This window comes from Anastrepha obliqua, chromosome 1 (assembly GCF_027943255.1).
Source record: "Anastrepha obliqua isolate idAnaObli1 chromosome 1, idAnaObli1_1.0, whole genome shotgun sequence".
Lineage (NCBI taxonomy): Eukaryota > Metazoa > Arthropoda > Insecta > Diptera > Tephritidae > Anastrepha > Anastrepha obliqua.
The window spans coordinates 182,988,334-183,132,512 of record NC_072892.1 but is presented as its reverse complement, the minus strand read 5'-3'; the positions used below and the strand labels follow the sequence as shown (position 1 = coordinate 183,132,512).

Sequence of the window (144,179 nt, the reverse complement as noted above, 5' to 3'; positions counted from 1 at the left end):
CACTGATTCATGGAAGGAAGTTGAATAAAAAAAAACTGATAAAATAGTTATCTCAAAAAATGATGCCCAAGACCATCCTATCGATTTCCTGGACCATATTTTGTAGAGTGATTTGTAGTAAAACATCGGTATATTAATTGGTATATTCTGCCTTAACACGTTGGCTGCCACGTCGCACGTTTTCATGCAACACCTAAATGTTACCCTGAGGCCACGTCACACATTTTTGTGCATTTCAATATGGAATTTTACATAGAATTTGGATTCTCTGGCCTGTGGTGAACATTTTTGTGTATTTCCCATGGCCGTTCTGTATTTTTAATGGTATTTTTTTGGATAATAAAAAAGTTGTAAATTAAAATTTGTCTTTTTATTAATTCTTTTAAAAATTAATTCATTTATGAACAAAACAAATATAAAAATATTTATGTATGTAAATTCAAATGGAAATCAGTAGAAAAACAATAAACTTAAAATTAAAAATTCAATTTTTTAATGGAGATCAGTGCAAAAATTAATTTTTCTGGTGGGAATATTTAGGAAAACATTCTACACATAGTTGCGGTTTATTTGGCAGTAGGTGGTGGTCCGTTTCAAGCTCTTTCTGGCTGTTACTCTATCAGCAGATTTTTTTGACATGGCATAACACAATACACAAGCACGCCTTATTGTTTTTCCGTTGTCGTCCTTTCTTTTTTCTATAAAATGTTTTCCTTTTGTTATGGGTTCTGGAGACATGAAGTCCAACAAAGCATTTGAAGTCTCCTGCCGGAACTTGGTTATTGAAATTTGTTTGTTTGTAGCCTTTTTATATATTATAAAGGCATTTACGACAGACATTCCTAGTAACAGTTCAAAAGCCACTTTGCGATACCACTTAACACCTCTTCTGAGAGTGGTGGCGTAGGCGGTCATTTGATCGGATATATCAACACCTAATTTGGCTTTGTTGTAATCAATAACAGCAAGAGGCTTTTCAAAAGCTCGTTGCCTTCGCTTCCTGGTGGGAAACTAAGTAAAATAAATCAAAAATATCAAATACAACTCAAAAACTACAAAAAATTACTGTCGCACATTTTCGTGCGACATGGCCCCACAACATGTTTTATGATCTCCCAAGCCATGTCGCACAAAAATGTGCGACACAAAAAAACCATTATAACTGCAAAATTAGCGACCAAAATAAAGTCGCGAGTAGTCAAAACTTATTTTTAGGCACTAAGAAAAAAAAGAACATAAATAAGTTGTTGACCAAAATTGTTAAATGACACTGCTACTGAACGATCAAAATTCTCAAAAGGCTTTGGCAGCCAACGTGTTAAGGCGTACATATAAATTATGGCTCCTGAATGGCTCAGTTAAGAGGTGCACATTTTTTATCATATAGACGATCCACGCCAAGGGCATGCAACAACATCAGGAATCGTAGAAAAAATACAGGATATCGTATTGGAAAATCGTCGAGTGACTGAAAGAGATTTGGTAGAAGCCCTAGGAGGCTTGAAGCCCTGAAGTATTGGGTTTGAGAAAGCTGTGCGCACAACGAAACAAAAACACATTTGAATGCGACTTTCGCAGCAACATTGAGAGCATTTCCGAAAGTATAAAGTGGATTTTGTGTGTCGATTCATCTCTACTCATGAGACTTGAGTCTATTAACATGAGCTTAAATCAAAACAAGAGTGGTGTGAACCTGTTTCATCAGTGCGGAAACGAGTTCGTATCCAGAAATCGGCCAAGAAAGTGTTAGCATCAGTTTTTTGAGATGCGATTACTTGCAAACTGGTAAAACAATAAATTATGGATATTATTGTAACCTTGTAGACGAGTTCAAGGAAAAAATTTGTGTAAGCTACCCAGTTGGTAAAATTTTCGTCAGGAAAATGCACAGTGTCACAAGAGCGTTTTGACAATGATAAAAACCCATTAATTAAAGTGCGAATTGTTGGAGCATCCGTCGTAGTCACCAGATTTGGCCCCTAGCAACTTCCATCTGTTTCCAGACCTAAAAGAATTCATGCGTGGGAAGTGTTTTTCATCAAATTATGAGGTCATAACAGCTGCGGAAGCATATTTTGCAGCCCTTTCAGATTCTCACTTCAGGGATGGAATTCATAAATTGGAATTTTGTTGCAAGATGTGTATTGACGTTCAGGAAGGCTATTCTGAATAAGAAAATGTTTTTAAACCATAATATTGTGTTTTTCTTACCGAACCGCATAACTTATTGAACAACCTAGTGCATACATCCAACTATTCGACAAAATAACTAACAGTACGTACAAAAATTCACGCCAAAAGTCCATAAAAAGAGAAACCTAAGAAGCCTAGTGACGCCTCAGCACCTAGTAAAATAATAGTAATAATAAAAAAATGTAAAAAAATCGAGGCATTTAAATTTTTGACCCTACGGTATGCTTACTATGCTATGGAAGTGAGTAAACCCATACATATTTTAACTACCTTTCTGAGACCCTTAGAAGCCGCACAAAACTTAAAAACTTAACACCCACTGAACCCTTTGCGGATCCGTCAATGTCATCATTATACACATCAAACTTCGAGGCTAACCACAGCCACTCATTTAACAAGTGATTCAAACAACCATCGAACGACACCACAAACCACCAAAAGGATGCAATAAAAACAAAAACTTCAAACTGAGACCAAGTGGCGCGAACAGTCGCCGTCGACATAACAATTACTCTCAAATGAAGTGAGCACTTAAAATTAATGTAAAAATTCTACGACTTTGTAACTAATTAGTGAAAACCATAAAACTCAGAACGCGCTTTCGCTTTCCGTTCACCATTTTTCCTTACAGAATGCAGATTTTTCCGGCGGAAGAGCCAGCCAACCAAGTCAGTCAACCAGCTAACGAGAATGAGTTTGAGGCTGAGGTTAAGACTCATAGTTGGTGGCAACAAGTTGGGTTGTCTTAATTAAGTGAGGGTAGGAACCGCATTATGACAACTGACTGCTTGGCTGGATATGTCACGTTGAGTGGCGCTATGACGAGACGGTTCGCAGCTGAGACGACTGACTCGCTTGGTGTTAAGGAGGCGGAGCTGAAAAGCTGTAAAATCAACACAGAAATTAAAATTGTTTGCGCGAACAATCATAAATTTAACAAAAATGAAGAACGTGTGGAAATGTTTATATATTTTCTTTCAACCTTACTACTTTTTTTGATGCCACAGCCGGGTATTGCTTTGGAGTTCCCGTCGTTTAATGAATGTCCATTTGATGAAGCTCCTATCGCCTCATTAAAATTAAAGCGCAAACTAATTCACTCATTCCTCTCTCCATAGCCAAGCTATACCAGAAATTTAATTGCACATAACGCAAAAATAATTTTTAATAACGCAAAAGTGCACTTTTCTGAAACCATTAAAAATGTTTGTGCCTGCTCAGGCTGCGTGTGTAGACTGTAAATGAAATTAGTATTAAAAATCGTAAATTATCCCAAAAGATTTGAGAAATATTATTAAAAAATATATTGAAAAAGCGTGACGTTCAGCATATGCCTGGTGACGTGCGGCTGCTGTAATTTATGCAAATTAATAGGAAAATGTATCAGCAGTCGAAAGTGTGTAATAAGGGTAAAAAGTCACACGCCACCTTGGCAACAACAACAGAAACACCGAAAGGGACACCGACACGTTGCCAGGGGTCAAATGGCCAACAGAAAAACAGTGGAAACAGCAACTTCTCATGAGCAAGTATTAGAGCCAGGGGTGAGGTCTCTGTTACGAGCTCTATTATCAGCGTACAACCTCAGCACAGCTTCCAGCCTCCAGCCGTGATCTTGGCTGTAGGTGTGGTCGACATCCTCTCACACCCTAACCGTTCATTTTTTATGTCTTCATATCCATTTTTTCATTACATATTTTTTGCGTTTTTGTTGCTATTGTTGGTCATGTAAATGGGTCGTAAACAATAAAGTGTAACATTTTTGGGTGGATTATTAGAAAAATAATGTAGCGTTTTGGTGTTTATTTTGATAGTCAAAGAGCGATTTTTTTTGTTTTGTTGAATGGCAGCGGCTGCGGCGAAAAGGTTTACCGCCCCTTGTGCTCTGAGAAGCAAATGAGAAATTTATTTGTTTTGGTTAAGTTTTTTGTTTTTTGTGTTTGGTCTTTTTGTTTTTTGCTGCATTGAACGAATGTCCCGCGGCGCGGTCTGTCAGCGAAAGGCATTAGATAAGAATATATAGAATTTCAATTAGTGTTGCAACACCTTCAAAGCCAGCGCTAGATTTGTGCCTTAGATTAAATCTTAGTAAAAAATTAAAAAAAAAAAACAGGAAAGCAGGAATTGAAGTCCTCAAAAAATAGATATTAATTCAATTGCAAAGCACAGCCAGCCGTGCATTTTTTCGCTCCTTGCAACACGTTTAAATGCGTTTTGTTTTTTTGCACCCGCAGTAAAAAAGCTTATTGCCCAAACGCCAGCAGGTAACAGAAACACTAATGAAAGCACACTAATTTTTGTATAATTAATTCTTTAAGGATTTTCAAACGTCTTTAAAGTTTAAAAAATTTCAACTTTAATCCATTGAATTTTGGTTGAACATCAGCCAGCACTCAACCTGTAACACCCACTCCCATTTAACAATAATCACCGTCTCCATTATCACTATCAGCAAATACACCCCACTCCACTCGCTCAGCACACCCACTCGCCATTGTGTCACCACCAGTCTGACCTAATCGAAATTACGTGCTCTGTTTGTTTTGGTGTGAATATCGACAGGATATCTCTAAGCGCAATGCAGCATAACAAGAAAAAAATCGCACAATCACACACATGTAACGAGGACTCGTTAACACATTTGATTGATTGAAAATGGAAGCGACGCATGAGACTCATACATAACTAGCCGTGGCACAGCAAAACGCTGGCGTAACAACGCGTCCGGCTGCGACACAATGCCCGAAAAGCACTTATCACTCCCCTGATTGCTGCAATGCGACAATGTACCTGCTCCAGCACACAAACAAAATGCTGCTACATACAGATGTATGCCCACATATGCACATACACATACCTACTCAGTCACCTCGCCAAAATCTCATTTTAGATGTTTGTAAATCGCAAACGGATGCCCGCACGTATGTACTTAGTAATCCTTAGTAATCGGACAGCGAAATGTCCTCGTCATTTCAATTTTGCGCACCAAGCACACACTTAGCAGAGAACTTTCCAGCGCCTTCGCAGCAAAACCAACAGCAACAACAAAGTAAAACTTTGCTCTAAAACATGTGAATTGAATTTGCTTTTTACGTCTTGTATTTGTTCCTCGATTACTTTCCGGCGAAGTGGCCGGAACATGTGTGGCAAATCCTTGCGGATTTAAAAATTACAAGCTCATCATTGTTCATAGCATCTGCAGGCGGGAGACTCTGGCGTCAATCTTAAATTCAAAATTTCAACTAGCGAAAACTTCAACTAAATGCAGCTTGAGCTATTGTCTCTCTCTCTCCCTCACTCTTCTGCAAATAGTCTGCGCAATTATAATATTAATATTAAATGCAGATGTTGCAAAAATTCAACTTTCAATTCAGTGAAATGCTCTTTTGTCTTATAGCCAAGCGAAAAGTTATCCCTCTCGGTTTTCCTGCATTTCTGGTCACCATAACAATAACTTTTTCAATCCTTTTATGTGCGTCACTTTGCTTTCTTTTCTTTGCCAGAAATTCTGCGGCGCAAAGTCACCGGACAAGCATACGCACGGTCACATCATCTCTGTTAAAAGGATTCAAATACGGCGTTCTGTGATGCAGCCTTCAAATCGCGTTGCCTTTTTGCATCCATTATTTTTCGTAAGCGTACCTGGCTGTGATCAGATGTTCGAAAAATGTGAAAAGCGCCCCAAAAGTGACCATTGTGGAAAATGCAAATTTTATTGCTATATCGCAGTACCGTTAGATGTTGCTCTGTAGACTTGTGCGTCTAATCCAAATTTGTGTTACAGCAAACAATAAATTTTAAAGGAATTAAAAATTAAGCACAAATTAACTTGGCTTTTTCGAAATGGACTCTGAAGGTGGGCCGATAAGCAATGATTTCTGCGCTGAATATTTAGCTACTTAGTTACTCTTTGTTAAATAAGAAAAAGCAGTTTGCTTTTACCCAAACAAAACAAAAAAAATCTACCTGCCATCTGAAGACTTTTCGTTTGTCTCGGCTCTTGGATAAATTTATAGCTCTATTTTTATTTTAGCATAAATTTTCGTGAAATACAGAAAGTGATTAGCAAAATTAGAAAATACTTTGTAGATTTTTGATTAAATAGGATAAGTGAAGAATAAATTATTTGCTTTAAATCCAATAAAAACCCGTTAAGCCCGGCAAGCTAAATATATTAGAAAAAAGGTAAGTACCCATTGCAACAAAAAAAAAATATATCTAGGGCAGTGTCGCTCTGTGCCTAGCCCGCGAGCGCAGCCTTTTAAAGCTCTCACATAGATTAGATTACACACATAAGGCAAAATATCTTCTAGCTGTAATATCTTTGACCAGAGATCGAATTTAAACCCTGAACTAGAAAAATGCAACCTTTTTTTTGTTCTTTTGAGTCAGGACAAGAATTCTAGAAAAATCTTAACGAAGACTTTTGTTCGGAAGTGCAACTTTGAAATTAATAAAATCTAAATATACAGGGTCAGCCAGTCGTCGCAGTCATTTGATCGATATTATTTTTCATTCATAAATGACAATGTTCAATCTTCAAAATAAGAAAAAAGTTTGAAAAAATATTGATTCGTTTTTTTTTATAGCCGATTCAAAAAGCAAATTTTACATGGCCCACCCTATAGAAATGTAGAAATGAGAATCACAAACTGGTTGAGATTTTACTTCGCATTATGTTTTGCGAATCTGAATTATATTTAGACAACTTGGTTTAAATGATTGAAAATAATAATTTTTAATTTTTACTGAAGACTTTTTAGTCATAAAATACGTAAAACTTGATTACACTTAAAAATGTGCAAAGCTATTGAATTTTGATGAAATTAGTTTCGGAGTAGCAGCTGGAACGAGTAGTTTGAGTTTTGAGTTATTTTTCTTGTTGATCCTTTTTTTACCAACACAATATTTCACATACGAGAGGATTGCCAAAAAAGCCCAACGAAAATAACAAACTTAATAAAAATTACTTGTTTTTATAGTAGCCGTAGCCGAATGGATTGGTGCGTGACTACCATTCGGAATTCACAGAGAGAACGTCGGTTCGAATCTCCGTGAAACACCAAAATGAAGAAAAAGATTTTTCTAATAGCGGTCGCTCCTCGGCAGGCAATGGCAAACCTCCGATTGTATTTCTGCCATGAAAAAGCTCCTCACAAACTCCCGTTCGGAGTCGGCTTGAAACTGTAGGTCCCTCCATTTGTGGAACAACATCAAGACGCACACCACAAATAGGAGGAGGAGCTCGGCCAAACACCCTAAAAGACTGTACGCGCCAGTTATATATATATATTATATATACATATATTAATTTTTATAATAATACAAAGGCAAATCTGAGATTTCCTTCTGTTTACTGTACAGGGACAAGCAGTGTTTGATAATTTTTTTTGGGTGTAGCGAAGAGCCTTTCAACCTTTTAGCATATCCACAAAACGGGCTTGTGGGATCTATGGTGATTCAAGGATGGTGCAGATCTTTGGCAGCAATTAGTTATTTGTGATATGCAAATTTTTATTTATTTTATAAATTTTATTTTATAACTTTGGCAAACTTAATCCCGGAGCGATACTCAGTTGATCAACACGTAAAACTACTCTGAAAGTTTTATGGAAATTGTCTTTCTGCAGGGCTAACGAAGTCATCGAACCGAACATTTTCCAAAATGATGTCAGTAACGCTATGTCTGATGGCTTGGACTTGGACAATATGTGATTTCAACTGGATGGTACCACTTGTGACACAATACACGAAACAAGGACCCTATTGCGAATGAAATGCCCAGAACGAGGTCAAATAGAAGATGAGATTTTAGGATTTGACAGCATTGAACTTCTTTTTCTTCTGAGGCTACATGAAAAGTATGATACATGCCAACGAGTCCGAGGCTATTACAGAGACCTAAAGAAGGAAATCATATGCGTTATAAATGATATACAGCTTGGCGGACAGACGCATAGAAAGTGGTCCGCCGTTTTATCCTCCTCTCCATATGCTGGGCAAAGTGCACTGCCTGAGATGCCCACCTTTTCCATGCCCGTCATCAGTCCAACCAGTCTCCTACAGTTCCCTCTGTGACGAGAGGAGTTGCGACAGTCGGTCGGACATGACAGGTAACATCAGTTTTGTCCACATGCAAGCTCGCTTGTGGGTTAGAGTAACCCGTTTGCTAACCGTGGCTTTGATCACTGCAGGAGGGAGTGGCAGAACGGGCGTCGTACCAAAAAAGTTGGCCTCAGAGCCCATTCTGGCTAAAAAGTCCGATACCCACATGGTCCCGGACCCATGTTGCATCAGTAGGATTTATACCAGAGATCTTCATGGATAACTCGACGGTTAAGAAAGAAACATTAAGCTCTACCCTAACAGGCTTCAATGGATTTTTTGCGGTAAATCATATAATTATTAGTCCACATAACTTTCCAGATACTGAGATGAGCTTCATGTTCTCTAAACTTTCACCTTAATTTAAAGAGGAATTTGAATATGCAGAACAACAGAAATGAATCTAAATTGGTTAAAGGTTTATTTATTCATTTCTATAGACCTACGAATGTATATAAGTATGTACATATATATAATACATATTTTTATATGCGTCCAACTCCTTAGAGAATATCATGGCAAAGTCATAGCTGTAGCTGGGCCATTCAATTAAATTGGCATAAATTAAGCGACTAGCTCGGATCCACAATACTTTTGATATTCATGCATACATACATACATACATACATACTTATGCATGAAGCTTCGTTCTACTGCCCTGCAAGTACATAGCATCTGCGCCTCCTCCCCCCGTCCTGCGCCCTCCGTCCTGCCCATTGCCACTTGCCATTGTCTTTTAGTTCATATCAACAATGTCAAAAGTTGATTTTGACAGAATGAAAATAATTCGATATGCTTTTTCAGTTTGCTCATTACAAAAGTACACTTAACAAATAAACTTATGAATATTTTACCTTGGCACGCCTGAGTGGCGAAGATTGTCATTCAACATCAACTTTTCGAGATTAGTCATATACTTGTACATATCTGGCATGCTTAGTCAGCTTACTGTCAGTTGTCTGTTTGTCAACTGTCTTTGTTTGTATTGCTCGTGTAACTGTTCTGCAGCAATTTATGTAAGGATTAGACGGCTTGACTAGGCAAGTGGCGCTGGAGTGATGACAAACCGCTCATCTGCTATTTATTTGTAACGGAAAACGGAAATGGAAACAAACCTTTTGTGTAAAGTTTTTTCTCCTCTTTTCCGCACTCGGTTTGCCAGAGTATTATTCCACGCTCCAGAAAGTGCGCCTTCGCTGTCGCGTTGAAGGATTTTACTACCCACGAGAATGGCAGTAAATGCACCGTAAATCTTTCACAGATGTCAGGAGTGTCCATAATTTCCACAAGAATGTTTTCACTACATTTTGGTGGCTGGAAAATGCAAATCGATCTAAACAAGCGAGGAAAATTAAAATGTTCGCATGTGATTAAGATGGGAGCTGGCAGAAGAGTAAAAAGGAAATGTAGAGAAGGGGAATCAAATTTTAAAAGCAAACACTTCTCACCACCCTTAACGACCAGCTAAGTACCGATGCAACTAAGTTTCTTCCGACAACAGAGCGGAGGTTTCGGGAGGTGTGTCTGTGCTGGCTCTGTCGCTGGAAAATTGCGTTTCATTCGCGCGTGTATTTAAATTATGACTTTTTAATAAAAAAATGCCGCACTTTCGGATTAGCGTCGGTGTGTGTTGGTAATTTACATGCGCTTCCAAAGCATCTTGAATTTCAAAGCAATAAAGTTTTTTCCATGTGAAAAATGAGGAAAATTAGGTATTGGCCACTGAACATAACGACATGTTGCCATGTTGCATGTAATTGACCTGCTGCAAATTATAGAAAACTGCTGAATGTTTCATGTTCGCAGTCGCTTTAAAGAATGCTAATAGGCCATTAGGAAACAGTTTATCGAGACAATCTAAACGCAAAGAATGAAATTCGAGTATGGACGCCACGTAAACTTACCCGAAGCGCAGAATACTTATGTAGTGGGACGAAGAACAAAACAACGGCAATATTTTTTACATCTAACAGAGCTTCATATTTACCTTACGACTTAGAGTGTAGAATTATTCTGCATTTAATGCAACATACATACCTACATATATACAGAGTATTTTAGAAGCGGAAAAAATTTGATTGTACTTTGATCTTTCAAAGGTCAAAATGCTGCGATGTACTGGATATGGGTATATATGTAAGTCTATGCATTTACATCCCGTAAACTTTTGTACTAAACACATGCACACATTCAACTGAATTTATTTCAATGATTATGTGATCTAAAATTTGCAAGCACCTTAAAGATATTCAGATCAGAACAAGCTCTTTGTTGTTATGTCAAATAAAAGAGCTCACAAGTCAATTTTTTGAGTAAGCAATTGGAAGCGCCAGTTATCTGATATGATTTTTTCGAATGGTAATTTACTTCATTTTAGAATGCACCGAAAATATTTTTATAGTATTAATTGCATTTTTGTGCCTCAAGGAATAGCGGCAATTTAATAACATTTCAAATGAAATTTTATTAAATGTGGGAAATGTAATGAACGGCCGGCCTCATTTTGTTTGCCATAAATAAATAAAGTTAAATAAATTACCATTTTTTAACTTTCAAAAACCGGTTATGCCCGCAGTGATGGCCGAATCAAAAAGTTCACAAACGAAAAGTTCTTACAGCTGACATTTAGAATCTCTGAAACTTTGAACGGGATCGAAGGTACGAACCAAGAATGAGAGAAACTCAGCAAAGAGCGTGTGACGACACACTAGCCTAGTTGTGCAGTGTTGCCAACTCTTTGCTCTTAGCAATAAATTGAGTGCTTTTTTATACTCAAAATGCGAATATGTGTGAGTTTGTTATTTGTTTCTTTTTTTTTAATTTAAAGCTACCGAAACTGTAAGATAGAAAAAATCTGTATAATTAAGCCATTAGCGACCATGGTTGTCAAATGACGACTTTAGGGTTTATATTTTTTATTTAATGCTATATATTTTTTTATATTTAAAAAATGTTTTTATAAGAGTCGAGCTTGTATGCAAGGTGATATATCAAGATAACTAAATGCATGTCATGATTTTTAAATTTTTTATTATTGATTCAGTTTAGATATGGTTCCTCTGCAGTGAACATCACTTTGTTCCAAATTTTTGTCTATAACGTGTTATAATACTCTTTCTGTTACCTAATGCATAATATTTGATGCACTATTTACATTAATATTAGATTTATAAAGAAAAACATAGTGATAGTCAATTGCCGACCTGAGGAGGATATAACTATATTTGGTAAGTTCAAATATTTTATAAATAAAAGTTATTTTCCATAACTATACGTTTGTAATTAATATTTTTAGATACCCAAAATGGCATCTAAAAGATTTTTGAGCTTGAAAGAAATAGAGGATATAATAGAGGATGAAGAATTTTGGTCCGACTTGGAAGAGGGACAGATAAATATAGTCGAACTGCCACCAGATAATGACGATAGGCTTTCTGATTGTGAAGACATTGACGAAGATATTTTAGAAGACAAAACGACGAAAGATGTTCCCGGCCAGTTTGAAATTCATTTACCAAAATCTGAACGAAAGAGGGCTAAAAATCTGCAAGCGGATTAGAAGAGAGTCGGTGCTGATTTTCCACAAGAGTATGTTCGATCAAATCATGTAGGTGATATCTTTAAAATTGTAAAAAAATTTAAAAGATAAATCGCCTATTCAAGTTTTTGAAGAGCTTGTAAGTATAGATATTTTGGAATTTATTGTATATTAACTCCAAGCAAATTATATGGCTCGCAAGAAAATCGTCATGAATTCAAAATGACTCCAAAGTGTCTAAACAAATTTATTGGCATTTTATTACCACAAGAAAAATTATATTGGTGTGAAGATAAAGATATCAATGTTCAATGTGTAAGAAATTGTGTCACGAGGAACAGGTTTATGGCGATAAAACGAAATTTACATTTTAACGATAATTCTCTGTTATCATCGATGGAGAAACGAGACAAAATTTTTAAAATTCGTCCTCTACTGGATAAAATGAATTTGAATTTTAAGGAATTTGGGATTTTCCCCAGGGATCTTGCTATAGACAAAAAAATGGTGCTTTACTATGGGCACCATATTCTCAAGCAGTTCATAAAAGGAAAACCCATCAGGCTTGGATTCAAGCAGTGGGCATTGTGCTCTCACTGGATATTGTTTTCATATGAATTTGTATGAAGGTAAAAATGACGAAATTTGTTTTGATAGTTTAGGATCTTCCATCGTTTTATCTTTGGCGTCTCACTTACAACATCCTTAAGAACATTCATTATATTTTGATAATTTTTCCACAAGTTTCAATTTGATGTGCAAATTAAATGAAACTGGTATAAAAGACACCGGATCTGTAAGAATAAATAGAATGAAAACTGCGCTAAAAAAAACGGTGCTGTAATGAAAAAAGAAAAGGGAGGATCATATGATTACCGCTTTGACAAGAGAAACAAAATTCTGGCGATAACATGGAACGGCAATAAGTGTGAGAAAATGTTAACCAACAATTTAGGAATAATGCCACTTGAAAATGTGAGAAGATGGTCCAAACCGGAAAAGAAGAAAGTTTATGTGGATGGACCATTTATTTTATCGCAGTATAAAAAATTTATGGGAGGTGTAGACAAATTGGACTAGAACGTTCAAAATTATCGAATAAGGCTCCGAAGAAAAAAATGGTATTTCCCTTTATTTACAAACAATTGATGTTGTCCTTTACAATGCATATGTACGGTATATTTCTGCAAATAATGCAATGACATTATTAGACTTTCAAAGAAGGATTGCTAGGGCATATTTGCAACAGGATTCGGCCTCCTCTAATAAGGTCTTCAAAAGTTATATCGTATTGTAAGCGTACAGTGCGTAAGCAATGTAAAAAGTGCAACGTTGGCTTGCATTTAGAATGTTTCCCTAAATGGCATTGTAAATGAATTTTTTATTTTTTTTTTTATTTTTTCATAAAAAAATTTCTTGTAAAATATAGTAAAACAAATGAATTCATATTAAACCTATAGACGTGCATTCATAGTAAATATAAACGAAACGTAACAGATATCACTGAAAAAACCACAACGACCTTTTTGAAAAAGGTGTACCTTATCTTGTTATATAACCTCAAATACAGAAAAAAAGTGTTTTTAGGCCTTTTTTTAAAGGGATTCTCTTAACATAAGTTTTAAATACAAGGATGGATTTTTAAAACTCTGTTATTGCCATACAGTCTATTGCATATAACCACATAAACGCACACAGTAAAAACAATCTGCCCCACATAGAAAGTCCTTTAAGTAGTTCAATAAAAATGTAATATTTTCTTTTCTTTTAATGGGCATTAAAGTGTTTTTTTTTTTATCACAAAGTAGGCAACACAGAAATTGAGAGCGAAAGATTTGACTGACTGAAGGAGAAAAAGAAGAACAAACTTTGAACAAAATTTAAATAAAGCGAAGGAATGTCACACACAAATACCATTCGAATAATCGCCAACACTAACAATAATACCAATCTCCGACAATATAACCAGATGATAATACGGTAAAGCTAAATAGAACTGAGTGAATTATTGAGCTCATTTAAAAAAAAATTATATTCTACATAATTATAAACATCACATTTTAATTAAAAGAGGCTAGAAAAATATCAGGAAGAAGAACTAAAGCTCCAAGACTAGAGAACAAACAAATACTAAATCAATCAGAAATCGTTAATCTGATCACACTGATCACCAATTGCACCAGTGCGACGTCACAAAAATCAGCTGACAATTCGCTTAGTGCCCCCACAATAGGGGCCTTCTAATTATTATCTCCATCTTGTCGTACACAAACTCCGTATAAAATATTCTTAGTTCTACAACTTTTCAACGTGAATTTGGATGATGTTAAAGGTATTCTTTTACTGTGGGCGTACATTTTCTGAATGCACTTTCCGAGACACTAGTGACTACCTCAGATTAGTGCGAAGCATTATAAGCAATATTTTAGGGATGAGGCGCGTTAAACAGTGACTTCCGGAGAGTATGCTGAATTGCAAAAACTGCTTTGCTTGAACAAAAACTTTATCGAAAGTACTATTGCCGGTGGTGAGACTTGGTCCTATGAATCTGACATAGCATGCACGCCTTGAGCGCTTTCACATTTCACATTCGGACACGCAAAAATCCTAGGAACTATTCTTGGAACAGACAATAAATAAATAAAATCTCCAAGAATCCGAGCAAGATTTGAGTGCGACAACGTTAAAGGTTTTGAACCAGAGATAACGGCCTTCTTCACTAATGGCTTCATAAACAGCTTCATCCATTGCAAACTGCTTCGCGGATGAGCAGTCTAGGATGGAAACTGATCTTAAATCAGTCAATTCTGCCCAGTACGCAGGCACCGTTTACCTTCAAACAAGCTCTGGATCAGGTCGATATACATCGCACAGACCAACAATAGCTGGACCGCGTAGCCCAACCTGTCATTAGTACAGTGATTCTTATCATCATCTGGTACTGTCTAGTGCGCACACATGGGAGGCGTGAGGAGTTTCTCTCTAATGGCTTCACTCGCAGCTGCATTAACGAAAAGAAAGTGGAGAGTGTTGAACCCTTTCTTTGCCGCTTTACCGCTTCTCCAGAACGTGACATCGCTCTCTAAAGTCTTACTTCTTTGGATGCCTGGCAGACGTGGAACAATATTTTTATCAGAGAAATGAAGTGGTTCCGTCCCATCGGTGTCAAAATCCATGACATCCATGCCTTGGTAACCTAACCTGACCTTAAGGGGTAACACCACTGTAGAAATTTCAAAAAATTGATTTTTTTTTTATAAGCTTAAAAAATTCTTTGAACCTTTTAAAATACAGAACAAAAAGTTTTGTACGTTACCGAAGTTTATTTCATAAATATTTTAAGCTTTTAACCAAGCGTTAGTGACTGCTACCTAACGACTTCTCCAAATTTCCAAACTTTAAACGCGTTTTTCTCAAAACACGTTTTCTGAAATTGGCACGCAGCATAACTCAAACAATTTTAAATATTTTTAATCAGGTTTTTCACCACGTCTGTATAATAACCTTCTTAAGAGAAGAGCGTAGGGGATTTTCGATAGATTAATTTAAACGATTGTTATAATTATTTAAGTGCCGTTTTTTTAGTCCAAAATAGAGTTTTTTCCTTCAAATGCCTGCTAATTCCACAAAAATAAAGATTTTTTAAATCCCCTACGTGTTTCTCTAGCTATTCTTATCTAGATTAAGAAAAAAAATGTTTCTTTGTTCCAGATTAAAATTTGCACACTCTGTGCTGCGTGCCGCGGAGCTCCTTCAAGAGAAACCACATTACAAAAATGTCTCCAATGCCGCCATTTTGTAAAATTTTTCGATCAAACTTTGTAGTTTTGTATTTTAGTATATAAGTAATAACTTCCCAAATCCGAGTGATTGTTTCCCCTTTCCTTCTATACAAAAAAATTATTTAAAAATCGTGTTTATTTTACGCGTGTACAGTGGTGTTACCCTTAAGTCTGTTTTAATACACAGCTAAGCAAATACATATATATTTGTGTAACTATGTAACTACAAATATGCTGCATATATTTACTTTCATGAATAATGATTCAATAAAAATCGTTCCGATTTAAACATATAAAACGGCTTGTGACTTTCGATTCATGTAGGTGTGCACAGTTATAGAAATTTATTGTAATATCTTCGCTGATAAAATTTGCAGTTCCAGTCTAAACTTCCTTTGAACTTACTTCATTTCTTACTTCAAAAGCTAAACACACTTTATTTAATTATCAAAAGGACTTAAAGACTTATCAACAGCCATAAATATTTATTAATGAAATTAACGGCTTCCTGGCAACGATATCAACATTAAAATATCAACGCCTACAAAGCCATTTAATAATTAAAATATGTTGAATTAAAAAAGCATGGCTTGAATGGGTGAGCGAGTTGTGAAGGGGTAAGATGGAGCATTGATACCCCTTCACTAGTCGCCAAAGTCTAACCCCATCCCCTAAAGACAACTTAACATAAATGTGGATTTGCAGTTGTGCAGAGTGAAATTTTCACTTCCGTCCAAAGAGACGTGAACACCGCGGGATGCGCGCCTCTATATCAAGTCTGCCAAGTAAGCCCAAGAGCTGCGCAACCTCAAGAGCTCACTGCTCCCACCCACTCCAATCCATAGGGAGATGATTTTGAATTTTTCCAACAGACCATTAAAATTATCGTCCGCACTTCAATGTACTCGTATAGAGAATTGTGGGTGGGTTTATTTCATTGCCGAAAAACATTGCGTTCGCACATTTGCATAAACCAACACACCACTCGTAATTTTGTAATAACCCAAAATGCAAACGGCGCAATCGGTATGTGTGTGTATGTCGTATATCAATGGATGTGCTGGTGCTGGTGGGGCTTAGGCCGAGGCAGTATTTTACGCCTCACTTTACCTACAATTGCTGCTAAGTATCAGGTCAATGTTTCAGGGCCTTAATGAATTTTCCGCACCAAAAAAAAAAATTATGTTAAACAGAATATGCTTGATGGTACGTACATGCACCCATACATTCTCCTAGGTTTCGGCGTGTATGTGTTTGTTTCTGTACAAGGATATTTTGCAGCGTGTTGCGCGTTTTCAATTTGCATATGGCTTCTACGCATATGACATAATAATTTCAAAATTATATCCTTAATTGTAACCACACACACATGCATACACGCGCACACATACATCCTTAGCAGTGCTAAATATGTAACCGCAAAACCCCCTCAAGCATGTGCGGTCTTCGTTTTTATAGCAGTCAATGTCCCAGCAGATAGCTGGAGCATCGGTTGATTAAGCGCTTACTGTGGGTTAGCTTTTCTGCTCCGCATACATATGTACAATTATGCACTGAATACATAGATGTATGTATATATAACATGTTTAAACCAAAATGGGAATCACTTGCAGACGATCACTCTGTTTATTGCTGGGAACACAGGAGATTTTACTTTTTGAATAGCTTTTCTTCGTTAACCAAATGCTGGCAACAAGTGAAAGTGATACTTGACAAGTATCCAGATCGTTCCAGCTTTTCTATAATTTTCTTCAAGTTGTGAATATAGTAATTCTAAAGGCACTTGTATGTTTCGTTTCGATTTATTAAAACGTGCCTCAAATTATTTTCCCTGAGAGCGTTACTTTGTATTGTGACCCACTACAGATTGAAAGACTGCTATTTAAACAGCTGTAGGAATCACCGGCTTGCCTGTACTTCGAGTTGATCATTGGCCATTCTCGACCTCACTTCTTTAATTTAGCATTTAGTTCTTACAAATAGAGTAAGCTCTGAAGGTCTTACATCTCAGCATGGAAACCACTGAAATATTTTGGAAATATGCAAGTTTTCCTCATGGAGAGTTGCTGTGGAAAGGTCATTCACACATGAAGATTGAAATTTTCTTCTGTAAACAACGATTTCATGGTTGCTTCTGACAGAGAAGTGGACACTGCAGAAGCGGTTACCTCCACAGGGTTGCTAAAATGTTGCCAAAAAGAGATTAACAAATGGATATCTTGGATTTTTTCTCAATAACAACATGTTTTTGTCTTATATCATGGCCAAGAAACCTTCTGGTTCTGGATCTGATCGAAAATGTCTGGTATTGTTCAAAATGCGTGCAATGCTTTGTTAAGGAGAACCGAAAATTAAAACCTGGATCAGGAACTACTTAGAAAGCAAATCGCGACGGATAGAAGTGGTGATGCTAAGCAAAGAAAGAAATATTAAATACTGAAGCTGTTATATCAACCACAGCCTAAATAAGTATGAAATAACGAATGAAAAGATGTTGAAAGAAAATTATAAATCATTATTGAGAGAATTTAGCCTTCATGTTTGTTCTTCGCAACGTTCATTGCTTCATTACCCAAAGTAGTGAGAAGCACTTGTCAAAGACTTCATAAAATTATGAAGGAAGGTTGAATTTTCGCAGTTTACGTTGTATATTCGAATGTAAATTTTTTGTGGCAATATGCCATTCGGCCATTTTGAATATCCAGTTAATTGTTGACAGCTGCTTTACTTGCACGTGTTTCGGCTCGTCTTCAATTTTTATCTATTCAAAAAGATGGATCAAAGAACCTGTATCAAATTTTGTCTGAAAAACGAAATTGAGTGCGCGGATGCATTCCGAATGTTGAGTGACGATACGGAAAAGCTACTTTGGACCAAAGCAACGATTATCGGTGGTACAAAATGTTCTCAGAAGGCCAAGAAAATGTGAACGACGAAAAGCGTGCCGGACGCCCGAGCACTTCAACAACAGACGAAAAAATTGATGAAGGGAAGTCGAATCACCTAGGAGGACCTAGACATATCGATTGGCTCGATTTTCGGTTACATTCGATTTTTTTCAATGATTTGGGCACGAGACGGGTCGCCGGAAAATTCGTACCAAAACTGCTCAATTTCGACCAAAAGCAGCATCGCATGATCGCATGGACTCTCTCCGCGACGACCCAAATTTGCCCCAGAGGGTCATAACTGGTGACGAATCGTGAGTTTATGGTTATGACATGGAAACCAAAGAGCAATCATCTCAATGGAAGCTTTCGCACGAACCAAGACCGAAAAAAGCGCGCTAAGTTCGGTTGAATGTAAAAGCTTTGCTTACCGTTTTCTTCGATTGCAGGGGTGTTGTGTATCATGTGCTCTTGCCACAGGGTAAAACAGATAAAACGGTCAATAAAGAATATTACCTGCAAGTTATGCGCAATTTGCGCTAAGCAATCCGACAGAAACGCTCACCGTATTCCCCAGATCTGACCCCCTGTGACTTTTTCTTGTTCCCGGAACTGAAGAGGCCCATGAAGGGACGACGCTACGATTGAAGAGATAAAGACGAAATCGGAGGAGGAGCTGAACAAAATAAAAAAATTAGTTTTTGAAGTGCTTCGAAGATTGGAAAAAACGTTGGCACAAGTGCATAATATCTCATGGGAATTACTTTGAAGGGGACTAAATAGATATTAGTAAATAAATAAATAATTTTTGAAAAAACACATAATTCGCGATACTTTTTGAACACACCTCGTATGTATGAATTTACTATAATTTCGGTGCTAGATCTATGCTATTCTGTCATAATTCACTCATTCATTTTTTGGGTGTTTGACCGAGCTCCTTCTCCTATTTGTGGCGTGCGTCTTGATGTTCTTCCACAAATGGAGGGACCTACAGTTTCAAGCCGACTCCGAACGGCAGATATTTTTATGAGGAGCTTTTTCATGGCAGAAATACACTCGGAGTTTTGCCATTGCCTGCCGAGGGGCGACTGCTATTAGAAAAATGTTTTTCTTAATTTTGGTGTTTTCACCGAGATTCGAACCGACGTTCTCTCTGTGAATTCCGCATGGTAGTCACGCACCAACCCATTGGATTACGGAAGTCGGTGTATACAAGTACGTATGGCTTTCTTTGCATGATAATATCGAGTTACTACATTCTATCTTGGGTAAATTCTGTCACATGCAGTATTCTGTTTCTACAGAATATTAGGAACTCAGAATACAATTATGATTAAATACTTTTCGAGACCATCCAAATTTTTTCTTGACTATTATTTCATTCATTTCATTGTTTGCATTCTCTAAATATTAGAGGAGTCAAATATTCGAAAATATTGGATATATAGGGTTATTCAATAGGTGCGCTTCAACTTTTTTCCGATAGGGAGGGCGAACGACGCAATATTTTTTATTTTTCGCTTGTCATTTGTAAACTTCATTAGTATACATTTCATCATGGAACGCTACACACTTCAGCAACGATTGCAAATCGTGCAAATTTTTTATGAAAATAATCGTTCTGTTGCTGCTACTTTAAGAGCATTGCGGCCATTTTACGGTCCATTTAACAAGCCGTCCCGTTTTGGGGTTATGTGAAGTCATTGGTCTACAGTAACAAGCCGGCGACGATTTGTGAGCTCAGAGCCAATATTGAACGCGAAATTGCTGGAATTTCGGCCGATTTATGCAAAAGAGTGGTCGAAAATTGGGTTCAACGATTGGACTTCGTAAAACGTGCACGCGGTGGTCATGCAAAAGAAATCGAATTTCATACTTAAATATATATGTTCAAACTCGATAATAAAAAAAAATTAGTTAAAAAAGTCAAACCGTTTGTGTTTTATTCAAAAAAGTTCAAAAGTTGAAGCGCTCTTACTGAAAAACCCTATACATATAGTTCCATATGTATGTATGTATTTACATATGTACGAATGTTGATCTTAACTTAAAAATAAAAAAAATATAACTTTTCAAAGCGTCTCTCAATGCGCTCACCTCAAATTGAAGAAGAATTAGAAGATCGGCCTCAACCTATGGATTTCTTTTGCGTCGAACCAGTAGCTTTATTGATAGTTAAAGCCTGTATAACGCTAATATACAACTTCATATTTATCTTCATATCTATGTACATATTCAAGCACATATGTACATATGTAGGCATACATACATACATACATCTGTCATACATTTTGCAGTTCTCTTTAAGTAACACAAAAAAAAGAAACAAAAATAAATCATCACAAGTTGATTGTGTTATTTAAAAATATAAATTTCTTACACACGATTAAATTGGTGGATGGAGGCAGCCGAAAAGTACAAATTTAGAAAGTTGTGAGTGTATAAAGACATTAGCAGTTAAGCCACCCCAATAAAATCTAAAAGATCCATCTTGGAAGAGCACAAAATACAATACAATGCAATAAATTGTGAGGAATGATGTGAACGAATACAAATAAATCATATAATGCGCATTTAAAGCAACAAAGCGTTCTTACGAAAGCAAAATTCAACTAAGAAACCAACACTTTTCGACTAAGCACTCTTATCGGTGCACATACGTATACACGTACATACTGGCATATAGGGGCATGATTTCCACATATCTATTCGAGACGCTCAATTTTATATATAATATATACATACATATGCATATCTACAGATACCCTAATGGGAAGAATACTAGTTGTGAATTAGAATACTACCAGTACACTTTGCAGCTCAACCAGTTCGTTTTCTATCTGAATCAACTGATTTGAGTTCTGTTATTTTTTGTTAGGTTGCCACATCTGTGATTAACATTCCTATCAAAACCTTTCTTACCGTCTTGAGTAAATCTACCTCTGCATGTGCTTTCGATTTTTTTAAGTTTAAAAAATGGATTTAAATGTGCAATAACAAATTTTAGGTTAAAACGGATTCAATGATGCGAAAACCTTGGAAATTACCAGTTGGGAGACTGTTTCGCTCGGTAATGCTACTCTAAAATAAGGTGAACGAGTGGCGTGAACGCTTCAGAAGAGATCGTGAATCCATCGAGCACAAGAAACGTAGTGGTAGGGCGTCGACATCGGAAACCGATGAAAACATCAATAAAGTGTAAGGAAAGTTGATCAATAAACGCATATGAATCATCAGGGAGCTGGTAGAGGACTTGAGTATGACTTGGGTTTATGAGTATGATACGAAATTCAGAGATCAGGCGAGTGAGTGGAGAGCTCCGAGTGAATCAAAACAAAACAATCCACGTCTTTTTCAGTAAAAAAAGAAAGCGATGTTCACGGGTTTTATGTATTGCAGTGGTTTTGTATACCACGAATTTTTGCCAAAAAGTCAGACACTTAAGGGGGGGGCCTGGTTTGTGAGGTCTAAAAATTGCATCTCTTTGCGATTTTTTTTTTTTAAGGAAAAAATTAATTTAGCACTGCAAAGTTTTTTTTATCTTTTAATGTAACTTTAACAAGTATAAAAAATTTTTGTACTGGTTAAAATAAGTTGAAAAAAATGTTTAACATAGAAATTAGTAGAGCGCTGCAACGCTGGACTTTCCAACTGGCGTACAAGATACAGCTCGTAATTATTATCTAAAGCAAAAAATTCAAATGGATTTCTAATTATCATGATCTTTTATTCTAGATGAACTAAGAAAACTGAGAGAAATCCAAAATTTCAACTTTTTGGAGGTTTTAAAGAAAAAAATGCCTTTCTATAAAAAAAAAATTCACTTAACCTTGGTATAAAAATCTTGAACAATTTTTTTATCTATTTTGTTAGTTCAAATAGAAGAGAATTTAATACTGAAGGGAACAAGCTATGATTCATTTCAAAAGGTTCATTAGTTTTTTTTTCATTCATGTACGCCAATTCAAAGAAATCATAAAAATGAAAAGTCGAGAAAAGAAGATAAAGTTTGTACTATAGCTGTCCGGTCACAGCGTAACTACCTAACGCTCGCCTACCTTTGGCTTTGTATCTACGGAAATATTGAGAATTAGGCTCTGTAACTTTGTGTGAATATTCTGAAATATATTAGCAATCGCTTAAAACGAAAAAAAAAATTGATTTTTTTGACCTTATAAACCAGGCTCCCCCCTTAATAGGAGCCATTATTTGGGGTTATAAGAGTTTAAGGATTTGTGGTAAAACAACTCGTTTTTGAATTTTTGACCAAGATCGAAACGAAAATCATCAATCGGTTTCACCTCATATGGCTCCTTGCGGTTTTTCATTGTTTGATCGATCAAAAAACCACTACGGAGAGTGCGTTTTAACAGCCGAAAGGAAGTAATGAAAAAATCGAAGACGGCTCTGATGGCTATCCGAAAATAGAGTTCCAGAAATGTTTCGAGAGCTGGATCTTTGCAGACGAGAATAACACTTTTGAGGAATGAACTTATATTTTAAATTTTATGAATATATGGGGCAAAGGTGATAAATAGAATTAATACTAATTAAGTTTCTGATTAATATTTATTTGTCCGTTTTCTGCAAAGAATTTTTCTACGAATAAGTGGAAAACAAAACTGCTTCGAGTGCTTCCAAAAAATCTTTAGCTGTGACAAAAACAATGGATATTGCATTGTTATATAAATTAGTGGAAGTAAATCTTAAATGGTAAGAAATAATAATTTTGTTCATAGTTTTAGAGGTTTTATTTAATAGACTTGGATTTAGGGGTTTTCGAATAAATATATTCCTCAGTAGCTCCTTAAACATAATCATCGCAATGGATTGGTGCGTCCATAGACTAAGATTGGATTGGTGTGTCCATAGAAACTAATTTGCAGACAAGTCCTGGTATTATTCTAGTCGAACTAGTATGATTTCTTCTCTTAAATAAAAATATCTGAACTGGAATGTGTCAATACTATCCTGGCTTTTCTCTGCAGGGTATGTGCATCAGCGCATATGTATGTGTTTGTGTACTTCGCTGTCAAGCTAGTGTCAAATATGGTTTTTGTTCATAAGTATCTCAATACCGATTTGGTCAGAAATTACTGTAATTTGTAAAGCTTAGCAAACAAATTTCTGGCAAACGTCGGTCACCCCTTCACCTTACCCTTATTGCATTGTCTTAATCATATAGTCGTTCATAAACACCCCAGTCGCTAGGTTTAATTTCAGCCCAATACTCAAATATGGAATCAAATATTTGTATTTGCACAAAAAATATGCAATATTGCGATTTTTATCAAACAAAGCTCTACGAGGAGACAAATTGCTTGTGATGATGAGCATATTTGCGGGCGTGAAGAAAGGACGAAATATTGTTATCAATCGCTGAGTGGATGGAGCGTGACGAAACGCCATCGAATAGTGCGAACGCACACACGCTCATTGGCAAATACTTAACAGTTATGGTTATTTGCAAAGATACAATTTAACAAATGTTGTGGGTCCGTTGAATTTGTTCTGGGTTTTGGTTTCGACTTTTTTTTTGGTATATAATAAAAATCGCCAACACCCTGCTTTTCTATCTTCTCGTCACTTGATGGTGCCATTTGTTTTTTATTGCGTTTATCGGGAACAGTGTTTTGTTTTTCAGGTAAAACATTTATGCTTTAACTTTTTTTAGTTTTTCAGGCAACTAATCTTTCATATACCAATCGCAGGTGCCAAAAAAACAATGCACAGCAAAAATTTAAGTTTCATTTGTTTTGTTTTAAACATAAATTCGACTTAAAAATTTTCATCAAAGTTTTTATTCATAATATTCTGGCATGCGAGCGGTATTTATATCTCTAACCTGGGTAGAAATCTTTTCTCAGAATCATTTCGTTCTTAGTGAAAAATGCATGGATAATGATGGCACTGTGCAACGCTGCGTTATCGTGGTGCAAAATCCACGAGTTGTTTTCCCACATATTATTTTTTTGGCAAATCGCTTCACGCAAACGTCTCATAACGCCCAAATAATACTTACTTACTTACTGCTGTCCTGATCTAATCATGGAGGCCTACACAATAGATCTAAATCGCACTCTATTAGGTGCTGCATACTGTTAGGTACGATGCCATAAACCTTCGTTTCATATTTTTTGCGGTCATCCTATTTATACCAAGTATTCTTCGTGAACATTTGTTAATAAATGTTTCAATTTCCATTCGATGTGGAAGGAGCCTTTCCATGTTTCGCATCCATAAAATAACATTTATTCAACAGTGGACTCAAAGATACGCAGCTTTGTTTGCGTGAAATCTGGGCTGATTTCCACGTGTTCCTCAGGATACCAAAAAGCGAATTTGCTTTGTTAATCCTTGTATCTCTTCGTCTGCACCGCAACGCCCAAATAATAATCCTTATTAACTGTCTGACCTTCGGGCAAGAATTCGTAGTGTACAATGCGTTGTAATCTATAAAAATCGTGAGCATCGCTTTCTTTTCTGATTGAAAACGACGTAGATTTTTTGGTCTTTGTTTATTCGGAGCTCTCCACTCACTCGCCTGAACTCTGAATTGCACATCGTAATCATAAACCTACATCTCGTCTCCAGTCTGATGACTCACAATATTTTTAAACAGACAAATTAAATACCTTCATACTAGGGCTCCAGATGGCGAGTAGCTCGATATTCGTTTATTGCTCAACTGCTGAACTGATCAAAGGTTCGTTCGAAGTTTTCGAGCTTTCGAACAATTTGAGCAGCTAAACCACATTGTCAATTTCATTTGTAAACACGTTTTTAATTTTGCAACGACGTGTATACGAGGTGTGTTCAAAAAGTATCGCAAATTTTATGTTTTTGCCGAAAATTATTTATTTATTCATTAATATCTATTTTGTTCCCTTCAAAGTAATCCCCATGAGATATTATGCATTTGTGCCAACGTTTTTTCCAATCTTCGAAGCACTTCAAAAAATCATTTTTTTATCTTATTCAGGTCTTTCTTCGATGTCGTCTTTATCTCGTCAATCATAACGTTGCGACGTCCTTTCATGGGTCTCTTCAGTTTCGGGAACAAGAAAAAGTCACAGGGGGCCAGATCCAGGGAATACGGTGGCTGCGGCATCATTAGTGTGTTGTTTTTGCCAAAAAGTCGCGCACAAGCAACGATGTGTGAGCAGGGCGTTATCGTGATGCAAGAGCCAATTTTTCTTCTTCCTCAAATCCGGGCGTTTCTGGCGGATGGCTTGGCGCAAATTGCGTATAACTTGCAGGTAATATTCCTTATTGATCGTTTTATCCGTTTTACCCTGTGGCAAGACTCATAATGCACAACGCCCCTGCAATCGAAAAAAACGGTAAGCAAAACTTTTACATTCGACCGAACTTGGCGCGCTTTTTTCGGTATTGGCTCGTGAGGCAGCTTCCATTGAGATGATTGAGCTTTGGTTTCCATGTCATGACCATAAACCCACGATTCGTCACCAGTTATGACCCTCTGAGGCACATTTGGGTCGTCGCGGAGAAAGTCCATGCGATCATGCGATGCTGCTTTTGGTCGAAATTGAGCAGTTTTGGTACGAATTTTGCGGCGACTCGTTTCATGCCCAAATTATTGAAAAAATCGAATGGCACGACCCAATCGATATGTCGAGGTCCACAGCAACTTCTCTAACAGAGATTCGAAGATTGGCCAATACCATTTTTCTCACTTCATCAATTTTTTCGTCTGTTGTTGAAGTGCACGTTTTTCGTCGTTCACTGACAACATTCGAATATACGTAAACTGCGAAAATTCAAAATTCGCGATACTTTTTGAACACAACTTGTAAATGTGCTGTTAAACAAATGTTTTGTTAAATATTCAAAAGTATTGTTCGAATTACACGAAAGAGATGTACTAAAGTTCGCATTCGAAAATTTTTGAGTAATGAACATCGAACAGGTGTGTGGGTACTCGCTGCTCACAACGAACACAATCGAGAGCTCTACTTTGTACCTTACTTATACTATACTTTCGGCTATTTAAAGGGGGCTATTTAAGCCAAATGTGGAGTTAGTTTTTGAAATATTTAGAGGAAACTAATTTAATTTTTATCAATATGAATGGCCAATTACGTAGTACTCCTCCAACATACAGGCAAAAATTTGCTAATCTCTTGATTATTCTAGAGCAAAATTGTATAAAAAAACTTTTACGTAGAACCTTCTTTAAAATAAGATACCTTAACCGAAAAATAAAGGAATAAAAAAATTTAAACGACAGCAGAAAAAGATTTGGAAAATTACAACGTGGGTTTTGTTTTATTTCTTCATCTGCACCTGCACATCGATATTGTGAAAAACTTTAAAATTTGTTTATTGATCACCTCAAGTTGCCGTTTTTGATACGCAAATTATATTAATACATTAAATTTCAAATATTTCATTAAATATCTCACTTCCCGAAAAATTAATATGAGGCAAAGCTATGCTTAATGTCTTCTATACGAGTACATTTGAATAAATGTCAAAAATCGACTCTGTTATCAAAAGACAGTAGGAATGAAATTATCTTCTTTTTTGTGTCATGATCGGAACAGTTACAACTTGCAACATAGATTATTTCAACAAAACAAATATTATATATCGTACATTAAGGCTGGTACTTACTTCACAACCGGCAAACTTCGCCTGCAACATTGATTGTCAAATTAGAAAAAAAGGAAAATTTATAAGCATTGCCATAGAAAAAATTGGCGAATTTGGTAAGAAAAGTGTTTTTAAACAAATATGTACATATGTATACTCGCATATTGACACACACATACATATGAATATATTGACAAAAAAAGTAGAAAGAAGTTTTACTGGCTTAATGCTTACACTCATTGCGAAGCCGTTTCGCTCAAAAATGCAATATTAACGGAGTATTCGAACTTAATCACTCGTATAGGAACTGTCAGTTTTCGTTCATTTTAAATGACATGTGAATTTTAAATAGGTGTGAAAAATGTTGTTGGCATGTTGCGCGGTGTTTTGACGGCGTGAGCTGAGTACTACTTTGCCGTGAGCTACATTTGAAATTTCATGCATATTTCACCACAACGAATTTTGACAGCCATTGAAACGCCAGCTTAGTACTTAGTACTTTATTTTTAAACGACTTTATTTTCGAATTTAGTATCTCAATTTTCGAAATGCTGAAGTTTAAATGTTTACTCCTTAAGAGAAGTTTTTATAATAAGTTTAAACATTGTTCCATTGCACAGCGCTCATTCAAATTTTGTTCAACAGCTGTTTTACGAGACCGTAAGCTTACAAGATTCACGTGATTTACGATTAAACACCTCTTTTAGATGAATACCCCTTAAAAATAACCGCGGCTTTTCCAATCGCTTCTTCTTTATCGATTATGAAGAGGAATGGAAATTGTTTTTGTACAAATGATATGCATTTGACATGCTTGCCTTCTTCAAGTATGGAGCGTTGCCTTTCACTCCCAACAAATTCTACGATCTGCGTGTACCAACTTTCTTATTTGGCTATTAGATAAAATTTGGTCAGAATGGTTTCCATAACCTCTCATTTAAGTTCGAAACTAAATGAGTTGCTGTGCAAGTACTTTTATATATGTAGTAGATATGTATTTATGAAAAGGGTTACCAAATATTTTTAAGTTGAATAATCTATAAAATACGTATGAGGTCTAGAAGAATAAAGCTATTTGAAAGCTCCTTAACTAATTATGAGTTTGTTACCAAATAATTGTTTATAAAAAAATTAGAATTATCTATTTGTTACAAAACATTTAAAGTGTACTTAGGTAGGTAGGTAGGTAGCTAAAATGGCAAGAGTGCTACAGGCACACTTCAAGTAGCACTTACGTGCCGTTTTGATACCATAATCTGGACAATTACCTGTGAAAAGAAGCATTTTTGGGAAGAGAAAACCTTCTACAGCCATCCAGTGAATTCCTTCAAGTCATCCCCAAAGGGCATGCTAAGGAATCTCAAGCGCCTACCCGCCAGAGCCGGGCATTTACAGAGAAAGTGTTCAACAGTCTCTTTCTCTGCAGGATCCCAACAGCTTCAATTCCAAGCTTCTCCGCATGACTCCCCTTCTTCGCATCACCCAGTGACCAGTGAACACCGCAATCAGTTTGGAAAATGAACGGCGTGGGATTCCCATCACCTTAAGCGTTCTATTTCTATCGTATTGGGGCCATAGTGTTTTCGAAATAGCACACGATGAGACAGACCTCCATCTGTCTTGCGCCTTTTTTAGAAAGAAATTGTGTAGTTTCCCTTTAACAACGGACAAAGGGACACCGATGTCTGAGACGGGGGCAGCTGAAGCCGGTTTTGACGACCCCGTTCTGGCAAGCTCGTCGGCAATTTCATTTCCCTCTATATTCCTGTGTCCAGGAACCCAGATATAATACCCAGAATAAAGTGTACTTACGAAAATTTAATTAATCCCGAGATTCAAACGGCGATCAGCAAGCACTCGGTTAGTAACTAAATACTGCCTCCTGAATTTTGATGTTACATATTTGCCTGCCGCACACTGGGGATTTAGCGGAAGAAAGTCAAATTTGCAACATACCACCTACGCATTGTTTAATGGTATTTCTAAATTCCAGAATAGAACCAACAATAAAATCAAAAAGAATTACTAAACTCCGACTTACAGTTTTTTTTTATAGATATGTCAAAAGTATAATTTTTTTATAGTATTGAACTGACTAAGAAAAAACTTCAAAGCCCAAGGTGGTTTTTTTTCCTTTTGCTTGAGCCGACTTCCAATCTTTTATTTTTCATTTAGGGTACGATATTTTTATATATTTTAGACGGAAGAACAAAGGCTGTGAAGCATTTGATTATCTATTTATAATTAATTTTACGAAAAAAAAAAATCATATTCCTTCATATTCTTGGATCTGCAAGTTGAGCTACATTTACCTACGGTCAGAAACTAGTATCAACGTGTTGCGTCTCTTTCAGTTTTAATCAATTGCAGGTGCCACCAGGCGCCACTGATTATTTTTTGGCAATGATGATAAACGCTTTCTAGTGTGTGCATAATGATAACGAAACACTTTTAATTTTGTTTTGACATTTTGAGGGTAATTCAGAATTATGAACTTACATGTATCCTGTGCGTAAATATTTGCTGGCTTATATTAATAAAAAAAAAAAAATTAAAATTTATGAATTAAAAAAAAAATTGTTTTTTAAATTTTTTTAAAAAATAGTTTTTAAACATGTTCTTTTCATACACAAATATATACAACTTCGTTAGTGGTAAAAATGTAAATATTTTTTGGGATGTATACTTTTTTCCGCATCTCTGTACAAAAATCCCCAGTGTGTGCCGCAGCATAAAATACGAGCAAACCTAAATATTATAATTCCCTAGCTTTCCATTATAATTTGTTTACCATTAATTTAATTTATATTTCAGCCTTGATATGCCACTGTGCGTCAGTGACCAAGCAAAATAATTTAGCGCGCAATAAGCGGCAAAAATTGTAATAACATAAAATTAGGTGTCTAATGTGCCGAGTGAGAAATAAATATGACAACAACATTATAAATAAATTTGCCAAAAATACTTCAAACACTTTCAAGAGCTGATAGTCTCTTATTGCATCGAGCATTTGCATTAAGGAGTCATCAGCGCGAGCCCGAATTTTATACAAAAAGAAATATTGCATTTGAATTCAGTTTCATCCCCTTTTCAACTCAAACTCACTATCCACTTATTTTCTTTGTTTTCACTTTGGCACTTAAATCATCGTTTTATTAAATATCACTTTTGATCCTTGTTCTATCGTTCAATATCATATATGTAAGTATGTATGTAGGTGTGTGTGTATGTAGTATAAATTTCTTTTAACCCTCTCAAGTGTTGGCCAATAGAATTTGTATTTGATGCTGTTTATTAAATTATGTGACAATGTGCATTCGAGCAGCAATAATTCCAAAATAATGCATAAAATTCATAAAATTCATAATAAACAACAATCACTGCGTAAACATAACATAAAAATCATATCCAAAAAGGCATTGAAATAATTGAAATCGCATGTCAATATATCCCAAATCGCGCATTATCCTCACCATAATGCATAACAGTACAAGTATGAGTAACTGTTGGTGTTGTTGTTGCTGTGTTGGTATACAACGAAATTGCACCCAACTACCGTTCAAATGCCCATAACTATTCATTATTGGCCGATTCAATGGATGCGGCAACAAACCGTGCGTGAAAGGGTCACCAAAAAGTGAAGCGACGCGCAATCCAAAACATATACTTACACACATACGAATATATGTATGTATGTATATGGAAGAATGGACAAATTTAGAATAAAGAAGCACTCAGCACACTCATAATTTCAGATTTTCATTTTCATTTCATTTTTCTTTTATGGGATATTTTTGTGGGGAATACTGCTTTTGCTGCTACGAAATGCTTGCAATGCTAGGTTTGCCTTCAGCAAAAGTATTCACACACAACAAAGGGATGTCACGCAAAGAAAGGGTTCACGTTCACGTTCAGTGTGTCGCAACGCATCCTCAATACTCGAGGTAAACAAAATTTGCAATAATTTAATTCTGAAACTATCGAAGATTTATAGAGGTACGAGCATTTCCGTTGTTGACGCCGCTGTCGACCCGGCGGCAGTCGTCGATCCTTGGCCTGGTTGTGTGCGTGCGTTGCGTATCCGCCGGACCGATGCAACTCCTTCCTGGCAGCACAACTACTTTTACCATACATACACACTTATCTACATATACACATCGGTTCTTAGCTGAAAGAGTGTTATAACCCAAAAAAATAAATATGCAGAAATGGCCGGCAGCTCTTCCTCCATGCTGTGTAGAAAACTCATAGCGGGATCTATCAGAAATCGAAGTTGAAGAAGTTTTGTTGTACAGGCATGGCAGACCACATGCTGACTACTAGCAATAATATTTATGTATTATTATTATTTATCATTATATCGATGAATTGTGGAAACTAAGTATGAAAAAGGTATTAATGCATTATTGAACATGAAAACTACGGTAAACCGTATATATGTATGTGTGCTTCGGGGAGGCCAGAAAAATGACTGATCTGAAAGCGCAGGCACCAAATGGTATCCACGCTGTCTCAAAGAAGGCTTAACGCCAGTGTACTCTAGTGACTCTAGCTGGAGGCAACTGCAACATAAAAGGGGACAGCCTGCAAGCAAGAACCAAGTACCTGCAGTTTCGATTGCAATAATTTTTGCATCGAAAGCCGCACAGTAAACTAACCTGAACTCGAGGAAGCCTGGTGTTGGCTAAGCTACCATCGTTAAGAGTTTAAGACTTGCTGTTCCCCCCAAATGTTTCCCTACAAAAACGCTCTCATCGGCGGAGCAGGGAAGGGTAACTGGGAAACTACAATATTTGTTTTTGAATAACTTCTTTACTAAATAAAAGGAAATGATTTTGAGTGATGGAAGTTTTTATTTTGACCTTTATGAGCTCCATTACTTGTCTGTTTGTCTACTGCTGCTGTCTAGTTCACGAGTGTCAAATATGTTTGGAATGCGACTCCATTTGCGAAAATTATAAATCTTCTGTTGGATGATTCATTTTGTGCCACCTTTCATTAACAATAGGCATCGACGGTCATTCTATAAAAGCAATCTGGGATTGCAACTGCAGGATATTTGAAAGATTCGGCACGATTCCTCTCCTATTACACAAAGTTCGATGTAATACAGAGGCTGTGTGTGAAGCGCACCCGCAGAAGTTAGGGAAGGCTCAGCTAAAGCAGCTGGCAGCAAACTAGCCGACGTCAATACTGGAATTAAAATACCAGATCAAAAGCGGCAATGGTAGCTGGAAAAGTGGCCAAAATCGAGGTGACTGCGGGCGTCTCTTACCTATTCAGGTAATTGGTGGAAAATAAATGTGGCACCTTAAACTTCATTTGTTATATTTTCCGCCGGTTATACTTACATTGATTTTCCGTTGAAACTTAAACGCGTTTTCAATTGTTTCTGTAGTTTCTGGGTGGGAAAACAGGATTTTTGGGTATCTTTTTAGTCTATAAAATTTGAGTACTGGGGTTAAGATAAGTGACTGTTGTCCTGTATGTTAATTCCAGACAAGCTCCCTAGTTAATATTAATCATGAAATATAGATATTTATATATATATAATTGGCGCGTACACCCTTTTTGGGTGTTTGGCCGAGCTCCTTCTCCTATTTGTTGCGTGCGTTTTGATGTTGTTCCACAAATGGAGGGACCTACAGTTTCAAGCCGACTCCGAACGGCAAACGGTTTTTTATGAGGAGCTTTTTCATGGCAGAAATACACTCGGAGGTTGCCATTGCCTGCCGAGGAGCGACCGCTATTAGAAAAAACTTTACTTTATTTTGGTCTTTCACCGAGATTCCAACCAACGTTCTCTCTGTGAATTCTGAATCATAATCACGCACCAACCCATTCCGCTACGCCGGCCGCCTATATATACATATTTATATTTATAAAAACTTGTCATCAATCTCAGTAAAATTTGTAGCAGACTTCTCAAACTTACAATGTCGCATGTTTGTGTTAATATTTATGTGATATTTATGTGAGTAACTTCGATCATTCGTATGTACATATACACCAGTTAGAAATTCCTAGCTTTCGCCACACATCTGCCTCATTAGGCGCAGGTTCGAAAAACCGAACTTCGGTAATACTCTGGATGCCCTTCTACAAATCAGTTAGGGATTCCAATTTATGCCTAAGTGACACACTGCCACAGATTTTCGTGACCACAACCAAATTTGGTATTGTTCTGGCATGCCAATCTTTGCCTTGCCTAACGTGGGCCTGGTAAGACTGGCCTATACAGTAAAGTAAATTGTATTTTCTCACTTCCAACTTTTACACAAATGCGCAGAATGATAAGGAAAATAATATAACAATCCAATTTGTAAGTAAAGCCTGCCTAATTCGGGCTTAACTGATTCTTCGGCATGCCTCACTGTAATTCTAGTCGGGTAGGTGCATTTTGTATGGCAAATTGAATTGTTATATTATTTTCCTTATCATTTTGCGCATTTGTGTAAAAGTTGGAAGTGAGAAAATACAATTTACTCTACTGTATAAGCCAGTCTGGGAATTGCGTCGACTAAATTTTTTTATAATTTTATATTATGAAAAGTCGGGTATAAAATGGTACCTCGTGATAATACTCTGTAAGTGAATGTTTGGAAATGCATATCTGAATATTATTTCTTTGAAGCTTTTTAAAAGAATATCTATAAATGGGGCAATGGCACTAATAATAATATAGATGACAGTAAATATCGTTACGATTAAGATATGGTTAAGATTTTGGCGTTTACGTATGGCTCCTCTAATTTAACCTAAAAAATGTGCGTACCGAAGAGAATATTACAGTTGTGCAAAGTGTTGAAGGAGCCGCCGAAATGTCGATTCGTCGTGCCCATAAAATACAGCTCGTGCAAGAAATCTAAATGACCATCATTTGCGTCGCATTTTTGCTAATTGGGCTCATTTAGATTTATTATTCAGATTTGTTGAAAAAAGTAGTCAAAAATCGGAATTAAATCGAGCCACGGGTATATGCTGGATATAATATTTAAAAAATTAAAGCAATGAAATTATCTACCAGATTATTGTATACTAAAAAAAAGTGATTCCAATAATATTTCTGTTTTTTATTATCATTTTAGGCTCTCGAGCTCATAAAAAATAGGCTTATTATTAAAAAAGAGTAGAATTTTCGACAACATCTATTAAAAGCGATCAAACCAATACCATTTTGTGTGTGTATGTGTGTTTTTTTTTTCAATACCTCCATTCATTTTTGTTTGGATAAAAACTCTTTGGATAAAAACTCTTTTTTACAAGGTTACTATTGTTAATAGTTCACCAACATTCGTAAAGAAATTTATGCAACTGCTAAACTGTCATTGCTGCCGAATTTAATTTGCAACAATAATGGAAACGAAAAGATTTATTACATAGCAAACAAAAAATATAGTTCACATGGGGAATTCCAAATTTAACTGTCAACAACAACAAAACTAAATATGCCACAAAGCCACAGAAAAAACACAATGCAAGGCGATTGACAGGTCGCCCCGCACAAAACCAAAATCAAACACTGCTGCTTACGTAGCATGCAGTAACAACAACAACTGTGGTAACACTTCCGACTGACAAGCGGAAACGGAAGTCAAAGAAAAGTAAATGCGCCTCTCACTCGGTCTCTTTCCGCGGCAAAGAACTTTATTGTTGCAGAAGTGAAGTTTTACGTCAAACGAAAGGATAAAACATTTCCCCCTTTAGTGCAGCACATATCCACTATAAATATGTATCTGTGGTGAAAATGAAGAAGAGCTCAAGTCCATTTGTGCACAAATTAAATTAAGATGAACTGCTGATCTAAATGAACTCAGTATCTGTGCGATTTCTGGGAGTTCTGATAATCGGATGAAACTCCGTTGGAATAAGAACTAAAGTTAGTTTATACTTATGAAACTTTAAGTTGAGCTTGCGAATATTGCCTTGAATTATATTACATTGAATTATAGTCGAAATAATTTTCTTAAGTTTAGAGCCGCAGACAACGTCAAAACTTCTCATGGTGACATAAACTCTTTTATTTATGCAAGCAGTTGATCGGAATAAAAACCTGCATTCACATATGACGAAATTCTAGTTCACTTTCTAGTGGAAAAACAGCTCATTTGGGCAAAAGATCGAATTATCGTCACTTTTTCGTTAGGGTAATACTTAACCTTGCCATAAATTCTGTAACAAATTTTACAATGCTTGCGGCGAGAACAAATTCGCACAAAAAAGCTCCGTCATTTCTAATTTTGTTCGTATGCATTGTCTACTCATAAATTATACCCAGTTTCGCGGCAAATTTCGCTTGTTAACCACATAAATGTGATAAAAGTGCAAGTGAGATTTACGAATTACTGAAAAAACTTAATATTTCGAGAATGGTTGTTTACCGCACGACCAATCGTCTTTCCCCAACTTCTGAAATGACAAACAGAAAAAGAAGTGGTCGTCCTTGCATGGTGCGAACCAATCCAGCCATAAAAGTCGTCCCAGAAAGAATTCGCACAAATCTCCTTAGAAAGCAGAAAATCATGTCCAGGGAAATGAACGTATCGAGCAGATCCATGTCAAGACTAATTAGAGATGATCCCCACATGAAAGCCTTCCGTCGCTCAACTGGTCATCTTTTGACGAGACGCTTGAAGAAAATTAGGCTCGACAGATGCAAGCAGCTTCTTCGGTGGCACGCGGTCAACGGCCACGAAAATATTCCTTTCACGGATGAGAGAATTTTCACTGTTGAAGAAGTTTTTAATAAGCAAAACGACAAAATCTGTGCTGAAACTTCAAAATACGCAAAAAATGTTGTTCCAAGGATTCAGCGTGGCCACCATACAGCCAAAACGATATTCCTGGGTTCATAGCCGCAGAAGATTGGATCTGGAAGGCCAGATCTGAATCTTTTGGACCACAGTTTGGTTCGAGCAGCGACATCAATATCCGTGGAAACCGTGCATCCTGGAATAGCTGAATGGCTTAATCGTGTGAAGGCTTGCGTAAAATCAATCGACACCATTTGCGAATGAAAATTACAATTATTTTTAATATTTACATGATTAAATATAACTACTTCATTAAAAAAACTACTGTAACGGACTTAACTTGGAACAGAACTTATGGCAGGACTAAGTATATTTAAGTTTTATTTTCTAAAATATTGCAATATATATTTAATAATTTACATATTAAAATGTAAAAAGCATATTTTTTTAAGGAAAAGGGTTTCTAGTTATGAGGGGCAATCGAATTTATATGAATAAAAAGTTCTCTCTAGTAAAACGTCAAATTCCGACATAAGCACTTTTTCATTTTCAGCACAGATACATGTGTGCATATGCATAATCACAAAGCGGGGAATAACAGCATATAAATTTCATTGCAAACAAATTGTGTCACTTTCGATACACCAGAGACCTGGCTGATGAGGCCATTGATAGGCCAAAGGCTTGAGCACCCCAATCGATGTTGCTTCTTTGGAGGTGTAGTGGATGGGTGAAATGCCTTAATAAACATCATTTTTTACGAGGTGTATAGGGTTAATGTAAATTTGCATATCGCGCCCACGTGCAGCAAGAAAAAAGAATAGCGAAAAATTGAAAATTTTCTCGCGAATATTTCGAAATAGACAAAAAACAGATAACAAAGCAAAAAAGGGAGAAAAAGGAAGAAAGAGGGCGATGGAGGGATGTGGGGTGTATGCAATTTGTAGGGCATGAAAATTTATTGCCGGTTGCATTAAATTTAATTCAAGTGGGAAGTGCTGAATTGAGGACGTGTGCTTGTGCTTATATGGCGATAGAAAACATATTGGGGCGCCTGCTTATCACCAGTTTTGTCAAAATAGCAAACAGTGATAAGTTAGCCGTAATAAGAAACTTAACGCGATTTCGAATAAACTCAATGTAAACTCATTTATTTGCTCACAACTTTTAACACAAACATCAATATTTAGAAAATTCATATGGAAATTTCATGAGTACGGTGCAAATACTCGTATGTATGTATGTACTTAACCTAGATGATATACTAATAATGCACTACTCATACGGATATACATAAATGCCTTACCATTCATTGTCGCGCCCCACTTCATTGTCGCTTTACTCAAAGATGTTTGCAAGAATTTCACTGGTTGAAGTCGTGCCAACCGGCACTAGTTGGACAGTTGGCTGAACTAAAACCAAGTCCTGCTCCACCTGATCTTTCCAACGTGGAGAAGGTCTTCCTCTTCCTCTGTTACCACCAGCTAGTACTGCATCGAATACTTTCAGAGCCAATACTCAGCCGCCATCGTAGCCGTGGATCTTTATTCGCTGCGCTATGTCTATGTCGTCGTAAAGCTCATACAGCTCATCGTTCCATCGCCTGCGATATTCGCCGTCGCCAACGTGCAAAGGTCCAAAAATCTTACGCAGAATCTTTCTCTCAAATACTCCAAACGACGTTTCATCGGATGTTGTCATCGTCCAAGCTTCTGCGCCATACGTTAAGATGGTTGATTGATGGTCGGCTTGAGTCTTTCACACAATACGCTCGCCAGAACCTTATAGGCGATATTTAGAAAACTAACTAATAATTGGCACAGATTGCAGGATCACCCTTCTTATGGATTGGGCAGAGCACACTTAAATTCCAATCGGCAGGCATGCTTTCATCCGACCAATTTTGCATGGAAGCTGATGTATGCACCTTACCAGCTCCTGGCCGCCATGTTTGAATAGCTCAGCCATCAGCCCGTTAGCTGCCTCGGCTTTGTTGTTCTTTAGCCGCGTTATCGCTATTCTCACCTCGTCATGATCGGGTAGCGGAACGACAGTTCCGTCGTCAACGTTTGGGGTATCGGGATCTTCACATTCTCTGTGACGTGCGCAGCTGTCACGATTTACAAGGTTCAAGAGGTGTTCCCTCCATAATTTAACTATACTCTGGATGTCAGTCAGCAGATCACCATCTTTGTTCGTACAGGAAAACGTCCCGATCTTGAAACCTTCTGTAAGCTGCCGAGCTTTGTGGTAGTATTTTCGGGCGTTGTTCCTATTGTCCAGCATCTCTAGCTCCTCTCAGTCAAGTTCCAACAAAGGACATACCACTGCACTTCTTTACCCAAAGATTTCGAGTGAATTCTGTTGCATCCATCGAGATTCTAGAGACAGTACTAAAACCCTGGTTTGATAGTGTAAACTGTGGCAGTCCATACAACTTACAGCAAGACTCCACTACTTCAAGCAATGGCGACACAAGATTGATGGCTGAAAATTTATAAGACCACTTACTACCGCCTAACTTCGGTAAGACCACTTACTACCGCCTCCGGGCACTACGTATAGGGCGTAGGGAAGGCACGTAGGTGAAATGATTGAAGTACCACTCTGGAACTTCCCAAGTAGAACTAAAGCGCCGTTTTGATGCCGTTATGAGACCTCCAACACGAAGATATCTACAGTCAGTCAGAGCCCTTTATAAAATGGAGAAGATTGATGGGATTTAGGTTGGCGCACTGTCCCATGCTGTCGAAGAAAAAAGTGACCCAGTGACCTTAAGGGGGCCTGGTGTTGAAATTTCAAAAAATCGTTGCATTGTTTTTTCGATATTTCGAACGTATAGAACCTTAAGAATATACAGTAAAATTTTCATGCGGAAATTCCCAATTTGTACCCATTTGTACTCAGGCAAATTAGCATGCAAGACTTATATGAACTGAAACAATGTTCACAATTCGTGGTATTTTGTTTCAAAAATCAGAATTCAATAAAATATTTTCACAGATCGCTTCACTTACTTTATGCCACACCTTACTTCTGGTTCGGTAGCTTAGGGAATGAGGAAACTTATCGCATTTCTTGGTCTATACTTTCCCAAATAACCGTTTATCCAAGTCAATATCTGCAGCCAAGTAATGGTCCCAGCAATTGCAACATGTCATACAGTGGAGAAACCATAATTTTTTGAGGCGAACTTTTTATGATCCAATTATCTTGAGGAATGTTTCTGTCAGCGAACCACCTAGGCATGCCAAGTTACTGGTCTGTACTGATAAATCAGCTATAATTGGCGATTCAGAAGACAACTTTCGAATAAAGATGCACTCGGAATCGGTTTATATTAACAAAGCTCAATTTCGCGTTGACCATCCTTGACTGTCACTTTCGAATTGTTTAAGTGTTAATTATTTCACCTAATGATTTCTCACAATTCCAAATCCAATCATGTAAGAAATGATTTTATGATTTAACACACTGAAAATCTGCCGTTATTAGTAGTTAGGTTTAATATTTCATATATCGTTAAATGATTTCATCTTCAAACATTTTGCAATTTACGTTCTCAGCTCAAAATTAATTCGCCGGTTAGTTGGCTTTCTCTTCTCAAGTGTTGCAGGTAATGCAGTGCTAACTTCTCAGTCAGTATTCCAACCACTCGCATTTATCGCGCCATCTGGTTGTAATAGGTTGGGTATTTATGTAATCTTACTAGTAAGAAAATTACCACATTTGGCAACGCTGATCTCAAACAGCTGATTTATACATTAAGGAATTAAACAATTTTTCTTCGGTCACACAGCATTTAGGTATCTGTGTGTAGACGATTTCACTAAATCAAAGGAGAATGTTTCAAATTGCCAGAATTGCAATACGCAGTGGTAAATTCTAAATTAACTTTTATAAAGGTCAATATTCCGTTTTACATTACTGTCGTTTCCAGCTGTTGTCAACACTCGGTTGAGCGTAACCCCACTTTTGGCCGTCACACCAAATCGCCGACATTTCAGTACTCCCGCGGAAAGTACTGATGAACCAATTGATATCCCCAATCCATTCGAGAAAGACCGACGACTGTGCATTCTGTGCAAACATGATATAGTACCAAACTACAAAAATGTGAAGTTGCTGTCTCAGTTTCAATCTCCATACACGGGGCGTATTTACGGAAGACACATTACTGGCTTATGTAAACAGAAGCAGGAGCAAGTAGAAAAAGCTATTATCCGAGCACAAAACTGCGCTCTGATGCCAACGTATCACAAAGAGATGGACTTTTTGAAGGATCCACGTTTGTTTGACCCTGAGAAGCCGATTCGCCCGCATAAATATTAGAGCATCCTTTGAGTTTTTCATTTTTGTTATAAGAAAACAAGTTTATATTTAACCGAATCAGAAATAAGAAATGTGTTTATATGGAAAACTTCATTGCCATCTTAATAAGCTAACCATTGACTACTTCACAAAAGCAAAGTAAGCTCATGCAAATCGTCTTTCAATTTTTCCACAGCCAGTTTAAATCCGTCAACACGTTTTGGACGTTGTGTACATCTCGCGAGACTGTCTTGATCGTTCTTTACTTGTTCCAGTAAATCTTCTTTTAATACTTGCAACTCTAGATTTATCTCTTCAAAATGAGTATTAGTGTTGTTCTCGTTATTTTCACTATTTTCTGGTGGTTTAGAATTTGTATCCCTTTTATATTCGAAAGGAATATTTTGATTTTTTCATGGGAAATAAAACGATCAATCTGATTTTGAAGGGCATTCCGTTTATTTGTTGTCAAACTAGAAACAAAATTTTGATTTCAAAAATTGTAGCACAAAATCGAAAGAAAATTTGAAAAGTAATTTTAATAATGCTTCATCGAATTCCGCTATGGTAAATATTAAATCCGGTTGAATTTTGGTTTTAGTTTATGAATTCTTTAAAGTATGTATTTTAAGAAGATACAAATATGAAGATGTATGTATGTGTTTATATTTCATGTTGTTTTAATCTTGACAACGTTGATGCCGATGACGTTTGGATGCTTCTGATGGATATGAAAATTTAAACCTGGTATTTAACCCTCCGTCGGGCGCACCCGATTTGTGAGGCACAGCTCACACATTTTTTTGTCTCACTCTATTATTTTTTACCGTTTACTACTCTTTTGCTCAATAGCTGCTTCTTATGGTGTGCTCTTTATATCAAATCAACTCAGTTTGTGTTTTCCCTTCCCAAAGTGAAGTTATACGCAGTTTGATCAGACAAGCTCATTGCGCCCTAACTCATCACATTTTTTAAAGTAAGTATTTTCAAAATTACTGATTTCAATTAACTACTGCCCCATTTTAATACTAAATAATTTATTAACATTTAATAATTAGTTGAAAATAACCTGATTTATTGATGTGGCCTGCAGGGCACATTGCGCCCAAACTCGTTACAAAGGTTTTATGTTTTAATTTGTTTTATATTCTTGATAGAAATGTCTCGTCGATACTTCAATTGAAATGAGTCCAAAGACATGGAAGAACTTATAAATTTGCTTGTGGCTGATGACGACGATCCCACAATGGAAGACGAATTTGGGGAGGAAAGCGATGTTGCTTCAGATGACGAGGTAGAAGAACGAGGTGAAAATTCCGAGGCAGAGCAGGATGATGAGACCGACCTAGATGATGAAAATTCTGGAGACATACATTTTTTTCTAGGAAAAGATAAGATCAGTAAGTGGAATCAAAATCCACCTCTGCGAAGTGCACGCAGAGGACCTCACAACATAATTACTCACTTACCTGGAGTAAAAGGGAATGCAAGAAATGCTAGTACTGCTGTTGATATATGGAATAATATTTTAACGACAAAATATTAAAGATAATAGTAACATACACCAACCAATACATTGAGACCACTGACCGTATAGAAATACGAGCTTTTATTGGGTTATTATATCTTGCAGGAGCATACAGGGGAATCGTCAATATCTGGAAGAACTTTGGGGAATAGACGATGATGGGAATGAAAGATTTGGCCTTGTCATGAATTTTAAGCTATTCAAGACACTTATGCGGTGCCTTCGTTTTGATGACCGAAGTACAAAAGAGGAAAGAAAAGAACTGGATCGGCTCGCTCCAATTCGAGACATTTTCGAGAAATTCATAAGAAGTTGCCAAGATAGTTACATTCCTGAGGAAAATATGACTATAGACGAAATGCTACCCGGTTTACGTGGAAACTGTTCCTTTAGGCAGTATATACCATCTAAGCCAAATAAATATGGCATCAAGTGTTTTGCTCTCGTCGACGCGAAAATTAATTATATACAACATGGAAATCTATGCTGGAAGGCAACCAGAGGGGTCCTTTTCTATTAGCAATAACGTAGTTTTGAGAATGTCTGAGCCTCTTTTTGGCACTGGACGCAATATAACAGGCGATAACTGGTTTACTGATATGGATCTAGTTGACGAACTGAAACAAAAAAAACTATCGTATGTCCAGAGGACGAAAATACTCTATCCGAAGAGACCTTAAACAAGCGCAATAAAAGGATTGTTTGAGTTTCATATTTTTATTGTACCTCTAATTAATTAGTTTTCCTGATCATTATATTTACAACAAATTGAATTTTTATTGGATTCTTTCATTTTTTGTAAACTATTTTCGGTTGACTGTTTTAACTTTTTATTTTCAACCTTAATTTACGACTATCTTTTGTAACTGATAAATTTTTGTCAAATAAACAGATTTTTATGACGGAAGGTTAAACTATGGAAATAAGAACAAAATCATTGTCTTCAAAATAAATTATTCTTTAAAATATTAATGTAGTGTGTTGTGTATTATTTAGAGACAAAGAATATCTTAATAGCCGAAAACATCAAAACAATGCTGACTTAATCCATATATTAGGCCAATAAATGTTTACGTTTTTTTTAAATTAAAGTTTGCCTAAAATTGTGACATTATTGAGGTGAGTTTCAAGAGTCAAAATTTCTATAGCTCTATACTTATGAGTATGTCGGACTGAAAATACTTTTTGATGGCTAGGATTGGTGAATCTCCAATTTGAGAGGCAATTAGGTTTTTTCTGTTCCGTGTGGACGGTTTTCTTTTTTATGCCAGGAACTTCGGGATTGTTTGCAGCTAATTCTGAGTGGTTTTGCTCCATTTAATTTTAGTTTGAATATTAAATTATAATATAATAACATAATTTTCAGGGAACAATGATGACAGAAAATTGCTTATACAAAAAAGAATACAATTGTATGGACTCTTCACTGGAAATAAGGCTAAGAGTAATGATGGACGGACGTACATATGGCTTGCATTGTAAATGCATTGGTGTCTTCATTAGGAACTAGCACAAGATCCACTAGTTTCTGGTACGAATTTTGCAACATATTTAAGTGCGTTCCAGTTTTCTTATTCTCACCATTCATATAATCACTGATGCCTTCCCAAATTACTCTGGGTAGTATATATTTATAATACACACGAAAAGAAAAAATGTAAACCAAATAACAAAAATAGTAAATGTATTTTCCGTCCCCGCTTTCTCATAACAACTTTAAAAATCGCAATAAATCAGTCTGAGTGGTTATTGCCATTTACAAGGGGAAATATTTCTTAGTATTGGACTCATTTTGCGCGGATTATAATATAAGTAAATTCAAGGAGACTAAGCAATAACGGTTTGTGCTCTTTTTAATGTCGAAATTCCATGCGTTATATTAACAAACAACCAATAAGTGAGATCTTTATACAGGTCAGCCTGCACTACCTAACTTAACAGACAATCAAGGCACCAATAAAGAAGGAGAAGACTTTGATATTCACATTACTAAATCGCACGATAAAAGCAAATCAGCTGCTCTACCGAAGTCAACTTGTATAGATTCGAATTGCTGCCAATGTTTCAAAGTATATTAGTATACACTGAACGCCATGAGAAATAACTGGCGGAGACCACATGTTAGTTGTCATTCCTCGTAATTGGTGAATTTCATAGATAAAGCTATCATATGTCAGAAATAGCACCTGACAAGTTAATATATCAAGCGCAACGACATCCAAAAATACCAATTCAATAAACAGCGTTGTGTGTGGACCAATAAATTGTTTGCATTATTTCCTTCCTTACAAGAAATTTGTGTTTTTTGGGTTTTTTTTTTATTAATTTTGATAAAAGTGAATTTGTGCGTAATTGCTCAGAGAGACGCGCGAGGCAAAATTAGCAACGTTCGTTGAAGTGAAACAGTTTAGTGACGGCAGTCATCGACGCCATTTTTTAGCATACATAAGACTAATTACGTGAGAAAAATCGCAGCGTTTGTGAAAAAGTTTTTGCATAACTCCTAAATTGTACTAAATGAGCCTAATTAATTTTCTAAATTCAAAGTTAAAACCCTCGGTAGAGTGCGATGCACTATGCGAAGATGGTTACACTGCGAATAACTTAATCGCAGATGATGCAGAGCAGCTGTCTCGCGGCTTCATGGCATATGCCGTCACCAAGCCGCCCGTTGAAATCATTTTTGATTTCCCAAAAGCTGTAGAAGTGAAGGTGATCAAGTTGTGGAATAGTAATGGTGCTCTACGCTCGACTAGTTTCGAACTGCACGGCAAGTTCGAGGGCATTTGGGAACGAGTTGCTTATGCTCGTGACCTTGCTGAGGGTGTTGACTCTGTGACTTTTTGCTATCAAAGTGATTACAATTCTCGAAGTAATGCGGAAAGTGCTGCTACTCAAGCGCAAAGCGTAAAAGCGTTTTTCTTTAAGACCGCACACCGTTTACTTTGCAACGCTAGCAGTCTGAAGGTCATAATTTGTGCCACTAAGCGAAGCCCACCAGTTCTGCGTAAAATAGAAGTGTGGGGACTACCTTCACGAACGTTGGAGAAAGCAGATCGTGAACTTGTTAAAACCGTATGGAGTGAAATTGTTCATCCGCATGGTTTTCGCACAGCTCCAGACCGTGGACAGCGTTCACCATCACGTAATGTGCCAGAACTAAATGAGTATTCCACATTGAAAATCCCAGAAGAGTTCCTTGATGAAATCACGTGGGAACTAATGGTATATATTTACCCTAATAATTATCTTTGTGACATGAATAAAAATAGGCTTATTTCTAGATTTTCCCTACCGTGCTTCCGTCTGGAAAAATTGTAGACCAATCCACGATCGACAAACATTCAGAAGTGGAGGCGAAATGGGGCCGCTTGCCATCGGATCCATTTACAGGCCTTGAATTTACCTCACATCGTAAAGCAATTCTCAACCTCGCCCTTAAGGCACGCATAGAAAAGTTCCTTATGGACAATTCCGAACACTTCAAAACAGTGCCACGTTCACTAGGTAGTTCCTTTGTACGACGTAGTAAAAATCGACACGCATCGCAGTTTGCAAGCCTATATCAACGTCACAGCTCAACCGTTGGAACTTACTCGTCTCTATCAGAGGCGTTTTACAAGTCATCTTCTCAAGCTTCGGCAACAGCTACATTGTCATCACCCACGCTTCCACCAAAGCGGCCTAGACTTAGTGACTCTACAACATATCGCTCGGAAGCACCACTACTTACCTCCACAGCAACACAAACATTATCTAGTACTTCATTATCATTTTCCTCAAAGTCAGCACCATTTTCAATGGCAGGTGCAGCGGTCTCATCAACAGCGTCGTCCACCACAATCGCGACGGGCATCGATCATGCCATACAAGAAGCATTAAAAAATGTTACTCGCTACACATGTCCGCCCGCGGCTGTGAAAGCTGCTACTTGTATAAGCTGCAAAGCAGAAGAATTCTCATATGAAATACTAACGTGTAAACATCTCGTATGTCGTGCATGTCTCGTACAGTTGACCAAGGACGAAATGTGCACATGCAAAGTCAGCTTCCGAACATCCGATGTTGAACGCTATCATAAATTGTAAGCCTTTACAGAAAAATTCTCATATGAAACACTAACGTGTGGGCATCTCGTAAGTCATGAATTTGTCTTGCTGTTGACTGAGAACGGAATGGGTACATGAAGGGACCAGCTTCCGTAGATGTTCAACGTTTTCATAAATTGTAGGACTTAACGAATTTATGAACGTATACAACACGTTTATCGGCAGTGGTACCGCTAGAACTGATCAATGAGCCTAAAAGTAGTCGTTAAAAGGCTTGAATTGTTTAATATTTTGCCTCATTTTTAGTACGGTGACTGTTATAAATCGTTGGACTAATATTATATACATATATGTGATTGGCTCCTAACAAAAAGAGTGCAATTTTTGTTAATGCCTTTAAAATATGAGAAATTCAAGATATTAGCAAAACATTTCGAAATGATTTAATTAAGTTTTATTAAATGGCTTTAATGGAATAGATTTTGTGATTTATACGCTTATGTTTATAAATATTTTTTTATTTTAAAATAATTCCTCTTTTCCCAACGGCTTATAACAGAGTTACTGGATAGTTAATTTAGTCTCAGGCTAGTTCTAAGCAATATATAATCACTCTAAAATATATTAAATCTAAAATCCTAAACAGAATGTATTTAACTACGTATTCAAGCTACTGGGGGAATTTGTTTGCCAAGTTTGCAAACGATTACTGGGGAGAGCAAATAGCAAAGCAAGCTTAAATATGAAATGGATGTTAAATGCATTTGCACGGAGAAACAATCCCGAACGTTAAAAATATAGTTTTATAATTACATATTTTAAGAAAGTTTGAGTTGATTGCGAGTTCAATTTGCTCTGCTCTAAAGTTAATAGACTTGCATCCGCCGATCAGGATGAGTCATATTACGCCATGATTTTCCACTGCATGAGTTCAGATGTGCATATGTATGCATATATTGTGTGCGATCAAAAAACCCCCCTTGCCAGAGTATCTGAGTTTATATACGAAATACAATCATATTCCAATTTAAACAGTTGTTTTTAATTTTGGGGAGTTTTAAAATAGCCGACCTTACGTGTGGAGTTTTTTTATGTGAAACTGTTTTTCGGAATGACAATTGAAAAATGACTAAATTTCAAATCAACTGTAATTTTTCATGCTCATTGTGCATGCTTAATGCAAAAATATTGCAAAAAAATTTGGATTTTTCATCGCACACCTTAAATGCACATATTTTCTCGTTGACATTTATGCATACATATGTATGTTGTTAATAATTTGAGAAACTCACGTAGCATGTACTGTCATATTAGATACATACATACATATTAATAGAAATACAATACAATACATATATGCAACATATAGATTAAAATTTTCCAAATGCATTTACATGGAATAAAATACTTGAAATAAAATTTAAAGATATTTTCGTTCAAATGATCAAGGTTTCTGATATTTTCAATAAGAACAACATAAAAAGAAGGGCAATATACGATATTTATGCTTTTATATAATAGAAAGTATGTTTTATTAAGATGATGGACTAAATCTCTGCACATTTTTGGCATCGATCCTTTATCAAGATGATTTATTTCCGGCATAGCATCCGATGTTCCAAAACCAGAACTATCCGAAAGCTTCCGTATTAGTAATATACATACATACATATATTTTTATATTTATATAGATAATTTGCGTTTATACTTGTTGTTGTTGCTATTGTTGTAGCAGTATCTTTGCCCTGTCAGTGTAGTGTAATCACCGGTCGTCTTCGCCTAGCTCATCTAACGGTAGACCCAGGAAACTGGCTGTTTCGACGGGTTGGGTACAGAGGGAGAGGGGTGTTAGATGAGTGGGTTTGATGGGGCATGTGAAAAGGTGGTTAGTGTCGTGCGAAGTGCCTTCACATGCCGGACACATTTAGTATGTCGGGGTCGATTCTGGATAAGTAGGAGTTTAACCTGCTACAGTATCCAGAACGTAATGTGCCAAGGTTACGCGGGACGCTCGGGGAAGCCGGAGCTCTTCGTCTGCAATTGGTGGTGGTTGGACTCCGATAACGGCATTCGGGGGTCGGGAGCTTAGGATGGTGGTAAGGGTCTCCCGATGAATGTTGTTTATGGCCTGTCTGCGTTTATACTCTTTTTAGGTGTTTCGCCGAGCTCCTCCTCCTACTTGCGGTGTGGCTCTTGGTTTTGTTTCGCAAATGGAGGGACCTACAGTTTTAAGCCGACGCCGAACGGCAGATATTTTTCATGAGGATCTTTTTCGTGGCACAAATACACTCAGAAGCTTGCCATTGCCAGCCGAAGAGCAACTGTTCATATATGCAGATTCGAACGTACGTACTCCCGGACGGTAGTGACACACCAAGTTATTTATGCTACCTAAAAATTTATAAAATCATTGATAATATCTACAAATGCTTATTGTTTCGCAACATTTTATTTTATAAAATTCTTGTACAATCTATTTTATTAAATATACATATTTGCTTAACATTCGAAATTATTTTTTACATTCATAATTCAGTAAACTAATTTTGCGTGCTTTGCCGCCCCCGTACTTAATATCACCATTTTTTGAAATTACGCGATGACAAGGTATGACTATCGACACTTCATTACTACCCACTGCTGTTCCCACTGCGCGCACAGCTTTCGGTTTCCCAATCCGCTTAGCGATATCCCCATATGTACAAGTCTGTCCAGAAGGTATTTTTAATAATTCTTCCCATACAGCTTCTTGAAATGGTGTACCAGCTACCAAAACATGTATAGTACTCTCTTCATCACTGAATATTTTATGGGCTATCATTTGCGCTTGAGTCAAGTCCTCCGAGAGCAAAGCGTCCGGCCAACGTTTTTGAAGTGGTGTCTCATAATTACTTGCCTTATTTTCTTTGCCTGTACAATCAGTGGAACTTTCCGCAAAATGTAAATAGCAAACTGCGTCATTCGAGTCTTTCAGAAATCCTAGCACAATATCTCCAAAATCCGTCTTAACAAGGCCATAGGAAATTCTTACTGGTTTTTTGTTACCAAACGATTTAAGTATAACTTTTTTTGAATTCAACATGGTGACAAAGGTTTTGGAAAATAGCGTATATATTTGTTTTTGTGTTGATATATCTTGGCGGCAATGCACACATCAAGGTGGATTATATTAAATTCACCTTGGCATACATCATCACTAAAAATGAAGTTTTTCACTTAGTTTGGAAGCCGACAGATTAACAGGTATATATTAATATTTATATTGTAACGAAGCAAGAAACTTCCCCAGCATATTGTGAGAAATATTTTAAATCCATCATAATCCATTGTCCCGAATCGAATGGCAAATGTGGCAATCCCGAGCGAATGAGACGGAACAAGGCAAGGCGAATTTATTGCAGGTGATGGCAATGCGAATTTAATAAATCCCCCTTGGAACAAGGGGAGACAAAAGTCGCCAGAAGAAACGAATAGCCAAATCTAGAAATAATGATAGTTATTAAGGAAGGTTCGCAATATAAAACAAACGAACAAAGCAAAAGTAGGAAAAATTACATATTTGTGAAAATTCAGTAAATGGCTTGGTAGATTAGTGAGATTTAAACTAATCAAATCAATGAAAACGAAGTGTCGTGTGTTAAATTGCGCAATCACAAATTAATATAAAGCTTCCAAATGCAGTTTGCTTTCGACTACTCTTCTTCTTCACAAACAAGTAATTCCCCTTCCTTTTGCTTATTTATTCATCCGCTCTTACGGCACAGCGAATTCGGAAGGCGTAATCTGTTTCTCTATCATTCTTGGTTGTTAAGTACGCAGAGAACGTTAAATACGTTAAAGTTCTCTGGTAACGTTCTCTGGCGAACGTCAACAAACAAATATGGTAACAGCAAAAAGGCAGATGACTGACATTCAAAACAGCGAATAGCAGGAAAAACGAATCAGCGGGTAAGCGAAGTCACCTTGTGCGGATTCGCCGTGCCAGTAATATTTAGAAATTGATGTTCTAAGATTCTGGCAGCGTAAAAGATGTCATATTTACTCAAGAATGATAAAGGGTTTTCCAATAAGAGGTGTTATTTTGTTAAAAGATCAATGGTTTCGTTGCTTATGGGGCACGTAGCGCCGCCATGTTGAAAGTAAACGTTGTCCAGATCAATACCATAAAAAATCGTTAATCATCTCCCGATAGCGCAATCCATTCGCCGTAACTGTTGCTCCAGCTTCATTTTCGGAAAAGTAATGTCCAATGACTCCGCCGGACCATAAACCTGTTTGGTGCAGTCACACGTTGGGGATAGAGAGGCTTTTCAACAATAACTCTTGGATTTTCTGAGCCCCAGATCCGACAATTTTGCTTGTTGACGAAGCCACCGAGGTGGAAATGGGCCTCATCACTCGAGATGATTCGTCGATGGAATTCAGGATCATTTTCATACATTTCAACGACCCAATCAGAAAAGATACAACGTTGTTGATGAACGGCCGGCTTGAGTTCTTGTGTTAACTGGACTTTATAAGCCTTAAGACCCAAATCTTTATGCAAAATACGATGTAAAGACGTTTGTGGAATGCCTAATTCCAAACAACGTCGAGGAATGGACAAACCTGGGTTTTCTTCAACACTTTCGGCTAAAACAGCAATATTTTCGGCTGTTCTTGAGCGACGTGCACGGGTTTTAGTCTTCACCTCACTAACTTGTCCCAACAGCTCGAATTTTTTCACCAATTTCTGTATTTCGGCCCGCCAAGGTGCTGCACGATGATCCAAAAATGTTCGAGTTTTACGAACCGTCTCTGCCAAAGTTTCACCATTTTTCTAGTGAAGTTTAATAATTTCAATCCGTTGTTTAAGCGTACGATACATGTTATTTTTATTAATGGCGTAGTTTTCTTCTTGTCAAATATCAAAAATTACAGCTTCAAAAGTGACATCTACCGAAATAGCGGGCTGTTCAAAATAACACCTGTTATTGGAAAACCCTTTACATACTCAATTCGCCTTGATATATAATTATACGCAAAATGACTACTTCACCTTGCAACGGGTATTTATTTGTTTCCTGTGGAGTGCGATTTGTTTTTCCTCGGTTATTTTTATAAAATAGCAGAAAAGTTGCAATTAGATGAAATTATGCTTATAATGTATTGCAACAAATGCTTTAAGCGAAAAACGATAGAGAACTCAAATAAATTCTACATTTCCAAATGTAGTCATATCTTCTGCCAGCTGTGCTTGCCTACGGGTCCATGCCATGCATGCAAAGCGCCCTACAAAGCCAGGACAATCGACGCTAATATGCCCAAAGCAATGGAGATTTATTTCGAACCACCAGAAAAAGCATTTCGTAGATTTCAAAAAATACTCCAATTCCAAACATCGCAGTATGCATTATACGCTCACTACTGGCTTAATGTAATTCCACTTCAAATTCAAGAAGAGTTTAAGAAATTTAATGGAATGAGGAGAATCAGTGCCCATCTGAATGAGAAATTAGCATACGAAACCAAGAGAATTGAAAAACTGAAATTATATTTAGCATATAAAAAGCGGTGCTCACAAGAGTTGAATCAGATGCATCAACGTCCGGTTCGTGGTCGTTCATCCACGGTCTCATCAAACAGTAGATATAATAATGTAGTCAACCGCCTTAAAACTCCAACAATAAGCAGTTTATCGGAAGTTACTCTGTCTAGTGCTAATTGCTCAAACTGTACAGATTTGAGCAAACAAAGGGGTTCCTTTTCCAAACGTGCGCGAAATGATTTCAGAATTTAAGCGTTATGACGCCTCACGCCCTTTTAAAACTTAGCGTATTAGTAAGAATCTACTTAATCTAATTTTACTTATGTTTTATTTGAAATATGCAAAATTGAGTTAAGAACTAAAAATAAATACCATTCGTAGCACTCTATTCAACTGGGAGTGGTTGTATGGTAATTCATTAAAAATACATTTTAAAATTGCTACACGCCATGTAATACTATTATAATTACTGGTTCTGTTTTTCTGTAAAAGCATTAAGTGTTCTACATACATGTTTTTTAAGTGACAGTACTTGACCGAATATTAATCCGGAATATGCCGGTAACGTAGAATCGACTATTGGGGGACTGAATTTAATTTGAAATAAATGAAAATTTTTTGAATATTACGATGAAATGAAATAATTTGAATATAGAATATAACAGAGCGTCTATAATGAACCGCTTAGGGCGTAACTGGCCACAGGGATCTGTATGTATAGGTAGTAGAAAAAATATAATAAAAATTTAATTAATTTTAAAGAAAATTTCTGAGTTCCAAAAATGCACACGAGGCATATAGATATGTATTATAAGTATTACGAACAACAAAAACCACAGTTCCACACAATTAAAAAACAATCGAATTATTTAAATATCGTAATAGTTACACGGCACTACAGCAGAAGATCCAAGGGGTTTGAAAAATGTATCTGGAGTACTTTCACCTCTTACGAGGATGTAGGAACAAAAATTAAGACATCCTCTTAATTAAATCAAGCAGGATACACCTTTCAAACCACGAAGCATTAAAAAGTATTGTTCTTTTCCAAGCTTTTTTGTTTTTTTCTTAATACCTCCATAATTTACCAATACACTCATACAGCAAAGTCAAGACTACTCCAAAAGAAACAATTAATTGGCAATACTAACACTAGAATATTTTGCTGATGCATAATAAAAGTAAGTTCACATATTCATTAATTTGCAATAAATAAACAAAATGAATCTACCCGTTCACATATGGCAGATTACCTGAAAGATTTTTCTTCATAGAAATTGCTTTGGTGGAATATTTTGGTTTGTTTAATTATCATTAGCGATATGAAAAAAAGACAAGGAGAAGGAATAGTAAGAAACAGTTGGAGGAAATTCGTAAACGACGTTTACTGAAGTTTCAAAAAATTATGGAATTAAAATTATGTCTACAAACCTGTTTTCTTTGCCGGCGTCCATTTTCTTTTAATTATGGATTGGGAGTTAAACACGAAAAAGTAGGTAATCTTCTTATGTATATGTGAACGTATTATAAGAAAGGTAAGCAAAATTGCTTTATTAACAATAGTAGATTATCTTGTCGATAAGAAATTCAAAATCTGAAAAATTATATACATACATCCATACATAGACATATAGGCATGAGGATAAGTGATACCATTGATTTTAAAGAACTATAAATTGGATTACTCGACTGATTTATCTATTAGTCCGCGCAGTAAGCTTTAGTTGTTTGTTTTTGAAGTGAAAATGTGGCGATTGGTGTCTTTAGCCTTTCTTGCTGGTTGCGTTGCTGTGTACATTCCTGGTGTGCCACAAGAATTTACTTCGAATGATGTTGTGCTCTCAGCCATTTCTGGTAGGTGATCGTGAATATTCGTAAGCATAGAAATTTGTATTCTATAATAATAAAAAATTAAAAACAAGGTGTACATAAGGTATAAACGGAGATATAATACGTTCATAATTCATGTCAGAATTTATAAAAAAAAGATTAAGTAGAGAGTGCAAATGCATGAGAATCAATCACAATCCTTAATAAATAAAAATGAGGGTGAATCAGTGACTTATATAATTCAGTACAGAATAATTAAGAAATTGCGTGCTATAAATCAATAATATATAATTTTTGTCTAGTTCTTTTGAAACAGAATCAACGTAAGGAGTAACTTTGCATATTTCTGTACAATGCGAGGTTAGCTTTACACTGTTTATTCTTAGTGATATGAAGCTGAATGAATGAATAAATGCACACACAACAAGGATTGTTTTCATCGGAGTTGCAGCATTCTTTTATTCATTCCTGCTTTGAATACGTGGAATGAGCGCAGGCTTAAAAATGGTTAGCTTAAGGGGTTACGCCACTCTAGCTACTGTAAAAAAGCAGTTTTTTAAGGATTTTTTTTACATTGAAAGAAAGGTGCCAGGAAAAAACTTTTTAAGTATATTATTAAGCATGTATTTAAGTGTAATTACAAATATTTTTATTGAAAAATATTACAAAATGGCGCCTTTGGAGTGAATCTCTGAACGCGCCCTGCGAAAAAGGCACTTCACGGCAAGCAGTACAACTGACGTAAATGCCCACCTAAACCAAATTAAAAACATTCTTCTCAATCGACGTGAGTATAGCTGTAGAAATACGTACGGGATTTTAGAAATATTGAAATTTGTGTATTTTGCAGATGTTTGAAGTCAAAAGTAGAATTTTTCGTCTAAAATGGAACCGTTAATTGTTTATAAAAATTTTTCTAATTAATTAATAAAAAAATCCGTACGTATTTCAGTGCGGAATAATGTTCTAAAGATCCTTGTACAATTACAAGTGAAAATATTAAAAATTGTTTGTGTTATGCTGCTTGCCGTTTTGAAAAATCACGTTTTGAGATAAACACGCTTTAAATTTGAATAGTCGGTTCAGAGACGTCAGAGGCGCTCGCGCAAAAGTGCGAAATATTAGAGATAAACATTTTTTTCACGCATAGGACTTTTTGTTTTATATTCTAAAGAGTTTAAAGCATCTTTTAAGCAAAAAAAAAAAATTTCGATATTTTGAAAATCCTAGAGTGGCCTAACCCCTTAATTCCTAAACGAGAGAAAATCTTAGTCCACAAGTCCACAGTACAAATAGGTGGTTTTCTCAAACGGTGTATGATTTCATACTTTTACAACTCAGATATGTATGTGCTGAGTTTGTGGCAGTGGAAAATATGGGAATAGTTGTTGGAATTTTCGTGTTTCTAATAGAGCCATAAGTCATCTCAAGTTTGAATGTTGAATTTATGTTTTTATTGATGATTGCAAGAAACCAAAGCATGATCCGCACGTTTTTAGCGATAATATTCTGATAAGCCAAGCAAGTTGTAATAACCGCACACCGCAACAAGGCGATAATAATTATAACGGCACGTGAATTCTATTACCATACGTGAGGGCTCTCACCAAAAATAGGTGCGGTTTTAAAAGATTAAATTTTTATCAACGCTAAGGAGGGGTGTTGATATTTGTAAAAACAATTTAGGACATAAATGAACGAAATTTCGCAGGAAATAAAAGAAGAGTGCGGAAGTACCTTTACAGCGTTATTCAATTTTTTCTTAAACCCATTCTGCCAAAAGAGTAAAAAATAGCATCAAAAATCTCTTTATTGTGAATCCGTTGAAGTTTAGGGAAAATGTTTTGAAGAAATAATTTAATTTATAAAAAATCTCAATATTTTGAGGTCATTATAAATTTTGCGAAAATCTGAACATTTAATAAATTTCATAATTCATTATGGAGAATGATGCGCTCTACTACATATGTACGAGGATCGTTTTAAAGTCCGTGCAAAAATAAAAACTACTGAATTGTTTGTATTTTTTTTTATTTTTCGTCATAGTCTTCTTTTAGGCTTATACACTTTGTCAAGTTCTTTGATCCTTTCCGAATAATAAGATTTGTTCAAGTCTGAAAAATAGCCATTCGTTCAAGCAGTCACCTCCTCGTTTGGATAAAATCTTTTTCCCGCCAGCCATTTCTTCAAATTGGGCAATAAATGGTAGTCCGAGGGAGCCAAATCTGGATAATGGGGGGATGTGAAACGAGTTGGAATCTTAGTTTTATTAATTTTGCGACCACAACTGTTAAAGCGGAAGCTGGTACGTTGTCGTGAGGGAAAAGGAAAATCACTCGACTTCCTCGATTCACACGAAGGTCAAACTCAAAGAAATAGGCCGATCTTGCTGAAACTTGGTGTGTGTTCGCCCAAGAGTTGCTACTAACTAAACATAGCCTCGATGCGTGCCCGTAGTGCCATCTCTCTGACTTGGATGGTCTTTTCAAACGGCCCTCGTATATTTGTATATACATTTTGCGTGTACTTGTGCAAGTTTATGTAATAAAAATTTATTTAACATATAAAAATAATAGCGAGGAGCCGACAATATTTATAAATGCTGCTGTTGATAAATTCTAAATATTTTTTAACAAATTATTTATTTAGATGAGATCGCTCGCAAGTTCTCGCAGGAATATATTAACTTCCTCGAGACGGGTATTGAATCTGCCGCACTTCGACAAATCTCCGCTCAATTAGCGAAGGCTCACAGCAAAAAGGACCTCTTCACCAAAGAGCTAAGTGATCTGTCCATGGCAGATCAATTTGTAGCATGCACCACCTGTCGTGCCACGGTCAACGTTGTAGCGCGCATGTTTCGTGACGATGATGGTGAGCTCGCAGGCGATGATAGTGAAGCGAAATTGAGAAATATGGCTTTGGACATCTGCAGTCGGCTTGAACTGGGAACACAAGAAGTGTGTTCGAACTTGATTGATTTCAATTTGCTGTCTGTTCTGTATATCATCCAAAACTCGAAAATAGATTCCCGTACTTTCTGTTCACTTTTCATGGAGTACAATTATTGCAATGTGAATAATGCTGACTACAACTGGACTCTCACCATTGACAGCGGAGGTGTAGCAGTGACTGCGCCAAAATCAGATTTACCCGCCAAGAATGGCAATGAGCTGCAAATTCTGCACTTGACGGATATTCACTATGATCCCCTGTATACACCAGGTGCGTTGGCTGAATGCGTGGAACCACAGTGTTGTCAGAGAGGTGCCGGTTCGACTGATGCTGAGAAGGCGGCGGGTTACTGGGGTGATTACCGTGATTGCGATGCGCCATGGAACATGATTGACGACGCCTTCAATCACATCAAGAACACACATACTAAAATCGATTACATCTATCAAACTGGTGATGTAGTGGATCATATGGTTTGGGGAACGTCAGTGGAAAAGAATACTGAAATTTTAGCAAAGGTAAATAATCGTCTGGCTGAATTATTCCCGGGCATACCGGTATATCCATGCATTGGAAATCATGAGCCACATCCACTAAATCTGTAAGTTGTCATTAAAATTTCAAGGCTCTCTATGGATGTAATATTGTTCGTCCTTTCAGCTTTAGCCCAAGTGATGTTCCAGAGGACATCAACACCCGTTGGTTGTATGAAAAGCTGTATGAGCAATGGTCTACTTGGTTGCCAGCCGAGACTAACGCTACCATTCTTAAGGGCGGTTATTACACAGTTTCGCCAAAATCCGGTTTCCGTGTGATTTCTTTGAATAATAATGATTGTTACACCACCAACTGGTGGTTGTTCCACGATGGAACAGACAAGATTCCTCAACTGCAATGGCTTCATGACACTTTGTTGGCCGCCGAAAAGGCTGGCGAATATGTACACATTCTGGCGCACATTCCAACAGGTGAAGGCAGCTGTTGGTCGGTATGGGCGCGCGAATTTAATAGGTTGGTAGAACGCTTCCGGAACACAATTAGCGGAATCTTCAATGGTCACACCCATCAAGACGAAATGCATTTGCATTACTCGGCTAATGGTCACGCCATTGGCATTGCTTGGAATGGCGGTTCCATAACTACATATTCCAATAAGAATCCAAACTATCGATTATATCAAATTGAAACCAACAGCATGGTAAAATGTTTTTATTATAAAGGTTAATTTGATATATAACGAAATTATGATTTTCATCAAATCTAGCAAGTTGTGGATCACGAAACATGGATCTTCAATTTGACGGAAGCCAACGTTCATGGCGAGTCTCAAACCCCAAATTGGTTCAAAGAATATGACTTCTCTACAGAGTTTACTACAGACTTGAGCCCAGCTGGGATTGATAAATTACTGGATGAAATGACTGAAGACCCAAGCATTCTCAGAAAGGTGAACTAATTTGTTGGGCCATTTTTATAATTCTTTCGTACTAATAGTCTTTGTTTAAATCTAGTTCTGGAGATACAAAATGACCACTGCCGATCCAAAATTGAATAAGGGCTGTGATAGCGATTGCCTGTTAAGCACGATCTGTCGAATAGCGACGACTGTGAACACCCAGAAGACGCGCTGTGCGCAACTGCAGGAGAAACTAAAAATTGCTGTAAGTTATTTATCTGTTAGAAATGGTAGAACATTTTAACTAAAAAATAATTTATTTTATTTTATGTAATTTATAGTTGGACAACGAAACCACAAGCACAAGCGCAAGTTCAAGCACAAGCACCACCTCCACATCTGAAGCGACGGCTTCCACACCTGAAGAGGTCAGTACCACTTCCGAAAAACCAGAAGGGGACGGCGCAGCTTCTTTGAGTATCTCGATAGCGGGCATGATTATTTTAACGATTTTCTGGACATTATAAGTGTTTAAAATGCGAAATATTTAAATAGTTTCTTAATTTAAGTGGCTTCTCTATTTATAAATTATGTATGTACACCTAAGACAAACTGAGCAAATATAGTATGTATAAAGTTTTAGTAGTAATTATTATTGAAGTATAGATAAAAAATTTATTTTTCCCTTCTTCTTCTTGATTGGTGCTATAATCGCTTATGCTATTTTGGCTGAGCTTGACAAAGTACGCTAGTCGTTTCTTTCTCGTGCTAAACGGCACCAGTTGGACATGCCAAGTGACCGTAATCTACTGGGCCTGACAGTGTTTAGACAGTCAATAAACGACATTCACCGGGAGACCTTACGCCCACAGAATGCCGTAATCGGAGTCCAATCACCACCTATAGCAGATGAAGAGCTCCAGCTTCCTCGTGAGACACGTGTAACACTGGCACAATTACGTTCTGGATACTGTAGCAGGTTAAACTCCTTCTTATCCAGAATCGACCCCGACATACCAAACATATGTCCGGCATGTGAAGGCACCCCGCACGACACTAACCACCTTTTCACATGCCCTCTAAAACCGACTCATCTAACACCCCTCTCCCTCTGGACCCAACCCGTCGAAACAGCATTTTTCCTGGGCCTACCTTTAGATGAGCTAGACGAAGATGACCGGTGATATGCCTTACACTGGCGGGCTTCTATTACTGTTAACAAACAAACAAACAAACTAAGTGAAGCCAAGTCCTTCTCCACCTGATCTTTCCAACTCAGAGAAGGTCTTCCTCTGCTACCATCAGCTGGTACCGAATATATATTTTAGTTTTTGTGAAAGTTTCGAAAATAACTACGAGTTGTTCTGCAATAATAAATTAAATGTTAGTTTTTGCAAACAGGCTGAGTGCGTTCGTTTCTAAATGATTCCAAGAGCCAGCAAAATTCAAAAATGTGTTTCTATCTTTCAAATCATTCTCAATCAATAAATAAATCAATCAATCAAGTGTAAATTTTTCACCTTTATTCCCATTAGTTACAAAACAATGACCTCCGAATAGCAGATGATTCTTTATGAGAACCTTGTTTATAGCAGATATGCTCCCGGATGTTTGCTATTGTCCGATGAGGCGTACTAAAATTAAGAGTAGCTGGTACTAAATTAGTGAAAAAAGAAACGAAACTTTGTTCATCATTGACAAACCAATGCCATAATACCGAGCGATTCCAACCAATCAAAGTTTAGGTTAATAACACAATTCAGAACGGACCTTGGGTGGGCGTATCCGATACAAATAAGATAAATCAATATTGGGTTTTCCATCTATACTTGTCACATTAGAACTACGAATAGTTTGGAATTCGACGATTTCTGCGCGTTCTGTGGCTTTGAACCGTTTCATAGTTAAAATTGTACTGCATAGACGTTTTTAAAGCACTAGAAGCAGCGAGCCGATCAACAACTGTGAAAGTTATTCAAACGTGTCAAGTACAGATGGAACATCCGGTATATGGTACCTGGCTCGCGGATGCAATGAATAAGGTACCAGGATTGATATGTATTGAAGTATTTGGACTGAAGCTCCGATACTTTGACACTAAGGGCTATTAAAGCACTCAAATCTAATCAGTTAACCTCCAAACTGCAGATAAAGAGCATTAGCAATACCACTGGGGGCTAGTAATATCACTTGGATGACCAATTAAGTTTGGATCTTCTGGTTGCGTTGGCATTGAAGGAAAGGAGATTGCTGGCAAACTCGCAATGAAGCAAATTTTAACTTTGTTTACAAGTCCAGAGATTTTCCTCGCCTTAGGCATGATGGCACTGTCCAACCTTGTAAAAGAAGACGAAGAAGCTCATAGAGAACTATACTGGGACAATATACTAGCTTTGAAGCGTTTCAGAGCTATTTGGCATCTTACGACTGAAAACGGTTTAAGGGATGCATGGATGTTTCTAAGAACAGGCTAAGAACTAGCGCGGGGATTCGGGCACAGTACAATGAATTTGAACTGGGAATTTATTTGTCTGCAGGGTAGGAAACGAAAGTTCAAGACCCATACTTACTCCATGAGCTTAGGGTCTATAAAATGAGTTCTTCTCGAAAACAGGGGATCTTAAGGTCGCCGTAGTCTAACTCCAATTATAACAATACTTTATTACTTGGACATTTTCACTTTAAAACTTCAGAAAACGAAAGACATAAGTTTGACTGGTTATAATTATTAACGGCATAATCAATGAATACAGAAAAAAGGGGAAGTTAATATTTCCTACATTGGCGCGTTCGCTGTCGCCTTTTTCAACAATAATCAGAAATCTATGTATGCCGCTACAAAAGATCAGCATAATAAAGATGTGTTTTTCTGTTGTCTCCGTTTTTCGAGTTGTCATTGGCTTTTACAATTACAACTTATTTCTTTGAGCCTGAGGTGAAGGGTTCTGAATTATAAATTTGCTAATTTTTTTCATAGCATTTAAAACTGAATATCCCTAATGACGTTGTTATTGTTGTAGCAGTGCACTAGGCCCAGCCAGTGTGGTGAAGCTATTGAAAGTCATCGTCAATTATTCGTTGATCAATTTCAGTCGTGATGTTGCTTTTATTGCCGGTTTTTGACATCGACCTATTGTAGGAACCTATTTTAAAACTGTGCCCGATGCTCTGCACTGCTTTACCTTCCTCCTGCCTGCAGTAAGTGGTAGTCCTATTCTTGTTGCCGCTTTATCAGTTTTTAAGGAATGTCGCTATAATGTTAAAATCATCTCCATATGCCGGGATTTGTACTGATTAGAAAATGGAACTTTATTGCCTCTATGGTTAATAAATCAATAGTTATTTGTGAGTATGTGTATGTATTTCTATTTAATTTCTATGCAAAGTTAATATGGGACCCATTTCCAAAATCTCAAAGCAAGTGCATTTGCAACAATACCACAATTTTAAACACCAAAATGAGGATTATTTCCATAAGTGTGCCAACAAGCCATAAATACTTTTTAAATCCGTTTTGCTTCTGTACTCGTACATACTTCACAATGTTATTGTTCATGTTTATGTCCGTAAATTGAAAAAAAAAAAAAAATATTTGCAAGTTTTTAAAAGTATTCAATAAAGATTGCAATTATCATTAATTGACGGATAGATAATCGCTAGATAACCTCCAAAATCCAACGTTCAAAGTATGGAAATACATATAAATGTAGCTTCCTGTATGTGTGAAAGATTATAAGTTGCCCACCAGTGGTTTATAACGATTGGTTAAAGCGCACAGAATATTGAACCTTAATTGAGAATGTTATATAAATACAATACAATATTATACAAAAATACTAGCCTAACTAGTTTTTGGTGTTGGTGTGCACATTCATGGAATGTCGTAGCACTTCATCTGAGATTACGAAATGGGGCTTTAATCCAAAGTATGTGTTATAATGTGCGATATATGTCTGTCCATAAATATAAATATATGTATGCTATAAATAACATAAACTTTTTGTCTTTATGGCGTGCTTGTGCAAAATCTGGCATCTACGTAGGAATGATTCTAATTCCTAATAACACTTTATCTTACATTTTTTAGTATTTTGTAAAAATTTAAATTGTACTCAAGTAAGCTCCGAGGTGCGAATCTCATTTTAACGTAAAACAAAAAACAAAAAAAGATTTTTCAATATACTGCTCAAAGTATACGTGTGATTACCGTGATTAAACGCACATGCACATCGGTACACTAGGGATGTACATTTTCGGGATTTTTTTATATTGCCAGGACCCCGAACTGTACCGAAATTAAAGTTTTTTTGACTTTGATTATATAAAGGGTTTTCCAATAACAGGTGTTAGGTGTTAAACAGGAGAGATGATTAACGATTTTTTATGGCCTGAATTGGATGGTATGGATCTGGACAACGTTTATTTTCAACAAAACGGCGCTACGTGCCACACAAGCAACGAAACCATTGATCTTTTACGGGAAAAGTTTCCGGACCGTGTTATCTATCGAAGAGGTGATCACAATTGGCCACCGAGATCTTGTGATTTAACACCTTGTGACTTTTTTCTTTGGGGCCACATGAAAAAGAAGGTCTACGGCAACAGCCCAGGGGCAATTCAAGACCTCAAAGAATTCGTGAGGCTATCGAGGACATAGGGCAGCCACTTTGCAATTCGGTTATGGAAAATTTCATGAAAAGTATATCACATATATAATATATATAGCAAAATAACACCTCTCGACATTATAATAAAGAAATATAGCTTTTAGCGTTAAGTTAATATTATTTATGAGCAAGAAAAGCAAACATAAAACTTCGTAATATATAATATTATATATATATAATTGGCGCGTACACTCTTTTTGGGTGTTTGGCCGAGCTCCTCCTCTTATTTGTGGTGTGCGCCTTGATGTTGTCCCACAATTGGAGGGACCTACAGTTTCAACCCGACTCCGAACGGCAGATATTTTTATGAGGAGCTTTTTCATGGCAGAAATACACTCGGAGGTTTGCCATTGCCTGCCGAGGGGCGACCGCTATTAGAAAAAGTGTTTTCCTAATTTTGATGTTTCACCGATATTCGAACCAACGTTCTCTCTGTAAACTCCGAATGGTAGTCACGCACCAACCCATTCGGCTACGGCGGCCGCCGTAAACTTGAGCCTTTAAACAAAATTTTTATGCCAGAAGTACAAAATCTTAGATACAGCAGCAACTGCCGATATAAAATTATTTTCAATCACGGTTTGTGATATCTTAAATGCATACATAAAAGTTCTAATAAAAATTATTGAGTGCATTTATGTAAAAATTATAATTGCAAACTGGATTATTTAAATATTACCACTCAGTTTACCAATAGCCTGACACTTTAATTAACTTTCGTTGACCGAAACTGAAAAAAGTTTAGAGTTTGTTGTGTTTAAAATATATTTATTTATCTATTTAGTCTATGAACACAAGCTTCTAGACTAGACTAATTACAGCGATAAGTAGAATAACTATCGAACATGGTTTGAATACCTAAAAAATAGAATATAAAGTAATGAAAAATACACTTTTCGACGATAAAAAGTCTAGTTGGATAGAACCCAAAAATTTAATTAAATTCACCTAATACTCCGTTTGGAGGATGGTTCCATGTGTAGAAGTCCACGCAAGTGGGGAAAGTTACTGATCGCCATTCACTTGGGAATGGCCAGGACGATTCTTCTGCATATGGTTCAAGCAGCTCACAACGGCCGGGATTAGCCCACGAATCCTTTGGGTAGCTTCCGAACACCCGTTCGGGAGTGAGCTAACGTGAGAAGGCGAAACATTCCAGGATAGCTGGTTGTGCGCTGGGTTTGGGACCCGCCACTTAAAAATCCCCCCCAATGAAAAGATCTGCAAAGCCTCGGATGAGAACTTCCTTTACTGATGACGACCCCTACAAACGAAATAAGGATTACGATTTGAGGGCATGCACCTGGAATGTCCGGTCCCTCAATGGGGAAGGTGCCACTGCCCGGCTGGTTGATGTCCTCGTAAGAGTAAAGGCTGATATCACTGCCATTCAAGATATGCGATGGACGGGACAAGGCAAGAAAAGAGTAGGACCTTGTGACGTTTACTACAGCTGTCATGTAAAGGAGCGCAAATTCGGTGTTGGATTTGTTGTGGGAGAGAGACTTCCTCGCCAAGTACTGTCGTTCACTCCGGTGGACGAGCGTCTCGCAACAATCCGCATCAAAGCCCGTTTTTTCAACATATCGCTAATTTGCGCCCGCGCCCCGACGGAAGAGAAGGACGATGCGACCAAAGATTCCTTCTATGAGCGCTTGGAACGTTCCTATGAGCGTTTCGAGTGTAAAGTGTCTTGAAAAAGGCAAATCGATGATGTTGCCTCTTAGTGTTGTTGACTTATTAACGCCTGATGCAAATCGAAATTGAACATATCTTTCATGAATTTGATAAATGTTTCGTAATTTTTCACGTTTGTGTAAATGTAACTTGACCAATTCCATTGCGATTCGATTTACCTCCTTCTCTATATCCATACAAAATATCTATCAAACAAATAAAATTAAAATTTTGTTTTGAAAATTGCAACCATTACATCAATATTTTCTTATGACGTTGTCACGTTAAACTATCGTCAGTAAAGCGACTTTACAGACAACCTCTTTTTTAATTCTATTTATGTCTTGGCTTGGTCATGTCTTTTGTCTTAGCTTTGCTATGATTTTATGTCTTTGTCTGAATCTATTACTGAAGTGAAGTAATTTATTACGAAAAGTCACAAAATTAATATTTCTTTTTATCAATTAAAGTGTTAAGAGTGGTATCCTCCAAGCCTGGCCTAATCTTATTTTATACAAAACCAGCAGATGAGAAGCCACTTTTGCTTCAACAGATAGATGGTAGAAATTGCAATGCTTTCTGCAGCATCGAGTATTTTTTTAGCTGCATAAGATTACTATGGTTTGACAGCTGAGAATGGCCAACTGTTTTGACATTTCTGCTCAGTAAGGTTTGGCAAGTCATCATGAATCGTTTGACGCCAGAACAAGGCTTCCAAATTGTGGAAATTTACTCCGAAAAAAATAAAACTGAATCTGTTCGCGAAGTTCATAGAACGAAGTGTTGAAGATGATGCCGGAATGTCGATTCGTTGTTGTTGTTCTCAACTTATTGGCGTTTGTTGTTCGACTACGTGGAAAATTTTATGTAAGGGTCTAGGTTTACGTACATATAAAATACAGCTCGTACAGAATTACAGCCAAATTGCGTCGCATTTTTGAATGGGCTCATTTAGGTTTATTATTCAGATTTATAGAAAAAGCCAGTCAAAAATTGGACTGATTGGACAAAATTTGTAACTCGTAGCCGCGACGGACTCATGCCGAATACCATATTAAAAAAAATGTCATGCGATTTTGTACTAGACTGTAATAAAAAAAATCATTATAAAAATATTTCTGTTTCGTATTATCACTTTAAGTTCTTAAACTCTTAAAAAAAATACCCTTAGAAACAATACATGAAATGCGAACTCTACTGTTTTATAAAAAGGGTGTTGCCAACACTCAACCAAAGTTAAAATGAAGAAACATTTTCCTCAAAAAAGAGTATTTTTGTAATATAAATTTTATAAAAAAAATACGAATAACAATTCCGGTATTTTCAGAATTTAAAAAAAGCCGGTATCCCGGAATCCCGAACGACATCCCTAATGTGCACTATTAAGTATTTGTTAGCAAATCATAAATAAAATAATTCAACTGCAAGTACCAAACACGTCACTCGTGTATTTATAAAAGCTGTTGCTAGTAATTAAAAACATTTATGTTTTCAGAAAAGTAATTGATATTGGGTAAATAAGTTTGTTTGTTGTACAGGGTCTTTCAAGTGGAGGTTTATTTTTCAATAGTATTTGGTTGTGACAGTTGTCACAGTTTATTGGCATCTCTTTTGGCAGATGTTAAGTAGAAAATACACAAAAAAGGGACTGAAGGAAGTTCGATTTTCGCAGCTTAAAATGCGCTTACTAGTCTTAGCAAAATGTCGATAGTGGGCGATAATTTTTTGAGACTATCGAAGTTACACCATTTTCAAAAAAGAAGGAACATTTGGCAACTGTAACCACGATTGACTTAAAAACCGAGAGTTTTTAGAGGTTGAGGTCTTCCAATTTAGATAACGAGTAACAAACCTCTACCACGCAATTTGGATAAGTTTTCTTCAAAATATGTTTCCACATATGAAAATTTACCATTACATTTTTTTCAGCTTTATGAAGGCTTACTAAAGGTAGAGTTTATGTGAATAAACCAGAAACAATTATATATATATGTAATTATAATTGATATGATTGAAGCGTACACCCTTTTTGGGTGTTTGGCCGAGCTCCTTCTTCTATTTTTGGTGTGCGTCTTGTTGTTGTTCCACAAATGGAGAGACCTACAGTTTCAAGCCGATTCTGAACGGCAAATATTTTTTATGAACAGCTTTTTCATGGCAGAAATACACTCGGAGATTTGCCTTTGCCTGCCGAGTGGCGACCGCTATTAGAAAAAGCTTCTTCACCGAGATTTGAACTTACGTTCTCTCTGAATTCCGAATGGTAGCCACGCACCAATACGGCGGCCGCCATCAGAACCCATTAACGCACTGAAAGATAAACATTTGATGTGAAAAAGTCCTCGTCTGTTAGATGTTTGGCCAAGCTCCTCCACCATTTGGTGGTGTGCATCTTGGTGTTGTTCCACAACTGGTGCGAAATAAAATTTTACGCTGCCCTCGAATGGTAGATGGTTTTTAATGAGGCACTTTTTCATGGCAGAAATAAACGAGGAGGCTTTACCATTGTCTGCCGCGTAGTGGTCACTAATAAAAAATCGTGCTCATAGTGGGTTTCAAGCCCAGGTCCTGCCGAATGGTAGTCCCGCATAAACTCATTCGGCTACAACGGCCGTTTCAATTATGTCCTGAAAGTTTCACTAAAAAAGTCTACATCTGACGTGCCCAATGGGGCGTTTGAAAAGTTTCATTTGTCATTCTTAAAGTGTAGATCATTAAATATGAATATGAGTATGTGCATAAACATATAATGAATTCCGATTAAAAATATTTAGGTGTTTAATGAAACCTATTGTAAAAAATTAAACTTGGAAGGCCCTGTACTTTTGCACTCAACAGCAATGGCAATAAAACAGAAATTGAGATCTTAATGATTGCACCTGCTGGGGTATAATTTCTTCCATGCACTGTTTGTTCGAATACTGTATATGTGCATAATTGTTGTACTAGTAGTGGTAGTAATTGTTATTGCTGTTATTGTTGTGGAAACAACAATACTTTAACAAAATTTCTTTCGCAAAAATACCGAGGGCTCATATCAGAAGACATAAATTCATGTACAACTGAGAGCTGGTAGTTTCATTTATAGCTCGCAGCGGTTGTCGTGCCACAACCTGGGTTAGGTCGAACGTGTTTCAGAAGGATGGCGAGGAGTTTTCTGATCCTGATCCTGCGTCGCAATGCTTTGTATTATAGCGAATCGACTAAAATCGTAAACTCAAAAGTTTTTTCAGGAGATTTAAAATGGTCTTGCGCTATGAAGGTACAACAATGAACTGCAAGTGACCACAATGTACTAAAAGTTTATCAAATGAGAGGGATGTTTACGGACCACAGTTAGCGAAAATTTTTCGTATTTGCATTAGCGCTAGTAGATGGCGAAATGTACAATTATTTATACGAGTATATACTGTAATATATTGACTCAATATATTATACATAACATAAAGAATTTCAAGGCTATTTTCAGAGACTCGCCGTATGAAAGCTGCAAGTGTCTAACTTGAGCTTTAAATCCGGATGATCGCCGCAAGTGGTTCCAGTCCCAAAAAACCTACAGACAATGGCTTGGCATCTTTTTATTAATATTGATCTCCTGTGAAATTTGTATATTTTGAAGCTTGTGGTTATACATATAAAAAACAGAGGGACTAACGACGCCAGTGGTGAAAGTGTGATATTATAACCAGAATAAAGCTGGGGAAAAAGATTTTTTTATTATCTTGTGAGCCTCGTTTTTACTATTGTATGAACCGGGAACGCATTTACGATTTTCAACTTATAGCATTTATCAATCTCTTGACGTAATAGCTTACGTCATTTTAGCTACAAAAATGTTTAAAGAAAACTATTCTGCATTCAAATCAAAAGTCAGGTCAATTATAAATATTAAGCCATATAGGTTTGCTATAAAATTCTTAACTATAATCGGAAAAAATACTTATTTCTATATTAATTATCAGGGGTAATTTCTTTCTTCAGTTATGTGGATTTTCCTACAGGGCATATTATGAAGAGTTTTAGTGCGTTAATGGATTAAAATGGGGTTTATTTTTGCAATAGATTTGGTTGTGCAATTATTAACTGATAAAAGTTTGCGAACTTTGCCGTATACCTTAAGAAAATATGTTTGGATTATTGGGTTAGTCCATTTTTGACTCGGGTCCATGAACGTTCGAGAAAAGCTTGAAAATGCTATTTGCTTCACTGTGTGTTAGCCTCTTGGCGATTTGTAGTGCCTTAATAGTGTCAGGTGCTCCGTGGAATTTTACTGAGGATAATGGAATGCTTTCAGCGATGTCGGGTAAGTGAGATTAAAAATATATATCTATGAGATTAAAAATATGTATCTATGAAATTGTGAGAAAACAACTTATTGAGCTACATATATTTCTTTATTCATTCATATCAAGACCTTACGATCCATCACTTTTCTTAATCTGAAATAATGATTTACGACATAAATGAATTCATTATTATTAATTAACGCGTAGGAAAGTCTAAAATCGGTTTTAAGTGCACAAATTCTACGTTAAAACTAGGTAGGTAGGCATCGTGGCTGTCGGTTGACACACCTAGGCCTGCTGTAGGCCCATTGTGATACCACCAGGGCTGCCCCTTCTCCTCACTCTACATTGTCCTCATTGAACCAAACTGTGGCTTTAATATATCTAACAAGACTTGCTATTTTTATTTATATTGCCAACTTCTGCCAAGTTATTCAGGGAACTTTTTCCTAAAATATTGAACCTTCTTCTATCCAGAGCAATGCACCCGCATAGAAAGTGTTCTATAGTATCTTTTTCTTGAATGTCGTTACAGCTTCTACAATAGGCGTTACAGGCTGCTCCCAGTCTACTGGCATGTCTGCCAATCAGACAATGCCCTGTTAGGACCCCGAGAAGATTTCTCATATTTTTACTGTTTAGTTTCAACAGTCGATTTGTGCGGCCCATGTTCCATTCCGGTTACGTCATTCTACTAGTTGCACAGGTCAGGGACTGAGACCATAGCCTGTTGGCAGCACTGATAGTGTGTTTATCTATAAGCATCTTACAAGTACCTAAAGGTATAGGTATGTTCGCTTTGTCTGGTTGGATCGGTAATGTGGTACCCCATCTCGCTAGTTCAGCTCCTTTGCAGTTGCCTTCTATGTCTCTATTAACCCGCACCCAGAGCAGGTTTATTACAAAGTACTGTGATAAGTACTGTGTCAGAACGTCGATACTGTCTTCCAGTTAATGTTAGGCGATTTTACAGCTTTCAGGGCCGATTGGCTATCTGAATATATATGTATTTATATCTGTTGTGGTGAGGAGACTTTTATTTAGGGCTAGCAAGCCTTCTCTGATAGCCAATATTTCAGCTTGAAATACACTGCAGTGATCCGGTAACGGGAATGAGATGTTGGCATTCATTCCTTCAGAATGGAGGCCTACACCTACTTGATCATTTAGCTTGGAACCATCAGTATAGATGCTGATTCAGCTTCTATTGTCCATTACCCCATTGTCCCAATCTTCTCTTGTTGGGAAAGTTTGTTTTAAAGGACTACAAAAGTCTGTCGTTTGATGTAGGAAGGGGTAACCTAAGTGCCGATTTCGCTGCCAGCTGTTTGCTGTAGGCCTCAATCGGTAATAAGTGCAGCATGACATTAATCGCCGCCGTGGGTGTAGTAGTCCGCTAATGTAGAGACTAGCACCACTTTGAATACTTTCTAGGCGTTTTACTGTCGTTCTTTTCTCAAGTGTTGGCCACCAACTGCTTTTTTTACTCTATCATTAATCATTTGTTTCCACGAGAGCTTCCTATCTAATACTAGCCCTAGGTAGCTCGCCTCTTCCCCAATTGACAGTGTGATTCCCTCAAGGGTAGGCCACTCATTTAATAATTGTAAGTAAACATTCTGCTTATTTGAAAAATGATGCTGTTGTTATTGTAATAATGAATATAAGTATGGAAGTTATGTGTATTTATGGAACAAAATATGAGTTAAATGACCGCCTCAGAGCCATGGTACATATATATTTTTAAACAAATTTTAATTACATTTTAGACTAGCATCGTTCACTGTAGCTACATAACTTTTTTTTCAAACAACACTAAAGAAATAAATCAAAGTAGCATCATTTAGCGGTAAAATCGTATAAAGGGTTTTCCAATAACAGGTGTTATTTTGAATAGCCCGCTATTTCAGTAGATGTCACTTTTGAAGCTGTCATTTTTTGATGTTTGACAAGTAGAAACTACGCCATTAATAGAAATGGAACGATACACGCTTAAACAACGGATTGAAATTATTAAACTTCACTATAAAAATGGTGAAAATTTGGCAGAGACGGTTCGTAAAACTCGAACATTTTTGGGTCATCGTGAAGCACCTTGTCGGGCCGCAATACAGAAATTGGTGAAAAAATTCGAGAAGTTGGGACAAGTTAGTGATTTGAAGAATAAAACCCATGCACGTCACTCAAGAACAGCCGAAAATATTGCTGTTTTAGCCGAGAGTGTTGAAGAAAACCCAGGTTTGCCCATTCCTCGTCGTTCTTTCGAATTAGGCATTCCCCAAACGTCATTCCACCGTATTTTGCATAAAGATTTGGGTCTTAAGGCTTATAAAGTCCAGTTAAGTGTCTTTGCTGATTGGGTCGTTGAAATGCATGAAAATGATCCGGAATTCCATCGAAAAATCATCTTGAGTGATAAGGCCCATTTCCACCTCGGTGGCTTCGTCAACAAGCAAAATTGTCGGATCTCGGGCTGTGAAAATCCAAGAGTTATTGTTGAAAAGCATCTCTAGTATCAAAGTATGACTGCTTGGCGCGGTTTATAGCCCGGCGGAGTCATTGGACCTTACTTTTTCGAAAATGAAGCTGGAACAACAGTTACGGCGAATGGATTGCGCTATCGAGTGATGATTAACGATTTTTTATGGCCGGAATTGGATGGTATTGATCTGGGCAACGTTTGTTTTCAAGAAGACGGCGCTACGTGCCACACAAGCAACGAAACCATTGATATTTTACGGGAATAACACCTCTTATTGGAGAACTCTTTACGTATACATACTCGTACTATACAAATGCAGCAGCTGTGTGAGATTTTTCAAAGCATCTTCTCAACATCAGCGTTCGTTCATTCGTGACATCTACTAACCAACTCTTACTTAAATTTTAAATAGGCGGTCATTCGGCTCTATACCTAATCAACGGTCGAACTCTCTGCAATGACCGTTGTTATAATTACTTTTGTATTTTGGTACACAAAAAGAAATTGTGTGGTTCGCGAGATATTGTGGCTTGTTGCGATTATGACAATCGTGAAGCAGAAGTTTATGTTACATCTTGATATTTTTTAGTGTTTCATGCATGGATAGTCGAACCTACGTACCTCCGAATGAAAGTTACGCACCAACGATATAATTTTATCGCTATTATAAAAGCCAAAGGACTAGCAATTAATGATTAAGGCGCAAATGTAGTTTTCCTTAAATTTAATTGCCTTTTTTCTTTTAAATTTAAATAATATTGGAAATAAAATCAAAGGAATATACGTAAGTGTATTGATCGGATTTACTCTAAAGCTAAATATTTGGGTTTTTGCTAAGTACACGAGATCTACTTTTACTACCACCACTGTAAAATCTGAGGCAAATACCTTCAAATTTATATAACTTAAATAAAAATTGTATTTTTAAGAAAATTGAAATAGCACCAGATTAACAATATATGACATTGATTGTTTAGTATTTATTTGAAATTTGTAATTTCCTTCTTTATCAAAATTTCGAATGTAGATGAAGTTGCTCGCAAATTTTCCAAAGAGTACACAGCTTATCTGAAGACGGGCATCGAATCGCCTGTGTTGCGTCAGATTTCTAATGAAATGGCATCCACGCACTCACAGAAGGACATTTTCACAAAGAATATCGGGGACTTGCGCGCTGTTGATCAATTTGTCGTATGCACAACTTGTCGTGCCACTTTGAGTGTGTTGGGCGACATGTTTCGTGACCCTGAAGGTGAATTGAATGGCGAATCGGCGAAAGAGAATTCAAAGAAGGTGATGCTCGATATTTGTGATCGCTTCAATCTGCAAACTGAGGAAGTTTGTTCTGGATTGTTCGAATTGAATTGGCCTGTTCTGGATTATATCATTCAAAACACAGTGGCTGATACGCGTAGCTTATGCGGTACATTGCCAATACATTTTTGTAAAGTGAGGCAGGAAGAGTACAATTTTACACTGAGCATTGACGCTAGTGGATCTGTAATTGATGGCCCCAAAAGTGACATACCGGCTAAGAGCAGTGACGACTTGAAAATATTACATTTGACTGATATACACTACGATCCCGAATATGAGCCGGGTGCACTGGCGGATTGCCCAGAGCCGATGTGTTGCCAACGAAGCTCCCTATCCGGTGTGGTGGAGTCAAGTAAACAAGCTGGATATTGGGGTGACTATCGTGATTGCGACGCACCGCTGCATGTAGTTGAGCACGCCTTTGACCATATTGTGGATACCCACTCGAATATCGATTATATATATCAAACCGGGGATGTTGTGCCACATATCCCTTGGGCAACAACGCAAACTGGTAATATGGATATAATGACGAAAATCAATCAATTAATTATGGAGAAATTCACGGGTATCCCCGTGTATCCGAATGTAGGGAACCACGAATCACACCCGTCAAATGTGTAAAAAAGTGAGTGTAAAAAATTTCCATTTCATAAAATGTTCTCGGTCTTTTTCCAGTTTTGGTGCCATCGATACACCGGATGAAATCAACGTCAAGTGGCTGTACGAGCATCTGTGGTCGCTTTGGTCCACTTGGCTGCCAGCTGAGGCCGAAAACACCGTTCTCAAAGGCGGCTATTACACCGCTTCGCCAAAGTCAGGCTTCCGCGTGATTTCTTTAAACAACAACGATTGTTATCTATACAACTGGTGGATCTATCTCAACGGGAGTATTGCCATCGAACAATTGGAATGGCTACACGACACACTGCTCGCAGCCGAGAAGGCTGGTGAATATGTCCACATATTGGCGCACATTCCATCTGGTGATGTCGACTGTTGGACTGTGTGGGCGCGTGAGTACAACCGTGTTATTGAGCGGTTCAGTCACATCATTGGCGGCATCTTCAATGGTCATACACACGTGGATGAGTTGAACGTACATTACACGTCAAAGGGTCATGCGGTGGCTGTCTCCTGGAACGGAGGCAGTTTGACAACTTATTCTAATAAAAATTCAAACTATGTCGTATATGAGGTCGAACCTAAGAGCTTGGTGGGTATAATAGCCATAAAACTGTGAAAAACACAATTTCTATACGAAGCCCACCCCTACCCTAAGCGATATTAAATGACCTTAACGGTAAAACATCCAAATAGGATTTATTTCAATATGTCGAATTTTATTTTATTTTTATAGAACATTTAAAATAAGTACCCACTGTGAGAAACTTCGAAAAATATTCAAGTAGTATTTGTACTAGTACCCACTTGTTCCAACGGGATTCCAATTTGTGAATTCCATCCCTGAAGCGAGCATCTGGAAGGCCTGCAAAATACCACAGCTGCACGCACGCATTTTTTAAGTCTGGAAACCGATGGAAGTCGCTAGGGGTCAAATCTCTTGAAAATGGTGGGTGACATGGGGGACAGTGTGGCGTGAGTCTTGATGTTGTTTCACAAATGGAGGGACCTACACTTTAAGTCGACTCAAAACGGCAAATATATTTTCTGAGTAGCTTTTTCATGGCAGAAATACTGTCGGAGGTTTGCTATTGCCTGCCGAGGGGCGACCGCTATTAGAAAAAACTTTTTCCTCTTTGTTCACGATGTTTTCTTCTTTTAGCTGGTCTAAAAAGTTACAATAATATTCAGAATTTATTGTTTTACCAGTTTGCAAATAATTCGCAAACAAATTTCCTTTCCAATCCCAAAAATGAATACTAACACCTTCCTCGCCGATTTCTGGGCACGAACTCGTTTCGGGCCCGAAGAACCAGGTTAAGAACACTTTTTAACCTCTTGTTTTGATTTACGATTATGGTGATTGTCTCATCCATAGTGACGAATCGGTGCACGAAATCCACTTTATTCTTTCGAAAACGCTCTAAATTTTGCTGAGAAAGTCGCATTCGACACCCCTTGTGCACACAACTTTCTGAAATCTAATACTTCAATTAAAATATGGCTTACACTGCCCAATGAAATGTCTAGGGCTTCTACTAAATCTCTTGCAGTCAGATGATATTCCAATACGATATTCTGTATTTTTCGTCCTTGTATAGGACGTCCTTGACGTGGATCGTCTTCAAGGCTTGTACGGCCACATTTAAATTAAGCAACCCATTTTCCTACTGTACACTTTCAGCATTCGTTCATAAATTTTCTTTGTTTCGAAACCTGTCAAAAACGAAAATCTAGCAATTTTACAGGTTTGAAATAGTTGAAAGAAATAATAGCAAAATGTTCATCGGGCGAACGCCTCTGCGACACAGGTTATCTTTCTAGTGTTAAACTCATTTCCCAAAAGAGTTACGAAAAAGGCAACAGATTTGAATAGTCTAAATGTTCTATAAAAATGTACCACGTAAAAATTTTTCTACATGCAGGCTTCCAAGGCAAACAGATTTTCGAAAAAGTTTAGTTCGAAAGCCTCCCACGATAGGAGTTTTACTTTTAAGGTTATATGTGCTGAAGCTATTATCGCAAAATCGTTGCATAGTGTGACGCAGTCTTCTTAGTTTTACACAAAAATTCTCCACAGCAAGTTGTTGACTATGAAACCTGGATTTTCGATTTGGAGAAGGCAAATGAGCTGGGCCAGAGTGCGAAGCCCCAATGGTTCAAAGAATATAGTTTATCTGAATTCACTGAAGATCTAAGTCCAAATGGTTTGGACGGGCTACTGGATCGGCTAGCTCGAAATCCGGAATTGTTGCGAAAGGTAAAAACATTAAACGATACATTTATGATTTCTTATGTTCATATTTAATCTTCTTAAGTACTGGCAGTATAAGTATACATCAGCGAAACCCCATCTGGATGTTGGATGTGATGATGGCTGCTTATCCAAAACTATCTGTCGCATGGCGGTAACCGTTTATGATCAGAAAAAGCGCTGTAAGGAACTACAGGAAATATTGAAAGAAAATGTGAGTACCGATCATTTGAATGAATGCATTTCTAGTTATATCGGGTGGTTTTTAAGAGCTTGGGAACTTCAAATGAAACAGAAATATTGTTGGAATGATGTTTTTTTATTATATGCCCGTCACGGCTACGAGTTACATGGCCCATTCGATCAGTCCAATAAATCGATTCTTAAGCGCGCTGTATGGCAACTTAGGCCTTCGAAGTTTAGCTAATTAATTTTTGGAAACAAAAATGCAGGCAACATGGCTCGTTATCGCTCGCGAATCACCGTAACGGCATCTACTTCCTCATTTAAGAAGGAACTAAATACCGATGACCGATAACGCCAGCGCCTTCCTCATTTTGAAAGAAATAAGGGCCGATGATGCCGCCAGTGTGTAAGCCTTACGTAAAAAGGACAAAGTGTTCTATGAACTTCGCGAACAGATTTAGTTTTGCAAAGTATATTTTCACAATTTGGAAGGATTGTTCTGGCGTTGACTTGCCAAACCATACGGAACAGAAATGTGAACACAGTTGGAAATTTTTAGCTGCCACGCCATAGTTATCAATATCGAAAGTTCGTATGCAGCTAAAAGAACACCCCATATAAGTACCTTATTCATCCACGTTGTGTTTACCTATATACATATATACATTTTTAATTGGCGCATTCTGCGTTCGCTAGGTGTTTGGTCAAATTTTATGCAATTAACCCTATTTCTGTATATTTATGGACTTAAAAAATGTATTTTCTATTACGCTTTTCTTTTGGAATAGCTGCCGACTGAAACCACGGAATCATCGACCACTGAAATTCTGACCACTGAAGGACCATCTACCACAGAAGATCCCTCTGGCGACTCAGCTGTTATGATTTCCGCTACACAACTAACAACAATGGCAAGTTTCTTTGTTGTTGCAAGGTTGATATTCTAACCTTTTTTATAAATAAGTCAATTCTAAGATTTACTTTAATAAAGTGTACAACTAATTAACGCTGCAACAAAGTTAATTATTAGAATCTAAACGTGGGGTACTTGAGGCCAGTGAACGTTGGAACAAGAAAAAATATTGCCACGAAACAGAAATGTTAATACATTTTAATACCGTTTTAAATTTATAATGGAATAATTTTTTTACTGCGGTTAACAAAAATGTATAGTTTTAATAACTTCAAAAGGACTTACACCATTTTCAAAGTCAGCAAAAAGTAAAAATCTTACATTTAAAAAATAATTACTAAGGGATTTCAATTGAAACAACCCATTTTTTTAATTAATTTTTGTTTTTTTTTTAATATTGCAACAATAAAAAAAAAAACATATAAGGGCTTTATCTCAACATTTACTATTCAACCAAAATTTTTTATACTCTTACTATTAATATATTTGAACTTTTTTCAAAATGATCAAGGATCAAGTTTTCGAATATAGTCGTGGTGTATGGAGGGACATATAGTAATCAGGAGGGATAATATATAAATTAATCGTATTTTTGGAATGTGATGAGTCTGAAAAGATGATATTGTATAAACGTGATAGTACTTTCGAAAGTTCTTAGTGATTTAAACTACTCACACTCACTAAATAAAGATTTATAGAACATTGCAAATGGTTTGAGATTTAAAACCTTTATCCAACATAGCTTCAAACAATTTCTTTCTTCACCACTGATATTTTTTCGTCTTCTTCTTTTTTTCGTCTTGTAAGGGTCTTGTAGAAACAAAATCAGCTTGTTCAATTTCATGGGGAAAAAATTGGACATACAGTATATCTTTTTTCTTATAGTTGGTTGGTTGGTCAAAGTGGTGATTCATCCAGAAAGCGCTTCCTCGCCATTTTGTTGCCACATTCTCGCTACCAACTTTTTTAGCGGTTATTTACAGCGTGACTATATCCAGTCTGTGCGGTTCAAGAACCTTGGAATGTTGTTGCCATCTGGGCCAGGTAGTTGTTCTCTTCTTCCGGTTGTTTACAATAGTGACAGTGTGTGTTGTGAGGGATGCCCATTTTGGCTGCTTGGTCTCCGACAGACGAAAAACCAGTTATGACTGCCGTGTCTCCGTGCGACCCGTCACTTTATGTTTATCCATGTTGACGTTTGTTTGAGGCTGTAGGTGGCCCATAACGTTCTGCTAATTTGCATGTCTTTTGGTTTCTCCGTATTTCGTCTATCCGTGATTCGGAGGTATTCCTATTTGGTTCCACCAGTTTAGAGGTTATTCTATCCGAATAAAGTGATTGAATTGCAGCTTGACTATCCGAAAGAACAGCAGTATTGCCCTTTAAAGAGAACTCTCGATATTTCCAAAATCGGTATCAGAATATACAAATTTGTGGTCGATAATCTCTACGCCGTTCTCGGAGAACTGAACAACATTAAAGCCAATATCAAATTTGTATTTAGCCCAGTGCACATATCGCCGTAGGCTATTACGAGTACATGTTGCTGCGAGGTTACATTTTCTAAATGCTACAAGTAACAAGAAGCAATTTCTTGGGCACCCCTCATTGATTTTATATTATATTCTATAATAAACGGAGAAAAACCGAAATTCCGGGAAAGTATAAAAATGAATATGCCAATTGCAATGTTGTCACACATATAAAAATGCACACTTCTGTTAGGTGTTTGGCCAAGCTCCTCCTCCTATTTGTGGTGCACGTCTTGATGTTGTTCCACAAATGGAGGGACCTACAGTTTCAAGCCGACTCCGAACGGCACATGGTTTTTATGAGGAGCTTTTTCATGGCAGAAATACACTCGGAGGTTTGTCATTGCCTGCCGAGGGGCGACCGCTATTAGAAAAATGTTTTTATTAATTTTGCTTTCACCGAGATTCGAACCAACGACCTCTCTGTGAATTCCGAATGGTAATCACGCACCAACCCATTCGGCTACGGCGGCCGCCAAAGAAATTACGTAGTACAATTTTTACCTAAATAGTAGAATGCCTTTGAGGAAAGTGGACTATATTTGAAACTTCATTAACTACGAAAACAAAACGGCTCAAACCAAACTTTAAGATCGGACTGAAAATGCCAGAGATATGACGAGAAATGTAAGATCTCCTATATTAGGTCAAAAAATATTTTTTTTTCGAAGGTGCTTGCAAAAATATCTTAGATTTGAAGGTTTACGCCGAACTTTTTTTGTCTTTTAGGGATACATTGCCAAAAGAAAAAATAGAAATAAACTTTCACTTACGCTGTACTCTTAAACCATACCATCCATAAATAAATCCGAAGCTGAGTTATATAATTTATATTTAATTGATATTTTTTCTTTCAGATTTATTATGAATAATTTTCACTACAATTACATTTAAGCACGTATTTATTATACATGTGCGTATACATACATATTTTTAACATTTGAATGCTATTTGGGGACCTAATAATGGAGGATTTCTAAACATATTGCGTTTGAATGCATACAGAGATCGGGGCTTCGAATACTTATATATACAATACTGGTTACCGAGCTTTACAAACAATTAGAATTCAAAGAAGCATTAAAAACTAATTTCATAGATATTTTCCTTTCTGTTGTTGCTGAGTTTGGTGTGCAGCTCAGTTTGTTATTTAGCTGGAAGCGTTTAATGAGGAGCGAGAATTTTCATCTAAGCGAATATTGTGGAGTATCTCTTGGTTATCACAAATGTAAATTGAAACAAAGAAACATAATTTTCACTCATATATGTACATTCATATGTATGTTTTTTGGTTATACTTCTATGAAATCTATTTCTGATGAGGCTGGTTATTATTATTTTCGGTGTTGCTTTCAGTAGCGTTTATTTTGTTAAATTTATAGCGCACATACAAGTGTGGCAATATCAAGATCATTTTCATCGGCTTTCCGTATCATTACAGCTGCGTAATTTTGATATCGTCCGGTAGAGATCAAACGCACCGTTGTCACTTCACAGAAGATGGCCTGTTCGGGTCCTGAATTAAAAACGATTTTAATATATAAAATCAGTATTTCTTACTATATATTTGATGAAATTACCCTGCTGATCAGCATAGCCGCAAACATCAGATGCCTTCTCCATTGCGAACGAGTCCAGTCCAGACGAGCCGCCGACCTCCAATCGATCCTCATGCATGCCGCACTATAATAATAAATGTCATTGAGTGAATTTTTCCAAACGCATTCCATCTTTATTGGCTTACGTCATAATTAACCTTTTCGCCACGCACGTTCTTGCCGCCTATTTTCAGATTGGCCACTGCCACCGTGGCTGGGAAGAGTGCGGAGATCGTGCAATTGCGCCGATAACCGAAATTAGCCATATTGAATACAGCGTTTGTGTCCTGTACCAGCACGTTGCAAGCTGCCCCCGGCAAAGAAAATCAGAAGAGTAATAATTAGTTTTCATTGGAATAAAACAATGCTTCAATTGCTGGTTGCAAGCACCAGACACTTACGTTGCGTAATTTTGTGAAAACGCACGTGGGCGATGAAGGAGCCACGGAACGGAATGCGATACTGCAGCAACGCCGCATTTTGACTTGAACGGAAGAATTTCTTATTCGCGACACGTGGCCTGTAAGTAAATAAAATATGATTTATGAGATGCAACCGAGGACTCTTGTTGCAAGTCCAACTATGAATTAATAGTACTTCACTTACAATTGTTTATAATTGTTGCAAAACTCTACCACACGCTCTTCCAACTCACGATGATGGTCCTTAATGCCTGGAAAATATTCGCCATTCAACTCCCAGCCATCCACGAACTACAAAAGCAGTGAGAAAAGAAAAATTATTGTATGCGAATTGCATTAAGTGTTGGTGAATATTCAATTTCACTGGGGTGGCTGAGCCCTTCATTTATGCAACTTTGTTGACATTGTTTTGATATTTTGGCATTATTTGCTTCATTTGAACTTCTTGTGGCTCAGCCCTTCACTTACAGCCATTAGACCGCCGGTCGCACAATTAACGTCGTACTGTTTCATTGTTATTTCGATGATAGTGTCAGGCTCACCAATCACGTAGAGGCCGCACACTTCTGATGACGACTCTTCCACGGCGGCTTCCACGAGTGGCAACTCCATCCTGTTGGCAAGCAAATGCGGTACTTTTTTGAATACGTAGTCGCCGGGTTCGGACGCAACATGCATACAATCTGCATAACAAAGGGAAAGATGACGGAGTTTGAAAAATTGTGCAAACAGTTCAGAATATAATTATAGCCACTCTTAGGTATGTATGTATGTATGTAACTTAAACGAAATAATATTTTCTTTTCTATTTCACTTGGCTATAAACTTTCGACACTTTTATTGAATTTCAAAAAGCTTGCAAATGTTTTAGGAATTTTCTGCTCAAAAGCAATGATGGGGGAAAAGTAAGTTTCCTAAACAAACAGAAAATAGAACTAACTAAAATAGTCCAGGTTCGAGTGAAACCAAACGTTATATAGGGTGTCTTTTTAAGTGCTAGATAATTTAAAATGAGAAATAGACAAATCAGAAATATTGTTGGAATGAATTTTTTATATCTTTTATTATAATCTCGTAAATAATTTCATGGCATATGCGGAGCTCTTCGCCATAATGGAACAGTGGAAATCATATGCAAGAGAGGGTTCGATAAAGTAAAAATGAAATTACTTTCGGACAGCCAATCGGTTCTCAAAGCCTTGAATAGCTTCACATTCAAGTCAAAAGTCCTAATAGAGTGTAATACTGCACCCAACAAACTGGCCACGCATAATCAGGTCTCACTGATTTGGGTACCAGGACATGAGGGACACGAAGGAAACGAGAAGGCAGACTTTTATGCCAAAAAAAGGGCAGAAAGGCTATGTTGGACCAACCCCATTTTTCGGCTTTAACAAAAATAATAAACACGAAACCAAAAAATGGATCCAAACTAAAATCAGTGAACACTGGAACGGCACAAGCGGCCTTAATCATTCCAAAAAGTTTTTGAACTTCAATGCCAACAGAGCAAAATCTGTTCTAACCCTAGCTAAAAAGGGTCTCAGATTACTCTGTGGAGCACTTACAGGTCACTTTGCCTGTAATAAACTCTTTGGCACAGAATTCTGGGCTCGTACCTACTAGATGAGGAAGACCTATAATTGCTCCCTCCTAAGGAGCTGGTTCGATTCCTCGGTATGCTAAATAATTATAATTAAGTAATTAGGTGCGGACAATAGATCAATCTGGTCGCAGTGCATAAAGGCCTTAGCCTAACTCGTACAACCATTACCATTACCAATTTCATGGCATTTATTTTTTGAGTATTCATCTGGCGTATGTCCGCCGCGGCTACGAGTGGGCCATGTAATTCGATAAGTCCAATTTTTTACTTCTTTTAATAATTCTGAATAATAAATATAAGAATTTGGTTTCAAATCTTTTGCACGAGCTGTATTTTATAGGCACATAATCCAAGAAACCTACATACAATTTCTCACGTAGTCGAAGGACAAAGGAAAATAAGTTGAGATTTCGGTGTCTTTTTTAACACTTCGTACTAAGAACTCCGTGAACAGATGCATTTTTTATTTCACAGTAAATTTATAAATTTCCACAATTTGGAAGTGTTGTTCTGGCGTTAAACGATTTATGATGACTTGCCATACTCAGCAGTCAAACCATAGCTGTCTTATGCAGCTAAAAAAGCACCCGATACAAATATTAGTTAATGTTAACGGGTTTTGATACTGGTATTTTTGTATGTGTGGTTTTTTGCTTTAGCAACCCATTCCATTTTTCATTTACTGTTAAAATATAATATTGAATGTCCGTTATGTGGAAGATAATCGTAGTCGATATTTGCTAGGAATAATCCATTCAGTAAACGACCAGCTCCGTCATCGTCCCTAAGGGCTTCTCTATCACATCAAAAACGCGTGTGCTATTCGAAAATTTGCGTCCGGGATAAGTAATCATCACCGGATGTTTTTGAAGGTATTGGTGCGTTTTGGTAAAATATTTTTTAAATTTAATGCAATAGTCAGCCGCTGCCTTTTGCTTTGCAGAACAAAACATAATATAAGTAACGTAGGTGAGCCAACAACAAAAATTACTTACACCTAAACGTCATACTTACTTAGATATGTACCTATGTTTTGCGTTATGGCAGTGCTGTACTAGTAATTCCGCATACACAAATTTTCTTTTTCCTTATAAAAAGTTTTGTGCTTTTGGGATAGGGGTGTACCTAAAGGTGTGGCCAATATCAGGCCAATATCAGGCCGTTAACCGGCTTTCTGCGAATTTGTAAGAATCGGCTGATTGGCTAACGTAACCGGGGCCATGGCAGCGGTTTGTTTACGAAAAAAAATGAGATCGTGTTGGTAATATAAAAAAATTAATGCTGCCTCCGCTAATGTTGCCAGTTTTCTCGCTTAATTTCCGGCATAGCCAAAGGCCAAACCGGGTAATCCATCAACCTCTAGTGTACGAACATGTGTATGTATAATATAATACAACCCACCCAGTATTTTGGTGGTGCGTTCATTACAAGAAGTTTTTAGGAAATCGCATTACATTCTTTCAAATCATCACCAAGCGTTTTTTTTTTAACTTACCGCGCATATACAATATTTTATATAACAACATACTTTTTGTTGGACGTGTAACAATTTTTTCTTCCAAATTTACTTGCACGCTAAGTAGCAATCTTTTGCTGGCGAATCTCCATTAATTTGGCAAAGCTTGAATAGGCATCTTAAAGAAATTCAAAAATGTATAATAGAATGTTGGTTTATACCGATCACCTTCCGAAAATAAATTGACACACATTTGTAAAATTTTGATTGTTTTCCTTAATTGTTTTATATCCTCATTGAGTTAAGCCCATTTTAACCCATTTTTGGAATTATATAGCCATCGAAATTTTTCGGCGAATAAAATTCAATATTATAAAAAAAGTTATAGAATACACCTAACAACACATTCAGAACCACGTAAGTCACTTTGGGCTGGTTGCGATTATGCGAATTTATTGACAACTGGAAAACCCTTACCTCGGTGCGTTTACAAATTTTCATTTTACAATCTGGAATTAAGCAGCGCATTTATTGTTTTTAGTGTGAACTTCTGTTTAAAATTTCAAGACAAAATATTTTGCTTACGTTTCGCATGAAATAGCAAATAAAACAGATTTTTGAAATTCGGGATGATATCACCGTCCGTTTAATTGTCAGGGATTAATATGACGACCGAAAAGTCACAATGCAACCGCAAATTCACACTTTTCTTTCGCCTTTGAATACTCGTTTCCACGATCCAAATGAAAGTACCTTCCTTATTGTATCATGCTTTTAAATGTAGTTTCGTCTGTTCTCATTTCATAAAATCTAAATGAGTAAAAAACAAGCGTAAAGATCATTTTTTATCTGACGCCAAAAATATCTACGTTCGTAGGTAGTTTCGACGCTTCCAAAGTGGCAATTTCGACGTGAGTGATAAAGATCGCGAAGGGGCACCGAACAAATTCGTAGGTAGTGAACTACAACAATTATTGGATGATATGTCTAAAGAGTTGGATGTTGACAGATCAACCGCTGGTAAACGTTTGCACGCACCATTCCTGGTCCAGAAAGCAGGTAACTGGGTGCCATATCAATTGAAGGAGAGGAATATCGAGAGACGTTTGGTGGCGTGTGCGATGCTTCTTGAAAGGCATAAAATAAAAGGATTTTTGCATCGTCACTGATGATGAAAAAGGGATCCATTATGATAACGCTAAGCGTCGAAAATGTTGGAGCCTGTCAAGTAAAGCAGGTCCATCGACAGCGAAAAAAATATTCATGCTTCAAAGGTTATGTTGTGCCTCTGGTGGGATTAGAAAGGTGTAATCTATTATGATCCCCTTAAATTACCTGGTTCAATGAATGGTTCATGTCAAAACAACTCGAATTTTTCGCCAGATGATCCGTATACTGCCTGAAAGATGGAGTAAAGTTGTAGCTTCCAATGGCACGTATATTACTTCACATAATATGTTATCATGTTTTGTTTTAATTGTTCAAATAATTCGTAACTTTGGCTAAGAAAGGACGGAAACTTATTCCCATACCCAATACTAAATCTACAAATTGAGCTAGGTCTCTATAAAATTGCCTGATCACTGTACAGAGTATTATCGATTGGTAACTATTAAAAGATTATCAGACCAAGTTAAAAATCAAGTCATCGCAAGCCGGACACTTATCGCAGAGATATTTTTAGCACATGGCAACCGCCGCGCTCACCCTTGTTTAACTCGTATCGCTAGAAACTATTTTCTATGCCTAGAAACCTTTAGATAGATTTAGTTATTGTTTCCGTTACATTTGCTATGCATGTATGCAGGCGCACATCCAAGGGGAGGCTTTGGGGCTCATAATGCCGAAGTTGAATTTTAAAAAATTATTCAGTAATGCTGAAAAGAAGGGGCAACGATTTCTGAAACCCTTATCATTGCAGTTCGTTATCGTACATACCTATATCACTGTGTTCACGATATTGCTATACTAAATTTATAAAATCCAACGGATAATCTCATTTGCCAACAATCCCATTTGTGATTAAGTACGCGGTTGAGTAGTAAATACCTCCCTCGATGAAGAAAAATCACACTATATGTGACATAGCAGCTTGGTCGATAACAGCACTTAATTTTTTTTTTATAATTTATTTTATTTGCAATCTATCTAATATAAGACATTCAGCAAATTAGATCTTGTAAGATAATAGCAGCGGTAGTTTTGCTTTTGTGCAAATCTACATAGGAATTACAACAGCTTGTTAACTTGTACCTACAGTTCGTTCTTAAATTATTAAAATTCATTAGTACTTCAAGATTGCTTAAATTCGTTGTGGAATTTCTATTAATATTTTCACTTAAAATTAACTTACTTAAATTTACCTTAAGGTTTATACGTTGAGTAGTTTCATATTAGAGGAATGGCAAGTCTAAGATATCGCACCCTAAATACAAAAGGGTTACAACTCAAAATTTTCCAAAACTGAGTTTTTTGCATAAATTAATTCAGAGTACACATTTCTAACTACTGCAAATATTTCGTTCACATAACTATCTTCTTTAACTGGAAAAATACAGTTATGTCTATTTTTATGTCAAGTGTGTTGCTTTTGCACGATCAACTAAAGAGAATTATTTTTAGTTGCGTTAATGGGCTCAAGAACAGCTGATTACTTTTATTACACATAAAGAGTTTTATTTTGAGTTCTGCCTCTATAACTGTAAAAAGTGATAAATTTCGTGGTATATTATTTTGCATTGTACCTCTTTAGTTGTGAAAAGTGAGTTCAATTAGGTTAGGAAACTTATAAAATTAAAACATTTTATGAGTAAAAAGGCACAACTTAAGATAATATCACTAGTTAATCGAAAAAATTTCAGTTAAAGAGCCATAAATCAAAATTTTGTTTTATTTTCGCAAACATAATATAAAATTGAAAAACAATATAGTAGAACCTTCGTCAATGTTGTATATTTTCATGATGGAACAATATTGTTTTTAAATATTACAATATTTTTCACCAAAAACGTTTTTCGTCTCTCCTGAAAATCTTAGTATTTTGAGTTGTGACCCTTTTGTATAATATTTAGGGTGCGATATGATTGCGTTTTAATCGTATGGTTTCATTGGTTGTGTCTAATAAACAAATAGCAGCTGGATTTATAAGATTAGATAGTCGATCTATATTTTGGAATTTCATTCTTTATAAAAGAAATACCTACATAAGTCGTTATGACGAGCTTCATTGGCAATAAACCAAGAGGCATTAACAAGGTTTCGTAATGTTTTTGATTGATAACGCTGCAAGATCTACACATTGGAGTTGCTAGCAGTTCCCCGAAGCTGTATTCCGTAGGTCCAAATGGGCTTCAGACTAAGTCGAGTTACGGTTTGGCGTTGATTTTGCAAAAGATATGAAGCTTCTACAGGGGACTCGCTATAAGCGATAAATGCTGTATCATCAGCAAAAGTTGCTACTTCTACTTCTTCTGAATTGGGCATATCAGCTGTAAATATAGTATACAGGACGGGACCTAAGACTTAGTGCGGCGGCTTTTGGAGTGCTCGAGAGAAAAAATCTGCGGAAAATTTTTGGGACTTTGTACGTTGGCGCCAACAAATAGCGCGGACGATAGAACAATGAGATTTATTTGCTTTACGGCGATATAAACATAGTGCAGTGAATAAAGATCCAGCGGCTTCGTTGGCTGGGTCATTTTATTCGAATGCATACAAACGCCCAGCTCCGCTCATACAAAATAATAATGAATGCGGAGGAAAGAACAAACAACTGTTTCTAAAGTCATTAAATTGGGCCAATGATGCACTGCCAAATATTAACAATTATTAAAAAGGTGTATGAGAATGGAAAACAACTTCAACATACCAGTATAATCAATTTTATTAGTTCGTTCACGATTTCATTAATCTACCTTGAATCACTTTATGACTACTCCAAATCGACTTTTTGTAGTAATTGTAAAGAATAGATCATATTAAATAAAGCAAATAACAACTTACAACCAAAAGGTATTTTTATCTTAATATCTTCGATGCAATATTGGTTTTAATTCACAAGACAATTTTTTTAGCAAACACTTTCTATGGAACATAATTTTTTTTAATCTTATTATAATATTAATTTTTTCGAAGCATTGGTAGAATTTTATACAGGCCCCCCCCCAAAACTAAATTCTGGTTGAGTGTCTGTATGTATGTTTGTGTCTAGCAAAACAGATGTGTTATTAATTTTTTGTGCTTCACAAGTAGCAACTCCTGCTTTTTTCCCCTTCACATAAACAAGAACTAATACAGTCTGTCTAACTCAAGCGTGGCTGGCAAAACTCAAACTTAGAGCTCTGTTAAAAAAAATGTAAATGCTGATAAATAGGCGTATCATTTTCGTAATACGCGTTGTGCAATTTGTTAGTTTTGTGGGAAATTTAGAAAATGTACGTTGATTTTACAAAATGAGTTCTACGTGTGACAATCGATTTGAGGCAGTTTTCCTATGTACACACCCAATAGGTCCAAAAATGTCACGTGTATCTACAGCAAAATATTTAAAGAAGTTAAAGACGTTCATAAGCGAATGGGTGCAACGGTATATCAAAGTTACAAACGTTGTCGACTTCGTCGGAGGAGGCCCAAAAAATATAGTTGCCTCTCCAAAGCAAAATCCGAAGATCATTGATTTGTGAGTGTCAAATCGTTGGGTGAAGCTTAAGCAGTGGTGTTAATATATCCAAAGACACGATTCGAAGATGTTCACGTGCAGAAGACCTCAAATTCCGGAGCACATTGAAAAAACCGTACCTTTCATTATCAGACATTGAAAATAGCTTTGCATGGGCTAAGGCAAATTCAGATCGGAACTGGGCAAACGTAATATTCATGCATAAAACTTCATTTTGGGCGATTAGTTGCATATGCTAGTCCTGCTGTATTGTTGGCAACTGGCAATTTCAACGAACTGTTAAGCATCCATTTAAGGTTCATGCTTGGGACTACTTCTGCCATAAAGGTTTTGGCCTTTTATTTGAATTTACCGACAATTTGAAATGTTTTGATATAGTAAATGCACCAGGAAGAACTAGCCACCGTTGGATTTTATAAGAAGACAACGATCCTAACCATCGAAGCCGACGATGTGTAGAGTGGAAACATCAAAATGAGATTGAAATGTTGGATTGGCCTTCGCAGTCGCCTCATGGCAACCCTGTTGAAACTGTTTGCCCAATAATTAAGCAAAAACTCAAAGGAAAACAAATGGAGATGCTCAAACAGTTATCAAGGCGCATTCGGCTGATTTGGAGCCGATAACTTCCACAACTTTCGCAGAAATTAACACGAAGTATGGCTCAAATATGTGAAGCCATTACAGCTAATGGCGGAGCTACATTTATTCAAAATGTTGCGTATAATAAATATTATAAGTCCATACAATGTAGTTTGTTTGAATCGAATTGGTTAAATAGTTTCTAAGTTAAGGCGGTCACGTTTCTATTAGGCAGACTGTATATACTGCAATATATGTAATTCAGCTAATCTTGCAGCTGGGCATACTGTGTTGATAGCATCTTTGAAGTTCCATTTTATTACTGATTTATTGCTACTAATATTATTGCTTTTTTCGCGACAAATCTTTAGCCTCTTATCATGAAATTCACACTCACCTACAAAAAGCAAATTTTGTAAGAGGTTGGAGTTAAAATACATTTGCTGCGAATTTACTTGCACGTATGTGTGGACATTGTAATACACACGTGAGTGCTTTATTAGTTTATATGCAATTGCCATAAATATAACAACTTTATGCGTATCACATATTGTGACGTCATAATAATAGTCAATAGTAAATGCCCTGCTTGTCAACAGCTGTTCATTGTGGCACATCACATCATGTCCCCACCCATTCACATTCTTCTTATCGAATAATATTCGTGTGTTATTTGGCTAGAAACAGCGTTCCATCAGATTTTACGAGCATGACCGCACGCAGGTTGCACGTGCTGTTTGCGGTATTGTTTGTTGACCTTCCCTAATAAGTTGGGTCCGAAGTTCAAATGGCCTCAATGAGCCACTACAAAGTGGTTAGATGAGGTGCTGAAGAATAAAATGAACACGGGAAAATCATTTTTTTGTAAGTATTGCTAACTTATTGAATGCTTGATGAAAAATAAGAACCGGGAACTTAGTTGTATTTTGGGAATTGACACACCCCAGAATTTGTTGGCACATATATATGTGAAAAAAAGGAACCTTATTTGGGTTCCAATTGAAGTTTGAGTTTTTGATTTTTATTTTACTTTTTAGGGACGACGTGGATATGATCGAACTTTTTTCTGCGAGGATTTGTTGTTCTGCATTCTGAGCGACAGTGGATATTGCATGCATAGGATAGTGACTGGAGGTGAGACCTGGTTATTTGAGACCAGTAAACAAAGTCAGAAGTGGATGGAAAAAGTAAGCGATAGTTTCCAAACAGGGATTAAAGATATACTGATTGCTTTCCGATACCTGCGGCGTGGTTTATCGAAAATATGTTTCTGCCAGGCGTACAGTAAATGGACAGTTCGATCTTGGCATGTTGGAGCGGCTGCGAGCACTCACTTTGCGTGTACGAGCCAAACTCGCTGAAATTATAGGATCTCTTTCATGCGAAAAGCGTTTGGCAAAAAAATACATTTCTAGTTCCCGCGCTCACCGAGCCCTGCTCCTCTTACTTATTTCCCACGATAAAGTGGCACCTCAAGGAAACTCAGAAGGTCAAGGAAGCTGTGACCGAGGTGCTGAACGTGCTCAATTCTGAGTATTACCAAGTCTACTTCCAATCGGGAAGTGGGATAAGTTTGAGTCATTGAGCAGTATTAGATGGTGGCAATGCTGTAGGTCGCTAGTAAACTTAATTGCTCGTTATTTAATTTGCTTTTACTTAACAACTTTCAGAACTTTCCGGACCTATTGCCACACCTCGTAAATATGCATTTATACATACATACATACATATGTGAAAGTGTATGCTCACCAAATTGTTTGGATTTAGTTTGTCTCTATGCTGATTCAATTATTATGTTTCACTTAGCGATAATGATTTGTAAATACTTCATGCGGGAAACCGTAATTGACTATACGAGTTAGCAATTTGTTGTTTTTTTGTTAGAAATGCCAGTAGTGCGTCCAAGAATATGATTCACCAGTTAGTGGTAAAATGCGTGCTCATGTACAATGCCAGAATAGAGTTGAATACATGTATACATACATACATATATGTTTTACAAGTAGATATTTAGGCTACAAAGAATTATTCGATATGAAATACTACTTCGTGTAAAAAAATTTGCTTGAGGATGAATTTAGTTTTTTAATTTTATATAATACTTTATTTCTCTGTCGCAAAAGTGAGATGAAATTGAATATCTCGGCGTTATTTCTTCGAGTAGCTTTTCTTTTATTAGACACTCATATAAGTCATATTATTTTGAAAGGGTTTGTGAGGCGAAATATATTCTCAAATTATTATATACGGCTTTCGCTTCTTTCCAATTTGGAATCCGCTACTTTCATTTTGAGACCAAGCCACAAAATCTATATAACAGAATTGAACAGATCCAAAAATTTTTTCTAAAATACGCTCTACGTTCATTGAGTTTTGTTGAACCAATTCCGACATATAAATCTTTTTTGCTTTTGATTAACCTAAAGTCTTTGAAACTAAGAAAATCAGCCCTCTCGCTTTCATTTGTTTATTAATATACATCACCAATTGTAGTATTGAGTGCTCATTTCCTTTGAAAATAATTCATTTCAATATAAGTATAGTACCGCAGTGTATATAATATACAGCGCCCGCCATCTATCGTTACGGATTTGAACTAGGTATTATTTGAAGAATGGTAACACTTAGCTTTCATCTGATTTGACAGAAAATTAGTTTTATTCTTCCGCTGAACGAAAATGGTTGTGTATACGTTCAAAGAATGCTGGGAAATATTGCGACATTACTTTGAAAATCATGGTAGTGTTTCAGAATGTGTACGAAAATGACGTACAGGAATAGGAAGAAGAAAAGCACCGAATGAAGCGTATGTGTGTTACTTTGCGAAAAAAGGAAGAGAAACTGGGTTGGATTATTATCTTTGGGGTGCCGTCAAAAACCAGTGTTATGCCAACAAACCAGCAACAATTGACAGCCGCATACAATCCAAAATGTGTTGGGATGGTGCATGGCGAGCCGAGGCAGCCATATGAATGCAATTGTATTCCATCATTAACCGGAAGGATTGTGCTTCAAAATAAAAGACACAGTTTGGAAAAATATTGAGTAGTTTCTTTTTTATAGCATTTTTAATTCCGTAAAGTTATATGGCGGACCCTATATTAGAGAGGAAGAAATAGGCCAGCAACGCACTATACGCATGTGAAAAGGTGCTGGGAGTTATTTGGGGTCTATCTCCTGCTATAATGTATTGTTGCTACTCAGCTATAGTAAAGCCAATATTACTATACGGTGCTCTGGTGTGGTGGACTGCGCTAAGAAAACCGACATATAAAAAAGCCTGTGGAAAGTATTCAACGTCTTGGTGCACTCTGTACAACAGGTGCATTGAGAACTACTCCAACGGCAGAGCTTGAAAGAATACTCAACTTGTCACCGATTGATATTCCGATGGAATGTCCAGCAGCTAAATCTGTCGTAAGACTCAGCGCGACAGGCGAATTTACCTCTAAAACATTCGCACATAGCTCAATAGGCATTAGTTGTAGGGTCTAAACGGATATATGACTCCGAAATGCAATTGGGTGAAGAAATTCCGAACAACAATAGAATAAGAGGGATGGAAAAAGGAAAGATGGCTCGAAAATGTTAGACGGAGTAGGGGCAGGGATCTATTGCGCAGAGTTAAGGCATCAGGCACCCATTTAAGCTTCCTGACCACTGTAGTATCTTTCAAGCAGAAGTCTTTGCTGTAGGTAAGGCTGCGGAAATAGCATTCGCGAAGACATCAAGCAACTCCAAAATAAATATATACTTTGACAGCCAAGCTGCGATAAAAGCAATAAACTCATATGGAATTTTATCTAAAAATGTTCTAAAAAGCAGGGAGGTCTAGAGAGATTAGCCGCAGACAGACGGTTGCATATCTATTGGGTACCCGGACATCTGGGCATTTCAGGAAACGAAATTGTAGATGAAATTGCCAAAAGCGCTGTTTACATAATATACAATTCCAACAAGAAAACGACATACTGAAACCTTTGAAAAAGATATACAATGACAGAACACCTTCTATGTTCGTGCCCTGCATTAGCTAGAACCAGATTAAAATGCTTAAAAGCTTCACGATATGAGAAGGTAGAATACCTCTCGGTGATAGAGCTCCAAAGTTTACTTAGATTCGCAAAAGACGCAGACGTATTACAAGATGTATGTATACTACAAAGAAACGTAAGGGTCTAGCTCCATCTGGTCACACTAAGAATCAATAGGCCTATGTGATGGCTTTCAGCCAGCCAGGTCAACCTAACCTAACCTAGTACCGCAGTGTAATCTTCGCAGCTTTTTACCTTTCTATGGAAATCAATGTAAAACGGAGTACTTTCGTAATGCTCCTCTTGTTCGAGCCTCAGGTGAATTTAATTAAATCTTGGCTTCTGTCCAACTAGATTTTTCATCGTCGAAAAGTGTATAAATTATAATTATTAATTATAAAATAATCTCAGATTATAAATATACTTTTTGCTGTACAAGACCGTGTTTTCTCTGTTATCGATAATTATTGTTACGAATGTAAGCAGAAACGTAAAAATAAAATCTAAATAAAATGAACGCCGGCAAAGAAAAGGGGTTTGTAGACATAATTCTAATGAATTTTAAAAAGATAATATTAATTATGTATCACAGAAAAAACGGGTGCCCATAGTGGATTCGGCTTGTTATAGCTTATTATAAAATGTAATATCGAATTTCCCATGTGTATTGCAACCATACTTTTCTGCAATCTCCTCCAGCTGCCAATACCAGCAGAAAATTGCGCAATCATTAACCATTCCTTCTCTTTGCCTTTTTCATATCATTATTAATAATTAAACAAACCAAATACACTAAAATACTCCACTAAACCAATTTCTATGAAGAAAAACCTTTCAAACATTTTTCTTGACTATCAGCTGCAATTTTGCAGCTAATCTGTAATGTAATGGGTAGATTCATTTTTGTGGATTTATTACTAGTCACTGCATATGTGAACGTACTTTTATTCTACTTTTTATTGTAATTAGTCTGTATGAAGCTTGTGTTCTTAGACTACATAAATAATAGTAAATAAATGAATAAATAACTAGCACGGATGAGTGTACAAATTTCGAAATCTGTAACTAGAAGCATATTTTCAAATATTTCAAAATAATTTTACCAAAATAGCAGAATCAGGCTGAATTTAACAATCAGCTGATTTGTCTCAGTACTATCGCAGTGACTTACGGCAATTGGTACAGCCATAACTATGACAGAGGGAGGGGCGAATTGGATGTGGATGGACGATAGCCATGAATTTTTATCGAGGGACGAAAGAATAGAAAAAAATGCTAAAAATGTACCAAATTGAAGTGGTTTTAAAAGAGTGCAATTTTAATTCAAAATAGGATAATTGCGCAAACAAAATTATGGTCACATATTTCGCCTAAAATAAACCAAGTTCGAACAAAAATAAATATAAAGTAAATAATAAAAATAAGTAAAATAAATAAAAATAATAATAAAGAACCAACGACAAACCGCTCGTGTGGCTTGAGCGCGCTGAACAAATAGGTTCGTTAAAATCCATACCCACACGTGGCTGTTGAACTAATCAGAATATGTTGACGGCTTTGGAAATGTAAATAGTACAGAAAAAACGAAATGGAAACAGGAAGTAGAGTAATACAAAGAGGCGCAAAATGAAGCATCGAATTTTGTTTTCTGAAACTTTTTTTACTAAATCAAAATAAAAATGATTTTGAGTGATGGAAATCTTTATTTTGACCTTCATGCGCTCCAGTGCTTGTCTTTTTGTATATTGCAGTTGCCTAGTTTGAAAGTGTCAAATGTGACTGACGTACGCTGCTGTTTGCAAAAATTATAATTTATCATATTATATATGTATATTCAGTTATAGAGCGATTAATTTTGCGCCACCTTGTAACATATAATATTTCTACGAAACGGTTGTGTTTATTGGTTACTTGCATTTCGAAATATTCAATATTATTATGATCAATTTAGAGGTATCGGAATTTAAATTGAAAAAAAAAAAAAATTGCAATTGGTTGGGCAATGTTTAGTATTTTTGTGTAGAACCGTTCATGACATTTATTTTTTAAAGATAAATGTTGCCGGCCGCAACTGTGCCGCAATTCTGCCATCCGTAAACACTAATTTAGAATGTCTCGCTATAAGACTCCGGTCGGTATCTCGTGATTAACTTTAGTAAGTTAATGCCAAAGCTGGTTTATCTACAAAGCATTTAGACTTTACATGCCCCTTAAATAAAAGTCCAAAGGTGTGATATAACACGATCTTAGTGGCCAATCCACAGGTCTGTCACGAGTGATAAATTGGTCACCGAAACGACAACACAGTAAATCCATTATTTCACGGGCTGTAATGGCAAGTATCGCCATCTTTCTGGCGCCAAATATTAGGATGATCGTCTCGTCTTTCAAGGAATATGGGCCCATGATTCCTCCAGGCCGCATCAAACGGTTATTTTCAATGGAAGTATGGGCTGTTTTTGAATGGCTTCGGGCTGCTCTTCAGCCCAAATATGGGAATTTCGCTTATTGATGTAGCCGTTAAGCTAAAAATGGGTCACATTGCTGTACACCTTAAGTTGACCTGAGCGCGCGATGAACACTTTTCACAGAGTGTTGGTTTTCATAATACAATTGTACGATGTGTAAACGTTGCCTTTGCATGATCAAATCGCAATGAATAATAAAAAAACAATTTTTTTCAGTTTGCCATTAGTCACGCGTGATCTGTCAAAACACCCTCTGGGAAAAGGTACTTCCAATCTTTTCACCCTCTATAACTTTTTATAAAAATCGCTCGCTCAATTCAAACACACTTCATACACGCTTTGTAACTAATCATCAGTAAACTTAAAGCTGGATTTCATGCTACTTTACACCAAGGATAAGTACCGTCACGAATTGGGCACTGTATAGCATTTCTTCTTTCTGCACATCAACTCAGCCTGTCTTGGTGTGGTTTTTCACATTCTGGGCCGTTGCTTTAAATTTTTTGCATTACCACATTTCGGAATATGTTTGTCAGTTGTCATTGTAAACCACCTTTTTATGGTAGATCATCGAATATGCTTCAATTGTGCTTCCAGGTGATTTCCTATGCCGAATAAGATTTATAACTAAATTTGTGTTATTATTCTGAGCTAGTAGAAGTAATCCTACGATAGATTAGATAAGAAATATAATCAGCTGAATTAAGTTACAGGGAAGAAAGTCCAGCTCTAACAGGTAGTATTTGCATATAAACGAGTTTTATTAGAATAAATGACTGTAACATACGAGTATACCGACTACAGCGGCACTTAAGCAACTCTCCAAGAAAATTTTTAGTAGTAGATATTTTAATTTTGCTATAAAAGCTATGAAATAATGTATTTGTGACATAGAGTGGTAAGTTTGTGACCGCCACTGTATATTCACACCAATTTTCTTCAGACATTCTAGGCGGTTCGCCTAGTGGGATTTGTTTGTATAGAATTTCCGTCTAATTCGATGTCTTTAGTACGCTAATAACAATACTCGTATGCAACAACGAAAGGAGTTTCCGATCTCAGTGATTTCAAATGCATGCGTATGAAAATTTCCTTTAGTTTTTATTCTCAAATACATTGGTTAATATTATGATATTTCAATGCTTACACATAATATATGCCTATACCTATGTATACATACATAAAAACACTCATGAATATGTAAAGGGTGTTTTTTAAGAGATTAAGAACTTAAAAAGATAATGCAAAACAGAACTATTGTTGGGATACACTTTTTAACATATATTTCTACCAGATTAGATAATTTCATCAGATTTATTTTTTCAGTATAATATCCGGCATATGCCTGTCGAGGCTACGAGTTACATGGCCCATTCGATCAGTCCAATTTTTGACTACTTTTTCCAATAAAATTCAATAATAAATCTAACTGAGCCTAATCAGCAAAAATGCCACTCAAATGATGGTCACTTCAGATCTATGTTTGCGAGCCCACGTTCAGGTCCCGCTTTTTCATCCGGAGAGTTTTTTCTGCGAAACCACTGATGATTTCCCACGTTTCCTCGCTGGTTAGCATCTTGTCGATTACATTTTCAGTGGTTATGTGACCGACTGCTTTACCAACACTCGGCGTTCTTGTTCCCAACGCATGCATTGGAAAAAAGTGGGTTCAGCACCATCTTCAGCAGCATCACCCTATGTTCGCCTGTACCGATGCTAGGAGCTTACACTCCTGATTTGCCCTTAGCACATTTGCCAACAGTTCAGCTCCGTATTAGAAAACAGAGAGCGTGGTAGGCATCATTATTTCCCGTTTTATTTGGGTTGGTCCCCCAATGTTTGCATCAGTCTGCAAAGTAGGGATGCCATCTTGGCGGCTTTCTCTGTTGCGTGTTGCACAGAGTTTGCCATTTTTACATTTCGTGCATCCAACTTTCGCAGCGCTAGACCGCATTAGCAATGCGTCTTATTTGTGTATAAATGGATACGGGAATAAATAAAATGACCGACTCTCAAGATCCCGTTAGACACCGGAGCCACCAGTGAGCAAATGCTTTTTGTTCTTAACCGAGTTAGAGGCAAAGCTACCGTCAATGGCAAATGATTCTCTTTGGTTCCAATACAAATCCTATTAGCGAGATAAGGCCGACTAAGCTGACAACAGTGGTACTGAATTGAAGCGAATGATTGGTTTTCATGAGACGCAGTTGAGACTAGCCGTTGCTAGAAATTATTGTATAATAACTAATGAGTATTTCTCTCGACCGCCGTAGCCGAATGGGCTGGTGCGTGATTACCATTCGGAATTCATAGAGAGAACGTTGGTTCGAATGTCGGTGAAACACCAAAATTAAGAAAACCATTTTTCTAATAGCGGTCGCCCCTCGGCAGGCAATGGCAAACCTCCGAGTGTATTTCTGCCATGAAAAAGCTCCTCATAAAAATATCTGCCGTTCGGAGTCGGCTTGAAACTGTAGGTCCCTCCATTTGTGGAACAACATCAAGACGCACAAATAGGAGGAGGAGCTCGGCCAAATACCCAAAAAGGGTGTACGCGCCAATTATATATATATACAGGGCCCGTCATCTAGCGTTACGGATTTGAACTAGAAAATTAGTTTTATTCTTCCGCTGAACGAAAATGGTTGTGTATACGCTCAAAGAACGCTGGGAAATATTGCGACATTACTTTGAAAATCATGGTAATGTTGCAGAATGTGTACGAAAATTACGTACGTCAATGGGAAGAAGAAAAGAACCGAATGAAGCGTATGTGCGTTACTTTGCGAAAAAAGTAAGAGAAACTGGGTTGCTTATTGACAAACCAACGCGTGACCGACCAAAAACCGTGCGTACACCCGAAAATATTGCTGCTGTGGCCGAGAGTGTTCGTGAATCACCAGGAACATCAGTTCACCGTCGTTCTCAACAATACAATCGAAAACGTGTTGAAAAATTGGACCGATCGTATGGGATGGTGCATGGCTAGCTGAGGCAGCCATATGAATGAAGTTGTGTTTCATCATTAACCGGAAGGATTTTACTTCAAAATAAAAAAACAGTTTGGAAAAATATTGAGTAGTTTCTTTTTTATAGCATTTTTAATTCCGTAAAGTTATATGGCGGACCCTTTATATGTATGAGTATTTCTAAAAACAAAAAATACAACAGTCAATTGGTTATTTGTGTTTTATTTCTAAAAAAGAAGCATACTTCTAAAGAGTTCCCGTTACGTTGTATATGTATAAGTATAATTCAATTTTAATAAATGTAGTTGTACTAAAAACTTGAAGTCAGTAGATTTCGCCTGGAGACAGAAGCAAAAGTATCGCAGCAGGAAACTCTTGAGATAAAAAAACATAAATAAAATAACAGAAGTAAAATACATAACAGAAATTATTACAGTATTTTAAAATGTTCCCATACATAAATGGCTAAATGCGTATTTGCTTTGCACTTGAGAAGAATTTTGAAGAGCCACCAACAACTCGGAGGGTAATAAGGTGGGAAGGCATCTTTGAACTTTGAACTTTCAGTAGAACCAGCATATTGAAGTAGATACTCATGTGTGTGCAATAGCTGCGCCTTAAAATATGCAATCGATGCACAGAAGAAACAAAAAGCTTCATAAATACGGATAAGGCTTTTTATTCACTTATGCAGGTACACATGGAAAACGAGCAGCATGAGTGCTTCCATGAGTGCTTCCATGCTGCTGCTTCTTGATCAATGTGAAGCCGTGAGAAAAGTTGCATTTACAAGCTGCTGTCTGCATACCTGGACGTTCAAGTGATGTTAGCATATTTATTATAATATTTTCAAGAAGGTTAAAACTTTTAATGGCTTGTCCTAATAGAGTCTCCTAAGTGAAGTTCTACGTTGGAAAAACGACTTTAATTGAATTAGCCTGTGTGTATGTAGCGGCAAGCGTTGGTGTAACAAATGACTTACCTGAAATTACATGAACGTCAGCGAGTGCATTGTTGGGATAAAACTCGAAGGACTTCTTTACCATGGGCCATGCCTGTAAGAAAGCAAAAGGAGGGCAGAGTAAATATTAAAATTTTCAAAAATCAGATTAAGAGATTTTGCTTATACTTCTGCTCAAATATGAACGAGACGGTATCAATAAAACGGTCCGCGGATGACATATGGCAAAAATAAATTTTTTTTTTTGGTAGGACTGTTATAAGCTTACATGGCAAATTTCAGCGTGATATGTCACCTAGGTTGTTTTCTGTGCTACTGTAAACAAGTCAAGCTCACGGATTTTTAAAAAAGTGAAACAGCTATGCTTTAAAATAAAAAAACAAAACTTGACCCTCCCTTCATACAATTCCTTTTAGTACATTTGGTTTTCAAAAAGCCTTTAACACATTTAAAAACGCTATGCAGTAGCCCTCTTGTGCAGAGCTCCTGTGTATATGGATGTAGGTGTGCGTATGTAAGTGTGAGTGCTGTGCTGCTGCAAGTTATTTGCTTTAAAAGTCAAGTTTATTGCTGCCAAATTTGAAAGTAGGTAATAAAAAAATCATAAGCAACTCGCGAAATATTTGGTTACACGTCTTTCTACGTCATATTTTCGTCTACGAGTGGGTTGGTCAGGGTGATTGAGTTGGGAATATTGAACTTTTGGCTGTTGTGTATTTACGAGTATTTTTCATACAAACATATATTCTTTCTGTGGGCGATCCATGATTCGAGCTCGAAATATTTCCGCTTCATACACATTTTTATGCTTGCATATACACTCGTGGCCACGTAAACCTTACCAGTAAACCAGTCTTTGTTTCGCGCAAATATACATTTCAATTGGTTTGGTCTAAGCAAGTGCTTTTTTTTTAAGCGCAAAATATTGTCAAGTGTATTTTAGGGCGGTCGCCGTAGCCGAATGGGTTGGTGCTTGACTACCATTAGGGAGTGCGTGGCTTGAATCTCCGTGCATGAAATAGAAAAATTATAGAAACAGTTTTTTCTAATAGCATTTACATCAAGATGTAAGAGCTCGGCCAAACACTTGATAGAAGTGTACGCACCAATTCTTTATTTAAGTAAATAACTCCTGATCAAAATTTTTACTGACGGCTCGAAAATGATGGATGGAGTAGGTGCAGGGATTTATCGCGCAGAGCTGAGTATCAGACGGCCAATTAAGCTCCCTGACCATTGCAGTATTTTTCAAGCAGAAGCCCTTGCGGTAGGAAAGGCTGCAGAAATAGCACTAGCAAGGACGTCGAGGAAATCAAACATAAATATATACGTTGACAGTTAAGCGGCAATAAAAGCAATAAAGTCATTTGAAATTTCATCTAAAAACGTTCTTAGGACGAGGGAAGCCATAGAGAGACTAGCCGCAGACGGACGGTTGCATATCTATTGGGGACCCGGACATAAGGGCATTGCAGGAAACGAAATTTTAGATGAAATTGCCAAAAGCGCTGTTTACATACAATTCGAACAAGAAAACGACATACTGAAACCTTTGAAAAAGATATAAAATGACATCGCTGCGACATGAAAACACGGATAGACAGGAGGTGGAATAATCTAGCCACTTGCAAAACCACGAAAATCATGTGTACACAGAATGCAGATAAGTACGCCAGATTCGTACTAGCCCTGTCTAGAAAGGAAAGCAGGACTATCGTAGTTATACTGACAGGCCACAAGCATACGAGATGGGAATTGTAAACAACGATAGCTGCAGATTTTGCAAAGAACTAGAAGAGAGTGAAACTCTTGAACACCTTCTATGTTCTTGCCCTGAATTAGCTAGAACCCGAATGAAATGCTTAGGAGCTCAACAATATGAGAGATTAGAATGTCTCTCGGGGTTAGAGCTTCAGAACTTACTTAGATTCGCAAAAGACGCAGGCTTATTACAAGAAGTCTACTACAAGGAAACGTAAGGGTCAAGTTCCTTCTTGGAACAGCCAGCCAGGTCAACCTAACCTAACCTAACCTACTTTAGAAAAAGAACGAGTCCCTATTCGTGGGATAGCGAGAAAACGTGGATGTAGCCATCCAGTAGTAATAAAATTACTCAAAAAAATGAACCAGGATGATCGTTCAGGGCGTCAGAGTTGGAACTAGTCAAGACATCTTTCCGAATCTATGGTCGATCTAGGATTTGTTTAACGGATCGCTTTAAAATTCCTTAAAAATTAGTAAAGACCTGGAGGAGCAATATAATTTAGGCCGGCTCATATTTCTGACGACTTCCACGGAGCTGAGTGAACTATTCCGTCTGTATTCTTTCGCAATGAGTGTCTAATCCATTTGTATTTTGTGCGCATGATCTGTTTTTCAATTGGCTTTTGCTTAGCTAATCACCATAGACGACGGTTAGAGATGGGTCGTGGCCACCAGTACGGATAATACGGATATACAAAGGAATGTAGTTTTCTAGTCGAATCTTGCTTTAAATGCCAAGTTTGAATAACGTAGATTTTACGTAGGCATCAAATATTCTAATTTTCGTTATTCTTTTAAGCGCTTTATTCCACCTTCCACCACACACGTGATAGCCCAGCAAATGTATATTTTGCTTTATAGATCCTTCGCTGAATGTCCGACGCTGTACCACCGCCAGGCGTGAGGATTCTCCCGAGATGGTCAAATTCGTTTATATCTTCTACTATTTCTGCACCTAAATCGAATTGTGTACTGTTGCTTACATTGATTCGCAAAGACTTGGTCTTATTTGTGTTAACCTTAATTTTTCTCTTTGTTGATGAAATGATGAACGCCCAACAGTATGGAGTAGTTGTAGCCAATTGTAGCGTTCCCGTCGTAGATGAACAATATTGGCATACTTCTGAGACCTACTCTCAGGACGACTCTGGACAAAATCGGTAAGTTTTTATTTAATCCAAAACATATTCCCATGTTTATGGTTAAAAAAAGTGTCATCTGTCACAATTTTGTTTCTTACAGGTGCCGAAAATGTTTGCAAATTTCAGAATATCGCATATGGCGTGGTCAGGAATTTCTCCCGACTTGAACCCGACTGAGCTTCTATGACACTCGATGGAAAAGAAAGTGGCTTAACTCAGACCGAACTTTAAGGCTGAACTGAAAATTAAGGTATTGGAACAGGAAATTCCAAACGAAATTCTTGAAAGCCTCATTGCTTCAATGCCTGCCAGCGTCCAAGCAGTTGAGCATATTAATTAGAGCATTTACTCAAATATTTATAAATTTTTTATATATAAAACAAATGCAAATCTTACTCAGATATTCAAGGAATTTGAATACAAAACATCTCGAATATGCTTATAACAGAAAAATGATCTTCATAGTTAAAACTTAATCATTTTTACTCAAGAAAGGCAGTTAGTTCTATTTTGTATGTTTTAAGCTTCAGAAAGATTTGGTAAATTAAACCGCAATAATTGGGAAACAAGTAAAAAAGTGAGGTGGTAAGGTTTGCGTGGCCGCGAGTGTATATACATATGTATGTATGTATGGCGTTTACATATACATATATGCCGTCTTCTTCTTGATTAAGCGGCTATTTCGCTCAAATGCGTTTTACAAGTTTTCTATTGACCCCGTAAAGAGGCGAACGATAATTTTTCATGCTCAATACTAAAAATTAAATAACAATGTGGAGCATTTTCATCAATTTGTTATTTGCTACTGTAAAACTTTATTTTCTAAGCGCCTGCAAAATTTGAAATAAGAAAGTGAAATTTAAACGAATCGTTGCAAAACCAAGTTCAAATTCTTTTAGAACTCAATTTGCGTAGTTTTAATAATATAGTGACTTTGCATTTGCGTTCGTATGTATGTATTCTAGTAAAACTCCATCGCTGTTCCTTCTTGCAAAGCCAGCTAAATGAGAAGTCACGAGTATAAATAAATTGGATCTTCCTTAAGTGAATTATTTAATAAATTACCAAGAAGCAACCTCAGCTTTGTAAGCTGCATTAATGCTTATAAAAATATCTGCATCAAAGAAATTATTAACTCTGAAATCATTGGCTGAGAACTCCCAGCTGTATCTAAGCAAGATACAACGGGTGCTTGTTTAGCTCCATGAGATCTATCGATATTGATAACTAGAGTTTGACAGCTGGGAATGGCAAGTTGTGTCACTTACGTTCAGTAAGGTTATGAAAGTCATCATGATTCGCTTAACACCAGAACAACGATTACAAATCGTGACAATCTACTTCAAAAAAAAAACAGAAATCTGATCGGGAAGTTCTTAGAACGAAATATTGAAGAAGAGGGGGCAATGACAGTTCGTCGTTGCTCTCAACTTGTTGGCCTTTTCTTTTCGACTACGTGGAAAATTTTGCAGAAGCATCTTGGCTTAGGTGGGCAGATGAAATCGTTGAAATACCAGACCGGCATTTCCCATGTAGCACTAAACTGCTGTTTTGATACCATTATGAGACCTCTAACGGGCATATATCTACAGTCAACCAGAGCTGTTGATGTAGTGGAGAAAGTTGATGGGATCTATGTTTGAGCACTGTCCCTGCTTTCGAAGAAAAGAGCACCCAGCGACCTTAATCGCTTAGCTGCCAAGCCCGGATTTTTATAGAGAAAGGGCTCGAAGACTGAAAGGTCCCCATAGCTTCTGCTATGGAGATTAAATGATAAACCTAGCTTTTCCGTGTGAATGCCGATTGCCCAATGACCTGTAAGCTACGAATTTGGAAATTGAGTGGCGTGGAGTTCCCAGGACTTTCTGCGTTTTGGGGCCAAAGAGTTTTCGGAAAAGCACTTGACGGAATGGAGCTCCATCTGGCTTGCGCTTTCCTGAGAAATAAGTTGTCCAACTCCCCTTTAACAGCAGGCAGGGAGATGCCGTTGGCCGGGTGGGTAGCTTCTGAGACGAATTCAGCCGACCCCTTTCTGGCAAGCTCATCACAAATTTCATTTTCCTCTATGTTCCTGTGTCCTGGAATCCAGATTAGAGAAATTTCACCTGCACATCTAAGAGATTTGATCTCCTCTTTACAGGAGTTGACCAATTTTGATCTGCCACATGGCGTCGTAAGAGCCTTGTCCGGAAAAAATGTTAATGTCTCCCTCGCTCCCGCGTTCCCTAAGTATTTTGCATGCTTGCAGGATTGTAAAGAGTTCTGCCTGGAAAACACCAGCAGTATTAGGTAGTTTTAAGAAATACCTCTTGGAGCCGTCATGAAGATAGAGGTAACAGTCTCGGTACAGATTTTCCCCTTGTTCCAATTCTGCCTACTTGGAAAAAATGCCCTGGCACGACCCTAAAAACTCCAGTCTGCAGGTAGAAAGGAAGGGAAGTTCAGCGAAATATCTTGTTAACTGCCCAAAATGGCCACTTCGTCTCTTGAGAGATTACCTGTAGAGGCCAACCTCCTTTAACCTGATTGCACTTTAAGCAACGATGGAAATAACGTGAAATGTGCTCTATATGTTCCTTTGCATGCTCCCCAGTGTAGAGATATTATCGCCCTTCCGAAGAGCTGCCTTTCAAACCAGGCAGAATTGGTAGAACAACTACGTTGCATGCCCACAGTACAGATTTGCAGGAATTGAATATATTTCAATTTTGTATTATTATTATCAGTTCTCATGTCCTTAAAAAGCACCCGATACTCGTCTGTATACATGCAGACTATCGTCTATGTATCAATGTGTGTATTTATGTATCTATGCGTGGATGTATAGATTTAGATGTATTTAAAGTTGTACGATTGTGTGCTTAATTGTGGCGAATTTGTAATTTACAGTTACCCAAGGCTCATAACCACACAAAGTTGCCATAACAATTTAATTATAGAATTATTATCATTGCTGAGAAATGAGCCAAGACGCCGCACTGGCTAAGAATTTAGGGTAAATGCAAATGAAATGAATAAGAATCACCAAATTTGAATTGTTCTACACAAAGCACATGTTTTGGCTGTTGTTTACGTTAGCGGAACTTAGCGAAAGGTAGGGGGCGTTTATTAACTTAAGCCATATCAGAGGTATCCTGTTATTTATATACCAATTGAAAAACAAGTAAACAGTTCTTTGACTCATGAATTATAAATGTGAATTGAAATAATGTAAGCATAACACCAACTGCGGTAATTTTGGTCTTAACGACCTGTTTTGACATAGCAAACGCGTGTGGCTTGCGGAGTAAATAATTTCGCTGCAATTTTCTAGCGAAAGTGAAAAGTGATTTTCTCTAAAAAAATGTACCTTGTGCACGTGGAAAGTAAAAGAAATATGGGTGCATGCAATTACTCAAATTCGCAAACTTCAGACTTACCCGTTAACCCTCATCGTAATTAAGTTAGGGTGGCTGCTATGAGAGTTCACGAAATTATACGCGCTGGTTGTTATAAATCACACCAAAGTCGCGAACTTTTGTCAAAAACACAAAAAGCAACAAAAAATACACTTGAGCTACAAAAAGTATTGGGAAAGAATGTAAATTGGTTGTAAGTGAGGTTGATTTTCTTAGCAGACAATTTTTGAAGTGAATAAAGGTCGTTGCAAGAATTTAACCGGCCCCAGATCGGAAAACAATATGTGCGGGGAAAACATGAGCTGAAAATATAATGTTTAACAAATTGAAAAGTTAAATGAACCATAGCCTCAAAACCTTTGTCTACCGCGTTAATCATAGATTGCGAAGGGTTTGAGTAGAAAAAAACCAAAAATGCCACGAAATTCCATTTGGGGGTATGAGTCTAAAGTATAATGATGGGTTTATTATAATTAGATTATTTATTTAAATTGAACTGGGTACATCTATAGACAAACTCAGAAGTTAATTTACTTGTTGACATTTTAATAATCGCCTGGAAAGTATTTGCAGTTACATAAAGAGAAATTGAACGAAATATAAAGAATTTTTTAAATGAAGCGGAAAATTGTATTTGAAATAACAAAAACAAACTCATGTCAACAATCTCATTTCCAAGCATCTGTTATTGTTTTGTTATGCATTTGTGAAAATTGATATTTGAAAACGATTATAGCCGTTACAAACCCCATAAATTTACCTACACTTGGCCTGCGGCCATAACAATGCAATCGTAATTCAATTACAGCTTCTAAATACGAATAAATACATCGAACTAATACATGGGTCTGTGCACTCGTCTATTCAGCGGTGGAACAAAAGCTGGAACCATACAAACTCTCTTATCGCCACACCAGGGGAGCATAGCAATGAAATGAAAGCCTCACCCACACCATCAATCAGCCATTCAATCAAATGAAAGCTTGTTTACATCAGTGGAGTATTTTTTCAACCCCGATATGGTGCCTGGCAATTAACTGCTAGACACACACATATGTAGATTTATTTGTTTGTTTTTTGTAGTGCCTCTTCTCACATCCAGCTTCCTTTTTGATGGTTTGATTGCTTGATCTTTTGCTTTTGACTCTTGCAATTGTGGCGTCGAGAATGATAACAACAATTCGAGCCTTGACAGTGATTCTAGACCCACCGGCTGAGCTACTGGCCGCAATCGGTTCGTATGTGTTGGCATAGCGACTTCAAATTATGCAAGCAAAAGGTGTATTTGTGGATTTCAATAACGTTCACAGGCAAAAACTCTTGATGACGTAAAAGTTTACACACGTCCACGCGTCTACGGACAGAAAAACACAATGGTTGCCTTTTGTAACTTCCTAGGCAGTTACAGTTTATTTATAAAAGAAAATAAGTACTTAGATACAATAATAAAATATTGATTACAAGTCAGAAAATCGTTAGCATCACGCAAATATTTATACCCGGTTAGAAATTTTGCAATACAATTTAAAGCCTTTTGGACTGTGTTTTCAACTTCAGAAAGGATAAACAGGGCCTTTCAAAAGACGCGCCTAGATGTTTTAAAATAAAATATGTAAAAATTTAAATTCCTTCAGATTTCACTGGTTTATTCAAAATAAGACTCTTAATAATTATATGTGAAGAATGACATCATTTAAACGCCCACCAAGAGCAGGTCTACAGGTAAAATTCGCCGAACAAATTCGATTCATGAATATCTAACTGTTGAGAACGTCGAGATATCGATGTTGAATGTTGTTCAACGGCACTTTGCGCTACAGTAGCAATATTCTCGACAGAATGCCCAGTTTTTTGTCTACCAGTCAGTTTTCTATCCTCGTCAGAACCAATTTCTTGACATTTTTTCAACGAACGCGTTTCTCGACCTCATTCGCAGGATTATTTTTACCAAAAAAATTACGAAGTTGTTTGTTACGATTTGTTGTTTTAAAAGATCGACAATTTTCAAAATAAATTGCAATAATTTTAACGCGTGTTCTAGGTGTAAAATTGTACATTGTAAATGTTAAAGATGATATAAAAAGGGGGTTTCGGAATTATTAACTACTGACATCTATTTACTACAAAAGTGTCATGCTATTGGCAAGTGCTGACGATATTGATATTGTCAGCCTGAACAACCGCGCCGTATGTTCAGCGTCCTCCAGTCTGGAGAAGGAAGCAGAAAAAGTGGGTCTTATGATTACCGAGAGTAAGACAAGGTACCTGCTGTCAACATACAAATAGTCACTGCGTCTTGGGCAACACGTCACTATTGGCAACCACCAATTTGAAGTGGTGAAGGGCTTTGTTTATTTAGGAACCAATGTAAACAGCCAGAACGACGCCAGCCTTGAGATTAAACGAAGGATAATTTTTGCCAACAAGTGTTTAGATTAGATTAGATTAGATTTGTGGGGGGTTGGACAAGTCCAAGCACTCAGTCAGTAGACCATTGTACTACACCCGGATAGAAATCAGTAGAAAGAATAGAGATAGGAAAGATAGAAGGTGGATGGTAAAAACGGATAGATTAGTTTGAGGTCACTCTTCCACAAATCTCTTGGATTCATTGATGAATTTTAAGAGATCCGGCAGAAGAAGAGTATGAACTTCGGCCATACTCAGTGTATCGCAACCCAATATCCTAAGTCTGATTCTGGCAAATGCAGGGCAGCTACAGAGAAAATGCTCTGCAGTGTCGTCATTCTCAAGAGAGGATAGGCATATCGGGCTGTCCACGACCCCCATGGTAGCCATAACAAGTGTTACTTTGGGCTCAGAAGGCAATTGAGAAGTAGAGCCCTCTCCCGAAAAATTAAAACAACGCTAATCATCTCCGTCCTTGTATATGGCGCAGAAGCTTAGACGACGACGGTCACTGATGAGAGAGCACTGGGAGCGTTTGAGAGAAAAATTCTCCGAAAACTCTTTGGCCCTCTTCGCGTAGGCGAGGTTAAGTTCCGTATTCGATGGAACAGCGACCTGTATGAGCTATGCCGAGATGTGGACATAGTTGGCAAGCGGCTGCGCTGGCTTGACCATGTCTCGATGATGAACGAAAGTGCTCCGACACGGCAGTCCTTCGAGAGGGAACCCATTGGGGGACGACGACGAAGAGGAAGATCCAATCTCCGGTGGGGAGATCAAGTGAGGCATAACCTGGCAGCACTTAGTGTCACCAACTGGCGACAGCGAGCAACGAACCGAGCTAGATGGCGTAATGTTTTGGATTCGGCCAAAGAAGAAGATATCTAGGCATCACTTTTGAACACACATCTTAAATCTTTTGGGTTTCAAATTTTAAATCAATATTTGGCCATTTTTAAATCATTGATTGGTTGAACTCGAGGATAAAATGCAGTAAAATATGTCTATAAAACACAGCTCGTGCAAGAATTGAAATTACTATCGTTTGCGTCGCATTTTCGCTGATTGATCTCATTTAGATTTTTTATTCACATTTATTGGAAAAAGTAGACGAAAATTGAACTGATCGAATATACCTTGTAACTCGTAAGTGCGGCGGACATATGCCGGTTATCATATTCAAAAAACACATGCCATGAAATTATCTATAAAAAAATAATCATTCCAACAATATTCCTGTTTTGCATTACCATTTAGCCCCCTTTATTATTGTAAACTTGGTTAGAATGCAACGCTCCCCAGATTTTGATAATTCATTTTAAAAAACTCATATAATAAAAAACTCAATAATTATGTTTTTTTATGTTTTTGGTTTGGTTTTTCAATAGCTGGGCTCGAATTTTGATATTGTCTCAATGCGTTGTTGGAAGAGTACACCATGATTAATGGTCAAACCTTTAAAAGATTTGTTTGCATTCCACCACCATTAAGAGTCCCACGACATTTGCGAGCAATGATAGAATTGGAGATTTAATCGCCGTTTGGCTATCGGCGTTAATATAGATTTCTCTGAAGGTACATAGTTCAAAGGTAAGCCACGAAGCGCTTACTTTGTCTTTTTACAGTAGACACCAAAGCCAACTTTGTCGTCAAGCTTTCAGCCATCAGTAATATTACGGTAACGAATTGCAATTAAAGAAGAGAAGATGGTTGTCAGAAGAGTTGGAGAGATATTCACGAGCCACGACAAACGGGGCACTCCCTAAACGTCCACGGTGGCGCTCTTATGACCTGGGATGCTTTTAGCTACCGTGGCAAGTTCCCAATTTCTTTCATTTCGCATAAAATGAACGCAGAAAATTATGTAGAGGTCTTGGATATTGGTTTTATTTTCACCAAAGGATTTCACGGCGAGTCTTGAACGTATCAACAGAACAATGTTCCAATTCACGGCGCTAAGCGTACAAGGGAGTTTTTCGTGTCGAAAAATATTCTTGTTCTCAAGTGGCCTGCAGTTAGTCCAGACCAAAATGCAATAGAGATCCGCTGGAGCATTCTTAGCAAGCAAATTTGTGAAGGCGAACGCGAGTTTAATAGCCTATTGCACCTTAAAAATGCTGGTGAAGAGGAATGAGCAAAAATCGACCTTAGTTTATTTCAGTCACTCGTGAATTCGATGCCAAGACGACTGGAATCATTTGCAATAAATAAAGGAGGGCATGCAAACTAAAGGGTGATTTTTTAAGAGCTATAGGAAAGCTTTTCAAAAAAACACACGTAAAATTCAGAAAAATGCATGAAATTTTTATTTAAATCGATAGTACAGTCCATATAATTTAATATTTGAAGATTATTTCATGCAAATGTTGACCGCGACTACGCTTCAAATGGTTCGCTTAGCCCAATTTTGGCATACTCTTTCCAATGTTTCGGCCGATATCTCACATATAAATGCTTTAATGTTGTCTCCCAATGCGTTAATTGAGGCAGGCTTGCCTGAATAGACATGAGCCACAAGAAATAATCTAAAGGCGTTATATCGCACGATCTGGGGGGCCAATTGACAGGTCCCGAACGTGAAATAAAATGTTCACCGAACTCACCTCTCAATAAGCCCATTGTTACGCGTGCTGTGTGGCATATGGCATCGTCTTGCTGAAACCACATGTCATGCAAGTCAAGCTCTTGCATTTCGGGCAAAAAAAAGTTCGATATCATTTAGCGCTAGCGGTAGCGCTCACCATTCAAAGTTACGTTACGACTCGCAGCATCTTTGAAGAAGTACGGTCCACTGATACCTCCAGCCCATAAACCGCACCAAACTGTGACCTTTTGTGGATACATTGGTAGCTCTTGCAATTCTTCTGGCTGATCTTCACTCCAAAAACGACAATTCTGCTCATTTACGTACCCATTTATCCAAAAATGAGCTTCGTCGCTGAACACAATTTTTCGATAAAAAAGTGGATCGTCGGCCAACTTTCCAAGAGCCCATTCACCAAAAATTCTGTGTTGCGGTAGGTCGTTTGGCTTCAATTCTTGCATCAACTGTATTTTGAAAGGCTTCACACCTAAATCCTTTCGCAAATTTTCCACGTTGTTGAGTAACAGAGGCCCAATTGCTGCGAACGGCGACGAATCGATAATTGATGGTCATCATTAACACTGGCCGATACAGCTGCGGTATTTTCTTCAGCTCGCACGCTACGTAAGCGTGTTGGTGGTTTGATGTCCAATAATGTAAATTTGGTTCTAAATTTAGTCACAATAGCTTGAATAGCCGCTTCAGTGGGTCGATTAAACTGACCAAGAAATGGAAGAAGCGCGCGATAAACTTTCTTAACAGAACACGCATTTCTATAATAAAATTCAATGATTTGCAAGCGATGTTCGTTTGTAAGACGATTCATGGTTAAATTATAGGCCAAACAAAAGATGTTTGACGGTGAAACAAAACACGAAACGTGCATCAGCTGTTTAAACTAACTGTTTAAAAAGATAAAAGCTAAAAAATCACCCTTTATAAGACTTAAAATTAAGCATTTATTTTATACTGCTTGCTTAAGATTTAATTGAATCTTAGTTCCGTCTCATACATATATTTTCTTTTCGCACTTTTAGATTATTAAATTTTGACAATAGAAGGCCGAAATAAATCCGTGAACATTTTTACTCTTACTTTTGCTTTCTACGCTTATGCCGAAGGGTAAAAAGATTTTATTTCTGATTATTTTATTACAAAAAAGATTTTTTAGCTATTTCGCTTGGCGTATATATATAAAATATACAAATACTCTAAATTTTTTAAAATTATAAGTTTTTTTTACTAAATGTGTGCAGAAATTTAGATTTTTCTTTGTTTGGTAGTTATTACGACTCCGAAGTTAAATCTGTCTATGCGAGATAGAGTTAACTCTTGATAAAATAATAATGGTGCTTGTTTTTATATATTTGCATAAGTGTTTGTATTTATAGGTACGCCTCCACTGCTTTAATAAAATAAAATTTGTAAACACTGTAGATGACAGCTCAACCGCATAACAATTTTTACGCGCACACAATATTAAATTATTCGTGAAAAATAAAGAAACAAAAGACTAAGGATACTAACACAAAGAAAATGAACAAGAGAATTCGAAAATAAAATCACGGCAAATTTCCTCTAAGCATATGGACACCGGTTAAAAGGGCATTTGAAGTATTGCTGAAAGTTGAATGTTGCATTTACGGTGATGAGTTCTGTGGACATATTGGGTAAATTTATTCATTAAGGCCCCTGGTTGGTGTTACAGTTATCAACTAAAACACCACCGAATGCGATGGGAGGTAAGCTGCGGTTGTGATGAATACTATTACGAAAATTAAATCGCAATCGTTTGCCATTCCAACATCATTCACATAAATTCAGTATTTTTTCATTTCGTCATTATTATTTAAATTTTTTATTTGATGAGCGACATCCGCTGACAGCTGACGTCATTCGGCTTGTTTGATAGATGTTGATGATGGTGATTCAATGCCCAAAAAAAGCTAATGACAATCTGATAGTGTCACTTTGATGGTGCCGGTTTTGATTACTGGAATCTCATATTTCATAAATGGGCAATTGAATGTGCAAGGTCATTACACCTACATACATACACCCATGCAACTGAACAAATACGCAATTCCCACATGTCTACGCATTTATATATATAATATGTACGTCTGTATATATGAATAGAAATTCTAATGCGAAATTTCCCTTCCGACGAAAGCTGGAATTCATAACGCTCCTCGCTATTCCTGTATGTGGTGATAACCGCTCCGCCATCGGATGTTTCTATGTATGTACATATCTGCTAACTACAAATTTGCAGCTTCACCTTGGGTCATACAGAGTCTCATATGTATTGATAATTGCCCAACATAATTACACTCGTGTGTGTGCATATGTAAATAGCAAAGTAATTAATGAAGCTTGAAATGCCAATGCAAATGAGGATAAGGAAATTTGCACAGGTTATGGAAATTTAGGAATTTGGCAAATTAATATAGATTGAGGCCTTAATATTAACGGAATTATTTGACTACACTGTGCCATACAAAAAAAAAAAAAACAAGGCTCCGTCAATGGCTGAATCTGAATTTTACTTTTTATTTTCCCCCACATTTTTTATTTTATGGTAAATCGGCATCCGAGGCTATGGGATCCTTACATCTTAGATGTATGAAGTGTTTAACAGTTCTATGTAAAAATTATCAATATATGCGTCTTTTTGGTCTCTTTTATCGAGAAAGGGGAAAAAGTACTCTTAATATAGGTATATAGCGGGTTAAAATGAACCACGAAAATATATGTCATAAAATTCTACTATAAGTCTCTTAATATAGCTCATTCGACGCAAAATTAAATTTACTATTATATATCAGTAGTGTACTAAAAAACCCTCAAAAAAAATTCCAAATACTTCCGTCTACAGTCTCGTCAGTTGTCATTTCAGAAAAATTGTCAACACACTGTCAAAAAGGCTTGTTCTTGTTCTTTCGAACTAAAAAAACAAATTCGAAATCGGATGCAAATTGGCAAAGTTAGGAGTGATTCTTCACATCAACCTACTGAAAAACGGTTTTATGGCCATAAAATGAGATTTTCGGGGTGTATTGAAAATTTCTCCTACACCATTTTTCTTAGTTTTACTATGCCTACAAGTTGTACTAGGTCTCCATAAAAGTATAATATCATTGTCGCACAGTGTAATATATATTTTAAAAAATGTTTATAACTGAAATAAAAAAAAATTCTTATAAAAGTTTTTGTTTTTTTTACTCCAAGGCAATAAACTCAAAAAAGGTTATATAAAAATAAGTTTACTAAGTTAAGTTTTTAAGTTATGTAATTTTTTTATTTTTTTACGTTAAGTTTTTTTACGGTTTTAAGTTGGAAGTGTCCTTAAAAAAGAGAATAAAATGACTTAGACAACATGTCACAACAACATTGAAACTTTTTTACAAAACACTACCGGCGCGCAAGCAACTGATGTTCAGATGATATTTTGCCATTTTTAAGTATAAAATATAAAGTGAAATAAATGCTTTTAAAACACCGTAACACCTATATCCTATGCATTTTAAAGCTTTTTTCACGTTGTATTCCCAGTCAGTCTGAACCTCTTGTCCGTCCTAACTAACAAAAACAGGTCACGTTCAAAATTACAAAATAATTTTATCGAAAACTGCTATATTACAAAATCGGAAATAAGGAAGATAAGTTAACGTTAAAGGTAGAAGCATTTCGAAAATTAACTTTATTATTTTCATAAGAAGGAAAACTATGCCTACCATCGATTGTTTTACAGGTTTCGCTAAAATTGCCTTTATTTTGCTCTGCTCATCACGGAAACTAAATTCAACCGTTATGGTATTAAATACACCCTAAATACAACAAAATAACCAAATAGCAACAAAATCTCAAATTTAAAAGTTCGCAGACATATGGAACGCCTCTTCCTTTGACTCTCCCTCTGTCTTTTTTCGTTTTAAAGCTCGAACTGTGAACCCAATATCCTGAGGATAAAACCATACACTTTTACACGATTTTAATTTTATAATATATTTTTAATTTCCCAGTGCAGCAAAATAGTTGCCCAATTCGCAGTCTGTGACTGTTTTTGTTTCACCTGTACTTAATATAATCAAAGTTTTGTTTTCCTACTTAGCAGAATCAGCTTAGTAAAGCAGCACGTATTTACCTGAATCGCTAATAAAGCGCTTAAGTATCCAAACATAGCCACGCTACACACAAACACACATAAGTGTACAAGTGCATATGTATGCGTGTGTACTTTACAGTTTGTGATTCTCCGTGAGTTTATTTCTGCTTGTCTATTTAAGAAACACCTCGACTTCGCTGTTGGCGGATATGGCATCGCTGCTTCAGCAAAATAGAGTAAGCAAAAAGGCAAAGTCAACGAACGGTAAGTAAATGCAGCTGAAATTTGGAAATTTGGATGATTTTCGGTGTGTTAAGGAGATTAAAAATTATGCTTGGAGTTAAATAATTTTTCATGACTTTTCAACGATTTCGAGGTAAATTCAGTTAAAATTTTCTTCTCTTCACCTTAAAACTTCTTTATACATATATTCCTGCATATTATATATATAAGTACATGTGGAATAGCATTTAATTCACACGAATAAATTTATTTCCTGTTTTCACTTGCATATAATGTATAAGCCTGTCTAGAAAAAAATGTAAATGCTGCTAAATATGCGTATCCTTTTCGCAATACGGAAAGTGTGCGTTGTTTCTTCAAAATGAGTTCAGCGTATGAAAAGCGATTTAAAGCAGTGTTCCTATGTACACACCCTAAAGGTCCAAAGAAGTCGAAGAGACTCATAAATATATGCGTGCAACGGTATATTGGTGTTACAAACGTTTACGGCTTCGTCGGACCCGGCCCTAAAAGAATACCTTAAGCAAAATCAGAAGATCATTGATTTGTTTGCGACAAAGTCGAACTTATCGTTGCGTGAAGCTGAAGACGTTTTAAGGAAAAGTGAAGATAATGTATTCAAAGGCACTATTCGAGGACGTTTACTTGCAGACGAGCTCAGATTCCTGAGCTCATTGAAAAAATAGTGTAAGCGGCTATGGCGCCAGTCAAGAAGAAAAGGAATATTAACGGAGGAATCTTCATTTTGGGCGAATAGTGGCATACGTCGTTCCTGGTGCACTACTGATAATCGACAACTTCAACGAGCATCCAGTTTAGTTTCATCTTCGGCGTTACTTCTCCGGAAAAGTATTTGACCGTTTATTTTAGTTTACCGCCAATTTGAAAGTAGTTTTGATGAATAAATTTTACCAAAAAAGCATCATTGCCATCAGCTGCGAAGTTGTTTGGAAGAATAAGCCAACCTTGGATTTTACAAGATTGGACTGGCCTGATGCCATTCGTCTGATGGCAACCCTATTGAAAATGTTTGGCAATAGTTAGGGAAAACTTCAAACAACTCAAAGGAAATCAAATATGGATGGTCAAACAGTTATCAAGGCAAATTCAAGTGATTTGGAGCCGATTACCTCCACAACCTGCGCAGAAATTAACACAAACCATTTGCCGATCAAAGTTGGCTTAAAACTGTAGGTCCCTGCATTTCTGGAACAGCATCAAGACGTACGCCACAAGTAATAGGAGGAGCTCGGCCAAACATCTAACAGAAGTGTACGTGCCAATTATTTACTTGTTTGTTTATGACTGGAAGATGTGAAGTCATTATGGCTAATGGTGGGACTATACATTTTATTGAATATATTGCACACGCATGATATAAGAAAAACGAGTATTAAAAGCACAAACAATGCAGTTTATTAGGATCGAATTGGTCAAATAGTGTCTGAGTTATGGCGGGCACGTTTTTATTAGACAGACTGTATGTATTAGGTTGAGGTTATAAGGTATGGGGTAATAAGGTCGGAGCATTTTTACCGAAAACTTTTATTTAAACAGAAAACAATAATTATATCAATACGAGTAATTATATCGTCATTTACAACCTCTTCCCACCTCTCGACCAATTTTTTCATGCTGTTCCGCCAAAAATTGACTTGTTGAGCCAGATTTTAAGGATCTCTTTGTTAGCGAAGGTTACGTCCTTCATATGGTTTGACAGGGAGCGGAAAAGATGGTAGTCGGTCCGGAGACTACGGCGAATGCTGAAGGACCTCCTATTCGAGCTCTTGGTGTGCAGTTTTGACAACTTTTGCAACATTGGGTCTGGCGTTGTCATGTAGGAATATGGTTTGACCATGTCGATCAGTCGAATAGCCTCATTCACTCGGTGTGGCTGGGCAATGTAGAGCTCCTTTTTGACCATGGCATTCTTTGACATATTTATGTATAGGCCCCATTTCTCATCTTCCGTGACGATTCGGTACAAAAAGCGCTGTTTGTGACCGCGTGTTGCTAGATGGCGGGCTGAAGAACGATTTGAAGGCGACTTTCTTTGATTTTTCGTTGAGCTCGTTAGGCACCCAGGCTCCTAAATTTTCTGTAAATCCCATTGAATGAAGGTGATTGAGAATCGTTTTATGCTCGCAGTTCTTTTTTCCGCCAATTCAGGACTGCTTTGGCAACCGTTCTCCTTCGAAAGTGATTTGAGACATTCTTCATCGAATTCAGAAGGCCTCCCGTTGCGGGACGTGTCATCTACAGGGTTTGATTGAAAAGTATGAGCCGTCCCGCGCGGAGCGTCTGCCAAGCGATTAACCGAATCGGATGGTGAGGGAAAATGATCTTTGGACCTTCCCCTTCCACAGTCAACATCGCTCTGCGCGTGAAAGCTGTTTTAAAAGTGTGTTAGGATTTTGCAGTGGCGAAAATGCAGCGATCGTTGGAGCAACGTTACTCGATCAAATTTTGCGTAAAGCTAAACAAAACGAGTACCGAAACCATTGGGCTACTCAAGGAGGCTTACTGGGACCCATCTCTGTCCAGTGCCCAGGTAAAACGGTGGCACAAGTCGTTTAAGAAAGACCGGGAGGACGTCGAAGACGAACAGCGATCTGGGAGGCCTTCGACGACGCAAACAGTTCACAATCGTCCACAAGGATTTTGTACCTCCAGGAAGCACTGTAAACGCGGCATTTTACAAAGAAGTGCTCCTTCGGCTGAAAAACCGCGTCGCCCGGGTTCGGCCGGCGCACACCGCCTTCCTCTGCACCTCTGCATTGGCCAAGATGGGGATTCCGGTGCTTCCCCACCCTCCCTACAGCCCAGACCTGTCCCCTCCGGACTTCTTCTTGTTCCCGCGCCTGAAAAGAAAGCTGAAGGGGAGGCGTTTCGAGGCGATCCAAAAAACTGTGACAGCCGAATTGAACGCGATTCCGGCGGATGAGCTTAACAAATGTTTCCTGTATTGGAAGGACCGCTACCAGCGGTGTATTGACGCTCAAGGGTCCTATTTTGAAGAATATTAGTTCTATAAGCCAAAAGGTTTAATAAAACTGCTTAAAAAAATAAGGCTCATTACTTTTCAATCAAACCCTGTACGTCAAAGTCACAATTTTTGAACTTTGCAAACTATCTATTTTCGTGCTTAGACTTGCCTATGACACCTTCTCCATACATGACGCAAATGTTCCGGGATGCTTCGGCAGCTTTTTGCCGTCGATGAAAAGCTAAGAAGAGCAGGTGTCGAAAATGTCGATTTTTACCGCACGGATATTCCATTTCTAAGCCTCAAAACTAATAAATCATTAAAGAACTCAAAAATTACATGCATACTTCCCTTGCCAAACAACAAACAAATCGTTATAAAATAAAAGGAAATATAATAATCAAACAAAAATTTTAAATTGCGGGCAATACAAAAATAGTGAGCTTTATATGTTAATTTTAACTAATTTGAAAGTGCGAGTTATCATTTCGTCTTCAAGTTTTGCTTTTCTCCTTTTCCCCGCTTTTTTTCATAGTGCTAATACTTATTCACTGCGCCTGTAAGTATGCAGCAAGTTGGACTTTTTGTTTATCATTTCATTTATCAAGAAAAGTGCTTCACCTATGCACAAGCGGCTTTGAATAAAATCCTCCCATATATATAAGTAATAAGTAATAAATAAATAAATATATAAAATAAGTGAATACTATTTTTAAAGCATTTTGTTGTTGGAAAATTAAAAATGTCAGAAAAACCGATGCTAACGCTTTCAATTTAGGATTACTGTGGCTCATTTTCTTCTAATGAAATACCGGTATGCATTTTTATGCAGCATGAAAGAAGAGCTGCTAGTCATTTCTGCATACTTCTCTTCAAAACGGCATTCTTTTAGAAAGGAGACTGTGTGTATATGTCTCAAATGCTAGTGTGTATGTCGACGCAATTATTCATCCTTTATTTGGTTGGATAAAACTTCAATTCGTATACAAATATGCAATTGGGCAGTAAATATATAGGCCTGTATACAACAGAGTAAAATGAATTAGTTGCACGTGTATGCATATACATATATGTGTACATATGTATACACATACTTATATAGTTTGTTTATGATTTATTTTTCTCATCTGCTGTCTGATAAACCTTATTTGATGACCTTTCTTTGAATTTTTGCTTTCGCTTCTTAAGAATGAATATCGAAAGAGGACATACATACAGATACATATTGTGACAGTTAAGAGTATTTATAGCGACATATAGGCGTGCCAGCCAGGTCTCTGCATGCAATTTGTATTCAATAATAAGCCATCCAATCTGTTTACCTATCCGTGAACTAAAGAATTCATATCTGATCATACCAATTTGACCATTTTTTGGGAGCAAATCTAAGAAATTGAAATAAATAAGTATGTGGAAATATTTGAGAGAAAATACAGGTATCGTACGAGGGGTGCCTTTGATATGTCGGGAATAGAGAACAAAAAGAAATTTTAATCATCGAAAATCACTTTATTGTTTTTCAAAATATTCTCCATGAAGATCTATACACTTTTGCATGCGTTTGAACCAATTGTCGAAGCACTTTTGCCACTCTGAATGAGGTACCTCCAAAACATGCATTCTGAATGCCGCAACCGCTTCTTCAGGTGTCGAAAAACGTTGACCTTTCAGTTTGTTTTTTATGTACGGGAATAAAAAGAAGTCATTCGGTGCCAAGTCAGGATTACACGGCGGATGACCCATTAATTCGATGTTTTGGGTGCTCAAAAATGCAGTTGTTTGAGCCGATGTGTGAGAGGTCGCATTGTCCTGGTGAAGAGTGATCCGTCTTTGGTGATTGGTTTTCCTAATTTCATGGAAGAGAACTGGCAAACAAATGGTTGTGAACCACTCAGAATTTACTGTCCTGCGTTGTTCTAGTGGTACGGTTGCGACATGTCCAGTTTTTCCGAAAAAACAGGCGACCATTTGCTTGGAAGTGCTTCGTGCGCGAACAACTTTTGTTCGATTTGGCTCATCTTGAAACACCGATACAGTCGACTGCTGTTTACTTTCGGGCTCATACGCGTAAATCCATGATTCATCACCTGTCACGATGTCATAGACGTGTTTCGAAGCCCCGCGATCGTATTTTTTGAGCATTTCCTTCGACCAATCGGCACGAGCCTTTTTTTGAGTGATTGACAAATTGTGTGGGATCCAACGCGAACAAATTTTTTTGACAGTCAAATGTTTATGCAATATTGAATGTATGCTGGTCCCACTAATGCCTAAGATTGTCTCAATCTCACGATAGTTCACATGACGATCTTGCAATATCAGTTCGCGCACAGCATCAATGGTTTTCGGAACAACAACTGATTTTGGACGACCTTCACGAAATTCGTCTTGGAGTGAACTACGACCACGATTGAATTCACCATACCATCGATAAACACTGGTCCTTGATGGAGCTTCATCGCCAAAAAATGAATTAAGTTCATCCATGCAATGTTGCTGAGTTAATCCACGTCGAAAGTTGTAAAAAATAATCGCACGAAAATGTTCACGATTTAATTCCATTTTTGGACCGAGATGAATATTTACTTTTACTGTTACTGTAAACAACACAAATAGCGCTGGTATTTCAAAACTTTCTGAGTACGTAAGAGCCAAAAAATGTCAAACTTTACGATACAGCTGTCAGTTGCCAGATTGCAACACCAGGGTTGCCAAATCCCGACATATAAAAGGCACCCCTCGTATGTGGTGCGCAGGCGGTTGCGAGCAAACCACAACTGCAAATGGTGAATTGTCGATGTGTGTGTTGCCTGAAACTTTGCATGAGTTTATTTGTATGAATATGCGCGCTTTAGGAAAATATATGAAAATTTTTTATTGTATTTTACTTTGGTGGCATTGTAAATTAAAATGAATCACTGATTCTATCCCAATTAATTTCGTCTTCATAATGAAATGTACATATGTGCATATACGATTTGTCTCATAAATATTTTCATTTGTCAAATATTTGACAAGAAAAAATGTTTGAAGGGGAGTTCGAAAGTAATGCAGGCATTTTTTTATTTATTTTTATAATGAAAAAAAGAAAAATTGTTATATTCGCCACCTTCTCAACATGTCCTTCACATATCAACAAAATAAAAGATGAAATAAATGTAAATGAAATAAATGACTAAAGCTTTTCCCTTTTTGTTTGTATATTTTACTTTCTGCTTACTTATCATTTCATTTATTAATACATTTTAGTATCCCTTCTCGAGAAAACGAGTATTTTCCTTCGCTAATTTAATTCGTTAGTTTTTGGATGTGATATATATTAATTAAAAAAAAAATATGCAAAACTTGGTGTATGTAAGCGCTGGATCAAAAATAAACCGTACAGGTCACTAATATTTGGTGTAACCACCTGCAACATCTTTTACCGATTGTAACCTTCATCAATGGTTAGTTTAGTTTTTTTATATTCCTCTGGAATCTTTTCCATTCCTCTTTGATGCCCCGTATTAAGTTGTTTTTGTTTGAAGGACTCCTTTGTGTCACTTTATTTTTCAAATGCGGCAATAAATTTTAAATTCGGTAAATATCTGAGCTTTGAGCAGGAGTATCTAGCATTTTTGAGCAGCCAAAATCCGCGGTGTTATGTAAAATGTTTAAATCGATCGGAGTATTTTAACTAAAGGGTGGTTAAGTTTTAAGGGCTGGTGCTGATTTTGAATAAAATACAATTTTTTTAGGAAATTATTGCCATTTCTCTTTATTATGATAATATTGGTATGGCTCAATTACGTGTAAAAGAAAATATCGGCCAAATCAAATTTTTCGCGCAAAAGAGCCATTGTTTCGTTAGCTGCGTGACAAGTGGCACCGTCCTGTTGAAACCACATATCGTCCGTTTCCGATTCGGGCCATAAAAAGTTCGTTATCATCTCACGATAGCGAACACTTTTCACAGTAACTACCTGACCGGCCTCATTTTGGGAAAAATACGGCCCAATGATGCCGCCGGCCCATAAACCGCTCCAAACAGTCACTCTATGTGGGTGCATTGGTTTTTCGGCAATCACTCTTGGATTATCATTCGCCCAAACGCGGCAATTCTGCTTATTGACGAATACACTAAGGTGAAAATGTACCTCATCACTGAAGATGAAGTGCGCGATATGCATTTTGATTTGAACGCCCGTTTTCATAATAAGCCTGAATAATTTTAACGCGTTGCTTGATTATATATCTTTCCATGGTTCAAATTGAATTAGTCTGAAATTGAAAAATCTTTAATCAAATGCAGAAGAAAGCTGGAGGTTTTGGGGTGGTTTACATTCAACATAGGCCCTTAAAATTTAACCACCCTTTATAAACAATTTTCGTTTTCTGTGCGATTCATAATGTGTTAGACTGTCCTTACATTAATAGAAAGCATTTCATTCAATTTGCTCATTTACCTTTATGGTGGTTATAATAAACAAATTGCACGTTATTTTCACTCGCGCGATAGCCCGGCATTGTTGGAAAACCTTTTCTTTTTTGATGATATGTTATGAACATCATGAATCACCCATCAACTCTAAGTGCAGCAACAATCAAAAAGTTTCCGGTTTTTGTTTATGTTTCTTCGAGTTGAGAAAACAATTTTGAGTCAACGCTAAATACGCCACATTTTGGTTTTCGTTTTTGTTTATGATCAAATAAAAGACGTTAGCAAAGTGTCCTGCTACAAAAAAACAGGAATTCTAAAAAAAAATATGTCTTAATCGAATCCACAATTATGAGACAAACTGTATATGCATAAAGTACAGGAGCGCCTTACTTAAAGCATCCAGAAACTCTTGCAAAAGTTAAGGCTGATGAAAGCAAAGACGTACAATTCAAGTTGTCACGTGGGTTCGTTAGCATCAGCCCCAACACACAAAAATCGAAAAGAAAACATTAAAAAGGCGAATTGAATTAAGAAAAGGCGATTTTTTTTCTAAACTTTGGGACTTTCTACACATACAAATGTCTCTACGGATAGTTTTTGGTCCGTCAACACATCTCACAGACAGGGCATGCCAGGTTTTATTGAAACTTCCTTCCTTAGGCCCTGAACCGTCAATCGGAATGCTTTTTACATATTTCTAGCACAGTTTGAAAATTGTTAATACACCTTTGATCAAAATAGTTTGCACATGTATTGTGTGAGTAAAATGAGCTGTTTTTCTACAAAAATTTAGTTTGAGAAAATTTTGAGCAGAGTTGCCATAAAATATTTTAGGATTAATAGTTAACTTATTTATTCATTCATTTTATTAAAAAACAAAATTAAAAAGAGGTTAATGCTAAACAATTCAATTAAAAATGAATTAATCTTATTAATTAATTTACTTATGTCATTTAATGAAGAAAATGTAACATTTCTTATAGTTTAAGGAGAAAGAATATTAAAGAATACCTAAGATCAGGTTAAGCAATTCATTTAGTAACACTTTGAAGTAGTACTGGAAGAAAAATCTAGTCCAATAGGATTTGAAAGCGAGTTAAATTCTCTATGAGTTCTAGAAATCCAAAAATTGGAAGCATAATTAGTTCTAACCATCCATAATATCATGATTTCGTAAGCTTCTCTGAGGAATATTGAAATCAATTCCTCCGAGTAGTGATGGGAAGTCAATCGCCCCACTTATCAAATCGAAAACGAAAGTGAGGGAGAGAATAGTCCTTCTAATACGAGGGGTACCTTTTATATTTCGGGATTTGGCAACCCTGGTGTTGCAATCTGGCAACTGACAGCTGTATCGCAAAGTTTGACATTTTTTGGCTTTTACACACTCAGAACGTTTTGAAATACCAACGCTATTTGTGTTGTTTACAGTAACTTAAAAGATTCATCTCGGTCCAAAAATGGAATTAAATCGTAAACATTTTCGTGCGATTATTTTTTACAACTTTTGACGTCGATTAACTCAGCAACATTGCATGGATGAACTTAATTCATTTTTTGGCGATGAAGCTCCATCAAGGACCGGTGTTTATCGATGGTATGGTGAATTCAATCGTGGTCGTAGTTCACTCCAAGACGAATTTCGTGAAGGTCGTCCAAAATCAGTTGTTGTTCCGAAAACCATTGATGCTGTGCGCGAACTGATATTGCAAGATCGTCATGTGACCTATCGTGAGATTGAGACAATCTTAGGCATTAGTGGGACCAGCATACATTCAATATTGCATAAACATTTGACTGTCAAAAAAATTTGTTCGCGTTGGATCCCACACAATTTGTCAATCCCTCAAAAAAAGGCTCGTGCCGATTGGTCGAAGGAAATGCTCAAAAAATACGATCGCGGGGCTTCGAAACACGTCTATGACATCGCGACAGGTGATTTATGCGTATGACCCCGAAAGTAAACAGCAGTCGACTGTATGGGTGTTTCAAGATGAGCCAAATCCAACGAAGCACTTCCAAGCAAATGGTCGCCTGTTTTTTCGGAAAAACTGGACATTTCGCAACCGTACCACTAGAACAACGCAGGACAGTAAATTCTGAGTGGTCCACAGCCATTTGTTTGCCAGTTCTCTTCCAAGAAATTAGGAAAACCAATCGCCAAAGACGGATCACTCTTCACCAGGACAATGCGACCTCTCACACATCGGCTCAAACAACTGCATTTTTGAGCACCCAAAACATCGAATTAATGGGTCATCCGCCGTGTAATCCTGACTTGGCACCGAATGACTTCTTTTTATTCCCGTACATAAAAAACAAACTGAAAGGTCAACGTTTTTCGACACCTGAAGAAGCGGTTGCGGCATTCAGAATGCATGTTTTGGAGGTACCTCATTCAGAGTGGCAAAAGTGCTTCGACAATTGGTTCAAACGCATTCAAAAGTGTATAGATCTTCATGGAGAATATTTTGAAAAACAATAAAGTGATTTTCGATGGTTAAAGTTTGTTTTTGTTCTCTAATCCCGAAATATAAAAGGCACTCCTCGTATTTAGTGTTTTTAAATTAATAAGCAAACAGGATGGATTTGGATCAGTGAAATGCAAAATTTAGTTGAGTGTAACCGCTTCGTCGTCAATTTTGCTGTTCAAACTAAAGGGATTGCTTTCATATATTAATCAAAATGAGGAATATTGATAAAAAGGTTGAAGCTGAAGCTGTTTCATTGTACTTAATGTTCTTAAGCGACAGAATATAAAGGCTCCAAAGGTTATAAAAAGGCGCCTCAATCTACTTTCAACAGAGATGTGAGAGGAATGGAGCGATTTTTGACTTATCAAGTAACTAAAACACCAAACGAAGTCGCACAAAAGATTGGAAAGCCCGTCAGTGGGTAGACATCACCTAGAACGCTATTAAAATCGAGATGAAGGCTGTCATCATGACAAAAAAACAAGCATTACATGACAAAAACGTGAAAGCGAGGTTGAAATTCTGCGAAAAGTACAAACACTGGAGTGTGACGCCCGGAAAAGAGTGATATGGTCTGATGAGGCCCGTATTAACCATTTTCAGTCGGATTCGAAACTGTATTACTACGAAAAGTTGCACACGATTAAGCATGGCGGTTGAAGCCTTATTTTGTGGGACTGCATCCCGTGGTGGCATATTGGCCATACTGGCCAATGTATATGTATAACGGATCAAACAAGTCGAACTAAAACCTCGAATAAAAGCAAGTGCATAATAAGACTTTGCAATGGTGTAATTTAAATGTCTTTGAAAAAAGAATCTGGACTAAAAATACCACACCAAGATTAATAATTTCCCTCGTATTGGATAATGTAGACACATAAATGTGATAGGTATAGAAACTAGAATAGAACAAGAGGCGTAAAAACGCTTGCTTATATTTAAATTCAATTCATTTCTTTCGCACCAGGCAACGACATTATCTGAATCAGATTGAAGATTTATAGAGTCTGCTGTACTTGTAATCGCCGAGAATATCTTTAAATTATCAGCATGTAAAATAATATTTGCGTTATTAAAACAATTGGAAATGTCATTAACTAAAATTAGTAGGTAGATATTTTAAACTGCCTATAAAATGAATGTTTTTTCAAAAAATTATTTAAAAATTAGTTATTAATGAGGTTATTATAACAATTCACAATTAAAACAAAATTTAATTTATTAAACAGTATTACCAGCAGACCTGGTCAATTATAAGAAAATACAAAAATAAAAGAGTATTACATAAATTATTTCCCAAGTGTCCCCTGTGGTGTATTGCGCGTCATCCGATTCTGCTTTGTAATTTGAAATATCATTGAGCCCAGCTATATTTACATATAGCCCTTGCCCCCCGCCTGCTCACTCACACTTTGTAAATAAAATTGTACAGGGTGCGCCATATAGCGTTTGCTTTTTGAACCACCTATTTTTTTGAGAATAGTAACACAAATGACATGTCAAATGTGTTCATAATTTGCTTAAAGGTTTGAAATTTACGAAATGGGGCACTATACGCTTGAACAAATTTGGAAATATTGAAAACCTATTTCCAAAGTGGTGAGTCTTCTTCTTCTTTTCTGATTTTCACATCGGTGGCTACGTCAATAAGCAAAATTGTCGGATTTAGGGCTCAGAAAATCCACACGTTACTGTAGAGAAGCAAATGCATCCACAACGAGTCACTGTTTGGTGCGGTTTTTGGGTCTGGCGGCATCATCGGGCCATTTTTTTTCGAAATTGATCGAGGAGCCGCGGTTACAGTAAATGCCGAGCGTTACCGTGACATGCTCAACGAGTTGTGTCCAAAAATTGAAGAGGATGACATGGACGACATTTGGTTTCAACAGGACGGTGCAACTTGTCACACTGCCAAAGTTACACTCGAAGTTTTGGCTACCGTGTTTGAAAACCGAATAATCAGCCGAAATTCCGATATAAATTGGCCGCCTCTGAGCTGTGATTTAAGCCCGTTGGAATATTTTTTGTGGGGAGCCGTTAAGGACAAATGCTATGCGAACCATCCAGAGACGATTGATGCTTTAAAACATGAAATCGAAGTTGCCATTCCTGAAATTGGAGCCCAAACAATCGAAAATGTGCTTAAAAATTGGGTTGATCGAATTGCCTACTGTAAAGGCAGTCGTGGCAGCCATTTGAACTATATTATTTTTCATTCATAAATGACAATGTTCAATCTTCAAAATAAAAAAAAAAAGTTTGAAAAAATATTATTACATTTCTTTTATTAATACATTTAGTTGATTCAAAAAGCAAAATTTTACATGGCCCACCCTATACTTAACGCTAGGCATCACTCATACGCTCTGTCGGCCGTCGGCATACTTATTTATGTATGTACAGTTATAGTATTGACCGGGCTTCTTTGGCACTTGTAAAATAATACGGAGCTTGATTGTGTAAAGTGTTAACATTTCAAGCATTCTCTTATTTGCTTAATTGTCATTCACAATTGCCATACGGTCGCTGTTGACTTGAAGCGTAGAATTACTTAACGTGTGAAACAAGGAAGGAGAAGACTTTGATGAAATAGGATGTCATGTACAATACCTCATAAAAAGAGCAATGCAATAATAAAGTGGCAATATTATTTATATGTTATTAAAAAAATTCGTTATGGAATGCAATAATTTATTTTGTTTGGTATGTTTTCTCAAACTTCTTTATTACACACACATTTCAGCTTTGCACACATACAAACTTATATAAATATTTGCTTTACCCTCGAGAAATATATTGACGTTGATTTAATTTCCGGCATTTATTTCAGACTTATTAGCCCTACTCGGTAAAACGTAGCCGTTGTGTGATTATTCAGCATTTTTACAGTTATTTTGTATTTTTATACAGAGCCAAATATTTATACACACATTGTACTCTCTCTTAAGCGAATACCTAAGGGACTGAAAAAAGTGTCCGCTTATGAGAGGTGTCTGCGTAAGAGAGGTGCCCGTTAGGAGAGAGTACACTGTACTTGCTACGAATTCCACCTTCACAACGAATGCGACCTTCGGACAACACCTAATCTGTTAGTGAAATCCAAGTTAGGACAATCAAAAGCGGTATTCACTCTTTGCGGCTGAGTTTAATCTACAGGGTGGCTGATGAAAGCCGCTATCAAAAAAAAAAATTGAATAACTTTTTTTCTTTTTAAGTTATCTGTTCCATTTTTGTTTTAATTTGCAGATTGATATTTAAAATTTATTAAAATGGATAACTGGGACACGCAAACAAGAATTTGGATAGTCCGCCGCTATCACGCACTGGAGTCCGTAGTTTTGGTACAGAGAGAGTACAGGCGGATGTTTGGCGGCGATCCCCCGAGCAGATGGACCATAATGAGACTGGTGAATAATTTTGCTGAGCAAGGAACAGTCGCAAGAAGGCCTTATCATCGAAACCCACCAGTTCGGACGGAGAAAACGATCGCTGCTGTAGCTGCAGCTATACAAAGCAATCCAAGGGTTTCAACAAGAAGCTTATCTGCTCAACTTGGTGTCAGCCGACAGTCTTTGCAAACAATAATGTACAAAGATTTAGACTTATTTCCCTACAAAATTCAAATGGTTAACAAACTGAATGCAGCAGACTTGCCGATTCGCTTGGAATTTTGCCAGAAGATCCTGCAAATGGTGGAAGAAGACCAAAACATGTTAAACTGCCTTTTCATGTCTGATGAGGCCCATTTCGATTTAAACGGCAATGTGAACAAACAAAATTGTCGAATATGGAGTACTTCTAACCCACAGATACTCCACGAGACGGAATTGCATCCTCTTCGCGTGACAGTGTGGTGTGCGGTTTCTTCACGCTGTATTGTCGGGCCTTATTTTTTTGAAGAAAATGGTCACACCGTTACGGTTACTGGAGACCGTTATTTGAAAATGCGGAAAGAATTTTTCTATCCAGAACTACGCCGAAAGAGAATTCCTTTCAACTCTGTGTGGTTTCAACAAGATGGGGCAACGTCTCACATAGCCCAGACTGTTATGACAGAGTTGCGACGAAAATTTCCCAATAAACTGATTTCAAGAAACTCCGAATTTCGTTGGCCCCCCAGGTCGCCTGACCTTACTGCACCTGACTTTTTCTTGTAGGGTTTATGTAAACAAGAAGTTTAAAAAACAAAGCCAACAAATTTGGATGCACTAAAACAATCCATTCGGGCAACAATTGCGGCTATTCCTGTCGCAACTCTCAAAGCAGCAATGAACAACTTTTTACTAAGCTGCCGCACTTGTGTCAACGAGCATGGGGGGCATTTAAATTCAATTATTTTTAAAACTAGTTAAGCTACATTTAATAAAATTTAATGACCTTCGACTTGAAAAAAAAAAATAAATGAATTCCATACACTAAAAAAAAGTTATTTGAGTTTCTTAATGTAGCAAAATTCATCAGCCACCCTGTACAATGATTACTCAGCAGCTGCTGGCAAGAGTAGGAGACCTTTAAAACATTCTATGCAGATTTTCAACTTTAATAAAAAAGAAGAGGGTCACTTTGGGGGCACAGTTATCCAAAGTTGCACTTAGTTATGATATCAAAATTGAACTAAGGTGCTACAGGTCCATTAAATTATTTGCCGCCGCCTTAATTGAACTTTCACAAATGTACACATTTTTATGGATGTTTATATGAAGCTGCTAGTATTGTTAGTGTCCGAACTCGTAATTAAAAAAAGGTGCAGGAAATTAAGTGCATCAAATTAGTTGCCGTTACGACCATCCATTGCCATCCCCTGTGTTCGCTTTAGGTACTTTAGGTGTTTGCTTATATTTTTAATTGAAATGCATATTAAAGCTCGCCTATATTTATTTGAGTAATGAACTCTGTATGAACAACAAATATTATATTTATAAGAGTATGAGTGGAAGTCGAGTGTATTGGCGAAGGTGTAATTCGTGAAATTTTTTTCTTTTTTTTCTTCTTTTTTTAATATCAGAAGAGGAGTGCGCGTAAGAAAATACAAGTTTATTCCTCAAAAGTGACTGCAACAAGCACTTATGTCGGCGTTTGATGGACCTCTCGAAATATTTCTGGAACTCTATTCTCAGTATAGTCATCAGAGCCATCTTTGATTCTCCCATTACTTCCTTTCAGTTGTTAAAACTTGTTCCCCGTAGTGCTTTTTTGACTCAATCGCTGGCTGTCGTTTAATGATGTCACTATGCGACGGTCCCTATTCATGGTGAAAATCCAAGAGTTCTTTTCCCACAAATCCTTTTTTTTGGAGAATCCCTTCACGGAATGTTCGAATAATAATCCATATTAACTGCCAGCTCTCTGTTGGTTAATTTGCGGTTACTGATCAACTTTTCTTTCACTGTATTGATGTTTTCATCAATTGGCCATGTCGATGGCCTGTCATCCTCGATGGACTCACGATCTCTTCTGAAGCATTCGTGCCACTCGTAAGCGGTTGTTTTCTTTAGAGTATCATTACCGAAACAGCAAAACAGTTTCCCAACATTATTAAAGTTTTAGCACCATTGAATCCATTTTTCAAACAAAATTTAATACAAACTCGTTTGTATACCATTAAGAGACTTTCAACGGGCAGATATCTATACCCAACCAGAGCTATTGATATAACAGAGATGATTGATGGGACTTAGTTTGGAGCACTGCCCAAGTCTGTTCAAGAAAAACCACCCAGTAACCTTAATCATCTGGCTGCCAAGCCCGGTAAATTACAGAGAATGCGCTCAGTAGTGAGTTGAGTCCTCAGAACTATCTGCCTCCTGCATCTATTGTACTGGCCGATACTGTCAAGCAATGGGGATACAATTTTGATAGGTATGTTAACCACAGATGTGGTAACCTAACAAAAAAACAGAACTCAATCCAGTTGACTTAGAGCGCCACTTTTGCTCAAGGTGGTAGTACAGATAGGTTGAAAAGTAAATTAGAAAAAAATGCGAATTTCTATGTAGTAGCTTTTTCTCTCTACATAATCTACCTCAATTTCAATGCCCTTATTATATACCACTTCTCTGATGATTTTCCGGAAGTGCCGCAAAATTTTATCCACTGCTTTTTGTTGAATTATTTGATGTAGGCACTTACTTTCCGAGCAGCTTTTTTAATATATAATTTTCTATATAAAGTATAGATTACTTGTTCATATGAGAGGTCTATGGTATCAGCAATTTCACGCTATGAATGTCTGCTGCTAATAAACCTTTCACACTAAAATTTCTTTGTTTCGTAGCACTTTGACCACAAGGAGTTAATTATAATTATTAAATATTAGCTAAGATTTAAAGAGTGCAATACACTACTCAAAAATTTAAATAATCAGATATTTTAATAACTTTTGATATTTTTATTACATAATTTTTGTACCGATCTACGATTTATCAAATTCCATGATGTGAGCTTATGATAACATAACAGAACATTCCCGCCTATCACTTTGGTAGATTTCTACCTTTCAATTAAACAACTTAGTTTCCATGATAGGTTTTAGATTGGTTGATTTAAGGTGCAGCCAACCGAAGCTAGCGCACTTACATACATATGCGTTGCATGCTTGATCCCACAATATTCAAAATAGCCTCAATCATCGCTTCATTGGCTGCTGTGAAGCCACTGTAATTGACAATCGCCGTTTTGTTGTCGTGACCTGCCATCGAATGGTTAGAAGAGGTGAAGTATATTATGTTAGAAAGTTCACATAATTGTCAAAAAGAGATGATAAAATTTGCATAATTTTTTTAAAAGTTAATAGCTAACCAGTGGTTTGGCATACAATTTATTAATTTCGTACATTTGAGCTGAGGTCAACCGTATTTTTCTGGAACTTGGTAACGAGCTCAGTAAACCTTTTTTGAATATAAGAGTTATGCAATCAAGTAGTCGGGTGATATGAGTTTCTAGAGAGAAATCGAAGTGTGAGGCACAAATGAAAACTTGATAATTTTGACATTTGTTAATTTTTTTTTTCAAACGTTAAAATATTTAAAACACACTTAACTAAAATCAACAAGTAAAATTTTTCAATATTTTTTTTTAATTTTTCATTACACTATGAATTTTAAGACCTTGTTTATATTAGATCTAGTGGTTTAACCCTCTTCAGGCTTCATGTACATATAACTTCACCGCACAGAGGTAAGGCTTGAACATTGACGTGTTGCTCAATCCTTCTGGACTGTATAGCGGCACAAGGATTTATTTTTTCTTTGACTGTTGTACCACTGTACGTCTTTATGTAGGTCGTCATTCCATGCACACCAAGTGGCTTTAAAGATATCACGGCCAACTTTATTTTGAGAACCTTAGATGGTTTCAGCATTACATTTCGCAGTGCATCCCCATATCTGAGTTCCATAGGTCCACACTGGCTCAAGAATTTGATGATAGATTAGAAGCTTATTTTGGATACACAGCTTTGACGTTCTACCGACAAGCCAGTACAATTTTTTGTATTTTATATACAAAGTTCAGCAACTTTGGTTTTGAAACCCTCCTTCCACTTAAGCTTAGAGTATAACAACATGCCAAGGTACTTTGCGGTGCAAAAATGTGGAAAGTTTACAGAAAATATATGAACGGGTTTGTAAACCATTTTTTTGTTTGTCGAATTATCGTGTAACGATTTATTTTTCTATTCCACGTTCTAGTCTAATTTGTTATTTCGTTAATCGAAGCTTCGCGGTTGACATTCTCGCTTTCACAGTAACTGGGACTTCTAAATCAGAACTGCAAAACGTACAGAATAGGCCCCTGTATGCTGGAACTGATTTCATATTTATTATACAATTTTTTACAAATTTTTTATGATTTTATTTTCCTACAAAAACCATTTAAAGTGAATTGAATTTAAGATATAGTATCCATATTCAAGTTTCAAAGTTTTTGCACATTGAGAAAACCACTTAACAAACTTTTATCAAAATTAAAAATTTTGAGAAAACTTTTATGTACCCGGTACATTGAGTTTTAGTGCAATAAAGTGCAAGTTCGAAGTGGCTCTGTTGATTTTTGGCAATTGTTTTTGTTGGGCATTTAAACTACTACTTTACTAACTTTTCTAAAAATTCTGATAGCAAAGTTTGAAATTTTAATGAAAATTTGTTGAAATTTTTTACTCGATTCCAAAGTGTAAGACATGGTTGAAAAGATAATTTTGAGGGTTGTACATCTTTCGCAAGCCCATTAACCTAGAATTCCTCCTCACCCTACTGGCGGCGGAAACATGTACTCCCTTTCTCTCGCAGTAGAAGCTTTATATGAATATGTATAGGAAAAGCAAAATATGTAAAATTGCAAATTGTGCTCTAAAAATATGTAAGTACATACATATGTAGCTCAAATTTTTTACACATTTCAATAGCTTGTTCCCGGAACATATTATATTTTGGGGTGTTCTGCTAATAACTCAGGAGTCATTTTCATTATACTGTGGTTTTGCCTATTCGTTGCCTATTCGTTTGAGTTTCATTTTAACGAAAATCTTGGCTATAGTCTACGGCAACTACTTCATATTTTTAGATCAAATAACTGTAGTCCGGAACTGGTGCCACATTTGAAAGCATTTGCAAAATTTTATTGCTACTACAAAAACTTCGAGGTCTTTTGAGAGGCTTCTGAAAAGAGCTGGTCATGGTCAAAGTGGACAATATTTGATGTAAATTAGAGGAGTTGTTTTGATATTCAAAGAAAAATGCTATTTTTTAATATAAATGATCGGATGTTTATTTCATTATAAAGATGAATGTATGCCATTAATAGTGGAAGATAACATCAGGCAAATGACCACCACGACCACGCATACAGTCAATACCCTTTTCATGAAATTTTCCATAACCGAATTGCAAAGTGGCTGCCCTATGTGCTCGATAGCCTCACGAATTCCATCTTTGAGTTCTTGAATCGTAGACCTTTGTTTTCTCGTGGCCCCAAAGGCCAATATTGTTCGCCTCTTCGAGAAACCTTGCGATACATCAAGAAACACGGCTGGAAATACTCTTTTCTTTTTCATGTTTCTTGAAACCAAATTAGTGAATGAGAATCAGGCGTTTACTTTCAATATTTTAAAAATATTTTTTTCAAAAAGCTTCGACATTATTGGCAATAGAGATATTGGCCTGTAAGAGACACTTCGTTCGGTGATTTACCAGGCTTAGGTATCATGGTAACTTCGGGGCATTTCCATTATATAGGTACTTACTAGCTGAGATATTTGTTAAATAAACTGGCCAAATAGACAATGCAATTTTTTGGCAGATTACGAAGAACTGGACAAATCCAGGGGACTGTTTAAGCTTCATTTTGTTTATTTCCTTACGAACTTCTTCTGGTGCAACCGGAACAGGAACATTTTACTTGACCTAAATTTAAATTCCAATTTCTTAGACAACGGCGCCAGTGAAGGCTGCGTGTTTAATGTTCCGTATGTGGTTTCAACACAAAATATTACTTTAAACAAAATTTGTATTTGAAATTTTTCTGAATAGCAAAACAACTTTAAATTTTAAATATGTATTATTTATTTATTTTATAAAGGGTGGCTAAATTTTAAGGGCCAATGTTGAATGCGTTCAAATCAAAATGCATATCGCGCACTTCGTGAAGAAAATCATTTTCAATGATGCGGTACATTTTCACCTCAGTGGATTCGTCAATAAGCAGAATTGCCGCATTTGGGCGAATGATAATCCAAGAGTGATTGCCGAAAAACCAATGCACCCACAAAGAGTGACTGTTTGGTCTTGGTTTGCTTATGGGCCGGCGGCATCATTGGGCCGTATTTTTTCCAAAATGAGGCCGGTGAGATGATAACGCACGTTTTATGGCCCGAATTGGAAGTTATGGATGTGGACGATATGTGGTTTCAACAGGACGGTGCCATTTGTCACACAGCTAACGAAACAATGGCTCTTTTGCGCGAAAAATGTGATTTGACACCGTTGGACTTCTTTCTTTGAGGTTATTTGAAAGAAAAGGTATACGTCGATAAGCCAGCAACAATTCAAGAGCTAAAGGATTAGATAATTCGGCACATTAACGGCATAGAACCTCAATTATGCCTCAGCGTCATCGAAAATTTGGACCATCGGATGGAGGTGTGCCGCCAGGGCCGCGGCGGCTATTCGTCCAATATTTTCTTTTACACATAATTGAGCCATACCAATATTATCATAATAAAGAGAAATGACAACAATTTCAAAAAAAAATCTAGTTTATTCAAAATCAACACCGGCCCCTAAAACTTAACCACCCTTTATAATAAAAATGCTATGAACTCGTACGGTTTGTAACATGACTTATCGATATTCATTAGTGGAACAATGTCGATAAATAGTTACACCCATCATAGTTCTACCATACGTAAGACTAAGCAATGTGCGTGGGTATATTTGAAAGCGCTTATTTTGATGTATGTGAGCAGGTAGGCATATGTGTGTATCAATCATTATTTCAGCTGTATCAATAATTAAAAGCAATAACTTACATATACCTATGCTTATATACTTATACTCATACTCGCGCATGCAGCTATGTTCATATGTATATAAATATGCCAAACTAATTTAAACACTTTTATTATTTATCTTTCCAAAATTACGTGCGATTTGTTATAATACGTGAAAATAGTTTTTCCATCAACTCAGTTTAAAAAAACCATCCTGGTAGTTGGTAGGTGTATTATTACCATAAAATATTACATTAGGGTCCCTCCGCCAATTTTATTGTATTTAAGCAAGACGCTTTAATTCTTCTTTAGGCACTTTTGACTTCCGTTAAAGTTTCCCTTCCACCATATTTCGCACATAAAAATTTGTGGTCGCAATATGTCAATAGAAAGTTTCTTCAAAAATAGCTGCTATTATTTTAACGACTCACTTACAGGAGGCAAACTTTCCGGCAGCAAAATAAGTTGTCATCAATATATTTGAAGTAGTACGTGAATAGTGGCTTGTCGAGCCTTGGCAAACCGTTAGATCAAATTGAAATACTTGGATTAGTGAAGCAATGCAGGCGCTGATTCTGTGAGAGCGTCAATTAATTTCCGGTAAAAACTTCATACAAACAAATACAAACAGTTTTGTTGGCAAAGTATTTTGGTGTGAACAACGGTTTTTCTTTGATTCTTCACCTCTCTTAGGCGAGCGTGAGCGAGAGCTATTATATGAATATGAATGAGTTTTGAAGCGATGGAGGCACTGCGTGAAAAACTACGCTCTAGTATATGATACATACATATGCATATATGCACACAAACGGTTCGTTTTTCTTAATAGTTTAGCCATTGACGGTAGGAGGAAAGTTATTGCGCGCATATTCCACACTTGGTCGCGTATGTATTAGTTCAAACGCTATTCTCTGTGCGATAATAGCAATCTAAACTTATGTGAAACACAAAGCACTGCTGAACGAAGATAAGCAGATTGACTTACGCAGACCTACAGAGACGCCAAATATCGGGTGTTGTTTTAGCTGCATGAGCACTATCGATATTGATGACTATGGTTTGACGCTGAGAATGGCAAACTGTGTTGACATTTCTGCTCTGTAAGGCAGACTAGGCAAAGTCATCATGAATCGTTTAACACCAGAACCACGCTTCCAAGAGATTTACTCCGAAGATGTTGAAGAAGATGACGAATTGCCGAATTGTCGATTTGTCATCGAGTTCAACTCGTTGATCTTTGTCCTTCGATTTACGTGCCTATAAAAAATATAAAAAATTCATTGCAGCAATATTTTGTAAAATAATAAAAAAAATAATAATAAATAAAACACCCTATATGGTTGTCAACTGCAACTCGACACGGTTTCTGATTTCAATTCTCCCCCAAGAGGCGAAGTCAATAATTTATAATTCATTGATGTGTGAAAATAAATCTCACAAAAGTCCTGTATAGCTCAGTATGGCTGATTTACCTCAAATGCTGAGCACTAATTTAACGGCATTTAAGTGCTGTACAGTAACCTATAATATTACTATTGGAAGTGCAATGACGCTACTTTAGTTTGTTTGCTTGCCATTTTTGTGGCATTTGATGACACAGAAAATCTTCACACCGACATTGCAAACGGCAAATATCAGCGGAAGGTGATAGGAATGCCAAACGCTTTTTCCTCGTTGGTGTCAACACCTGCAACACGAGGAGTTCGGCACAGTTAAAATTGCCGTTGCGGCAGAAATCGTATTTAATATGCACGGAAGGTGACATTTGATTTGTTGCATGCCTAATGGCAGTAGTCAGTCATTTACATCCGTCCGCTTTAACTCCGCTTAACGTCCGTTCAACCGGCAATAACACAGAATTTGAGAAACTGCTAACTTGAAGCAGCGGCCGCAGGGTAGAATCTGGCTCTTGTGAGCAATGTATTCTAAAATTAGCCACAGATGTGCACTATTATGCTGCAAGAGTACAATTGCAGAAAATTGTGACGGATGACGACTTCGTATGCCAGGCCATGACCCAACGTATGAATGGAAAAATTAATTCAAAGCGTAGGCGGCTATTTTAAACACTTCATTTCTTTGTGTGTTCTGAAAATTTAAACTGGAATGTACTGAAACTGCAACTGATACGAGTTTATATAATGATATTTAGGAGTATGCAGAATGAGAGAGTCGAAAAAAAGGATGCGCTAAAAGGACTAAAAGAATTGCTGCGGTGATTTTAAAAGAGCGCATAGTAATGGGTACTAAAGGCATGTGAACATAAAATGAATAAATAGTTGGCGAGTACACTACTGTTAAGTGTTTGAAGAGCTCCTCCTCCTATTGGTGGTGCGCGTTTTGATGTTGTTTCACAAATGGAGGCACCTACAGCTTTAAGCCGACTCCGAACGGCACATGGTTTTTATGAGGAGTTTTTTCATGGCAGAAATACACTCGGACGTTTGACATTGCCTGCCGAAGTGCAACCGCTATTAGAAACAACTTTTTCTATCATTTTCACGTTTAATGCCTTCATATCTTCGGATATCTTCTGTATCTTACGTCACTCATTCGTCAGGCATTCTCTCTTTGACAAGGTTGCTGCGGAGGGTATTCCGGAAGTTTGGCGTACTAGCTATCTAATCCCATTCTATGAACACAAAAGCGATGCTAGGTGCTATTCAAACTACTGAAGAATACAACGTCTGTTACACTATCTAAAGGTCTGGGAATATGTCCAACAATAAGCTCGGCTTTGTGGGTGGCAAATCGACTATTGATGATGTTCTCATTCTCCGTACTGTCATAAAAACGCCGGCTTAACAAAGAAAACCTGTTTGGAGTTTTCATTCATCTCGAAAAGGTGTACGACCGCTTGTCTAGAAATATCGTTTGGCAGGCATTAAAAACCCCCTGAAACCATCATAAAACATATTTTTGGCACCTACTATCAAATTACTATCCAGGTAAAATGTACGAGCGTTCTGACCAAAAGCTCCAATGTATGTAAATGTATAGTTCAGCATTAAGCCGCCCTCTAATTAATCTGCTGATGGGCCCTCTTACGCGTGAAATCCAGGGCAACCTCTTTTGGACACTGCTGCACGCATTCAAAGTCGTTCTTCAAGAAAGACTGAGCCAGTGGGTTTACGCTCTCGAATCTAACTGGCTACAAATAAGTGCACAAAAACTGAATCTATCAAGTTCCGTTTTGCCGCAGCGAATTTCGAGTAGATAGCTTTAGCAATCGATAACGCTCATGTCAAAGTGGCTTTAAATAGCTTTGAAGATGGTACTTTTGAGCGAGAAATTGCACACCGAATTCAGTGCCGATAGCAAAGCAGAGGAGCAGCTTCTGGTGCCCTGTACTACGAGAAATTATCTCAAAAGCTGAAAGGTAAAATTTACATACAAGAGCATGGTCCGACGATGACACACACTTCTGAGTCCTGAACTACATCCAGCAAATTAGAACAGAAGCTGAATATGGCAGAAATGCGGGTGCTGAGGTGGATCAACTTTATTCCTGGGAGCAGCAAAGTCACTTCAAAGGAACTCGCCTTCGGTGGTACGGCCATGTTATGAGAAGGCCACAGGGCCATAAAGTGCGGCAAATATTGATGATAGAGGAGTTAAAAAGAGGGCCAGGCGACCACCCAAAACATTGAAAAACGATATGAAGAGACAGCTCGGGGCCGTGTGTCCTAGAGCCGACCGAAAAAGGATAAGGCTAGGCAAAAGAAGAAGATTATATAAATTTTGATTACCTGCATTGTTTCAGAAACTTATAAATTTTATTAATATTTTCTGGAGAGGCTTTATCAAGGTATGTTTGGTTGGATTCCCTTAAATATTTGGAGACTAGAGCATATGTAGATATAGGCTTTGGTTAAATGAGTCAGACTTCATTATTACTTGTATATGCATCTGGAACACCACTCCAGTTTCTACAACTGTATATCCAACTTAAATCCAATTCAGTCCACATTAACATAATTTTTTATCCTTATTTCCCCAAATCAGTTGCAAATATTTTATTGCTGTATTATAAAAGTAGTAAAACGTCACTGTACTAAATAAACTGACGTTTCACTTTGATAGCAGAAAATCGCAGGAAGGGTTTGACTTCGATCAAACGTTAAGGAAACATATGTTCGATATTTTATGCAATTAAAGTGATTAACAAAACCAACTTAACTTATTGATCTTATTTCTATTTGCGTTCATGTTAACCGTGATATGTTCCACCTTTTCGCAGAAATTGATTAATTTTATTAAAGAATATACGACAATGGCCCAAATGGTCGTCTGTCGGAAAAACACAATTAAACCAAAATATTATTAAACCCAATATTTTACCCAATATATAAAACCAAATTTGTTTCAAATCAAATGCGTAAAGCCTAGTTATATTCATTTACAATTAACTGTCTATATTTTAAAGCACAAACCAAACTAGACTATTCCATCCGCCTGAACCAATGCCATTCGATATCTTATTAACTTCATTTTGGCCTAAGTGAAATTGCCTAAAGAACCGATATCTGATTTATTTCAGAATACGGCATCTTCCTAAGCAGAGGTGGCCGTAATTAAAGAAGCAGCTGACTGGCTACTTACTTGCGTAATAACTGTTAAGAAGGTAAATATTTACTCCGATAGCCAAGCGGCAATTGGGGCCCTAGGCTCTATTATGGTGCATTTGAAACTGGTCAGGGAATGCCTGGTCTCTCTCTCGATTGCATCAGAGTTCTTTGAAAGATAATTAGGGTACCTGGTCACAGTGACATTGCTGGAAACTGCGAAACCGACGAGCTGGCCCGACAAGGGGCTTGTGAGGTAGTGTGCCCCCGAAAGGAGAGGATCGGGATCCCCTTGAAAACCTGCGTTCTACTCTTGGATGGATGGGCTTTGCACCAACTCAGCGAGCGCTGGGCAAGTACCCGAACGTGTAAGGTCGCGACGTCCTTCTGGCCACGTTTGGATAGGAGACGTTCGAAGGGTTATTCTGAGGATGATAAAATCTCATCTCTGAAATTTCTTGGGCATCCTCACGGGACACTATACGCGGGGTATACATGCCGTGAAACTCGGAATTACTTCGAGTCCTTTTTGCGTCAGCTTTATGGAGGATGAGGTGGAATCATCTCAGCACCTGCTTCTTAGCTGCCCAGCTCTCGCGGGACTAAGATTCAAGCATCTTGGTTCTCACTTCTTTTTTCCGCCTGCTGATATAGCAGGTCTTGATAAGAAAAATCTGATGAACTTCATCAGCAGCATAAGGAGGCTAACACAACCGCAAACTAGTCACCGTTCATAGTCCACAAACACTCAACCCTCCCCACCCCTTTCCCTTTCGTCCTATCGTCCTTTTTCCTTCACCTCTTTTTCCCCTCTTGCAATGGTATCACAAAGGATGAACCAAACTTCTTTCGTCCAAGTGGGCCCACTCTCTGGGCAACCATTACTACCTAACCGAACCTTCCAAAGAAGTGTTCTATGTTTCTAATTCGTTTAAGTTACAATTTGTATGGCCACCGAAGTAAATATCATCGCACTGGTGTTCAAGACCCAAGAGATTTTGTGATTTTGAACCGTATCGCTTTTACCAAGATTATAATTGAATCTCTGTTTGTTCGTCGAGCTCATATTTAAACGGATTTTTTTCTAAACTTAATTGAAAATAATAATATTACCAGAGCTGCGCATATTAGGCTTTATCATTACTCACGATTTAGACATAAAAGGGGCTCGATTTCATTAGCAAAAAAATAGCAGATCTACCATAAAAATGGTAACTTCGACAGCTGCAGAAACATAGCAGTTGGGAAACTGTCATTGCTATCTGCTCACCCTATATATTCGGTACTTCAGTAGCATTGCCCAAAAAGGATGGAAAATATTTTACGCAACTACAACAACAACAACAATGCTGTAGAAGCTCATAAGCAGATAAATAACTAATAGCCTTAGTTTGAACGTTTCAAGCCAAACATTGCTGGGATGCCTCCAAAAACAGATATGTGTCATAAAACTTAATTTGGGGAACCTTGGCTCTCATATGATATCCTCCAACGAGCAATAATAGAAACACGTAACTTGAGAGGTTGAATCAAAAATTAAGAGATGGTCAAGTTTTACTGAACTCAATGTGCAGAAAACTTAAAGCGTAGTGCATTTGCCTAGATTTGCAGAGAACTAGATTGCAGATTAATGGTATCATGAATGTTGAAGATTATATTGATATCCTTTAGGGGCTCACTCCTTCCGAGCTTAGAAAAATTGGATTAATGCCGTTTTTATTCAAGAAAATGATCCGCAATATAGGGCAAAGAATCTTTTATTTGATCAGACGCTTCGAATTTAATACAATTTATGTCCGAATACCTTGGCTTAGATAGCAATGAAATTGCTTAGCGAAAATCGTCCAGAGAGAATTTGTAGAATATATTAAGAACAAAAGATTATAACCGAAAAGGGCCACCTCAAAATCTGCGAGAGTTATGTAGACTCGTTAACGAATGATGGTCCCTTATATACTCACAAATACAATATATGTATGTAAATTTCATGGTCAAAGGAGGGCACATAAAACATTTTTGGCAAACTTTTCTATCCTTAATCTAAACAAAAATGTGAAACGTTTTACGTTTGGAAAATACCCATGCATTGATGCACCCACGACACTCGAAGTAATCTTTTTTTAAATAAATTTACATATCAATAGAAATGGCTTCAAAATCCAAAATTTGTTTAACCCCATTTTAACGCGAGGGATGCTGAATTGTTTAACACCTTTAATGGTTATTGAATAAATTACGTGCCAGCGACCGCCCGGTTGTGGCAGATCGCTTATATTACTTACCTTAGTGCCAAGCACAATCAGTAAAAGTGATAGGAAAACGGCTGCCTTCATTGTGTTCCTTATGATGAGGCGGTGGCTTAGAATTTCGAAGGATACGCCAAAACAATTTAAAAATGCGCGGCAGCAGTGTTACGACGCGTTAAAATACAAATAAATTGAATTATGGGGAGTCAGCAGCTAAAGCGAGCAAAAATTATATTTTCTCTGTTAAAATTCGGACATTACTCGTATATTATAATTCACTGAGCGCCGCAATTCACTTACAATGTAGTTTTCTATTTGTAGGTGTGTTTGTACGGCTCTGGTGCGTTTAGCTCTTCAAGGCGCGGAAATTGCTACAGCCGCAAGGGGCACAAACGCGCTAGACTTTTAAACTCTTACAACTTTTAAGTGCTCGCAAAATGATAGCGACAGCTTGTCGATGAGTGTGTAAGCGATGCACAAAGGATCAAGTCCGTAACAAGAGCAAATGCCTATGGAAGATAAATGACATGGAAGGAAATGCGGGAAATCTGTAATAACTTTATTAATGGAAATCTACACCGAAATAAAAACTGGCTTGGCGGCACACGTACGACCGCCTACATTCACACATACAGCCACTCAGATTTACAATAAATGTACGCCAAAATGCGGTATATAGTTTTTTTTAATTAATTGTAGCTATAATTTGAGTATTTTTTGTTATTGACCAGCGGACGACCGTAATTACGACAACAATACAATACCACCGTACGACTTTTTTTCACCTTGTCAATTGACTTTTTCGAACGAAAAACCGTTATTACACGTGATTGTTAGAAACTGTCCGCTGCGTAGGCGACTTTTTCCCTTTCAAAGGACGACCGTTAACTTAGCCAACCGCCCGTACAATGAATGTGTTATCAGTAAGTCATATCCTTTTATAGCGTCGTCGAGCAGAACTCGAAGCGGATGGTGCTGCCGATGCTTGCGGTGTCATCCGTTTGACTTGTTAACTGTTTGGCAGAGTTTGACGGTTGCCGGGAGGGAGCTTTCAACACTTGTTGCCGAAGCGTAAACGGTGCATTATGTGGCTGCGACTGTGTGCGTGTAAAAGTGCGAATGTGCGGTTTGAGAAATTGTGGAAATGCAACTTAAGTTTTTTAATTTAATAATTGTTCTATTTCACTATTTGCCTCTTTGCTCTGAGCTGAGGAAAGGAAATAATATAAGCCATATAAGAGATTATAATATGGCTCATATAAGCCATAACAATAAGAATATAAAAATATAATAAATTTTATTTATCTTTAGTTTTTGCTTTTCATTAAATTTGTCTGTCTGGTTAATTTTCTGATTGACTAAACTATTATAATTTGGTGAATTTCCGTTCGTGATTGCGAACTTATGGTGAAGTCAAAGCTACGAGTATTGTGGGTAAGGAACTTGGAATAATTCTAGCTACTCTCGATTACGGTAAAAAATCACATTACCGTTTCGCGTTAAACTTTCGTTCTCTGGGAAAAGTTCTCGAGCTTTTGAAACTTTTTTCATAGAATGTTAATGAAATGAGAACAGAGAAATGAACTTTTTCCGAGTACTAAACTGAAGTTTATGTGGTAAAGAAATTTAAGAAGACTTCTTGCCAGGAAAGAGTTATAACTCTATTTAAGTTATAAAAAGTACCAGAAAAAGCAGTATTAACCAAAATAAAAGAAAGGTAATATATTTGTATATTTTTCACAAGTTGCACTGACTTGCTGTTGCATAGCAGCGAAAAAGTGAGACAAATACATAAATATGCGCAATCAACCATTCGCTCACAGCCAGTCGAATCAATTGGCGATTTAAATCAAATAATTTATACTGCATATGAACATAGTTATATGTAAACTAGCAAACCCGGCCCGCTTCGCTGGGCACACTAAAATAGAATAGATAGGGTTTAGAAAAGAAAAGATATGGTTTTCATATTATTTATTTCTTTATTCTTTATTCAAGCGCTTTGGCATAAACAGTATTTTTTGTTTTTCTATTTGTTTTTGAGTAAATATATAATGCTGTTGGCTTCCCAACACGTGAACAGCCAACGTATAGTTGACCATGGGTGAATACTGGTTCTTCTAAATTCATCCCGCATATTTCTAAAGTTTGCCCTTGTGATTTATTGATAGTTATTGCAAATGCTAAACGAATGGCAGTTGCAAACGCTTGAATTCAAATGGCAATTCAGGTGGAATCATTAGAATTCTTGGTATTAGAACATCTTCATTCATTCTTGAATTTGCCAATTAGAATAGTTTCTTGGATAACATTATTCATCAATTGTTTGACTTCTTCATTTTGTTCTTGACGTTCTTCTGATGTCGCGTTATTCCGGGCATTTCTCATGCGCCTATTATTATTTGTCGAACGACCAATATGATTCCGTGATTGTCTTGGCATTTGTACTGTAATAAACATGATTGTAATTATGGTATTCTGAGATTTTAAAACATGTTTTTTTCAATTTTATGGATTATATTTTCGATGCACATGTGTTTAAAAGCCCAAGTCCACATGGTCAGGATTATTTTATTTTGTTGTGATTTTCTTAAATCATCTCTTTTCTTCTGAAAATTGTTGACAATTTGCATGATAAGACTATTAATTTTTTCATCAAAGTTACGCATTTTCCGTGCTCTTCCTTTGCATCCTTTAACAATTTCTTTTGTTTTTTCATTTTTTTACCATTTTTTTCACTCATGGTGTATCGTAGCTTATCGCATATGAACCGAAAAAATAAATCCACAAAACATTATTTCATTTGAACATTCGGATTTCACATTAAATTCTCACATTTCGTAAGAAATTATTCACTGTTCCAAAATCCACTCCAAAAAAATTCACAAAAAATGTTTACACTTTGCACTTACGTCTTCTCCTTAGGGCGTCCAAATCAGAAAGAAATATTGACACATTGTAACACATTGTAATAGTTCAGTTCCGCCCCAAGCGTTAAAAAAGTAAACGACATTATGGCTGGTTCAAAAGAACGCTGTACGCGTTGCCGGTGTTCCGAATTACAACCAAACTTTACGAAACCCATTTTCAATACTTACTTAACAATGTGTGTTTGGTTTAATTCGGTGCAAAGACACGGCGGGTCCACGTTTTGGTATATATTTCTAG

The 144,179-nt window shown here is 37.0% G+C and overlaps 7 protein-coding genes across 12 annotated transcripts; 5 read left to right on the top strand and 2 right to left on the bottom strand.

Moving 5' to 3' along the window:
* Nucleotides 1-39,626: 39,626 nt before the first annotated feature.
* LOC129243523 (28S ribosomal protein S18c, mitochondrial) lies at nucleotides 39,627-40,357 on the top strand. Its single transcript, XM_054880600.1, has 2 exons — nucleotides 39,627-39,756; nucleotides 39,819-40,357. The coding sequence occupies exons 1-2, from the start codon at nucleotides 39,723-39,725 to the stop codon at nucleotides 40,208-40,210; spliced, it is 426 nt and encodes a 141-aa protein (XP_054736575.1). The 5' UTR covers nucleotides 39,627-39,722; the 3' UTR covers nucleotides 40,211-40,357.
* Nucleotides 40,358-43,855: 3,498 nt separating this feature from the next.
* On the top strand, nucleotides 43,856-46,408 carry LOC129243517 (RING finger protein 37). The gene is made up of 2 exons (XM_054880588.1): nucleotides 43,856-44,942; nucleotides 45,002-46,408. Exons 1-2 carry the CDS (start codon nucleotides 44,235-44,237, stop codon nucleotides 45,803-45,805), a joined length of 1,512 nt encoding a protein of 503 aa, XP_054736563.1. The 5' UTR covers nucleotides 43,856-44,234; the 3' UTR covers nucleotides 45,806-46,408.
* Nucleotides 46,409-48,196: 1,788 nt separating this feature from the next.
* Nucleotides 48,197-49,138, bottom strand: LOC129235601 (methylated-DNA--protein-cysteine methyltransferase, inducible). The gene has a single exon (XM_054869522.1). The coding sequence runs from the start codon at nucleotides 48,846-48,848 to the stop codon at nucleotides 48,279-48,281; it is 570 nt and encodes a 189-aa protein (XP_054725497.1). The 5' UTR covers nucleotides 48,849-49,138; the 3' UTR covers nucleotides 48,197-48,278.
* Nucleotides 49,139-50,840: 1,702 nt separating this feature from the next.
* LOC129235599 (RING finger protein narya-like) lies at nucleotides 50,841-52,047 on the top strand. Its single transcript, XM_054869521.1, has one exon. The coding sequence runs from the start codon at nucleotides 50,901-50,903 to the stop codon at nucleotides 51,543-51,545; it is 645 nt and encodes a 214-aa protein (XP_054725496.1). The 5' UTR covers nucleotides 50,841-50,900; the 3' UTR covers nucleotides 51,546-52,047.
* Nucleotides 52,048-52,779: 732 nt separating this feature from the next.
* Nucleotides 52,780-58,085, top strand: LOC129235598 (sphingomyelin phosphodiesterase-like). Of its 2 annotated transcripts, none has more exons than XM_054869520.1 (6): nucleotides 52,780-52,828; nucleotides 55,773-56,679; nucleotides 56,739-57,276; nucleotides 57,343-57,525; nucleotides 57,590-57,739; nucleotides 57,816-58,085. In XM_054869520.1, exons 2-6 carry the CDS (start codon nucleotides 55,919-55,921, stop codon nucleotides 57,999-58,001), a joined length of 1,818 nt encoding a protein of 605 aa, XP_054725495.1. In that variant the 5' UTR covers nucleotides 52,780-52,828; nucleotides 55,773-55,918; the 3' UTR covers nucleotides 58,002-58,085. The 2 variants fall into 2 exon arrangements, with proteins under 2 accessions (XP_054725495.1, XP_054725494.1); XM_054869519.1 differs by lacking the exon at nucleotides 52,780-52,828 and adding an exon at nucleotides 52,932-53,147.
* Nucleotides 58,086-68,000: 9,915 nt separating this feature from the next.
* LOC129235597 (sphingomyelin phosphodiesterase 1) lies at nucleotides 68,001-76,071 on the top strand. Its single transcript, XM_054869518.1, has 6 exons — nucleotides 68,001-68,121; nucleotides 71,614-72,523; nucleotides 72,582-73,119; nucleotides 74,608-74,787; nucleotides 74,846-74,995; nucleotides 75,756-76,071. Exons 1-6 carry the CDS (start codon nucleotides 68,010-68,012, stop codon nucleotides 75,912-75,914), a joined length of 2,049 nt encoding a protein of 682 aa, XP_054725493.1. The 5' UTR covers nucleotides 68,001-68,009; the 3' UTR covers nucleotides 75,915-76,071.
* A 2,196-nt stretch (nucleotides 76,072-78,267) lies between these two features.
* LOC129235596 (corticotropin-releasing factor-binding protein) lies at nucleotides 78,268-141,909 on the bottom strand. 5 transcript variants are annotated; one of them, XR_008581594.1, is made up of 11 exons: nucleotides 141,661-141,909; nucleotides 141,312-141,520; nucleotides 141,048-141,224; nucleotides 98,208-98,280; nucleotides 79,901-80,115; nucleotides 79,617-79,723; nucleotides 79,412-79,530; nucleotides 79,157-79,317; nucleotides 78,993-79,095; nucleotides 78,711-78,928; nucleotides 78,268-78,624 (listed from the first exon to the last, which is right to left on the bottom strand). XR_008581594.1 is itself a non-coding variant. In XM_054869516.1 (10 exons), the coding sequence occupies exons 3-10, from the start codon at nucleotides 141,096-141,098 to the stop codon at nucleotides 78,789-78,791; spliced, it is 969 nt and encodes a 322-aa protein (XP_054725491.1). In that variant the 5' UTR covers nucleotides 141,099-141,251; nucleotides 141,312-141,520; nucleotides 141,661-141,909; the 3' UTR covers nucleotides 78,268-78,788. The 5 variants fall into 5 exon arrangements, 4 of the variants coding, with proteins under 4 accessions (XP_054725491.1, XP_054725489.1, XP_054725490.1 ...); XM_054869516.1 differs by having other exon boundaries at nucleotides 78,268-78,928; nucleotides 141,048-141,251; XM_054869514.1 differs by having other exon boundaries at nucleotides 78,268-78,928.
* Between the last annotated feature and the right edge of the window lie 2,270 nt (nucleotides 141,910-144,179).

Coding starts and splice junctions, on each gene's coding strand:
- LOC129235596 (XM_054869516.1), bottom strand. CDS start 141,098: ATGAAGGCAGCCGTTTTCCTATCACTTTTACTGATTGTGCTTGGCACT. Junction 80,116..98,207: donor TGACGTTCATGTAATTTCAG/GTAAGTCATTTG, acceptor TTTGTTATGCAG/ATTGTATGCATGTTGCGTCC. Junction 79,096..79,156: donor GCGAAAAGGTTAATTATGAC/GTAAGCCAATAA, acceptor TTATTATTATAG/TGCGGCATGCATGAGGATCG.
- LOC129235597 (XM_054869518.1), top strand. CDS start 68,010: ATGCTATTTGCTTCACTGTGTGTTAGCCTCTTGGCGATTTGTAGTGCC. Junction 73,120..74,607: donor AGGTCGAACCTAAGAGCTTG/GTGGGTATAATA, acceptor AATTCTCCACAG/CAAGTTGTTGACTATGAAAC. Junction 74,788..74,845: donor ATCCGGAATTGTTGCGAAAG/GTAAAAACATTA, acceptor AATCTTCTTAAG/TACTGGCAGTATAAGTATAC.
- LOC129243523 (XM_054880600.1), top strand. CDS start 39,723: ATGTTTCAAATTGCCAGAATTGCAATACGCAGTG. Junction 39,757..39,818: donor CAGAATTGCAATACGCAGTG/GTAAATTCTAAA, acceptor TGTCGTTTCCAG/CTGTTGTCAACACTCGGTTG.
- LOC129235599 (XM_054869521.1), top strand. CDS start 50,901: ATGCTTATAATGTATTGCAACAAATGCTTTAAGCGAAAAACGATAGAG.
- LOC129235601 (XM_054869522.1), bottom strand. CDS start 48,848: ATGTTGAATTCAAAAAAAGTTATACTTAAATCGTTTGGTAACAAAAAA.
- LOC129235598 (XM_054869519.1), top strand. CDS start 53,039: ATGTGGCGATTGGTGTCTTTAGCCTTTCTTGCTGGTTGCGTTGCTGTG. Junction 56,680..56,738: donor GAGCCACATCCACTAAATCT/GTAAGTTGTCAT, acceptor TCGTCCTTTCAG/CTTTAGCCCAAGTGATGTTC. Junction 57,526..57,589: donor ACCCAAGCATTCTCAGAAAG/GTGAACTAATTT, acceptor GTTTAAATCTAG/TTCTGGAGATACAAAATGAC.
- LOC129243517 (XM_054880588.1), top strand. CDS start 44,235: ATGAGCCTAATTAATTTTCTAAATTCAAAGTTAAAACCCTCGGTAGAG. Junction 44,943..45,001: donor AAATCACGTGGGAACTAATG/GTATATATTTAC, acceptor GCTTATTTCTAG/ATTTTCCCTACCGTGCTTCC.